Raw genomic sequence first — 144,179 nt, forward strand, 5'->3', positions numbered from 1 at the left:
AGGAGTTCGGAGTCCCGGATGAGATCGGGGACATGACGAAGAGTCTCGAAATGGTCGAGACGTAAAGATCGATATATTGGACGACTATATTCGGACATCGGAAAGGTTCCGAGTGGTTCGGGTATTTTTCGGAGTACCGGGGAGTTACGGGAATACGGGAGAAAAGTATATGGGCCTTATTGGGCTTTAGGGGAGAGGGAGAGGCAGGCCGCGCGCCCCCCCAAGGCCTAGTCCGAATTGGACTAGGGGGAGGGGCTGCGCCCCCTCCTTCCTTCTCTTCCCTCTTCCCCTTCCTTGTCTCCTACTCCTAATACTTGGAAGGACTCCTAGTTGGACTAGGAAAGGGGGAATCCTACTCCCGGTGGGAGTAGGACTCCCCTAGGGCGCGCCATAGAGAGGGCCGGCCCTCCCCTCCTCCACTCCTTTATATACGGGGGCAGGGGCACCCCATAGACACACAAGTTGATCTTCGTGATCGTTCTCTTAGCCGTGTGCGGTGCCCCCTTCCACCATAATCCTCGATAATATTGTAGCGGCACTTAGGCGAAGCCCTGCGACGGTACAACATCAAGATCGTCACCACGCCGTCGTGCTGACGGAACTCTTCCCCGACACTTTGCTGGATCGGAGTCCGGGGATCGTCATCGAGCTGAACGTGTGCTAGAACTCGGAGGTGTCGTAGTTTCGGTGTTTGGATCGGTCGGATCGTGAAGACGTACGACTACATCAACCGCGTTGTCATAACGCTTCCGCTATCGGTCTACGAGGGTACGTAGACAACACTCTCCCCTCTCGTTGCTATGCATCACCATGATCTTGCGTGTGCGTAGGAATTTTTTTGAAATTACTACGTTCCCCAACAGTGGTATCCGAGCCTAGGTTTTATGGTTTGATGTTATATGCACGAGTAGAATACAAGTGAGTTGTGGGCGATATAAGTCATACTGCCTACCAGCATGTCATACTTTGGTTCGGCGGTATTGTTGGATGAAGCGGCCCGGACCGACATTACGCGTACGCTTACGCGAGACCGGTTCTCCCGACGTGCTTAGCACAAAGGTGGCTTGCGGGTGACTGTTTCTTCAACTTTAGTTGAACCAAGTGTGGCTACGCCCGGTCCTTGCGAAGGTTAAAATGGAGTCTATTTGACAAACTATCGTTGTGGTTTTGATGCGTAGGTGAGATTGGTTCTTACTTAAGCCCGTAGCAGCCACGTAAAACTTGCAACAACAAAATAGAGGACGTCTAACTTGTTTTTGCAGGGCATGTTGTGATGTGATATGGTCAAGACATGATGCTAAATTTTATTGTATGAGATGATCATGTTTTGTAACTGAGTTATCGGCAACTGGCAGGAGCCATATGGTTGTCGCTTTATTGTATGCAATGCAATCGCCCTGTAATGCTTTACTTTATCACTAAGCGGTAGCGATAGTCGTAGAAGCATAAGATTGGCGAGACGACAACGATGCTACGATGGAGATCAAGGTGTCGCGCCGGTGACGATGGTGATCATGACGGTGCTTCGGAGATGGAGATCACAAGCACAAGATGATGATGGCCATATCATATCACTTATATTGATTGCATGTGATGTTTATCTTTTATGCATCTTATCTTGCTTTGATTGACGGTAGCATTATAAGATGATCTCTCACTAAATTATCAAGAAGTGTTCTCCCTGAGTATGCACCGTTGCCAAAGTTCGTCGTGCCCAGACACCACGTGATGATCGGGTGTGATAAGCTCTACGTCCATCTACAACGGGTGCAAAACAGTTGCACACGCGGAATACTCAGGTTATACTTGACGAGCCAAGCATATACAGATATGGCCTCGGAACACGGAGACCGAAAGGTCGAGCGTGAATCATATAGTAGATATGATCAACACAGTGATGTTCACCAATGAAACTGCTCCATCTCACGTGATGATCGGACATGGTTTAGTTGATTTGGATCACGTGATCACTTAGAGGATTAGAGGGATGTCTATCTAAGTGGGAGTTCTTAAGTAATACGATTAATTGAACTTAAATTTATCATGAACTTAGTCCTGGTAGTATTTTGCAAATTATGTTGTAGATCAATAGCTCGCGTTGTTGCTTCCCTGTGTTTATTTTGATATGTTCCTAGAGAAAATTGTGTTGAAAAATGTTAGTAGCAATGATGCGGATTGGATCTGTGATCTGAGGTTTATCCTCATTGCTACACAGAAGAATTATGTCCTTGATGCACCGCTAGGTGACGGACCTATTGCAGGAGCAGATGCAGATGTTATGAACGTTTGGCTAGCTCAATATGATGACTACTTGATAGTTTAGTGCACCATGCTTAATGGCTTAGAATCGGGACTTCAAAGACGTTTTGAACGTCATGGAACATATGAGATGTTCCAGGAGTTGAAGTTAATATTTCAAGCAAATATCTGAGTTGAGAGATATGAAGTCTCCCACAAGTTCTATAGCTAAAAGATGGAGGAGAATCGCTCAAGCAGTGAGCATGTACTCAGATTGTCTAGGTACTACAATCGCTTGAATCAAGTGGGAGTTAATCTTCCAGATAAGATAGTGATTGACAGAATTCTCTAGTCACCATCACCAAGTTAGTAGAACTTCGTGATGAACTATAGTATGCAAGGGATAACGGAAACGATTCCCAAGCTCTTCGTGATGCTAAAAATCGACGAAGGTAGAAATCAAGAAAAACATCAAGTGTTGATGGTAGACAAGACCACTAGTTTCAAGAAAAGGGCAAAAGGAAGAAGGGGAACTTCAAGAAGAATGGCAAGCAAGTTGTTGCTCAAGTGAAGAAACCCATGTCTGGTCCTAAGCCTGAGACAAAGTGCTTCTACTGCAAAGGGATTGGTCACTGGACGCGGAACTACCCCAAGTATTTGGTGGATAAGAAAGGATGGCAAAGTAAACAAAGGTATATTTGATATACATGTTATTGATGTGTACTTTACTAGTGTTCATAGAAACCCCTCAGTATTTGGTACTAGTTCAGTTGCTAAGATTAGTAACTCGAAACGGGAGTTGCGGAATAAACAGTGACTAGTTAAGGGTGAAGTGACGATGTGTATTGGAAGTGGTTCCAAGATTAATATGATCATCATCGCACACTCCCTATACTTTCGGGATTAATGTTGAACCTAAATAAGTGTTATTTGGTGTTTGCGTTGAGCATAAATATGATTTGATCATGTCTATTGCAATACGGTTATTCATTTAAGTTAGAGAACAATTGTTGTTCTGTTTACATGAATAAAACCTTGTATGGTCATACACACCAACGAAAATGGTTTGTTGGATCTCGATTGTAATGATACACATATTCATAATATTGAAGCCAAAAGATGCAAAGTTAATAATGATAGTGCAACTTGTTTATGGCACTGCCGTTTAGGTCATATTGGTGTAAAGCGCATGAAGAAACTCCATGCTGATGGGCTTTTGGAATCACTTGATTATGAATCAGTTGATGCTTGCGAACCATGCCTCATGGGCAAGATGACTAAGACTCTGTTCTTCGGAACAATGGAGCGAGCAACAGATTTGTTGGAAATCATACATACTGATGTATGTGGTCCGATGAATATTGAGGCTCGTGATAGGTATCATTATTTTCTGATCTTCACAGATGATTTGAGCAGATATGGGTATATCTACTTAATGAAACATAAGTCTGAAACATTTGAAAAAGTTTAAAGAATTTCAGAGTGAAGTGAAAAATCATCGTGACAAGAAAATAAGGTTTCTACGATCTGATCGCGGAGACAAATATTTGAGTTACGAGTTTGGTCTTCAATTAAAACAATGTGGAATAGTTTCACAAATTCATGCCACCCGGAACACCACAGCATAATGGTGTGTCCGAACGTCATAGCCGTACTTTATTAGATATAGTGCAAATCTATGATGTTTCTTACCGATTTACCACTATCGTTTTTGGGGTTATGCATTAGAGACAGCTGCATTCACGTTAAAAAGGGCACCATCTAAGTCCGTTGAGACGGCACAATCTGAACTGTGGTTTGGCAAGAAACCAAAGTTGTCGTTTCTTTATATGAAAAAGTTTCATCCTAATAAGCTCAAACCCAAATCGGAGAAATATGTCTTCATAGGATACCCAAAGGAGACTGTTGGGTACACCTTCTATCACAAATCCGAAGGCAAGACTTTTGTTGCTAAATTCGGAGTTTTTCAAGAGAAGGAGTTTCTCTCGAAAGAAGTGAGTGGGAGGAAAGTAGAACTTGATGAGGTAACTGTACCTGCTCCCTTATTGGAAAGTAGTTCATCACAGAAATCTGTTCCTGTGACTACTACACCAATTAGTGAGGAAGCTAATGATGATGATCATGTAACTTCAGATCAAGTTACTATCAAATCTCGTAGGTAAACCAGAGTGAGATCCGCACCAGAGTGGTACGGTAATCTTGTTCTGGAAGTTATGTTACTAGACCATGACGAACCTACGAACTATGAGGAAGCGATGATGAGCCCAGATTCCGCAAAATGGCTTGAGGCCATGAAATCTGAGATGGGATCCATGTATGAGAACAAAGTATGGACTTTGGTTGACTTGCCCGATGATCGGCAAGCCATAGAAAATAAATGGATCTTCAAGAGGAAGACGGACGCTGATAGTAGTGTTACTATCTACAAAGCTAGAATTGTCGCAAAAAGTTTTCGACAAGTTCAAGGTGTTGACTATGATGAGAGTTTCTCACTCGTATCTATGCTTAAATCTGTCCGAATCATGTTAGCAATTGCCGCATTTTATGAAATCTGGCAAATGGATAACAAAACTGCAATCCTTAATGGATTTCTTAAATAAGAGTTGTATATGATGCAACCAGAAGTTTTTGTCAATCCTAAAGGTGTTAACAAAATGTGCAAACTCCAGCGATCCATCTATGGACTGGTGTAAGCATCTCGGAGTTGGAATATACGCTTTGATAAGTTGATCAAAGCATATAGTTTTATACAGACTTGCGGTGAAGCCTGTATTTACAAGAAAGTGAGTGGGAGCACTACATCATTTCTGATAAGTATATGTGAATGACATATTGTTGATCGGAAATAATGTAGAATTATTCTGCAAAGCATAAAGGAGTGTTTGAAAGGAGTTTTTCAAAGAAAGACCTCGGTGAAGTTGCTTACATATTGAGCATCAAGATCTATAGAGATAGATCAAGACGCTTGATAAGTTTTTTCAATAAATACATACCTTGACAAGATTTCGAAGTAGTTCAAAATGGAACAGTCAAAGAAAGAGTTTCTTGCCGATGTTACAAGGTGTGAAATTGAGTAAGACTCAAAGCCCGACCACGCTAGAAGATAGAAAGAGAATGAATGTCATTCCCTATGCCTTGGTCATAGGTTCTATAAAGTATGTCATGCTGTGTACCAGATCTATTGTATACCCTACCACTGAGTTTGGCAAGGGAGTACAATAGTGATCTAGGAGTAGATCACTGGACAGCGGTCAAAACTATCCTTAGTGGAATAAGGATATGTTTCTCGATTATGGAAGTGAAAAAAGGTTCGTCGTAAAGGGTTACACCGATGCAAGTTTTGACACAAATCTAGATGACTCTAAGTCTCGGTCTAGATACATATTGAAAGTGGGAGCAATTAGCTAGAGTAGCTCCATGCAGAGCATTGTTGACATAGAAATTTGCAAAATACATGCGGATCTGAATGTGGCAGACCCGTTGACTAAGATTCTCTCACAAGCAAAACATGATCACACCTTAGTACTCTTTGGGTGTTAATCACATAGCGATGTGAACTAGATTACTGAATCTAGTAAACCCTTTGGGTGTTGGTCACATGGCGATGTGAACTATGGGTGTTAATCACAAGATGATGTGAACTATCGATGTTAATCACATGGTGATGTGATCTAGATTATTGACTCTAGTGCAAGTGGGAGACTGAAGGAAATATGCCCTGGAGGCAATAATAAAGTTATTATTTATTTCCTTATTTCATGATAAATGTTTATTATTCATGCTATAATTGTATTAACCGGAAACATAATACATGTGTGAATACATAGACAAACAGAGTGTCACTAGTATGCCTCTACTTGACTAGCTCGTTAATCGAAGATGGTTATGTTTCCTAACTATAGATAAAGAGTTGTTATTTGATTAACGGGATCACATCATTAGGTGAATGATCTGATTGACATGACCCATTCCATTAGCTTAGCACCCGATCATTTAGTATGTTGCTATTGCTTTCTTCATGACTTATACATGTTCCTATGACTATGAGATTATGCAACTCCCGTTTGCCGGAGGAACACTTTGTGTGCTACCAAACGTCACAACGTAACTGGGTGATTATAAAGGTGCTCTACAGGTGTCTCCAAAGGTACATGTTGGGTTGACGTATTTCGAGAATAGGATTTGTCACTCCGAATGTCGGAGAGGTATCTTTGGGCCCTCTCGGTAATGCACATCACTTAAGCCTTGCAAGCATTGCAACTAATGAGTTAGTTACGGGATGATGTGTTACGGAACGAGTAAAGAGAGTTGCCGGTAATGGGATTGAACTAGGTATTGGATACCGACGATTGAATCTCAGGCAAGTAACATACCGATGACAAAGGGAACAACGTATGTTGTTATGCGGTCTAACCGATAAAGATCTTCATAGAATATGTAGGAGCCAATATGGGCATCCAGGTCCCGCTATTGGTTATTGACCGGAGACGTGTCTCGGTCATGTCTACATTGTTCTCGAACCCGTAGGGTCCGCACGCTTAAGGTTTCGATGACAGTTATATTATGAGTTTATGGTTTTTGATGTATCGAAGGAGTTCGGAGTCCCGGATGAGATCGGGGACATGACGAGGAGTCTCGAAATGGTCGAGACGTAAAGATCGATATATTGGACGACTATATTCGGACATCGGAAAGGTTCCGAGTGGTTCGGGTATTTTTCGGAGTACCGGGGAGTTACGGAAATACGGGAGAAGAAGTATATCAGCCTTATTGGGCTTTAGGGGAGAGGGAGAGGCAGGCCGCGCGCCCCCCCAAGGCCTAGTCCGAATTGGACTAGGGGGAGGGGCTGCGCCCCCTCCTTCCTTCTCTTCCCTCTTCCCCTTCCTTGTCTCCTACTCCTAATACTTGGAAGGACTCCTAGTTGGACTAGGAAAGGGGGAATCCTACTCCCGGTGGGAGTAGGACTCCCCTAGGGCGCGCCATAGAGAGGGCCGGCCCTCCCCTCCTCCACTCCTTTATATACAGGGGCAGGGGGCACCCCATAGACACACAAGTTGATCTTCGTGATCGTTCTCTTAGCCGTGTGCGGTGCCCCCTTCCACCATAATCCTCGATAATATTGTAGCGGCACTTAGGCGAAGCCCTGCGACGGTAGAACATCAAGATCATCACCACGCCGTCGTGCTGACGGAACTCTTCCCCGACACTTTGCTGGATCGGAGTCCGGGGATCGTCATCGAGCTGAACGTGTGATAGAACTCGGAGGTGCCGTAGTTTCGGTGCTTGGATCGGTCGGATCGTGAAGACGTACGACTACATCAACCACGTTGTCATAACGCTTCCGCTATCGGTCTACGAGGGTACGTAGACAACACTCTCCCCTCTCGTTGCTATGCATCACCATGATCTTGCGTGTGCGTAGGAAATTTTTTAAAATTACTACGTTCCCCAACAATTTCCACCGCCGCCAAGCCCTAAAACCTCTCGGGAGGGCTGATCTGGAGTCCTTCGGGGCTCCGGAGAGGGGAATCCATCGTCATCCTCATCATCAACCATCCTCCATCACCAATTTCATGATGTTCACCGCCGTGCGTGAGTAATTCCATCGTAGGCTTGCTGGACGGTGATGGGTTGGATGAGATTTATCATGTAATCGAGTTAGTTTTGTTAGGGTTTGATCCCTAGTATCCACTATGTTCTGAGATTGATGTTGCTATGGCTTTGCTATGCTTAATGCTTGTCACTAGGGCCCGAGTGCCATGATTTCAGATCTGAACCTATTATGTTTTCATCAATATATGAGCGTTCTTGATCCTATCTTGCAAGTCTATAGTCACCTATTATGTGTTATGATCCGTTAACCCCGAAGTGATAATAATCGACCGTAGTTTGAGGAGTTCATGTATTCACTATGTGCTAATGCTTTGTTCCGGTACTCTATTAAAAGGAGGCCTTAATATCCCTTAGTTTCCATTCGGACCCCGCTGCCACGGGAGGGTAGGACAAAAGATGTCATGCAAGTTCTTTTCCATAAGCACATATGACTATATTCGGAATATATGCCTACATTATATTGATGAATTGGAGCTAGTTCTGTGTCACCCTATGTTATGACTGTTACATGATGAACCGCATCCGGCATAATTATTCATCATTGATCCGATGCCTACGAGCTTTCCATATACTGGTTTATGCTTATTTACTTTTCCGTTGCTATTTTTACAATCACTACAAAATACCAAAAACATTACTTTTCTTTTGTTACTCTTTTGTTACCGTTACCACCAATATCATATTACTTTGCTACTAAACACCTTGCTGCAGATACTAAGTTTCCAGGTGTGGTTGAATTGACAACTCAACTGCTAATACTTGAGAATATTCTTTGGCTCTCCTTGTGTAGAATCAATAAGTTTGGGTTAAATACTCTACCCTTGAAAGCTGTTGCGATCCCCTATACTTGTGGGTTATCATTATGCACACACCCAGTTTCAGCTGCCTGTGCTCTCTGTCCAAGCTGATAATGGACGCGAGTTCGACAGTCATGCCTCGCGTGAACTGCTCGTTGTGCACGACACGGTGCTCCGGCTGTCATGCCCCTACACCAACCAGCAAAATGGCAAGGCTGAGTGCACGATCCGAACTCTCAATGACAGTGTGCGGGCCCTCCTTTTCCACGCTTCCATGTCATCGCGATTTTGGGCAGAGGCACTGAACATTGCCACTTTTCTGCTTAACCGTCGGTCTTGCCACAACAGCGCACCTCGCACACCCCACGAACTCCTCCTTGGCGTTGCTCCAGATTATAGCTTACTACGCGTGTTCGGCTGCTTATGCTACCCCAATACTTCCTCCACAGCTCGCCACAAGCTCGACCATCGCTCAGTTGCCTGCGTCTTTCTAGGTTATCCCGCAGATCATCGCGGCTACCGCTACTTTGATCCCGTCACACGTCGTTTCCTCACTTCTCGCCATGTTTATTTCCATGAGGATATATTCCCCTTTGCGCGCTCCGTTCCTGTTGCACCATCTGCTCCATCGCTCGGTGCGCCGCCTATCCTACAACTCGCATGTCCAGCACCCTCTCTGTCTTCTACTTCGCCCGCTCTGTGCGGCCCTTCAAGTAGGAGCGTTGGATCTGCGATGGACGGTCTCGCTTCACCCTCACCGCGCGCATCGATCGCGCGTTCAACGTCAGCCGCTGGATCTGCGGTGGACGGTTCATATTCAAACGCCTCGCGCGCGCGCTTAGGTGGTTCAAGCTGCACCGCTCCTTCATCATCCGACGGTGCCTGCTCGTCCTCCCGCGCGCCCTCTGGGCATTCAAATGTTCCTTCCCTGCCACCTGCTCCCGCCCCTGCGCGCCCCATGGTGACTCGCGCCCAGACCGGGATCTTTCGACCCAACCCCAAGTACTACAACGCCGCGGCTGCTTCGTCTACCTCTGGCATTTCTCCCTTGCCGAGATCGGTCCGCGTCGCCGTGCGTGATCCGCACTGGCTCGCCGCCATGCGCGAGGAATTCGCCGCGCTCGTCGCCAACAACACCTGGGAGCTGGTGCCTCGCCCGTCCGGTGCTAATATCATCACTGGCAAATGGGTCTTCAAGCACAAACTACGTCCCGACGGCTCCCTCGAGCACTACAAGGCGTGGTGGGTCGTCCGCGGGTTCCGCCAGCGCGCCGGCGTGGACTACGGTGAAACCTTCTCGCCGGTGGTCAAGCCTGCCACAATTCGCACCGTCCTCACCATTGCTGCTTCACGCCAGTGGCCAGTTCATCAACTGGACGTCAAGAACGCGTTCCTCCATGGGACGCTCGCCGAGGAAGTGTACTGCCTCCAGTCGGCCGGTTTCGTCGACGAGCACCGCCCGCAACACGTCTGTCGTCTCAACAAATCGTTGTACGGGCTTAAACAAGCTCCCCGCACCTGGTTCGACACCAAGGGCAAGCTACCTCAGGCCGACGGGTCGCGCGTCGCCGACGCCTCGGCATACCGCAGCATCGCCGGAGCGCTCCATCACGCGTCCGGAGCTGGAGTACGCGGTGCAGCAGATCTGCTTCCACATGCACGACCCTCACGAGTGCCATCAAGCCCTCATCAAGCGTGTGCTGCGTTATGTGCGCGGCGCGCCCTCGCATGGTCTTCATCTGTGCGGCTCGCCGACGCTGGATCTACGCGCGTACACCGACGCCGATTGGGCCGGCTGCCCCGACACCCGCCGCTCCACGTCCGGGTTCTGCATCTATCTCGGCGACGCACTCGTCTCCTGGTCCTCCAAGCGGCGAGCCACGGTGTCCCGGTCGAGTGCCGAAGCAGAATACTGCGGCGTCGCGAACGCTGTGGCCGAATGCATCTGGCTGCGTCAACTTCTCGGTGAGCTGCTCCTGCCAGTCCGCTCTGCGACCATCGTCTATTGCGACAACATATCGGCCTGCTACCTCTCCGCCAACACCGTCCATCACCGGCGCACGAAGCATGTGGAGTTGGACATCCACTTTGTGCGAGAGCGCGTGACTCTGGGCGAGTTCCGTGTGCTTCACATCCCCACCAAGCAACAACTCACTGATGTCATGACGAAGGGCCTGCCCACAGACGTTTTTCTTCAGTTCAGGGCTAGTCTTTGCGTCGCTCCTGTCGTCACGACTGCGGGGGAGGAGGGGGGGGGGAGGGGGGGTGTGCTGGAGTATACGTAGCATGTACTTGTATCGCCTATATACACGCACTGTAACTAGTCAACGCATGTACGTGAGTAGTGGGCACGCAGTTCGCCCACGATCGGCATGGTAGTGGCACACAATCACCCTTTGTAAAACTGTATATAGACACAGCGTAGTTCTCCTCCCTTCTTCAGCAAGAGTTGTGGACGTTGGAGAAGTTGGGGATCGAGTCTGGGCTAGCCGGCTAGGGATTTGATAATGGAGAACGAGGACGATGAAGGTGCTGCTGCTTTGAGATTCGTAATTGCCAGGTGTCACGCACTCGACGTGGTCTCCCGTTTGGCTGGATACGACACGGTCGTACAAGATTTTTTTCCTAGTGTCGAAGGGAGCATTCCGAAAACGCTCTTATGGACTGAGGGAGTATTATATTGTACAGTAACCATGGCGTGCACGGTCGTCGAGAACCCTCTCTCTCTTTCCTTTGCTTTGCCGACAGCCTCTACGTGCGTGCATGCATGCGCGAGGGCCATTTTTCTATGGAGGCATGCATGGGCCTCCTCTTTCCCGCCGGCCGAGCTGTGGACTCATCCCTCTCGCCTCTCTCTCTCTCTCTCTCTCTCTCTCTCTCTCTCTCTCTCTCTCTCTCTCTCTTCCAAAGAGCATCTATCTACAGTCTCTCTCTCCTTCCCCGAGCATAATAGCACATGCATGCTGCTTACTTTACTTGCCACTAGTACGAGCACGAGTAAGAATGGTCAATGATGCATGCTACTATGCATGTTGCTTGTTTCACTCACTTCTTCCGTCTCTCTCGCCTTCTTCTTCAAGTCTCTCAACCTCTGTTCACAAAAAAAGTCTCTCAACCTCTGCTTTTCCTTAAAAAAAGTCTCTCAACCTCAGCATGCACTGTATAATTAGCAGCAATGGACAATCACTGGCAGGTGGACATGCATGCATGCTACGTCGCTCGTTTCGTCCACCCTCGCATGTCCATCTTCGTGCCTTTCGTTTTTTCTTTGCCGAATACATCATCCGGTGTTTGTTTCCGAACCACCGCTCCATCCCACCTTCCTATCTCCCTGCAACATGGGATTCTTTCCACCTGTCACCTGTGATCTATGCATCGGTGGCGGCAGCTTTCCACCGTGACACAAGTGCCCTGCGACCTCCGTGATGCCGCTTTCCCACGTGCTCCGCCGCCGCGACGCACTCTCTAGCGCCGGCTTCCATCCTCAGCGTTGAGGACGACACGGACGCAGCGGGATGAAGGCGCTTACTACCCGTCCCCGACACCCATCCTTCGGCATGCTGATACCCCGACGCCCAACCGTCTCGCCTGCGAACTCCAGCGGCGTTGATTCAAGGTCAAAATCAGATTCTCTTCTCTTGTGCGCCAATTGATACATTCACTCTTCTACTCTTATTTTTCTGTAATTTTCAGTGTTTCAAACAGCGGGCTATGCCAATAGCGGCGGCCCTCCAAATCAGCTATAGTGATACTATAGTCTGCTATTTCTCAAGTTTAGGAGGCTATGCCACATAGGGGCGCCTGTTCAAAGCATCAAACCGCCATAGCCCCGTTATAGCTGGGCTATAGCCGGCTATTTAAAACTCTGTTAATTTTCAGAGTATGGTTTGATCCTGATCGAGAAGATGATGTGTGGATAATGAAGATCACCGGTCCACATCAAAGGCTGAAGCCGACATTTCCAAGACCAACTTGCATCTGGCTGACACCATCTACGAGAACGACTACTTTATTTGTCATGAATCACACCTGGTATACAATCAGACATTCACTTGCTTGCTTGATGTCTTTGATTTAAATCCTGATATTTAGTTCACACAGATCTGCGTGCGTTCGTTCCATCAGCCCAGATTATCGTTGCATGTATGCATGCAATCTTTTTATTCTCCTCTGACCTTCCGTTGTCTTGGATGGAACATCTGAATCTGCGTGACAACGATTTTGTGTTATATACACTTGTTGCTGTTCTACTTGTTAATTACCTGGATATTTTATGCAGAATTTGGTTTATCATGTCGGTGTCAGAGTTTAGCTGCCTGGGTGCATATCGGTTCATGATGTTTCGTTTTCTTTTTGCGAATAATTCGGGAATTTTATTCCAAAGTCACAGGGTTACAATCGAGAGAGGCAATAAGTCCTCACAACATGGAGGACATCTGCTCATCCACACTGCAGTACATGATGTTTAGTTGGTTATAACTATTTTTGATGTGTCAAGGTTCTAAACTTACCTGGAAGTTTATATCTTTATGCTGCATACTGGCCCGTATCACCCTATTTCCCTATTTTATTTGTCAGATGACATGATTGCAGGCTTGCCTACATTTTATTTTGATATCTGCTAAATCTTTCTTATCAGTTCATTCTTATCTTGATGGTTTTCTTACTGATAGTCATGTTATAGCATGCATTTAAAACAAATGTGCAGGTTGTGGAAGTTTCAACATCTAAAACTAGGGCGAAAGGTCAAACCAAGATCTTCACTTGACCATACTGTGCCATCTTCTCACAAAGCTTGCCATCATAGTGTACCTTTTTTTTTGTTCCTGGACTGGACCTACATACATTACATGATTTCTCTAATACCTGTAAAGTCTGTGATGAAGCTTGCCATCATAGTGTACTTTTTTCTTGTTCTCATGAAAACAACATTTTCCGCTAAAAAGGTAAAATTAATTATCAGAACATGATTAAATGAAATTGATATCGAAATAACTGGCTCTATTATGCAATTAACTAAATTCTATATAAGAACATGGTTTGTCATGTGGTCATGGTTGATCGATTTCCATGACAAGTTTTTCCTCTTTTGCGGTGGCAAATGTAGTGCCTATGATCGTTTGGTAATACCGTGAGAGGAATAGGTTGGATGCTCAATGATAGAGGCCAAATATTATTGGAGGCATTGTCACCCCCAAAAAATTAAAAATGTGTCTGGGTGGGGGCGGGGGTGTGGGGATGAAGGATGATATTGCCACCCAGATGGATCATTGACACATGTGATGAGTTTGGACTGGAGCAGAAGAGGGGTGAAAGAAGGAAGGAGGAGCGAGACACCAATGGGTGTTGAACCAGCCGAACAAGTAGGCCCCGTTGTAACACACGGGCAATTACCTAATCTAAATATAAGTCCATTTAGAAATTTCAACTCAAACTACATATGAATGTATATATGCATACTTTAGAGTATATACTCACTCATTTTGCTCTGTGTATAGTCTATTTTAAAATCTCTAAATGGTCTTATATTTGGAAACCGAGGGAGTAGTGGCTCGTGATGATTTTTTTTCTTAAGACTGCTCCCCATGCATCGAGCAAGGACTAGTGTATTACTCCCTCGGTTCTTAAATACAGTATAAGTCTTTTTAGACATTTTAACTGGAGTACAACATATGAATGTATGTAGACATATTTTAGAGTGCAGATCCACTTATTTTGCTCCGTATATAGTCACTCGTTGAAATGTCTAGAAAGACTTATATATTTTAGAGTGCAGTCATTTATTTTGCTCCGTATATAGACATATTTTAGAGTGTAGTCACTTATTTTGCTCCGTATGTAGTACACTACTTGGTGGGCATGCAGATGCAGGCACGGGTAGCTAGGCTCCACGGGACGTACTGGTGGCTGGCACCAAGGAAGGAAAAGGACAAGGCATGAATGAGTGTGGCCCGGCGTGCCGGCCACCTACTGCACTTTAATTTGGTCACATCCTGGACGTGGACAGATGGAGTAGTACTACGTTTCGGGTGCAATTAGGGCTGGGTCTGGGTCTCTCCCTGTCTGTCTGGGTCTGGCCCTCCCTAATCAAGCGCATGCTATCCATCTATTTATCTCTTGGACGGGTTGGATCCATATCTCTTCCTCCTGCGCCGTCGCCGGCCGCATCGATCTCTCCCTTGGATCTCATCCGCGCCGGCCATGGCTGCTCCATCAAATCTTCCTTTCCTCGCCGCCCACCTGCCGTCGCCGCTCGCACCCACGCAGGGCGCCTCTCGCGGCCGCTCGGCCGGTCGGTCGGTCGATGTGATCCGGCAGGCCGGCCGGACACGGCCACCAGCTGCTGTCTCTGCTGAATTCTAGGCTAAAGCAAGCCAGGTTAAATTCTAGGCACTGGGTTTGGTCAAGTTCCCTCTTCTAGTCTTCATCAGATCTTGCTTGGTTTTGATTTATTTCTCTCTGTTCTATCTAAGCACATCATATATATGTACATGTTCATCCGATCTAGCTGGATTTCTATTCTATCTACTACATGCATACCCATACGTGTTCATCGTACTAGGACCCGTCGTCTAATTACATCGGTCTTAATTTGTTCTACTCTATGTAGCCTGGATCTGCGGTCATGGCCGAGGCCGCTTTTGTACCCAAGCGCATGTTTCACTGGAAACCCTGGCTGGCGGCGAGGCCAGGCGCAACCGTGGATGCTCCTTCACCTTGACAAGCTCTGCATCTCCCTGTATTTTCATGTCTGGCCAACAAGTAAGCGCAAACTCTCTCGCGCTAGCATCTAGCTTTTGTTTCATTTAGAATTTATTGCGTCTTCATATCAATTTTTTTTTCCTGAGGATCCTTTTCTGATGATGTTTGGAGACACTGGATTTTGTTTTTCCTGAGGATATATACTTTTTCTGATGATTGGAGAGACTGGATTTTGTTTTGCGACGGGGAATCGCTTATTAGAGAATGGTTACTATCCGGAGAGTTTACAAGTGATCTTTCCGGAGTATGCAATGGATTTCTTGGGAGCAGCTAACGTTTGGTAAGGTGGGGAAAAGAAAGGAAACTCATAGTCTTAAGAGTTCCTTTTTTGATAAAACAATCCTCCTGGTTTCATTTTCTGAAACTGAATGTTGCATACAACACCTAGTCGCTACCAGTGTCCTGCCCAACACACTGCCACACGAAAACTTAAAACAAGACTAGTCCCACAAGCTACAGCAATAAGCCAGGAGATTAACATTGCCAACCATAGGCTAATTAAGAGTTACTAGTTGATTGTTAGACAATACTTAACTTTTCTCAAAAGAAAAAGAAAACACATATTTCATCCAAATCTGCCTGACTACCCACCCAGTCTATCTCATGCCTACCCTTTGCAACCTACCGTTGGTTCTTGTTCTTCCACCCATTACAACACCCGGAAGAGAAGAATTTCCTTGAAACAACTACATTGTTTTTGTAACTACTCCCTCCGTACCTTTTGACTTATGCTCCCTCTGTACCGAAATACTTGTAGTTGGGGGAACTTGTACTAGTTTCCCCCAGCTACAAGTATTTCGGTACAGAGGTAGTATTTAGGTACGGAGGAAGTACTAGCTCAGTGCCTTTGTGTTGCCACGGAACCAAAATATACTAATACATGTTCACTAAGTTGAAAACACACACATTAGTTTTGGCATGCATATATCACTAAAAATATGTTAATTAAGTTTGACCCATAATTGTATTCCCCTCATTTGTTCTACTACACAACAATTCTTAAACATAGAAAAACTCACCACTTACTTTTTAATCTTGTTTCTTTGCCTTGCCGATATCTAAAAAATATAAATCAGCATGCAGACAATGAGTTTATGACAAAATCATTCAAGTTAAATTTATTAGACTACATGGGGAAATCACTTAATGAAAAAATACAGTTTTCTTTTTTCATGATTTAGTATGCATACACTGAAGCAGCACCAAAGTGGGTAAAAGCAACAAATTTTAATCACAATCTATCAGTAAAATATACTATTTATACATAGGATTGTATTGCAAACAAGGCGTACTTTCAGCAAGTATATTGTAATTTTGGGAGCCATTATCATTGCTCATCAACACAAAGAATGATTATTTCCACAACAAAACTAACAGGGCATCCCATGTGTAGGTATATAAGTAGAAAGAACAAGCTAGCCCGTTTTCTGAAGGTATGTGCCCTGATAAAAATAATCAAACCCTGACCATGCTACAAATGTTTGCCATTCCACGCAGAGTGAGCAAATAGGCAATCTATGAAAACGTGACAAGATTTATTAAATTTGGCATGAACAGATTCTTCAACATAGAGTAGCTAGCATATAATCCAATCACCAAAGAGAAAAAAAAACTGAGCCGAGTATCCCATGATTTGATATTGATCCAATACAAGTGTGGCAATTACATATCTCTTGTAATTTTCCTAACATGTTAATACTGTTCATGTCTAATTAAGTTTCATTAATTTGGAGTAGTTATTACACTTGTACGAATATAATTTTCTTGCCGAATATCATATGGTTTTTATTCTAACATATTATTAATAAACTATAAAGAAAAAGTGTATCTTGAAGACCAGTCATGTCTAAATACCACATCTCTATGAATAGTGTTTTCTAAGATTTGACTAGAATGGCACTTCAGAATGTTTTTTTTTGGGTAAAATGCTCCATACAGAGATTTAAATTTAGGACTTATTTTGGGGTATCAATGAACTTCACAAGGATGGCGTGGCTCATTCAAGCTAAAAGATAGTAGATTAGAAATTTAGAGTTCATTTTTTTTCTTCCATCTGATCGATAGCTCACATGAAGAAGTTGTATGAACATGAGTGGTTAATTTAACTTATGAACTACTCCCTCCGTTCCTAAATATTTGTCTTTTTAGAGATTTGAAATGGACTACCACATAAGAATGTATATAGACATATTTTAAAGTGTAGATTCACTCATTTTTCTCCGTATGTAGTCACTTGTTGAAATCTCTAGAAAGACAAATATTTTTTTAGTGAAGTGAACATGAGTGGTTAATTTAAGAGTTGAGTGATTATTTTTTGACATTAGGAACTAGACTAGTTGTTTGAAGAAACATAAATAAATTTTGGCGTAAAAAAATGTCACAAGCAACTGCGCACTCAGTCTCTGACGCACGCAGGGTAAGGGCCAGGTTTTTTTTTTAGTGAAATTTCCTCCAAAGCTATGAAGGGGGAAGAAGTTTTTGAAAAGAAAAAGAAAAACAAAGAGAGGGAGCAGGGCTAGTAGAACCTACAAGTGATGGGGCGGGAGAGCGGCCCAGTAAAAGCCCAGTAAGTGGAGCGTGGCTGCAGCCGCGAGCGCAAATCGTTGTCTAAAAAAAACTAGGAGAGATAGAAGCTTCTAGACAGGGCGAGAGAGAAGGGAGAGGGAGAGGAGGAGGAGGAGGAGGAAGGCAGGCAGGAAGGAGGAACCCTAGCCGCCGCCCTCGCTCCCTCCCCCGCCCCCGTCCAGATCCCGACCATGGCGCTTCGAACTCTTGCCGCGAGGACGAGGAGCGCCGCCCTGCATCTGGCGCCGAGGTCCTCGCCGCCGGCGACCATCGGCGCTTCCCCCTCCGCCCCACGCGTGAGCCCCTCCCGTCCCCGCCTCCACACCCCCCATGCTTGTGCGATTAGTAGTAATGCTAGCTGGATAAGTGCTTGTTGGTGGATTTGTGTGGCTCAACATACAGTAGGATTTTTCATCGGTTTTATCCATCCCGTCCTGGACATCAGCTGTATACGAACGAGTGACAAGCAGAGAGAGTTACTCTGTTACATGAGTATGAGGGCAAGCCAAATTTACCATGGCTGGGAAATGATTGATTTGTAGACTTTGGAAAAAAGCCTACCGATGGCTGGCTGGCTCAGTCCCAGGATCAAAAGCATAGGAATTCGATCTTGACATGTTAACACCTTTTGGATACTTGGGGCTCTATGTGTCATCATGTAGCATTTTAGTTACTTGTATGGTGGCAGCTGTTTACATTAGTTGCAAAAGTAGGACTGGCAAAGCAGGTATCTCTGAATCTGTTTCCCAGATGCACTGGCAATTTTCTCTCCAGTTTTACCATTTATCTGGGGGCTTGCCTCATTGTCCCATGGGTACATTATCGGTTCAGGTAAGGACTAGCAGCACCAGATGGTGGCGAGTTCAAGTTATTTCCGGCTACTTTATGTCCCTCTGTCTGAAGCTTTGCTCAAATTTGCACTCTCCTTGCGGTGCTACAGTGAAGAATTAATTTTCCTTTCTCTTTGATGAGATATTCTGACAAGAGAGCTTATCTTCACCCTCCTCCAGTGTTCTGAAAACTGCATCTTCTGAGGCCCTACTTTAGCCATTCCATTCAGCCGTTTCTCCCTTGGTAGTTATTCTAGAGCAGCTCTCAGCAGTTTTTCAAGTTAGGGACAAAGAAGAAAAGGAGGTGGTTTTCTCTCCCTTATTCTCTGATGGTGCATTTCTATAAGATAGCTGTCCTTCCTTATCATCTGGTGTGATCTTGTCAGAACAGTTGACATTCTTAAGCTCTACTTTACCCTTCCTATTTGAGCTTCTAAGATTTCTCAAGCAGCCAGAGTTACCAATTGCAGATTTCCCTGCGGTTTTGGGTGTGCATTTCTCATAAAAAACGCTTTGTCCACTGTCTTCTGCTTGGGTTTACAACGTTTTCTAGATAATGGTGTTTTTGCGCTCTGGCTCTTATCCTGCTTCTTGGAGGCTGCTGGTGCTTTATTGCAACCCAAGGTGCAAGTAACAGGCCTTATTTCAACTACTTCTGAAGTATCAGAATCTGACTCAAATGAATCAGAGGATGGTTTACTCTTTTGCATACGTAGCTGTTCGAGAGTTGTGCAGATCAGGTGTCTTGATATTATCTGTAAATCTTCTTGTTCCCTGAAGATGATCCATTGGCGGTTAAATGTTTAGGTTGGTCAGGTGTCTTGATATTATCTGGAAAAGGTGACTGTAAACCTTCTCGTTCCCTGAAGATGATCCATTGGCGGTTAAATGTTTAGGTTGGTCAGGTGTCTTGATATTATCAGGAAAAGGTGACTGTAAACCTTCTCCCTGAAGATGATCCATTGGCGGTTAAATGTTTAGGTTGGTCAGGTGTCTCAGTGTCTTCAGGGTTTGTTGAAGCAACAGCCTGCTTGGTTTGTGATGTACGAAGGATCTCCCACAGCTTCATCCTGAGAACTTCGCTGTTGAGTTTGGTTTTATCTGCAGATTCCACTAGGCGCTTTCCTTGTGAACTCACAAAGGGTGGCTTTTGCAGTTGGTCAAGCTGGCTGTCTTGTTCTTTTCTTGTTCCAAAGGAAAAGGTTTTGGTTTGCTCACGTCCATGGTCATCAGGTTGTGCTAGAGAAAGCTTAACAGGGGCGAGAGTTCAGGTGCCTCTGTAGCAGATCTGCCATGGTTTGCAGCCTTCTTGTGAGACCTGGAGTGAAGCATTATAACCTTTCAAGGATCTAGATCTTCCATCAGTTCCCTGAGACAGGTTCCTCTCAAATGCAGGGGTAGTAGTAACATCTTTGCTTCTTGTCCTTGCAAGAGGGATGCCAATTGATACCTTAGGAAATTTACCAGCTGGATGTTGGTTGCTGGCCTCTAGTAATCACTTGCTGTAGCCTAGATACATCATAATGCATGAGTTGTTAAATACTACTGTGAAAGAACTGAAACAGGAGGCACATCCTACAATTTAGCACATGAAGTTTTTCACCAGTATTTTAATGTATTGCTAGCTTGTTTTGGATTAGATATTAATAACAGAATAGTTTGCACTTCAATTTGTGTTGATAAAATACATATTCTCATTGTGTAGGTGATTTCCATGGCTATACCCGCTGCCACTGGCTCTGCGTTGCTGCTGTCCCCTGCCTTCTCAAGCCCAGCCATCAGGGGCACAAGCCTCATTAGCACTGCTCAGGTTAGTAACTATGTGCTGTAGTTATGGTACTGTAGCAGCATCCTTCCCTTAAATCTTCATGCGTGACATAGAGAAAAACGAAAAACTTTTCGCAATGTGCAGTAGTATCATGAGCTTTGCACTTGTTTTACATGAGCAGCTTCTTTTGGATGTGTCGCATAAGTAGTAGTTTTGTTGTACTAAACCTTGCAGCCTCTGCTACTGTTTTGTTTCAGTCACATCACTACTCGACGAGTGCCGTGGAGATTGACCCCATGATTCTCAAGAAGCTGCTCGCCGAGCAGTTAACTTGTTCTGGACTCTCAAGCGACTGCCTTTTGGAGATCCAAACGGTGAAGTACCTGCAGGCGCTCACCCTCATATTAATTGTGTCTGGGATTGGGGGTGTCTGCTACATTGGACAGAATCTGATGGATCGGGGGTCAGAGATTGCGGGGCAGCTGAAAAAGCATGCCCCGGAAATCTTGGGCAGCATCTGCAATGAGGCTATCTTCCAGATGAAGATACCATTCATCGGCAGCAAAGAAAGCCAGTTCGAGTTGAAGGACTACTGGTTTAACAACCCCAACAAGTCACTAAGCAGGCTAGAGCAGAGGGCGAGGCGTGCGTTGGCCATGCAAGAGATGGACCGGATTCAACGTGAGGAGTTCAAACGTGCTGAGGCGGAAAGGAAACGTGCGGCTGCGCCTCTGTACGAGCAGTACATGGCCAGGAAGGATTTGAATGATATGAAGGTGATGGAGCAGCTACGCGAGGAGAGGATGAGGCATGAGGAGAGGATGAGGCGGTTGTCGGGGAATATGTAGGACAGGACACATAGACAGCAGCCGGTCTGATAAGCTGTGCGGTCGTGGGTGATGGACCCGGTTTTGACACTGTTGGCAATTGCTGCCATACATGTTTTGCTTTGCCTGATTCTAAACTGTTTGTCTGTCAAATTGACTTGATTAGTCAGCTTTGAACCTGACCGTGTGGGTGTCTAGCCGCCCTGATTGATGCCTTTTTTGTCCGTACATACAGTACTTGTTTGTCAGCAGACGCGCAACCTGTGTAGCGTCAGTGACCATGCAATGTTTTGCTTTCAAAACTACTACTTGTGTGTTTATTTATTGCATGTCCATGTATTAGAATCGTGAGTCGCCGGTGGGCTACCGCAAACTAGACAGGATCTATCTCGAGATATGCATCAACCCAGATATCTCCGACTCAATTGCGATGCTCTGCTTTGGAAGATGTTGATCACACAACACAATGCTCAAAAAGCATGAGATTCATCATTGTTTTAGATGCGGCAAGTCTTCCAGATGTTGAGCTCGCGCTTGGCCGCTGCCCAGGTCTTCCAGATGACTTCCATGTCATGTCTCCGACCCAGATACAAATTCTCTAGGGCGTCCACAACTATCATGTCGATCAGGGGCAACCGATTGGATGGTCTGGCCATGGAGCCAACAGCCCGTCCAGAATAGGCTTGTTAAAAGTTGCTTCAACTTCAGGCCAACCCCAGGATCTTGAGGTTTATTTGAACGCCGAGACCACCATACTCAGCCGGGTGACTGAGTATGCAAGTTGCTGGCTGGCGTCGGTTCCCTTCCAGAAGAAGGCACAAATGCACTTTTCCAAGGCAAGCAACCCGCCTTCCTCCATCAGTTCGAACATTTGGATGAGTTGGCTGGAGCATGAATTCAATATGATATCCGAGCCAAGAGGTCTTGAGTCCAAACCATCGTTCTGCCGATCCAAGGCCAGCAACAACCAGGATGGAAGTTGCATCGCAATGGAGTGCTAGACCGGGATCGAGGTGAGAGAAAAAGAGGAGGGTCTCCACACGAGGCTCCGTGCCCCCCTCTCTCCTTGCAGCTGTTAGAGTTATAATATAAGTCATGTACCCCTTTGTATTTATCCCGTTATATAAAGGGTTTCCTGCATATGTTCCACAGTTGTACATGTATATATATCGGCCTATGGCCTCGTGGGAATACAAGTTGCATATTTCTAACATGGTATTAGAGCCTTAGGTTTTTCTTAGCACGCGCAACTCGTGTTCTCGATCCAATCTACTGTCCACGCAGCCGCCGCCCTTCTTCTCTTGGCCGCCACTGCTCTCCGCAGGTCAACCCTGCTCTTGCGCCGTCACTGTCCTGCCTCAAGCCGCCCGAGCAATTCAGCACGAGCGATCCCGTCAGCACCTCCCGTCTGTCTCCCGCAGATTCGTCCGGCTGCCAGCAGTTCAGTCGCCCGAGTCCTCCCGTCCCCTCCGAGCTGCCGCTCTACTGCACTTGCCAGGCTCGCCTGCCGCTCATCCGCCAGGCTCACCTGCGGCTCAATCCATCTGCCGCTATACCCACCCGCTGCACGTGGACTACTTCTGCTAGTCCGCTTTGTGTGCTAGATGCCGCTCGATCCATCTGTGTGGAGCCGTGGGTGTGTTCCATCCGCCTCGTGGTGCTGGACTATTTCTGCTAGTCTGCTTGTGCGCTAGCTGTTTGGTCTTTCGTCTGCTTTCTGTTGATCAGTAAAAAAAATGTCTGCTGCATCAGGCTATGTTGCTGTCCCTCGCTGTCCGGTGATCTTCGATGGTACTAACTACACCGAGTTCACTGACTTTATGCACATTCACATGCGTCCATCTCTGGGGTGTTCTTTTTGGCGAGGTCTGCTGTCCGCCACGTCCGGTTCCTCCGGTGGCCCCTACTCCGCCGACTCCACTGGTTCTTCCTACGGATGCTAACCAGGCCGCCAAGGATGCGGCTAAGCTTGCTGATGAGGCTGCGATCGTGCGCATGATGAGAGGGTTTTGGCTTATGAGGAGGCTCTTCATACTTATCATGGTGCTTTGTCTGTTTACACCCAGTGGCTTGATGATGATGCTCGTGCTGCAGCTGTTCTCACTGCTAGTGTTCTACCTCAGTTTGCTTCTGAGTTTCTGGGTCTTCCTACTGTCTTTGAGATGTGGACCCGTCTTCGTCAGCGCTATGAGCCCTCTGGTGATGCCTTATACCTTTCTGTGGTCCGTTAGGAGCATGCTCTTCAGCAGGGTGACTCTACTGTTAATGACTTCTATGCACAGAGTTCTGCTATCTGGCGCCAGCTTGATTCTCTCCACAGTGCTGGTTGTCATACTTGCCCCTGTTGCCAGGCTGTCCAGGCCAATTTGGAGTTTCATCGCGTCTACGAGTTCCTGTCTCGGCTCCATAAGGAGTTTGAGCCCCGGCGTGCTCAGTTGTTTTCTCGTGGCCGTATTTCTCTCATGGAGGTGCTTACGTGGTGCTGGTTTGCTGGAGGTTCCCTCTGTGCTCGCTACTCGGGCTCCTTCTACGCCACCTGCTGCACCGACCCCTTCTCGCTTGAGTGCTCCGCCGCTCTTGCCCACTCCTTTTGGAGGCTCAGATCGCCCCCGTCCACATTGCGACTACTGCAACAATGATGGTCATATTGAGTCCCAGTGCTACACGAAGAAGAAACACCTGCGCAAGGCGCGATCATCATCTTCAGGGACTTTGTCATCTACCTCGATAGCTTCATCCATTGCTTTGACTGAGCAGGATATTCTGAGACTTAAGCGTCTGCTCGCGGCTTCAGGTTCTTCCTCGACGGGTACTGCTGGTTCTGTGACTGATGCTTCCCGCACTGAGTAACCACCCTCTACACAGTCAGGTACATCCCCATGGGTTCTGGACTCTGGAGCTTCTTTTCATATGTCTTCTCATTCTTCCACTTTGTCCTCTCTTCGATCGCTGGATTCTCCTGTTCATGTCCTCAATGCTGATGGTACTCCACTTTCTGTCGTTAGTAGAGGCAATCTTACCACTCCTTCTTACTCTGTTCCTGATGTTGCTCATGTTCCTCGACTTACCATGAATATATTTTCTGCCGGTCAACTTACTGATTCTGGTTGTCGCGTCATCCTTGACGTTGACTCTTGTTCTGTCCAGGACCGTCGCACGCACACTCTGGTTGGGGCTGGCCCTCGCCGCCGTGATTCTCAGGGTCTTTGGGAGTTGGACTGGCTTCATGTTCCTTCTGCTGCCACCACTATCACCAGTTCCTCCGCTTCAGTCGCCTCCGTTACTGGTTCCTTCAAGCAGTGGCATCATCGACTTGGTCATCTGTGTGGTTCTTGGTTGTCGTCTTCAGTTCGTCGAGGTCTTCTGGGGTCTGTCTCAGGAGATGTCTCTTTAGAGTGTCAGGGTTGTCGTCTTGGCAAGCAGATTCAGTTACCATATTCACATAGTGAGTCAGTGTCTAAGCGTCCTTTCGATTTAGTCCATTTTGATGTATGGGGTCCGGCTCCTTTCGCTTCGAAAGGTGGTCATAAATACTATATTATTTTCATAGATGACTTCTCTCGTTACACATGGCTTTATTTCATGACTTCTCGTAGTGAGGTGTTGTCTATTTATAAGCGTTTTGCTGCCATGGTTCATAATCAGTTCTCTTCACCCATTCGTGTTTTTCGTGCTGACTCTGCTGGCGAGTATATCTCTAAGATGTTGCATGGTGTTCTTGCTGAGGAATGAACTCTCTCTCAATTCTCTTGTCCTGGTGCTCATGCTCAGAATGGTGTCGCTGAGCAAAAGCATCGTCATCTTCTTGAGACGGCTCGTGCACTGCTGATTGCTTCCTCTCTCCCACCTCATTTTTGGGCTGAGGCTGTCTCCACCTCCACCTATCTTATCAATCTCCAGCCTTCCGCTGCTCTACAGGGTGGTGTTTCTTTCGAGCGTCTTTTTGATCGTTCTCCGGATTATTCGATGCTTCGCTTGTTTGGTTGTGTTTGCTATGTTCTTCTTGCCCCCCGCGAACGCACCAAACTGACCGCTCAGTCTGTTGAGTGTGTCTTCTTAGGCTACAGTGATGAGCATAAGGGCTATCGTTGTTGGGATCCAATCGGTCATCAGATGCGTATCTCTCGAGACGTGACTTTTGATGAGTCTCGTCCCTTCTATCCACGCCCATCTTCCTCGACCTTTTCAGTGGAGGATATCTCTTTCCTCACTTTTCCCGACTCACCTATCACCCCCGTCGAGCCTGTGCCTATTCGTTCCGCTCCCTCAGCTTCTCCACCTCTAGTCGATTTGCTGCCACCATCTTCCACGGTCTCCTCGTCTAGCATGTCACCGGATTCTACACCTTCATCTCCGGTGACTTCTTCGTCGCCACCCCTCGATTCTACCTTGGCGATTCCTCCTTCTATTGTTCCATCTTTTCCTTAATATTACACTCGTCGTTCACGTCCTGTGGATGCCTCCATGGATGTGTCGTCCTCTTCCTCTCAACCTACTTATGGCTTGCGTTCTCGTCCTCGTCCGCCTGTTGATCGCTTTGGATTTTCCACCACTGGTGCTGTTGTTCTTGAGCTGACTTCTTATCATCAGGCTGTTGTTCATCCTGAATGGCAGTTTGCGATGGCAGAGGAGATTGCTGCTCTTGAACGCACTGGTACCTGGGATCTTGTTTCTCTTCCTCCCGGAGTCCGTCCCATCACTTGTAAGTGGGTCTACAAGGTTAAGACTCGCTCCGATGGTTCTCTTGAGCGTCATAAAGCTCGTCTTGTGGCTCGTGGTTTTCAGCAGGAGCATGGTCGTGATTATGACGAGACTTTTGCTCCTGTGGCCCATATGACCACTATTCGTACACTTCTTGCCGTTGCCTCTGCACGCCACTGGTCTATATCTCAGCTTGATGTTAAGAATGCTTTTCTTAATGGTGAGCTGCGTGAGGAGGTGTACATGCAGCCACCACATGGGTATTCTGTTCCTGATGGCATGGTATGTCGTCTTCGTCGCTCTCTCTATGGCCTTAAGCAAGCCCCCCGTGCCTGGTTTGAGCGTTTTGCCTCTGTGGTCACTGCTTCTGGTTTTTCAGCAAGTGCTCATGATCCAACATTGTTTATTCACCTTTCTCCTCGTGGTCGGACTCTTCTTCTTCTCTATGTTGATGACATGGTCATCACTGGGGATGACCCCGAGTATATTGCCTTTGTAAAGGCCCGTCTTAGTGAGCAGTTTCTTATGTCTGATCTTGGACCTCTTTGCTACTTTCTTAGGATTGAAGTCTCTTCTACATCTGATGGCTTTTTTATATCCCAGGAAAAGTATATCCAGGATCTTCTTGCTCGTGCTGCTCTTACTGACGAACGAATTGTTGAGACTCCTATGGAGCTCAATGTTCACCTCCGTGCTACTGATGGTGATCCCCTCCCTGACCCGACGCGTTATCGTCATCTTGTTGGCAGTCTTGTCTATCTAGCTGTCACTCGTCCGGATATCTCTTATCCGGTTCATATTCTGAGTCAGTTCGTCTCCGCTCCCACATCGGTCCACTATAGTCATCTCCTTCGTGTTCTCCGATATCTTCGGGGCACAATCTCTCACCGTATATTCTTTCCTCGCTCCAGTTCTTTACAGCTTCATGCTTATTCGGATGCTACGTGGGCTAGTGATCCTTCAGATCGTCATTCACTTTCTGCTTACTGTGTTTTTCTTGGTGGTTCTCTCATTGCCTGGAAGACGAACAAACATATTGCAGTTTCCCGTTCGAGTGCCGAGGCTGAGTTGCGAGCAATGGCTCTTTTGACGGCAGAAGTGACTTGGTTACAGTGGTTACTTCAGGATTTTGGTGTTTCTGTCACTACACCGACTCCGCTCTTATCTGACAGTACAGGTGCTATTAGCATTGCGCGTGATCCTGTGAAGCATGAGCTCACCAAGCATATTGGTGTTGATGCTTTCTATGTGCGCGCTGGTGTACAGGATCAGGTTATTGCTCTTCAGTATGTGCCTTCCGAGTTACAGTTGGCGGATTTCCTGACGAAGGCCCAGACTAGAGCACAACATGGCTTTTATCTCTCCAAACTTAGTGTTGTTCATCCACCATGAGTTTGAGGGGGGGGGTGTTAGAGTTATAATATAAGTCATGTACCCCTTTGTATTTATCCCGTTGTATAAGGGGTTTCCTGCATATGTTCCACACCTGTACATGTATATATATCGGCCTATGGCCTCATGGGAATACAAGTTGCATATTCCTAACAGCAGCCAAGTCACCAGGCGCACCAGAGCAAAAGACGGCCTTCCATACGATCACCAACGCTCGTATAAGTGGTCGTATGAGGTGCCAGCAACTCCACCACGTATAGACAAGACACTTTCATGAAGGGAAGAGGGGGTGAAGAGAACCCTAGCCGCTGTCATCACATCTAGAACAGAAGAGGAGGAGCTCCGAAGAACCTTCGGAGATCTTCTTAGTTTTGGTCCTTTCACTCCATCATCATCTCATCCTTCACTATTGTAAGAGGAATTCCAAGTTGTGAGAACAAGTTGTAACTCTATTCATACTCATTTGGAGATCAAGACTATTTGAATTATCCATTTCATCTTATTGTGGATCTTCACGGTATTATCGATATGATTTTCATGGGTTTAATCTCTAGTGTGATTGATTTCTCTCTTATCATGCGTGAGTAATCCCCCCTAGACGTGGGAGATGTAGGTAAGTGGTAAGATTCATTTGTGACTGATCTATATGTCGTCATTCGTGTTTGTAGTCTTATGATATGTCTAGTAAGTTGTTACAATGTGGTGAGCCCTGTGTGTGTTGTCCAATTTAAGGGCCCAGGCAACATGATCTCAAGAACTACACAGGTAACACATATTGTTTAGGGAATCTGCGATCTTTGATGTGACAGGTGAAGACATCTATGAAGACCGAAGACAATATAAGACGGTGATCCATGAACCTTAATGCTTCGTTCCAGTCCGAGGACCTTAATTGTGGAGACGACCACTATGTGGCAATGGTGAAGCAGGACCATAGAATGAAATGTAATCCTGAGAGGAGGAGTTCCATGACTTTAGAGTGATATGCCTACAGAACAAAAACATCAAATACTATGAATATAATACAAGGTAGCTGATATTATCGTCGCACTGGCACACTTGATATATACCATAAACTGAACTATCTCCACGCCTAATCTCTCGATCACAGGAAACACAACCCTACTTTCACATTTATTTATGTTATTTATTTTCAAGAGTTTTTACCATTGTTACTGTAAACCTTTTATTCTTGTCACTCTGGCTTATCCGTCCACTAGGACAATAGCAACATTTGCAGAAGCACAAGAAGTTACTTCACAGGAGAACTATGACACCTTGGGTGTGATAGAAGCGCTAATATAAATACTCTCCTCCGCTATTCGTTTCGACGATAACTAACTGTGATACTTCCAAGAAAGTGCTACAGAAACCCTGTGTGTCTTGCAGGCCATCAAGCATTTCCTGACGCCGTTGCCGGGGAGCTAAGTGCAGAGTATTTGTTTCATAACTATTTTTTTGGAGGTTTTGTTGTTGTAGGTGCTTCCTGTAAGTGACATGCGCTCTACTTGTTCAGGAAGAATGTATTTGCCTGAATATATTGCCCATTTTCCACAGGAGCAACAAGCTTCATTAATAAAAATACAAAAATAACCAGATGTTGGACTTAACACTTTATTTGCAGAGATGTCGATTACTTAGAAGCCAAAGAAAACAATAAGATATTATTGTGCTCCGGTTATGAGTCAAAGATCTCCTTTAGTGTATCCTACAAATTACGTGAAAGAGTATTTGATTGAATATGATCGGAGGAGGACCCTCGAGCACACCTAATGTTCTTTGATACGTTTTGTAGTACTTTTTAATTGAAGGACGTGTCACAAGAATTTGTTATGTTAAGACTCTTCAGGTTTTCTCTTAAGGGAGATGCTGAAAATCGGTATAATCAATTACCTTATGGGAGTATAACCAGCTAGCTAATGTGCGCGGAAAAATTTATGGCTAAATTCCTTCCAGGCTCAAAGATTACTAAATTACAAAGAAATCTCACTCTATTCATTCAAGAAGATGGAGGAAGCCTATATGGAGCCTGTGAAAGATATTACAAAATTTTGAATCTTTGCCATAACCCTGGTTATGTTGAACATGTTATACTTTGATACGTCTCCGTCGTATCTACTTTTCCAAACACTTTTGCCTTTTTTTGGACTCTAACTTGCATGATTTGAATGGAACTAACCCGGACTGACGCTGTTTTCAGCACACTTTCCATGGTGTTATTTATGTGCAGAAACAAAAGTTCTCGGAATGACAACTCTACGGAACGTCTATTTGGAAATAAAAAATCCTTGCAAAAGATGAAGACCAGGGGGCCCACACCCTGTCCACGAGGGTGGGGGCGCGCCCTCTCCCCTAGGGCGCGCCCCCCTACCTCGTGGGCCCCCTGGAGCTCCTCCGACCTCAACTCCAACTCTATATATTTGCTTTCGGGGAGAAAAAAAAACCAGAGAGAAGGATTCATTGCGTTTTACGATACGGAGCCATCGCCAAGCCCTAAAACCTCTCGGGGGGCTGATCTGGAGTCCGTTCGGGGCTCCGGAGAGGGGGATTCGTCGTCGTCATCATCAACCATCCTCCATCACCAATTTCATGATGCTCACCGCCGTGCATGAGTAATTCCATCGTAGGCTTGCTGGACGGTGATGGGTTGGATGAGATCTATCATGTAATCGAGTTAGTTTTGTTTGGGTTTGATCCCTAGTATCCACTATGTTCTGAGATTGATGTTGCTATGACTTTGCTATGCTTAATGCTTGTCACTAGGGCCCGAGTGCCATGATTTCAGATCTGAACCTATTATGTTTTCATGAATATATGTGAGTTCTTGATCCTATCTTGCAAGTGTATAGTCACCTACTATGTGTTATGATCCGGCAACCCCGAAGTGACAATAATCGGGACCACTCCCGATGATGACCATAGTTTGAGGAGTTCATGTATTCCCTATGTGCTAATGCTTTGTTCCGGTACTCTATTAAAAGGAGGCCTTAATATCCCTTAGTTTCCATTAGGCCCCACTGCCACGGGAGGGTAGGACAAAAGATGCCATGCAAGTTCTTTTCCATAAGCACGTATGACTATATTCGGAATACATGCCTACATTATATTGATGAATTGGAGCTAGTTCTGTGTCACCCTATGTTATGATTGTTACATGATGAACCGCATCCGGCATAATTCTCCATCGCCGATCCAATGCCTACGAGCTTTTCCTATATTGTTCTTCGCTTATTTACTTTTTCGTTGCTACTGTTACAATCACTACAAAACACCAAAAATATTACTTTTGCTTCCGTTACTTTTGTTACCGTTAGCACTACTATCATACTACTTTGCTACTAAATACTTCGCTGCAGATACTAAGTTATCCAGGTGTGGTTGAATTGACAACTCAACTGCTAATACTTGAGAATATTCTTTGGCTCCCCTTGTGTCGAATCAATAAATTTGGGTTGAATACTCTACCCTCGAAAACTGTTGCGATCCCCTATACTTGTGGGTTATCAAGACTATTTTCTGGCGCCGTTGCGGGGGAGCATAGCTCTATTCTTTGTGTCACTTGGGATTTATATCTGCTAGTCACTATGAAGAACTTGAAAGACGCTAAGACAACAATTTATCCCTCAACTACGAGGGGAGGTAAGGAGCTGCCATCTAGCTCTGCACTTGATTCACCTTCTGTTTTGAGTAAGCTTGCGACACCTAAACCTGCTTCTGCTATTCGTTCTGATATGTCGCATGTTATTGATGATGCCACCTCTGCTATGCATGATACTTATGATGAAACTACTTCTATGCTTGATACTACTGTGCCCCTTAGTGAATTTCTTGATGAACAAATTGCTAGGGCTAGAGAGAAAGAAATTATTGAAAATGATTATATTGATGAAAGTGATGATGAAGACCTGCCTGTTATTCCTGAGGGTTATGTTTTTGATAAAGAAGCTTCTTTAGCTATTTTAGCTTGCAAAGATAGATATGAACTCAAGAGGTTATTAGCTAAATGGAACCAGCAATCTCTTAATGCTAGAATGAAACCTAACCCTGCTTTTGCAACTTCACCTATCTGTGTTACCGATAAGGATTATGAATTCCCTGTTGATCCTGATATAATTACTTTGGTTGAATCTGATCCTTTTCATGGCTATGAATTTGAAACTGTTGTGGCACATCTTACTAAATTAAATGATAGCCACCCTATTCACTAATGATGAGAGATCTCGCTACTTCTATATCCTTAAAATATTTCCGTTCTCATTAAAGGGTGATGCTAAGATATGGTTTAACTCTCTTGATCCTGGTTGTGTGCGTAGTCCCCAGGATATGATTTATTACTTCTCTGCTAAATATTTCCCTGCTCATAAGAAACAAGCTGCTTTAAAGGAAATATACAAATTTGTGCAAATTGAAGAAGAGAGTCTCCCACAAGCTTGGGGAGGCTTCTCAAGTTACTTAATGCTTTGCCTGATCGAGGTGTTCTATTTCTCAGTCCTGAAGACATGCAAGAGGCAAAGAAATCTATGAAAGAAAAAGGTATAAAAGCTGAAGATGTTAAGAATTTGCCTCCTATTGAAGAAATACATGGTCTTAATCCATCACCTATTGAAGAAACTCATGGTCTTGATAACCCGACACAGGTAGTAAAGGTAAATTCTCTATACAGATTTGATGAAGGTGATATCCCTCACTATAAGTCTGCTAGACAATGCTTAGAAGAGTTTGGTAATTTTATTGTCAAACAAGAAAAATTCAATGCTTATTTTGGTAGGCAATTGAAATACAATTCCGATATGCTGAAACACTTGGGTGATTATATGGCTAATGTTAGATGTGAACTTAAACTCATTACTAAACATGCTTCTATGGTTACCACTCAAGTAGAACAAGTACTTAAAGCTCAAAATGATTTGCTCAATGAAATGAATAGTAAGAAAAATGATTATGCTGTTATAGTGGCTACTAGAACTGGTAAAATGACTCAGGAACCTTTGTATCCTGAAGGCCACCCTAAGAGAATTGAGCAAGATTCTCAGAGAAATAATATTGATGCACCTAGTCCTTCTAAAAGGAAGAAAAAGAAAAATGATAGGACTTTGCATGCTTCTAGTGAACCTATTGCTGAACCACCTGAGAATCCAAATGATATCTCTATTTCTGATGCTGAAACACAATCTGGTAATGAACATGAACCTAACTAAATACTAATGATGATGTTCATGATGATGCTCAAGCTAGTAATGACAATGATGTAGAAATTGAACCTGTTGTTGATCTTGATAACCCACAATCAAAGAATCAACGTCATGATAAGAGAGACTTTGTTGCTAGGAAACATGGTAAAGAAAGAGAACAACCCATGCCTTTTCCTCCCAAACCATCCAAGAAAAAGGATGATGAGGATTTTGAGTGCTTTGCTGAAATGATTAGACCTATCTTTTTGCGTATGCGATTAACTGATATGCTCAAAATGAATCCTTATGCTAAGTATATGAAGGATATTGTTAAAAATAAGAAAAAGATACCGAAAGCTGAGATTTCCACCATGCTTGCTAATTATACTTTTAAGGGTGGAATTCCAAAGAAACTTGGAGATCCAGGAGTACCTACTATACCATGCTCCATTAAAAGAAACTATGTTAAAACTGCTTTATGTGATCTTGGAGCCGGTGTTAGTGTTATGCCTCTCTCTTTATATCGACTTGATTTGAATAAGTTGACACCTACTGAAATATCTTTGCAAATGGCTGATAAATCAACTGCTATACCTGTCGGTATTTGTGAGGATGTGCCTGTTGTGGTTGCAAATGTTACTATTTTAACGGACTTTGTTATTATTGATATTCCTGAGGACGATAGCATGTCTATTATTCTTGGAAGACCTTTTTTGAATACTGCAGGGGCTGTTATTGATTGCAACAAAGGCAATGTCACTTTTCATGTTAATGGTAATGAGCATACGGTACACTGTCCGAGGAAACAACCTCAGGTCCACAATATCAATTCTATTGGAAAAATTCCATCGATTATTTTTGGAGGTTTTGAATTTCCTCTACCCACTGTCAAGAAGAAATATGATATTCTTATTATTGGAGATGTGCATATCCCCGTTGAGGTAACATAGTGTTACTCGAAATTTCTCCGGTTCCATGTTATTCGGAATGAGTTTGTTAACAAGACTTGATCAACCTTGTTAGTGGATTCTTTTTGACGAGCATGGGATGGATGAAACTAGAAGGCACAACCTTCTGTACCCTCTTTCTACTTTCTGTTATTTAGTTGGAATAAAGTAAACATAGTATTTTTCTGTCTGTTTTCTGATTTATCCGTGCAATATAAAAATACCCCGAAAATAAAATTTCTCCAAATGCCCAAAAAATGGAATATGATTTTTTCTAGAATATTTGAGAATTACTGGCACTAAGAACACAGCAGGAGGTGCAAGCACCTGGCCACGAGGGTGGAGGGCGCGCCCTACCCCCCAGGGCGCGCCCCCTGCCTCGTGGGCCCATGGTGGCCCTCCTCCACTTATTCCTGCGCCCATAAACTCCTTCATCCTCCCACAAACACCAATATCCAGCTCAAGCACGAGTTCTAGCTCATTTTGCTGTGATTTTCGATCTCCTTGCTCAAAGCACCTCTCACAAAACTGCTTGGGGAGATTGTTCCTTGGTATGTGACTCCTCCATTGGTCCAATTAGTTTTTGTTCTAGTGCTTTATTCATTGCAAATTTGTGCTGCCTAGGTGACCATGTTCTTGAGCTTGCATGTCAAATTTATATGGTTCCAAGTAGTTCTAATGCATGATATAGTCTCTAGGCACTTGTAGGAGTAGTTGCTATCAATTTTATTGAGCTTGGTTCACTTTTGTTTGAAGTTACTAAAAATTTCAGAAAATAATAAAGAGATTTTTGAGGGGCTCATCTATCTGAAGCTCGAAGGAAAAGCAAAATGAAGAAGCATAGAGGCCCAAATATAATTTGCCTCACACCGCGGAGGTCCGGCCGTGTGAATGGCCTTCCGATGATTTCTTGAGAAAAACCGGGATTTATGATGATTTCTATTCATTGGTTGAGAATGCTGGCCTCACCGACTTCCTCCGCGACCAACGTCATCAGTATCTCTTACTCACCAATACTTTTGTGCAAAACTTCTACTATTTTCCTAAGGAATCACCTCCTTTAGTAGAGTTTCATTTATATGATGTTGTTAAGAAGATGCCACTAGATGAATTTTGCAAGGTTTGCAAAATACCCTTTGAGAGTACTTTAGATGAACCACATCGTAAAGATGTGGACGGGTTTATTGACACCATTACTGTGGAGGAAACCAGGAAGGTTTCCGATGCAAGAATCACTAGCATACATTTTCCTGTTTTACGCTACTTTGCTATATTTGCTAGTCGCTGCTTAATTGGTCGCGGAAACTGTGGAAACCTTAGTGTTCCTGATATTATCATCTTGTTCCATGGTTTATTCCGCGATAACACTGTTAGTATGGGCGGTATTATTGCTAAATGGTTAAGTCTGAACCGTACTAAGGGTTCCATCTTTGGAGGTATTTATGCTTCACGCCTAGCTGTGCATTATAACATACCTATGAGGCTCTATGAGAAAGAAGAAAAATTGCTGCCCAATGCCTATTTAGATTATAAGAGTATGTTAGCGCATGACTTTATTGTTAAGAATAGGGAAGGAGAGCTTAAATACAAATTGTTCTTTGATAAACATCACCCTGAGACTATTACCTTGCCTACTCCTTCCTTGTTTAATTTATCTGAAGGTCCGTATCTCGTTCCGTGGGCAGCCATTCAAGCCTACCGGAACCCTACACCAGCCCCGGAGCCGGAACCACAATTTGAGCCTCCACGACAGTCTGATTACTTTTGGGATCCGGAGATGACTGCCAGCCAGTGGCAGTCAGAGTCCTCTTCATCTCAGTACGACCCCAGCTACACCTACGGGTATCCGCCAGGCCATCCTTGGCAATGAACCAACTTAGGCCAAAAGCCTAAGCTTGGGGGAGTATGTATTTCCCACCGACATTACATTTATGTTCACGCACACTCATTGCTAGATGTCGGTGCTCATACTCTTTCACTGTAATATCCATGCTAGTTTATTTTATTTTCTTGCTTTCTTCTTGTGTGTTTGATAAACCTTAAGAAAAACCAAAAAAAATAGTAGTAGCTTCTAGTTAGTTTACTTTTCTTGTTATAGTAGTAATAATTAAAAAGAAAACCCAAAAAGATTTCCCGTTCTTCTTTTGCTTGTTGGGAGCTTTCCCGTGTAAATAGTTTTATTTCTTTTCTTTTCTTTGGGGGTCGATAGGAGAAGACCATAATTAAATTGTTGAAGTGGCTCTTATATGCATTATTGTTGATTTAACCAAGAGCCCATATTGCCTTGTCCTATCCTGTTTATTGAATGCTCACAGATTTCAGCTTAGTCCAATGCACGTGCACTCTTAATATTATTCACATCGTTCGGTCATGCAAGTGAAAGGCAATTATGATGATATATGACGGACTGACTGAGATGAGAAAAGCTGGTATGAACTCGACCTCTCTTGTTTTTGTAAATATGATGAGTTCATCGTTCCTGATTCAGCCTATTATGAATAAACATGTTTGCAATGACAATTAGAGATCATAGTTGCTCGTGCCATGCTTAATTAGCTATGAGTTATATAAGTTTACCTTGCGTGCCAACATGCTATTAAAATGATTGTGATGTGGTATGATGGGGTGGTATCCTCCTTTGAATGATTTAAGTGACTTGACTTGGCACATGTTCACACATGTAGTTGAAACAAATCAACATAGCCTTCACGATATTTATGTTCATGGTGGATTATATCCTACTCATGCTTGCATCCAATGTTTATTAATTTTAATGCATGTTCATGACTGTTGTTGCTCTCTAGTTGGTCGCTTCCCAGTCTTTTGCTAGCCTTCACTTGTACTAAGCAGGAATACTGCTTGTGCATCCAACACCTTAAACCCCAAAGTTATTCCATATGAGTCCACTATACCTTCCTATATGCGGTATTTACCTGCCGTTCCAAGTAAATTTGTATGTGCCAAACTCTAAACCTTCAAATAAACATTCTGTTTTGTATGCTCGAATAGCTCATGTATCAACTAGGGATGCCCTTATCTTCCATGTTAGGCGGGTTATTCTCAAGAGGAGTGGACTCCGCTCCTCACTCAGGAGAAAATGGCTGGTCACCGGGATGCCCAGTCCCATGCTTTATGCAAACTAAATCAAAATAATTGCAAACAAAACTCCCCCTGGGACTGTTGCTAGTTGAAGACACTCATTGTTTCGAGCAAGTCATGGATTGATGCTTGTTGGTGGAGGGGGAGTATAAACTTTACCATTCTGTTTAGGAACCGCCTATAATGTGTGTAGCATGGAAGACATCGCCATCTCTTGGTTTTTATGTTGACAATGAAAGTATGCCGCTCAAAATATTATTTATCTCTATTTCAAAACTGAGCTCTGGCACCTCTACAAATCCCCGCTTCCCTCTGCGAAGGGCCTATCTATTTACTTTTATGTTGAGTCATCACCCTCTTATTAAAAAGCACTAGCTGGAGGGCGCAACTGTCATTTGCATTCATTACTATTAATTTATATTGGGTATGACTATGATTGGATCTCTTTTACCATGAATTATAATGTCTAGTCTATCCTTGATCTTTAAAGGTGCTCTGCATTTATGTTTTGCGGTCTCAGAAAGGGCTAGCAAGATACCATCTTGTTATATCATATCATGATTATTTTGAGAAAGTGTTGTCATCCGAGATTTATTATTATCGCTCGCTAGATGATTATGCTATTGATATGAGTAAACATGAGACCTAAGAGTTATTGTGAATGTGGTTAGTCATAATCTTTGCTGAAAACTTGAATGCTGGCTTTACATATTTACAACAACAAGAGCAAACAGAGTTTGTAAAAGTTTTTCTTTATCACTTTCAGTTTGTCAACTGAATTGCTTGAGGACAAGCAAAGGTTTAAGCTTGGGGGAGTTGATACGTCTCCGTCGTATCTACTTTTCCAAACACTTTTGCCGTTGTTTTGGACTCTAACTTGCATGATTTGAATGGAACTAACCCGGACTGACGTTGTTTTCAGCAGACTTTCCATGGTGTTATTTATGTGCAAAAACAAAAGTTCTCGGAATGACCTGAAACTATACGGAACGTCTATTTGGAAATAATAAAATATCTTTGCAAAAGATGAAGAACAGGGGCCCCACACGCTGTCCATGAGGGTGGGGGGCGCGCCCTCCCCCCTAGGGCGCGCTCCCCTACCTCGTGGGCCCCCTGGAGCTCCTCCGACCTCAACTCCAACTTTATATATTTGCTTTCGGGGAGAAAAAAACCAGAGAGAAGGATTCATCGCGTTTTACGATACGGAGCTGCCGCCAAGCCCTAAAACCTCTCGGGAGGGTTGATCTGGAGTCCGTTCGGGGCTCCGGAGAGGGGGATTCGTCGCCGTCGTCATCATCAACCATCCTCCATCACCAATTTCATGATGCTCACCGCCGTGCGTGAGTAATTCCATCGTAGGCTTGCTGGACGGTGATGGGTTGGATGAGATCTATCATGTAATCGAGTTAGTTTTGTTTGGGTTTGATCCCTAGTATCCACTATGTTCTGAGATTGATGTTACTATGACTTTGCTATGCTTAATGCTTGTCACTAGGGCCCGAGTGCCATGATTTCAGATCTGAACCTATTATGTTTTCATGAATATATGTGAGTTCTTGATCCTATCTTGCAAGTCTATAGTCACCTACTATGTGTTATGATCCGGCAACCCCGAAGTGACAATAATCGGGACCACTCCCGGTGATGACCATAGTTTGAGGAGTTCATGTATTCCCTATGTGCTAATGCTTTGTTCCGGCACTCTATTAAAAGGAGGCCTTAATATCCCTTAGTTTCCATTTGGACCCCGCTGCCACGGGAGGGTAGGACAAAAGATGCCATGCAAGTTCTTTTCCATAAGCACGTATGACTATATTCGGAATACATGCCTACATTATATTGATGAATTGGAGCTAGTTCTGTTTCACCCTATGTTATGATTGTTGAAGGAAATATGCCCTAGAGGCAATAATAAAGTTATTATTTATTTCCTTATATCATGATAAATGTTTATTATTCATGCTAGAATTGTATTAACCGGAAACATAATACATGTGTGAATACATAGACAAACAGAGTGTCACTAGTATGCCTCTACTTGACTAGCTCGTTAATCAAAGATGGTTATGTTTCCTAACCATGGACAAAGAGTTGTTATTTGATTAACGGGATCACATCATTAGTTGAATGATCTGATTGACATGACCCATTCCATTAGCTTGGCACCCGATCGTTTAGTATGTTGCTATTGCTTTCTTCATGACTTATACATGTTCCTATGACTATGAGATTATGCAACTCCCGTTTGCCGGAGGAACACTTTGTGTGCTACCAAACGTCACAACGTAACTGGGTGATTATAAAGGAGCTCTACAGGTGTCTCCAAAGGTACATGTTGGGTTGGCATATTTCGAGATTAGGATTTGTCACTCCGAATGTCGGAGAGGTATCTCTGGGCCCTCTCGGTAATGCACATCACTTAAGCCTTGCAAGCATTGCAACTAATGAGTTAGTTGCGGGATGATGTGTTACAGAACGAGTAAAGAGACTTGCTGGTAACGAGATTGAACTAGGTATTGGATACCGACGATCGAATCTCAGGCAAGTAACATACCGATGACAAAGGGAACAACGTATGTTGTTATGCGGTCTGACCGATAAAGATCTTCGTAGAATATGTAGGAGCCAATATGGGCATCCAGGTCCCTCTATTGGTTATTGACCGGAGACGTGTCTCGGTCATGTCTACATTGTTCTCGAACCATAGGGTCCGCACGCTTAAGGTTTCGATGACACTTATATTATGAGTTTATGAGTTTTGATGTACCGAAGGAGTTCGGAGTCCCGGATGAGATCGGGGACATGACGAGGAGTCTCGAAATGGTCGAGACGTAAAGATCGATATATTGGACGGCTATATTCGGACATCGGAAAGGTTCCGAGTGATTCGGGTATTTTTTGGAGTACCGGGGAGTTACGGGAATACGGGAGAGATGTATTGGGCCTTATTGGGCCATACGGGAAAGAGAGAGGGGCTGCCTAGGGCAGGCCGCGCGCCCCCCAAGGCCTAGTCCGAATTGGACTAGGAGGAGGGGCTGCGCCCCCTCCTTCCTTCCCTTCTCCCTTCCCTTTCCTTGTCTCCTACTCCTACTACATGGAAGGACTCCTAGTTGGACTAGGAAAGGGGGAATCCTACTCCCGGTGGGAGTAGGACTCCCCTAGGGCGTGCCATAGAGAGGGCCGGCCCTCCCCTCCTCCACTCCTTTATATATGGGGGCAGGGGGCAGCCCATGGACACACAAGTTGATTTTCGTGATCGTTCCTTAGCCGTGTGCGGTGCCCCCCTCCACCATATTCCACCTTGGTCATATTGTAGCAGTGCTTAGGCGAAGCCCTGCGACGGTTGAACATCAAGATCGTCACCACGCCGTCGTGCTGACGGAATTCCTCCCCGAAGCTTTGCTGGATCGGAGCCCGGGGAGCGTCATCAAGCTGAACGCGTGCCAAGAACTCGGAGGTACCGGAGTAACGGTGCTTGGATCGGTTGGACCGGGAAGACGTACGACTACTTCCTCTACGTTGCATCAACGCTTCCGCTGCGGTCTACGAGGGTACGTAGACAACACTCTCCCCTCTCATTTCTATGCATCACAATGATCTTGCGTGTGCGTAGGAATTTTTTTGAAATTACTACGTTCCCCAACAGTGGCATCCGAGCCTAGGTTTTATGGTTTGATGTTATATGTACGAGTAGAACACAAGTGAGTTGTGAGCGATATAAGTCATACTGCTTACCAGCATGTCATACTTTGGTTCGGCGGTATTGTTGGATGAAGCGGCCCGGACCGACATTACGCGTACGCTTACGCGAGACTGGTTCTACCGCCGTGCTTTGCACACAGGTGGCTGCGGGTGTCAATTTCTCCAACTTTAGTTGAACCGAGTGTGGCTACGCCCGGTCCTTGCGAAGGTTAAAACAGCACCAACTTGACAAACTATCGTTGTGGTTTTGATGCGTAGGTAAGATTGGTTCTTGCTTAAGCCCGTAGCAGCCACGTAAAACTTGAAACAACAAAGTAGAGGACGTCTAACTTGTTTTTGCAGGGCATGTTGTGATGTGATATGGTCAAAACGTGATGAGATATAAGTTGTTGTATGAGATGATCATCTTTTGTTGAAGTTATCGGCAACTGGCAAAAGCCTTATGGTTGTCTCTTTATTGCATAAGATGCAAGCGCCAAATAATTGCTTTACTTTATCGCTATGCGATAGCAATAGTTGCAAGAGCAATAGTTGGCGAGACGACCATGTGATGACATATTGATATAGATCAAGATGATGGAGATCATGGTGTCATGCCGGTGACGATGGAAATCATGACGATGCTTTGGAGATGGAGATCAAAGGCACAAGATGATGATGGCCATATCATGTCACATATTTTGATTGCATGTGATGTTTATCTTTTATGCATCTTATCTTGCTTTGATTGACGGTAGCATTTTAAGATGATCTCTCACCAATTATCAAGAAGTGTTCTCCCTGAGTATGCACCGTTGCGAAAGTTCTTCGTGCTGAGACACCACGTGATGATCGGGTGTGATAGGCTCTACGTTCAAATACAACGGGTGCAAAACAGTTGCACACGCGGAATACTCAGGTTATACTTGACGAGCCAAGCATATACAGATATGGCCTCGGAACACGGAGACCGAAAGGTCGAGCGTGAATCATATAGTAGATATGATCAACATAGTGATGTTCACCAATGAAACTACTCCATCTCACGTGATGATCGGACATGGTTTAGTTGATTTGGATCACGTGATCACTTAGAGGATTAGAGGGATGTCTATCTAAGTGGGAGTTCTTAAAGTAATATGATTAATTGAACTTAAATTTATCATGAACTTAGTCCTGGTAGTATTTTGTAAATCATGTTGTAGATCAATAGCTCGCGTTGTTGCTTCCCTGTGTTTATTTTGATATGTTCCTAGAGAAAATTGTATTGAAAGATGTTAGTAGCAATGATGCGGATTGGATCCGTGATCTGAGGTTTATCCTCATTGCTGCACAGAAGAATTATGTCCTTGATGCACCGCTAGGTGACAGACCTATTACAGGAGCAGATGCAGACGTTATGAACGTTTGGCTAGCTCAATATGATGACTACTTGATAGTTTAGTGCACCATGCTTAATGGCTTAGAATCGGGACTTCAAAGACGTTCTGAACGTCATGGACCATATGAGATGTTCCAGGAGTTGAAGTTAATATTTCAAGCAAATACCCGAGTTGAGAAATATGAAGTCTCCAACAAGTTCTATAGATAAAAGATGGAGGAGAATCGCTCAACTAGTGAGCATGTGCTCAGATTGTCTGGGTACTACAATCGCTTGAATCAAGTGGGAGTTAATCTTCCAGATAAGATAGTGATTGACAGAATTCTCTAGTCACCATCACCAAGTTAGTAGAACTTCGTGATGAACTATAGTATGCAAGGGATGACGAAAACGACTCCCGAGCTTTTCATGATGATGAAATCGATGAAGGTAGAAATCAAGAAAGAGCATCAAGTGTTGATGGTAGACAAGACCACTAGTTTCAATAAAAGGGCAAAGGGAAGAAGGGGAACTTCAAGAAGAACAACAAGCAATTTGCTGCTCAAGTGAAGAAGCCCAAGTCTGGTCCTAAGCCTGAGACTAAGTGCTTCTACTGCAAAGGGACTGGTCACTGGAAACATAACTGCCCCAAGTATTTGGCGGATAAGAAGGATGGCAAAGTGAACAAAAGTATATTTGATATACATGTTATTGATGTGTACTTTACTAGTGTTTATAGCAACCCCTCAGTATTTGATACTGGATCAGTTGCTAAGTGTAGTAACTCGAAATAGGAGTTGCAGAATAAACAGAGACTAGTTAAGGGTGAAGTGACGATGTGTGTTGGAAGTAGTTCCAAGATTGATATGATCATCATCGCACACTCCCCTATACTTTCGGGATTAGTGTTGAACCTAAATAAGTGTTATTTGGTTTTTGCGTTGAGCATGAATATGATTTGATCATGTTTATTGCAATACGGTTATTCATTAAAGTCAGAGAATAATTGTTGTTCTGTTTACATGAATAAAACCTTCGATGGTCATACAACCAATGAAACAAGTTCGTTGGATCTCGATCGTAGTGATACACATATTCATAATATTCAAACCAAAAGATGCAAAGTTAATAATGATAGTGCAACTTATTTGTGGCACTGCCGTTTAAGTCATATTGGTGTAAAGCGCATGAAGAAACTCCATGTTGATGGGCTTTTGGAATCACTTGATTATGAATCACTTGATGCTTGCGAACCATGCCTTATGGGCAAGATGACTAAAACGCCGTTCTCCGGAACAATGAAGCAAGCAACAGATTTGTTGGAAATCATACGTACTGATGTATGTGGTCCGATGAATATTAAGGCTTGCAGCAGGTATCATTATTTTTTGACCTTCACAGATGATTTGAGCAGATATGGGGATATCTACTTGATGAAACATAAGTCTGAAACATTTGAACAGTTCAAAGAATTTCAGAGTGAAGTGGAAAATCATCGTGACAAGAAAATAAAATTTTCTACGATATGATCACAGAGGTAAAATATTTGAGTTACGAGTTTGGCCTTCAATTAAAACAATGTGAAATAGTTTCACTACTCACGCCACCTGGAACACCATAGTGTAATGGTGTGTCCGAACGTCATAACCATACTTTATTAGATATAGTGCGATCTATGATGTCTCTTACCGATCTACCACTATCGTTTTGGGGTTATGCATTAGAGACAACTGCATTCACGTTAAATAGGGCACCATCTAAATCCGTTGAGACGACACCGTGTGAACTATGGTTTGGCAAGAAACCTAAGCTGTCATTTCTTAAAGTTTGGAGTTGCGATGCTTATGTGAAAAAGTTTCATCTCGATAAGCTCAAACTCAAATCGGAGAAATATGTCTTGATAGGATACCCAAAGGAGACAGTTGGGTACACCTTCTATCACAGATCCAAAGGCAAGACATTCGTTGCTAAGAATGGATCCTTTCTAGAGAAGGAGTTTCTCTCGAAAGAAGTGAGTGGGAGGAAAGTAGAAAACTTGATAAGGTAATTGTACCTTCTCCCTTATTGGAAAATAGTTCATCACAGAAATCTGTTCCTGTGAATACTACACCAATTAGTGAGGAAGCTAATGATGATGATCATGTAACTTCGGATCAAGTTACTACCGAATCTCGTAGGTAAACCAGAGTGAGATCCGCACCAGAGTGGTACGGTAATCATATTCTGGAGGTCATGTTACTTGACCATGACGAACCTACGAACTATGAGGAAGCGATGATGAGCCCAGATTCTGATAAATGGCTTGAGGCCATGAAATCTGAGATAGGATCCATGTATGAGAACAAAGTGTGGACTTTGGTGGACTTGCCCGAGGATCGGCAAGCCATTGATAATAAATGGATCTTCAAGAGGAAGACGGACACGGATAGTAGTGTTACTATCTACAAAGCTAGAATTGTCGCAAAAGGTTTTCGACAAGTTCAAGGTGTTGACTACGATGAGAGTTTCTCACTCGTATCTATGCTTAAGTCTGTCCAAATCGTGTTAGCAATTGCCGCATTTTATGAAATCTGGCAAATGGATAAACAAAAACTGCATTCCTTAATGGATTTATTAAAAAGAAGAGTTGTATGTGATGCAACAAGACGGTTTTGTCAATCCTAAAGGTGCTAACAAAATATGCAAGCTCAAGCGATCCATTTATGGACTGGTGCAAGCATCTCGGAGTTGGAATATACGATTTGATAAGTTGATCAAAGCATATAGTTTTATACAGACTTGCGGTGAAGCCTGTATTTACAAGAAAGTGAGTGGGAGCACTACAACATTTCTGATAAGTATATGTGAATGACATATTGTTGATCGGAAATAATGTAGAATTATTCTGCAAAGCATAAAGGAGTGTTTGAAAGGAGTTTTTCAAATAAAGACCTCGGTGAAGCTACTTACATATTGAGTATCAAGATCTATAGAGATAGATCAAGACGCTTGATAAGTTTTTTCAATGAGTACATACCTTGACAAGATTTTGAAGTATTTCAAAATGGAACAGTCAAAGAAAAGGTTTGTTGCCTGTGTTACAAGGTGTGAAGTTGAGTAAGACTCAAAGCCCGACCACGGCAGAAGATAGAAAGAGAATGAAAGTCATTCCCTATGCCTAGTCATAGGTTCTATAAAGTATGCCATGCTGTGTACCAGATCTATTGTATACCATACACTGTGTTAAGAGAGGGAGTACAATAGTGATCTAGGAGTAGATCAATGGACAGCGGTCAAAATTATCCTTACTAGAATAAGGATATGTTTCTCGATTACGGAGGTGACAAAAGGTTCGTCGTAAAGGGTTACGTCGATGCAAGTTTTGACACTGATCCAGATGACTCTAAGTCTCAATCTGGATACATATTGAAAGTGGGAGCAATTAGCTAGAGTAGCTCCATGCAGAGCATTGTTGACATAGAAATTTGCAAAATACATGCGGATCTGAATGTGGCAGACCCGTTGACTAAACTTCTCTCACAAGCAAAACATGATCACTTTTTGGGTCTTAATCACATAGAGATGTGAACTAGATTATTGAATCTAGTAAACCCTTTGGGTGTTAGTCACATGGAGATGTGAACCAATCACATAAAGATGTGAACTATTGATGTTAAATCACATGGCGATGTGATCTAGATTATTGACTCTAGTGCAAGTGGGAGACTGAAGGAAATATGCCCTAGAGGCAATAATAAAGTTATTATTTATTTCCTTATATCATGATAAATGTTTATTATTCATGCTAGAATTGTATTAACCGGAAACATAATACATGTGTGAATACATAGACAAACAGAGTGTCACTAGTATGCCTCTACTTGACTAGCTCGTTAATCAAAGATGGTTATGTTTCCTAACCATGGACAAAGAGTTGTTATTTGATTAATGGGATCACATCATTAGTTGAATGATCTGATTGACATGACCCATTCCATTAGCTTAGCACCCGATCGTTTAGTATGTTGCTATTGCTTTCTTCATGACTTATACATGTTCCTATGACTATGAGATTATGCAACTCCCGTTTGCCGGAGGAACACTTTGTGTGCTACCAAACGTCACAACATAACTGGGTGATTATAAAGGAGCTCTAAGGTGTCTCCAAAGGTACATGTTGGGTTGGCGTATTTCGAGATTAAGATTTGTCACTCCGAATGTCGGAGAGGTATCTTTGGGCCCTCTCGGTAATGCACATCACTTAAGCCTTGCAAGCATTGCAACTAATGAGTTAGTTACGGGATGATGTGTTACGGAACGAGTAAAGAGAGTTGCCGGTAATGGGATTGAACTAGGTATTGGATACCGACGATTGAATCTCAGGCAAGTAACATACCGATGACAAAGGGAACAACGTATGTTGTTATGCGGTCTGACCGATAAAGATCTTCGTATAATATGTAGGAGCCAATATGGGCATCCAGATCCCGCTATTGGTTATTGACCGAAGACGTGTCTCGATCATGTCTACATTGTTCTCGAACCGTAGGGTCCGCACGCTTAAGGTTTCGATGACAGTTATATTATGAGTTTATGAGTTTTGATGTACCAAAGGAGTTCGGAGTCCCGGATGAGATCGGGGACATGACGAGGAGTCTCGAAATGGTCGAGACGTAAAGATCGATATATTGGACGACTATATTCGGACATCGGAAAGGTTCCGAGTGATTCGGGTATTTTTCGGAGTACCGGGGAGTTACGGGAATACGGGAGAGAAGTATTGGGCCTTATTGGGCCATACGGGAAAGAGAGAGGGGCTGCCTAGGGCAGGCCGCGCGCCCCCCCCCAAGGCCTAGTCCGAATTGGACTAGGGGGAGGGGCTGCGCCCCCTCCTTCCTTCCCTTCTCCCTTCCCTTTCCTTGTCTCCTACTCCTACTACATGGAAGGACTCCTAGTTGGACTAGGAAAGGGGGAATCCTACTCCCGATGGGAGTAGGACTCCCCTAGGGCGCGCCATAGAGAGGGCCGTGAAGGAAATATGCCCTAGAGGCAATAATAAAGTTATTATTTATTTCCTTATTTCATGATAAATGTTTATTATTCATGCTAGAATTGTATTAACCGGAAACATAATACATGTGTGAATACATAGACAAACAGAGTGTCACTAGTATGCCTCTACTTGACTAGCTCGTTAATCAAAGATGGTTATGTTTCCTAACCATAGACAAAGAGTTGTTATTTGATTAACGAGGTCACATCATTAGTTGAATGATCTGATTGACATGACCCATTCCATTAGCTTAGCACCCGATCGTTTAGTATGTTGCTATTGCTTTCTTCATGACTTATACATGTTCCTATAACTATGAGATTATGCAACTCCCGTTTACCGGAGGAATACTTTGGGTACTACCAAATGTCACAACGTAACTGGGTGATTATAAAGGAGTACTACAGGTATCTCCAAAGGTAGATGTTGGGTTGGCGTATTTCGAGATTAGGATTTGTCACTCCGATTGTCGGAGAGGTATCTCTGGGCCCTCTCGGTAATGCACATCACATAAGCCTTGCAAGCATTACAACTAATATGTTAGTTGTGAGATGATGTATTACGGAACGAGTAAAGAGACTTGCCGGTAACGAGATTGAACTAGGTATTGGATACCGACGATCGAATCTCGGGCAAGTAACATACCGATGACAAAGGGAACAACGTATGTTGTTATGCGGTCTGACCGATAAAGATCTTCGTAGAATATGTAGGAGCCAATATGGGCATCCAGGTCCCGCTATTGGTTATTGACCGGAGACGTGTCTCGGTCATGTCTACATTGTTCTCGAACCCGTAGGGTCCGCACGCTTAAGGTTATGATGACAGTTATATTATGAGTTTATGCATTTTGATGTACCGAAGGTTGTTCGCAGTCCCGGATGTGATCACGGACATGACGAGGAGTCTCGAAATGGTTGAGACGTAAAGATTGATATATTGGAAGCCTGTGTTTGGATATCGGAAGTGTTCCGGGTGAAATCGGGATTTTACCGGAGTACCGGGAGGTTACCGGAACCCCCCGGGAACCATATGAGCCTAGATGGGCTTTAGTGGAAAGGAGAAAGGGGCAGCCCAAGGTGGCCGCGCGCCTCCCCCCTCCCCCTAGTCCTATTAGGACTAGGAGAGGTGGCCGGCCCCCCTTCTTTCTCTTTCCCCCTCGGGGAATCCTAGTACAACTAGGATTGGGGGGGGAGTCCTACTCCCGGAAGGAGTAGGACTCCTCCTGCGCCCTCCTCCTGGCCGGCGTCCCCCTCCCCCTTGGCTCCTTTATATACTGAGGCAGAGGCACCCCAGAAACACACAAGTTGATCCACGTGATCTATTCCTTAGCCGTGTGCGGCGCCCCCAGCCACCATAGTCCTCGATAATACTGTAGCGGAGTTTAGGCGAAGCCCTGCTGCTGTAGCACATCAAGATCGTCACCACGCCGTCGTGCTGACGGAACTCTTCCCCGACACTTTGCTGGATCGGAGTCCGGGGATCTTCATCGAGCTGAACGTGTGCTCGAACTCGGAGGTGCCGTAGTTTCGGTGCTTGATCGGTTGGATCGCGAAGACGTACGACTACGTTGTGTCAACGCTTCCGCAGTCGGTCTGCGTGGGTACGTAGACAACACTCTCCCCTCTCGTTGCTATACATCACATGATCTTGCGTGTGCGTAGGAATTTTTATGAAATTACTACGAAACGCAACAGGCCGGCCCTCCCCTCCTCCACTCCTTTATATACGGGGGCAGGGGGCAGCCCATGGACACACAAGTTGATCTTTGTGATCGTTCCTTAGCCGTGTGCGGTGCCCCCCTCCACCATATTCCACCTCGGTCATATTGTAGCAGTGCTTAGGCGAAGCCCTGCGATGGTTGAACATCAAGATCGTGCTGACGGAACTCCTCCCCGAAGCTTTGCTGGATCGGAGCCCGGGGAGCGTCATCGAGCTGAACGCGTGCCAAGAACACGGAGGTACCGGAGTAACGGTGCTTGGATCGGTTGGACCGGGAAGACGTACGACTACTTCCTCTACGTTGCATCAACGCTTCCGCTGCGGTCTACGAGGGTACGTAGACAACACTCTCCCCTCTCGTTGCTATGCATCACCATGATCTTGCGTGTGCGTAGGAATTTTTTTGAAATTACTATGTTCCCCAACAATTGTTACATGATGAACCGCATCCGGCATAATTCTCCATCGCCGATCCAATGCCTACGAGCTTTTCCTATATTGTTCTTCGCTTATTTACTTTTCCGTTGCTACTGTTACAATCACTACAAAACACCAAAAATATTACTTTTGCTTCCGTTACTTTTGTTACCGTTAGCACTACTATCATACTACTTTGCTACTATATACTTTGCTGCAGATACTAAGTTATCCAAGTGTGGTTGAATTGACAACTCAACTGCTAATACTTGAGAATATTCTTTGGCTCCCCTTGTGTCGAATCAATAAATTTGGGTTGAATACTCTACCCTCGAAAACTATTGCGATCCCCTATACTTGTGGGTTATCAAGACTATTTTCTGGTGCCGTTGCCGGGGAGCATAGCTCTATTCTTTGAGTCACTTGGGATTTATATCTGCTGGTCACTATGAAGAACTTGAAAGACGCTAAGACAACAATTTATCCCTCAACTACGAGGGGAGGTAAGGAGCTGCCATCTAGCTCTGCACTTGATTCACCTTCTGTTTTGAGTAAGCTTGCGACACCTAAACCCGCTTCTGCTATTCGTTCTGATATGTCGCATGTTATTGATGATGCCACCTCTGCTATGCATGATACTTATGATGAAACTACTTCTATGCTTGATACTACTGTGCCCCTTAGTGAATTTCTTGATGAACAAATTGCTAGGGCTAGAGAGAAAGAAATTATTGAAAATGATTATATTGATGAAAGTGATGATGAAGACCTGCCTGTTATTCCTGAGGGTTATGTTTTTGATAAAGAAGCTTCTTTAGCTATTTTAGCTTGCAAAGATAGATATGAACTCAAGAGGTTATTAGCTAAATGGAACCAGCAATCTCTTAATGCTAGAATGAAACCTAACCCTGCTTTTGCAACTTCACCTATCTGTGTTACCGATAAGGATTATGAATTCCCTGTTGATCCTGATATAATTACTTTGGTTGAATCTGATCCTTTTCATGGCTATGAATTTGAAACTGTTGTGGCACATCTTACTAAATTAAATGATAGCCACCCTGTTCACTAATGATGAGATATCTCGCTACTTCTATATCCTTAAAATATTTCCATTCTCATTAAAGGGTGATGCTAAGATATGGTTTAACTCTCTTGATCCTGGTTGTGTGCGTAGTCCCCAGGATATGATTTATTACTTCTCTGCTAAATATTTCCCTGCTCATAAGAAACAAGCTGCTTTAAAGGAAATATACAAATTTGTGCAAATTGAAGAAGAGAGTCTCCCACAAGCTTGGGGAGGCTTCTCAAGTTACTTAATGCTTTGCCTGATCGAGGTGTTCTATTTCTCAGTCCTGAAGACATGCAAGAGGCAAAGAAATCTATGAAAGAAAAAGGTATAAAAGCTGAAGATGTTAAGAATTTGCCTCCTATTGAAGAAATACATGGTCTTAATCCATCACCTATTGAAGAAACTCATGGTCTTGATAACCCGACACAGGTAGTAAAGGTAAATTCTCTATACAGATTTGATGAAGGTGATATCCCTCACTATAAGTCTGCTAGACAATGCTTAGAAGAGTTTGGTAATTTTATTGTCAAACAAGAAAAATTCAATGCTTATTTTGGTAGGCAATTGAAATACAATTCCGATATGCTGAAACACTTGGGTGATTATATGGCTAATGTTAGATGTGAACTTAAACTCATTACTAAACATGCTTCTATGGTTACCACTCAAGTAGAACAAGTACTTAAAGCTCAAAATGATTTGCTCAATGAAATGAATAGTAAGAAAAATGATTGCTGTTATAGTGGCTACTAGAACTGGTAAAATGACTCAGGAACCTTTGTATCCTGAAGGCCACCCTAAGAGAATTGAGCAAGATTCTTAGAGAAATAATATTGATGCACCTAGTCCTTCTAAAAGGAAGAAAAAGAAAAATGATAGGACTTTGCATGCTTCTAGTGAACCTATTGCTGAACCACCTGAGAATCCAAATGATATCTCTATTTCTGATGCTGAAACACAATCTGGTAATGAACATGAACCTAACTAAATACTAATGATGATGTTCATGATGATGCTCAAGCTAGTAATGACAATGATGTAGAAATTGAACCTGTTGTTGATCTTGATAACCCACAATCAAAGAATCAACGTCATGATAAGAGAGACTTTGTTGCTAGGAAACATGGTAAAGAAAGAGAACCATGGGTTCAGAAACCCATTTCTTTTCCTCCCAAACCATCCAAGAAAAAGGATGATGAGGATTTTGAGTGCTTTGCTGAAATGATTAGACCTATCTTTTTTCCGTATGCGATTAACTGATATGCTCAAAATGAATCCTTATGCTAAGTATATGAAGGATATTGTTGAAAATAAGAAAAGGATACCGAAAGCTGAGATTTCCACCATGCTTGCTAATTATACTTTTAAGGGTGGAATTCCAAAGAAACTTGGAGATCCAGGAGTACCTACTATACCATGCTCCATTAAAAGAAACTATGTTCAAACTGCTTTATGTGATCTTGGAGCCGGTGTTAGTGTTATGCCTCTCTCTTTATATCGTAGACTTGATTTGAATAAGTTGACACCTACTGAAATATCTTTGCAAATGGCTGATAAATCAACTGCTATACCTGTCGGTATTTGTGAGGATGTGCCTGTTGTGGTTGCAAACGTTGCTATTTTAACGGACTTTGTTATTCTTAATATTCCTGAGGACGATAGCATGTCTATTATTCTTGGAAGACCTTTTTTGAATACTGCAGGGGCTGTTATTGATTGCAACAAAGGCAATGTCACTTTTCATGTTAATGGTAATGAGCATACGGTACACTTTCCAAGGAAACAACCTCAGGTCCACAATATAAATTCTATTGGAAAAATTCCATCAATTATTTTTGGAGGTTTTGAATTTCCTCTACCCACTGTCAAGAAGAAATATGATATTCTTATTATTGGAGATGTGCATATCCCCGTTCAGGTAACATAGTGTTACTCGAAATTTCTCCGGTTCCATGTTATTCGGAATGAGTTTGTTAACAAGACTTGATCAACCTTGTTAGTGGATTCTTTTTGACGAGCATGGGATGGATGAAACTAGAAGGCACAACCTTCTGTACCCTCTTTCTACTTTCTGTTATTTAGTTGGAATAAAGTAAAAATAGTATTTTTCTGTCTGTTTTCTGATTTATCCGTGCAATATAAAAATACCCCGAAAATAAAATTTCTCCAAATGCCCAAAAAATGGAATATGATTTTTTCTAGAATATTTGAGAATTCCTGGCACTAAGAACACAGCAGGAGGTGCAAGCACCTGGCCACGAGGGTGGAGGGCGCGCCCTACCCCCCAGGGCGCGCCCCCTGCCTCATGGGCCCATGGTGGCCCTCCTCCACTTATTCCTGCGCCCATACACTCCTTCTTCCTCCCACAAACACCAATATCTAGCTCAAGCACGAGTTCTAGCTCATTTTGCTGTGATTTTCGATCTCCTTGCTCAAAGCACCTCTCACAAAACTACTTGGGGAGATTGTTCCTTGGTATGTGACTCCTCCATTGGTCCAATTAGTTTTTGTTCTAGTGCTTTATTCATTGCAAATTTGTGCTGCCTAGGTGACCATGTTCTTGAGCTTGCATGTCAAATTTATATGGTTCCAAGTAGTTCTAATGCATGATATAGTCTCTAGGCACTTGTAGGAGTAGTTGCTATCAATTTTATTGAGCTTGGTTCACTTTTGTTTGAAGTTACTAAAAATTTCAGAATATTTCAGAAAATAATGAAGAGATTTTTGAGGGGCTCATCGAGCCGAAGCTCGAAGGAAAAGGAAAATGAAGAAGCACAGAGGCCCAAATATAATTTGCCTCGCACCGCGGAGGTCCGGCCGTGTGAATGGCCTTCCGATGATTTCTTGAGAAAAACCGGGATTTATGTTGATTTCTATTCATTGGTTGAGAATGCTGGCCTCACCGACTTCCTCCACGACCAACGTCATCAGTATCTCTTACTCACCAATACTTTTGTGCAAAACTTCTACTATTTTCCTAAGGAATCACCTCCTTCAGTAGAGTTTCATTTATATGATGTTGTTAAGAAGATGCCACTAGATGAATTTTGCAAGGTTTGCAAAATACCCTTCGAGGGTACTTTAGATGAACCACATCGTAAAGATGTGGACGGGTTTATTGACACCATTAGTGTGGAGGAAACCAGGAAGGTTTCTGATGCAAGAATCACTAGCATACATTTTCCTGTTTTACGCTACTTTGCTATATTTGCTAGTCGCTGCTTAATTGGTCGCGGAAACTGTGGAAACCTTAGTGTTCCTGATATTATAATCTTGTTCCATGGTTTATTCCGCGATAACACTGTTAGTATGGGCGGTATTATTGCTAAACGGTTAAGTCTGAACCGTACTAAGGGTCCCATCTTTGGAGGTATTTATGCTTCACGCCTAGCTGCGCATTATAACATACCTATTAGGCTCTATGAGAAAGAAGAAAAATTGCCGCCGAATGCCTATTTAGATTATAAGAGTATGTTAGCGCATGACTTTATTGTTAAGAATAGGGAAGGAGAGCTTAAATACAAATTGTTCTTTGATAAACATCACCCTGAGACTATTACCTTGCCTGCTCCTTCCTTGTTTAATTTATCTGAAGGTCCGTATCTCATTCCGTGGGAGGCCATTCAAGCCTACCGGAACCCTACACCAGCCCCGGAGCCGGAACCATAATTTGAGCCTCCACGACAGTCTGATTACTTTTGGGATCCGGAGATGACTGCCAGCCAGTGGCAATCAGAGTCCTCTTCATCTCAGTACGACCCCAGCTACACCTACGGGTATCCGCCAGGCCATCCTTGGCAATGAACCAACTTAGGCCAAAAGCCTAAGCTTGGGGGAGTACGTATTTCCCATCGACATTACATTTATGCTCATGCACACTCATTGCTAGATGTCGGTGCTCATACTCTTTCACTGTAATATCCATGCTAGTTTATTTTATTTTCTTGCTTTCTTCTTGTGTGTTTGATAAACCTTAAGAAAAACCAAAAAAATAGTAGTAGCTTCTAGTTAGTTTACTTTTCTTGCTGTAGTAGTAATAATTAAAAAGAAAACCCAAAAATATTTCCCGTTCTTCTTTTGCTTGTTGGGAGCTTTCCCGTGTAAATAGTTTTATTTCTTTTCTTTTCTTTGGGGGTCGATAGGAGAAGACCATAATTAAATTGTTGAAGTGGCTCTTATATGCATTATTGTTGATTTAACCAAGAGCCCATATTGCCTTGTCCTATCCTGTTTATTGAATGCTCGCAGATTCCAGCTTAGGCCAATGCACGTGCACTCTTAATATTATTCACATCGTTCGGTCGTGTAAGTGAAAGGCAATTATGACGATATATGAGGACTGACTGAGATGAGAAAAGCTGGTATGAACTCGACCTCTCTTGTTTTTGTAAATATGATGAGTTCATCGTTCCTAATTCAGCCTATTATGAATAAACATGTTTGCAATGACAATTAGAGATCATAGTTGCTCGTGCCATGCTTAATTAGCTATGAGTTATAATGGTTTACCTTGCGTGCCAACATGCTATTAAAATGATTGTGATGTGGTATGATGGGGTGGTATCCTCCTTTGAATGATTTAAGTGACTTGACTTGACACATGTTCACACATGTAGTTGAAACAAATCAACATAGCCTTCACGATATTTATGTTCATGGTGGATTATATCCTACTCATGCTTGCATCCAATGTTTATTAATTTTAATGCATGTTCATGACTGTTGTTGCTCTCTAGTTGGTCGCTTCCCAGTCTTTTGCTAGCCTTCACTTGTACTAAGCGGGAATACTTCTTGTGCATCCAATCCCTTAAACCCCAAAGTTATTCCATATGAGTCCACTATACCTTCCTATATGCGGTATTTACCTGCCGTTCCAAGTAAATTTGTATGTGCCAAACTCTAAACCTTCAAATAAACATTCTGTTTTGTATGCTCGAATAGCTCATGTATCAACTAGGGCTGCCCTTATCTTCCATGTTAGGCGGGTTATTCTCAAGAGGAGTGGACTCCGCTCCTCACTCACGAGAAAATGGCTGGTCACCGGGATGCCCAATCCCATGCTTTATGCAACCTAAATGAAAATAATTGCAAACAAAACTCCCCCTGGGACTGTTGCTAGTTGGAGACACTCGTTGTTTCGAGCAAGTCCTGGATTGATGCTTGTTGGTGGAGGGGGAGTATAAACTTTACCATTCTGTTTGGGAACCGCCTATAATGTGTGTAGCATGGAAGATATCGCCATCTCTTGGTTGTTATATTGACAATGAAAGTATGCCGCTCAAAATATTATTTATCTCTATTTAAAAACCGAGCTCTGGCACCTCTACAAATCCCTGCTTCCCTCTGCGAAGGGCCTATCTATTTACTTTTATGTTGAGTCATCACCCTCTTATTAAAAAGCACTAGCTGGAGGGCGCAGCTGTCATTTGCATTCATTACTATTAATTTATATTGGGTATGACTATGATTGGATCTCTTTTACCATTAATTGGATTCATCACGTTTTACGATACGGAGCCACCGCCAAGCCCTAAAACCTCTCGGGAGGGCTGATCTGGAGTCCGTTCGGGGCTCCGGAGAGGGGGATTCATCGTCGTCGTCATCATCAACCATCCTCCATCACCAATTTCATGATGTTCACCGCCGTGCGTGAGTAATTCCATCGTAGGCTTGCTGGACGGTGATGGGTTGGATGAGATCTATCATGTAATCGAGTTAGTTTTGTTTGGGTTTGATCCCTAGTATCCACTATGTTCTGAGATTGATGTTGCTATGACTTTGCTATGCTTAATGCTTGTCACTAGGGCCCGAGTGCCATGATTTCAGATCTGAACCTATTATGTTTTCATGAATATATGTGAGTTCTTGATCTTATCTTGCAAGTCTATAGTCACCTACTATGTGTTATGATCCGACAACCCTGAAGTGACAATAATCGGGACCACTCCCGATGATGACCATAGTTTGAGGAGTTCATGTATTCACTATGTGCTAATGCTTTGTTCCGGTAATCTATTAAAATGAGGCTTTAATATCCCTTTGTTTCCATTAGGACCCCGCTGCCATGGGAGGGTAGGACAAAAGATGTCATGCAAGTTCTTTTCCATAAGCACGTATGACTATATTCGGAATACATGCCTACATTATATTGATGAATTGGAGCTAGTTCTGTGTCACCCTATGTTATGATTGTGACATGATGAACCGCATCCGGCATAATTCTCCATCACCGATCCAATGCCTACGAGCTTTTCCTATATTGTTCTTCGCTTATTTACTTTTCCGTTGCTACTGTTACAATCACTACAGAACACCAAAAATATTACTTTTGCTTCTGTTACTTTTGTTACCATTACCACTACTATCATACTACTTTGCTACTAAATACTTTGCTGCAGATACTAAGTTATCCAGGTGTGGTTGAATTGACAACTCAACTGCTAATACTTGAGAATATTCTTTGGCTCCCCTTGTGTCGAATCAATAAATTTTGGTTGAATATTCTACCCTCGAAAACTGTTGGGATCCCCTATACTTGTGGGTTATCATACTTCATATGGTTTATCATGGGATTAACAATGAATTATCTATTTTTGATCTAAGTGTAGGAGGACATTTCATGTCTCTAACTCTTGAAGAAGGACAAGCACTTATAGAAAAAAATTATGATTGTGAAGGAGAAGTGGAATGTTGACGAGACAATGAAGCCCACCAAAAACATATATTGTGTTTAAGACATGGAAGAATATAAAAAGGTTATTCAAGAAAAAGGTAAACCTGTTGAACAAGTTTTCAATGAAAAAGTGGATATATTTAGTATCTATCAGCAGGAGGATGAACTTCAAGAAACAATGGATAAATAAAAATTTCATCTAGACAACTTCAACAGAAACTTGTGAAGATGCATTCAGCATAATGATAAGGTTATAGCCTACCTTTCTGAAGAGGTAGAAGGGTTAAGTCATGTAGTGAAGAATCTCAATAAACATTCTCGCATGATAGAAATACAATGCTCTAAATTTCTGAAACCCAATATTTAATTCTTGTTGAGTTAGATGAGATAATTGTATTTATGCTAATTAAATTGAAATTTTGATACGTTATCGATGTATCTATATTTTTTGAGTGTTTCATGCTATGACATTATCATTCTTGGATCCTTTATTTGCAATTTTATATCATTTTTGGGAACTAACCTATTAACTCAGTGCCTAGTGCCACTTGCTATTTTTTTGCTTGTTTTTGGTTTTACAGAAAATACATACCAAACGAAATCCAAACGCTATGAAACTTTTTAACGATTTTTTCCTAGATGTAAGAGACCTAGAAGCTTTGGGGGTGGACCGGAAGACCTACGAGGAGATGGCAAGGTAGCACGCGCGCGCCCTGGGGGGGGAAGGTTGATGTCTACTACACAATTTTATTCTCGATTGGGCCTCCAAGCGCAGAGTTTTGTAGGACAACAACAAATTTCCCTCAAGTGGATGACCTAAGGTTTATCAACCCGTGGGAGGTGTACATGAAGATGGTCTCTCTCAACCAGCCCTGCAATCAAATACAAGAAATCTCTCGTGTCCCCAACACACCCAATACAATGGTAAATTGTATAGGTGCACTAGTTCGGCGAAGAGATGGTGATACATGTGTAGCATGGATAGTACATATAGGTTTTTATAATTCGAACAATAAAAAACAGCAAGGTAGCAAGTGAAAAAGGTGAACATGAACAATATTCCAATACTTAGAAACGAGGCATGGGGTTCATACTTTCACTAGTGCAATCTCTCAACAGTGCTAACATAATTGAATCATATAACAATTACTCAACGTGCGACAAATAATCACTCCAAAGTTCTTATCAATAGTGGAGAACATAAGATGAAATTGTTGTAGGTAGCGAACAACCTCAAAGTTATCCTTCCAATCAATCTATTGATCCATCCCTATAAGTGTCACAAACAGCCCTAGAGTTCGTACTAGAATAACACCATATGATACACATGAATCAACTCTAATGTCACCTAGATACTCCGATGTCACCACAGGTATCCGTGAGTCAATTATTCAATATGCATCAAACAATTTCATATTCATAATATTCAATCCAACACAAAGAACTTCAAAGAGTACCCCAAAGTTTCTATCGGGGAAAGTAGGATGAAAACGTGTATCAACCTATGTGCCTAGATTACCCCAATGTCACCACTGAAGGAAATATGCCCTAGAGGCAATAATAAAGTTATTATTTATTTCCTTATATCATGATAAATGTTTATTGTTCATGCTAGAATTGTATTAACCGGAAACATAATACATGTGTGAATACATAGACAAACAGAGTGTCACTAGTATGCCTCTACTTGACTAGCTCGTTGATCAAAGATGGTTAAGTTTCCTAGCCATTGACATGGGTTGTCATTTGATTAACGGGATCACATCATTAGGAGAATGATGTGATTGACATGACCCATTCCGTTAGCTTAGCACCCGATCGTTTAGTATGTTGCTATTGCTTTCTTCATGACTTATACATGTTCCTATGACTATGAGATTATGCAACTCCCATTTGCCGGAGGAACACTTTGTGTGCTACCAAACGTCACAACGTAAATGGGTGATTATAAAGGTGCTCTACAGGTGTCTCCAAAGGTAGATGTTGGGTTGGCATATTTTGAGATTAGGATTTGTCACTCCGATTGTCGGAGAGGTATCTCTGGGCCCTCTCAGTAATGCACATCACATAAGCCTTGCAAGCATTACAACTAAAGAGTTAGTTGCGAGATGATGTATTACGGAACGAGTAAAGAGACTTGCCAGTGACGAGATTGCACTAGGTATTGAGATACTGACGATCGAATCTCGTACAAGTAACATACCGATGACAAAGGGAACAACGTATGTTGTTATGCGGTCTGACCGATAAAGATCTTCGTAGAATATGTAGGAGCCAATATGGGCATCCAAGTCCCGCTATTGGTTATTGACCAGAGAGGTCTCGGTCATGTCTACATAGTTCTCGAACCCATAGGGTCCGCACGCTTAACGTTCGTTGATGATATAGTACTATGTGAGTTATATATGTTGGTGACCGAATGTTGTTCGGAGTCCGGGATGAGATCACGGACATGACGAGGAACTCCAGAATGGTCCGGAGATAAAGTTTGATATATGTGATAATAGTGTTTGGTCACCGGAAGGGTTCCGGAAATCACCGGAAGGGGTTCCGGATGTTTCCCGAAATGTTTGGGTACGAGAACAGTTTATTTGGGCCAAAGGGGAAAGCCCACAAGGTTTTTGGAAAGCGCAAAAGGAAGTTTTGCGGAGTCCAGGGGCCAGACGCCAGGGTCCCTGGCGTCTGGGTCCAGACACCGGGAACCCTGGCGTCTGGCCCTGGAGTCCGAGAAGGACTCTTGTCTTTCGGGTGAAACCGACTTTGTGGAGGCTTTTACTCCAAGTTTCGACCCCAGGGCTCAACATATAAATAGAGGGGCAGGGCTAGCACCAAAGACAGATCAAGAAACACCAAGCCATGTGCCGGCAACCCCGTCTCCTCTAGTTTATCCTCTGTCATAGTTTTCGTAGTGCTTAGGCGAAGCCCTGCGGAGATTGTTCTTCACCAACACCGTCACCACACCGTCGTGCTGCCGGAACTCATCTACTACTTTGCCCCTCTTGCTGGATCGAGAAGGCGAGGACGTCACCGAGCCGAACGTGTGCAGAACTCGGAGGTGCCGTGCTTTCGGTACTTGGATCGGTCGGACGTGAAGACGTACGACTACATCAACCACGTTGATATAACGCTTCCGCGAATGGTCTACGAGGGTACGTAGACAACACTCTCCCCTCTCGTTGCTATGCATCACCATGATCTTGCGTGTGCGTAGGAAATTTTTTGAAATTACTACGTTCCTCAATAGTGGTATCAGAGCCTAGGTTTTATGTGTTGATGTTATATGCACGAGTAGAACACAAGTGAGTTGTGGGCGATATAAGTCATACTGCTTACCAGCATGTCATACTTTGGTTCGGCGGTATTGTTGGACGAAGCGGCCCGGACCGACATTACGCGTACGCTTACACGAGACCGGTTCTCCCGACGTGCTTTGCACATAGGTGGCTTGCGGGTGACAGTTTCTCCAACTTTAGTTGAACCGAGTGTGGCTACGCCCGGTCCTTGGGAAGGTTAAAACAGCACCAACTTGACAAACTATCGTTGTGGTTTTGATGCGTAGGTAAGATTGGTTCTTGCTTAAGCCCATAGCAGCCACGTAAAACTTGCAACAACAAAGTAGAGGACGTCTAACTTGTTTTTGCAGGGCATGTTGTGATGTGATATGGTCAAGACATGATGCTAAATTTTATTGTATGAGATGATCATGTTTTGTAACCGAGTTATCGGCAACTGGCAGGAGCCATATGGTTGTCGCTTTATTGTATGCAATGCAATCACGCTGTAATGCTTTACTTTATCACTAAGCGATAGCGATAGTCGTGGAATCATAAGATTGGCGAGACGACAACGATGCTACGATGGAGATCAAGGTGTCGCGCCGGTGACGATGGTGATCATGACGGTGCTTCGGAGATGGAGATCACAGGCACAAGATGATGATGGCCATATCATATCACTTATATTGATTGCATGTGATGTTTATCTTTTATGCATCTTATCTTGCTTTGATTGACGGTGGCATTATAAGATGATCTCTCACTAAATTATCAAGAAGTGTTCTCCCTGAGTATGCACCATTGCGAAAGTTCTTCATGCTGAGACACCACGTGATGATCGGGTGTGATAGGCTCTACGTTCAAATACAGCGGGTGCAAAACAGTTGCACACGCGGAATACTCAGGTTATACTTGACGAGCCAAGCATATACAGATATGGCCTCGGAACACGGAGACCGAAAGGTCGAGCATGAATCATATAGTAGATATGATCAACATAATGATGTTCACCAATGAAACTACTCCATCTCACGTGATGATCGGACATGGTTTAGTTGATTTGGATCACGTGATCACTTAGAAGATTAGAGGGATGTCTATCTAAGTGGGAGTTCTTAAGTAATATGATTAAATTGAACTTAAATTTATCATGAACTTAGTCCTGGTAGTATTTTGCAAATTATGTTGTAGATCAATAGCTCGCGTTGTTGCTTCCCTGTGTTTATTTTGATATGTTCCTAGAGAAAATTGTGTTGAAAGGTGTTAGTAGCAATGATGCGGATTGGATCCGTGATCTGAGGTTCATCCTCATTGCTGCACAGAAAAATTATGTCCTTGATGCACCGCTAGGTGACAGACCTATTGCAGGAGCAGATGCAGACGTTATGAATGTTTGGCTAGCTCAATATGATGACTACTTGATAGTTTAGTGCACCATGCTTAATGGCTTAGAATCGGGACTTCAAAGACGTTTTGAACATCATGGACCATATGAGATGTTCCAGGAGTTGAAGTTAATATTTCAAGCAAATACCCAAGTTGAGAGATATGAAGTCTCCAACAAGTTCTATAGCTAAAAGATGGAGGAGAATCGCTCAACTAGTGAGCATGTGCTCAGATTGTCTGGGTACTACAATCGCTTGAATCAAGTGGGAGTTAATCTTCCAGATAAGATAGTGATTGACAGAATTCTCTAGTCACCATCACCAAGTTAGTAGAACTTCGTGATGAACTATAATATGCAAGGGATAACGGAAACAACTCTCAAGCTCTTCGTGATGCTGAAATCAACGAAGGTAGAAATCAAGAAAAATATCAAGTGTTGATGGTTGACAAGACCACTAGTTTCAAGAAAAGGGCAAAGGGAAGAAGGGGAACTTCAAGAATAACGGCAAGCAAGTTGCTGCTGAAGTGAAGAAGCCCAAGTCTAATCCTAAGCCTGAGACTAAGTGCTTCTACTGCAAAGGGACTGGTCACTGGAACCAGAACTACCCCAAGTGATTGGCGGATAAAAAGGATGGCAAAGTGAACATAAGTATATTTGATATACATGTTATTGATGTGTACTTTACTAGTGTTTATAGCAACCCCTCAGTATTTGATACTAGTTCAGTTGCTAAGATTAGTAACTCGAAACGGGAGTTGCAGAATAAACAGAGACTAGTTAAGGGTGAAGTAACGATGTGTGTTGGAAGTGGTTCCAAAATTGATATGATCATCATCGCACACTCCCTATACTTTCGGGATTAGTGTTGAACCTAAATAAGTGTTATTTGGTGTTTGCGTTGAGCATGAATATGATTTGATCATGTTTATTGGAATGCGGTTATTCATTTAAGTAAAAGAATAAATTGTTGTTCTGTTTACATGAGTAAAACCTTATATGGTTACACACCCAATGAAAATGGTTCATTGGATCTCGATCGTAGTGATACACATATTCATAATACTGAAACCAAAAGATGCAAAGTTAATAATGATAGTGCAACTTATTTGTGGCACTGCCGTTTAGGTCATATTGGTGTAAAGCGCATGAAGAAACTCCATGCTGATGGGCTTTTGGAATCACTTGATTATGAATCACTTGATGCTTGCGAACCATGCCTCATGGGCAAGATGACTAAGACTCCGTTCTCTGGAACAATTGAGCGAGCAACTAACTTATTGGAAATAATACATACTGATGTATGCGATCCGATGAGTGTTGAGGCTCGCGGCAAGTATCATTATTTTCTGACCTTCACAGATGATTTGAGCAGATATGAGTATATCTACTTGATGAAACACAAGTCTGAAACATTTGAAAAGTTCAAAGAATTTCAGAGTGAAGTGGAGAATCATCGTAACAAGAAAATAAAAGTTTCTACGATATGATCGCAGAGGTAAAATATTTGAGTTACGAGTTTGGCCTTCAGTTAAAACAATGTGAAATAGTTTCACTACTCACGCCACCTGGAACACCACAGTGTAATGGTGTGTCCGAACATCGTAACCATACTTTATTAGATATGGTGCAATCTATGATGTCTCTTGCCGATTTACCACTATCGTTTTGGGGTTATACATTAGAGACAGCTGCATTCACATTAAATAGGGCACCATCTAAATCTGTTGAGACGACACTATATGAACTATGGTTTAGCAAGAAACCAAAGTTGTCGTTTCTTAAAAGTTTGGGGTTGTGATGCTTATGTGAAAAAGTTTCGTCCTGATAAGCTCAAACCCAAATCAGAAAAGTGTGTCTTCATAGGATACCCAAAAGTTACTGTTGGGTACACCTTCTATCACAGATCCGAAGGCAAGACTTTTGTTGCTAAATTCGGAAACTTTCTGGAGAAGGAGTTTCTCTCGAAAGAAGTGAGTGGGAGGAAAGTAGAACTTGATGAGGTATCTGTACCTCCTCCCTTATTGGAAAGTAGTACATCACAGAAACCGGTTTCTGTGACACCTACACCAATTAGTGAGGAAGCTAATGATGATGATCATGAAACTTCAGATCAAGTTACTACCGAATCTCGTAGGTAAACCAGAGTGAGATCCGCACCAGAGTGGTACGGTAATCCTGTTCTAGAAGTCATGTTACTAGACCATGACGAACTTGCGAACTATGAGGAAGTGATGATGAGCCCAGATTCCGCAAAATGGTTTGAGGCCATGAAATCTGAGATATGATCCATGTATGAGAACAAAGTATGGACTTTGATGGATTTGCCTGATGATCGGCAAGCCATAGAAAATAAATGGATCTTCAAGAGGAAGACGGACGCTGATAGTAGTGTTACTATCTACAAAGCTAGAATTGTCGCAAAAGGTTTTTGACAAGTTCAAGGTGTTGACTACGATGAGAGTTTCTCACTCGTATCTATGCTTAAATCTGTTCGAATCATGTTAGCAATTGCCACATTTTATGAAATCTGGCAAATGGATAAACAAAACTGCATTCCTTAATGGATTTATTAAAGAAGAGTTGTATACGATGCAACTAGAAGGTTTTGTCGATCCTAAAGGTGTTAACAAAATATGCAAGCTCCAGCAATCCCTCTATGGAATGGTACAAGCATCTCGGAGTTGGAATATACGCTTTGATGAGTTGATCAAAGCATATAGTTTTATACAGACTTGCGGTGAAGCCTGTATTTACAAGAAAGTGAGTGGGAGCACTACAGAATTTTTGATAAGTATATGTGAATGACATATTTTGATCGGAAATAATGTAGAATTATTCTGTAAAGCATAAAGGAGTGTTTGAAAGGAGTTTTTTCAAAGAAAGACTTCGGTGAAGCTGCTTACATATTGAGCTTCAAGATCTATAAAGATAGATCAAGACGCTTGATAAGTTTTTTTCAATGAGTACATACCTTAACAAGATTTCGAAGTAGTTCAAAATGGAGTAGTCAAAGAAAGAGTTCTTGCCTGTATTACAAGGTGTGAAGTTGAGTAAGACTCAAAGCCCGACCACGGCAGAAGATAGAAAGAGAATGAAAGTCATTCCCTATGCCTTGGCCATAGGTTCTATAAAGTATGGCATGCTGTGTACCAGATCTATTGTATACCCTGCACTGATTTGGCAAGGGAGTACAATAGTGATCTAGGAGTAGATCACTGGACAGCGGTCAGAATTGTCCTTAGCGAAATAAGGATATGTTTCTCGATTATGGAGGTGACAAAAAGGTTCGCCGTAAAGGGTTACGTCGATGCAAATTTTGACACTGATCTGGATGACTCTAAGTCTCGATCTAGATACATATTGAAAGTGGGAGAAATTAGCTAGAGTAGCTCCGTGCAGAGCATTGTAGACATAGAAAATTGCAAAATACATAACGGATCTGAATGTGAAAGACCCGTTGACTAAGATTCTCTCACAGGCAAAACATGATCACACCTTAGTACTCTTTGGGTGTTAATCACATAGCGATGTGAACTAAATTACTGAATCTAGTAAACCCTTTGGGTGTTGGTCACATGATGATGTGAACTATCAATGTTAATCACATGGTGATGTGATCTAGATTATTGACTCTAGTGCAAGTGGGAGACTGAAGGAAATATGCCCTAGAGGCAATAATAAAGTTATTATTTATTTCCTTATATCATGATAAATGTTTATTATTCATGCTAGAATTGTATTAACCGGAAACATAATACATGTGTGAATACATAGACAAACAGAGTGTCACTAGTATGCCTCTACTTGACTAGCTCGTTGATCAAAGATGGTTAAGTTTCCTAGCCATTGACATGGGTTGTCATTTGATTAACGGGATCACATCATTAGGAGAATGATGTGATTGACATGACCCATTCCGTTAGCTTAGCACCCGATCGTTTAGTATGTTGCTATTGCTTTCTTCATGACTTATACATGTTCCTATGACTATGAGATTATGCAACTCCCGTTTGCCGGAGGAACACTTTGTGTGCTACCAAACGTCACAACATAAATGGGTGATTATAAAGGTGCTCTACAGGTGTTTCCAAAGGTAGATGTTGGGTTGGCGTATTTCGAGATTAGGATTTGTCACTCCGATTGTCGGAGAGGTATCTCTGGGCCCTCTCGGTAATGCACATCACATAAGCCTTGCAAGCATTACAACTAAAGAGTTAGTTGCGAGATGATGTATTACGGAACGAGTAAAGAGACTTGCCAGTGACGAGATTGAACTAGGTATTGAGATACCGACGATCGAATCTCGGACAAGTAACATACCGATGACAAAGGGAACAACGTATGTTGTTATGCGGTCTGACCGATAAAGATCTTCGTAGAATATGTAGGAGCCAATATGGGCATCCAGGTCCCGCTATTGGTTATTGACCAGAGAGGTCTCGGTCATGTCTACATAGTTCTCGAACCCGTAGGGTCCGCACGCTTAACGTTCGTTGACGATATAGTACTATGTGAGTTATATATGTTGGTGACCGAATGTTGTTCGGAGTCCGGGATGAGATCACGGACATGACGAGGAACTCCGGAATGGTCCGGAGATAAAGTTTGATATATGTGATAATAGTGTTTAGTCACCGGAAGGGTTCCGGAAATCACCGGAAGGAGTTCCGGATGTTTCCCGAAATGTTTGGGTACGAGAACACTTTATTTGGGCCAAAGGGGAAAGCCCACGAGGTTTTTGGAAAGTGCAAAAGGAAGTTTTGCGGAGTCCAGGGGCCAGACGCCAGGGTCCCTGGCATCTGGGTCCAGACGCCGGGAACCCTGGCGTCTGGCCCTGGAGTCCGAGAAGGACTCTTGTCTTTCGGGTGAAACCGACTTTGTGGAGGCTTTTACTCCAAGTTTCGACCCCAGGGCTCAACATATAAATAGAGGGGCAGGGCTAGCACCAAAGACAGATCAAGAAACACCAAGCCGTGTGCCGGCAACCCCGTCTCCTCTAGTTTATCCTCTGTCATAGTTTTCGTAGTGCTTAGGAGAAGCCCTGCGGAGATTGTTCTTCACCAACACCGTCACCACACCGTCGTGCTGCCGGAACTCATCTACTACTTTGCCCCTCTTGCTGGATCGAGAAGGCGAGGACGTCACCGAGCCGAACGTGTGCAGAACTCGGAGGTGCCGTGCTTTCGGTACTTGGATCGGTCGGACGTGAAGACGTACGACTACATCAACCGCGTTGATATAACGCTTCCGCGAACGGTCTACGAGGGTACGTAGACAACACTCTCCCCTCTCGTTGCTATGCATCACCATGATCTTGCGTGTGCGTAGGAATTTTTTTGAAATTACTACGTTCCTCAACAACCACGGGAATCCGCAAGTTGATTAGCAAAACATACATCAAGTGAATCAATATAATACTCCATTGTCACCACGGGTATCCGCATGCAAGACACACATCAAGTGCTCTCAAATCCAAAGTATTCAATCCGACAATAATGAAACCTCAAAGGTAAAGACTCAATTCATCACAACAAGATAGAGAGGGAAGAACACCATATGATTCAATTATATTAACAAAGCTCATGGTACATCAAGATTGTGCCAAATCAAGAACACGAGAGAGAGAGAGAGAGATCAAACACATAGCTACTGGTATGTACCCTCAGCCCCGAGGGTGAACTACTCCCTCCTTGTCATGGAGACCACTGGGATGATGAAGATGGTCTCCGGTGATGATTTACCCCTTCGACAGGGTGCCGGAAAAGGCCTCCAAATGGGATCTCTTCGGAACAGAGGCTTACCGGGGCGGATTCGAAGTTCTAGGTCTCTTTCTCTGGGTTTCCCTATTTATAAGAATTTTTGCCGTTGGTTTCACATCAGGGAAGTCCCATGGGACCCACGAGCTCAGAGGACACTCCCTACCCCGAGGGCGCATGGGGTGAGCTTTTCGCTCCCTCGTGGGTCTTCTAATCCTTCCTTGAAGCTTTGGGGGTCTCTTATTGTTGGTGTCAAAACTAGCGGATCTCGGGTAGGGGTCCCGAACTGTGGTTCTAGGATCAATGGGGAACAGGAAACACAGGGACAATATTTACCCAGGTTTGGGCCCTCTTGAAGAGGTAAAACCCTACATCCTGCTTGATTAATTGATGTGTGTATGAGGATTATAGAGTTGATCTACCATGAGATCGGATGAACTAAATCCTAGGTAAGTGGGATGATGGTTCTTCTGAAGATGAGTTCATCTATTGACTAGCCGGCCTCGGTTTATATAATGCACCGGAGGCCTAGAGGAGTCCTTGTCTTATGCGCCAAGTCTTGTGGAATCCTCCTTGTATGCGTCATGAGCTAACCGAAGTGGGATGACGTGGTGAGTACTCCCTAGTCTAGGACACCGTTAGTAGCCCCGTGAATCGGTCTTCAAGTTGGGGACGCTCCTTGATTCTTCCGAACTGTTCTTCATCTTCGGTCGTTGTTCCTGAAAACTGGTTCAACAAATCTTCCCATCTTTGATCTTCAGGATTGCTGAGCTAAATCTGAAGAGTTCACACGTAGGGCATTCGAGGAGCCCTTTAAGTCTTCGGCCTTTATCAATGCCTTATTATTTTTTATGCCGCACCTCGGGTTTGAAGTGTTTTCCGTACGGCGGTGTCCTCTTGCATCCGAGCTACAACGTCGGACTGCATAGGTGTCTTTTTGCAGCCGAGCTCCAACATTGATCTGCGTCCGAGATGTCTATTTGCAGCCGAGCTCCAATGTCGTTCTACATCCGGGGTGTCATAAATTACCTCATTCTTGAAAAACTCAAAAGGAGTTCAACTGAGCTTAATGCCGGAAATTCCCTCTATGGAGCCAACTACTTGCATCCGAGCTTTATGATGGGCTGCTTCTGAGATATATAGTGCACCACCTCGTCCTGGGCTGCTTTTTTGCGGAGTCTTTCGATTGGTGCAATTTATTCTCTGCTGAGATATATAGTCAGTATCCCCCGAGACTTAGGTTGGGTGTGGCCAACCAACCTAAGGATCGAATCTCCTCGGGAATTGTTTCATCTATTGAATGTGTTTGACAACACCGAGGTGCAGCTCGGTATGGGAGATGCCAAACTACGGGTCAAAAATATTTCCCGAGCAAAATCATCATGCAGAACACCTCGATCAAGAGGATGTCCTGCCCCCAGAAAGGAAAACATAAAATAGGTTAAAAGTTTTATAAGCTCTAAAAACAAAAACTTGTGCGAAAACTTTACGTCCAAAGTAACTCAAGTTTTTTTGTGCCAATCCAAACATTGGTCTTAAAATTAGTTTGTGCTTCTGTCGTGCTTTAACATGACACATCCGATCTCAAGACTTCAAGCGGGTCAGCCTTCAGCTTCAACCTCCTATCCTGAAGGTGGAGTGCTTCTCAGGCCAGTTTAGCGAACTAAATTCGAGCGGCTTTTAGGGGGAAACCAGACTATTCGGCTATTGACCACACACTCGAGTCGAGAAAGGAGTGGTAGAAAAATACTTTGCAATGACTTAGAAAAAAAATTAGTTATTATAAATGGCTCATACAAATTTAAGACCCCCCAGTTAACTTGGGTAAAAGAAGTGTTTTGACAAATAACATTTTTGACGAACTAAGTTTTTAACAAACAATTTTTTGTTTAACACAAATATAATGTTTGGTCGAACCGAACAAGAATTAAAAATTTAAAAAGAACTGAACATTGAAGCGACTTAGCCGGTTAATGTGCTCGGTGTTGTTGACGAGGTTCGGGCTTGTGGCAGGACGAAGACATAGTGCTTGGCTTAGCCGAGGTCCCAACCCCCAAGTCCGAGGTGACCGAGCGAGGAGCTTGGCTTGATGAAGTGGCGATGCAGCATGGTTGATGCAGCGAGGCGAAGCCCCCGGTCCAGCTAACGTGACGAAGTTGGTCGGCTAGTGACGCCAAAGTCCCCAGAGTAGGTTGATGAAGATATGGTGAAGCCCCCGGTCCAACCGAGGTGACAAAGCAGGTCGAAGAAGGTCGGCGTGGTGGACATTGGCTTGAAGAAGCAATGGCGCGGCGATGCCGATGCTGGTCGGATCTTGTGACGCGGTCGATGCCGGCTTGATGAAGTGACCGTGCGGCAATGCCGATGCGGCCGCTCCATGTAATCTATGGGGCGAGGAAGTTGGTGATGATTTGGCCTTCGCGATGTCGAACTCTTGGTCGGCTCACCAGGGTGATGATCCGATCAGGTTGACCTCGGCTTGATGTAGGGACGACCTATCTAGCGCAGGTCGGCAACCGTGGAGTAACGTTGTCGGGCTGGTTTGACACCGGTGCGACGGTGAAGATTGCCTTGGAAAAGGCTCAAAATTCATGAGCACGTGTTTGAGAGAAACACACAATACCCTAAAAAGAAATTCCTCCAAAAAGGTTGTCCAATATCCCGTTCATGAAGAAAGATGAACTCAGGTCAGATTCGTATTCGCGTAGAAAACAAATCCGAAAATTGATCCACTTGTCGGAAGTTTCCTGAAGTTTGAATGGTCGGATAGAGCTAAAATTTTGAGGGGTGGTTGATATAGGAATTCCGCAGCTGATGAACGGTTAGATCTACCAGACGATTTACGAGCTGGACGCTGGACTCGTCTCCCTAAACTCGTCTAGATTCCCATCCAGATTCGACAGGGCTCTGGTATGATAATCCAGGTGAATACTTAATCTAGATTCGACAGGGCTCCGGTATAATTAGTTTGCGAATTCAGGGTCCTCGAGACTTAAGCATGCTAGGACCTACATCTGGCATGATAATCCAGGTGAGTACTTTGAATTTACTCGCAAGCTCAGAACAACCAAAAGCAATTAAGCAAGCAATATCATGGAAATGACAGGTTAAACCATTTAACTATTATTAAAAACGGTGGAAGAAAGTAATAAGCATGATATTGATAAACTAATTGTAACATATAACCATCATTTGAGGTCACATGTGACGGAGCGGAAAGTCATCAGTACCCTGGGTAGGGTGGCGAACATGGGCGGAAGTACCAGAGAGGAGCACACACACACACAGTTTACCCAGGTTTGGGCCTTCAATGAGGACTGATACCCTACGTTTTGCTTGGTGTTTTTATCCATGGTGGATATGGCTCATGCGAGGGATTACAATGGGGTCTATGAGATGCTACCGAGAGTCTAGTCTACTAGAGTAGATGGGTTTGAGAGCCGCACAACCCTTGCCTTATATACACGGTGAGGACTAGAGTTTTACAAAAGGTAGATCCCAACTCGGTCGTCGCCTATGAAGACTTAGGGGCTAAGATGGTCTGGGGTGCCTACCTACTCCTCGAGGCTCCACTTGTCCTTGGCGACCAGGCGGGCCTTCTGGGGCCCTCGTTAGGCCTTTTGCTGGGCTCCCTTGAGAGAAGCCACCTCGGTGTACGACACTGTCAGTAGCCCCCGAGCTTGTCTAGTGTGGGAGTTTCTTCAGTTTTCAAGAACTCGGGCGGGCTCCTCATCCTATCGCTTAACCATCAGGGAGCTCGGCACTGGCCAAGCCTCGGGAGGCTCACCCGTCTGGGGAATGTGCTCTGGAAGTCTTTCCTCCTCCCGGGGCTTTCCTGCATCTGTACTGTGTTAAAAAAATATAGGGTGTTTCCAATTCCTTCCTTGATTATTTTCTCTCTCTCTCTCTCTCTCTCTGTGTGTGTGTTTAATATCATTTTTTCATTTTAACATTAGAATTATTTGTGGAATTCAAAACATTTTATTAACTAGTGAAAATTTTGAAGTTTTGTATATTTTTTGAAATCTAAAAATATATTTAAATTCATGATTTTCTACAACTCACGTGTAACTAAATTCGAGTTCGAGGGGTATTTGTGCATTGGGCTGCGTTTGGGGACAAAAAATGGGACTTCTTTCGGTATTGTCTCCTACATGTACCAATTGCCCTGCAAAGAGCCCGTCGGCTAATATATGAGCTGACGGGGTGTGACGCCCGGATACTTAGACTACAGTAATCCCCCGTTATTGATGCCACGTCATCTTTATCACTGTAGTTAATCTCGGGTTAGTGCAAAAAAAACCGATTCAAAATTCAAATTTAAAATCAAGTCAAACAATTAAAGTTTTGAAATATTAAAAACTAAAATGCTCGGAGTGAGCCAAATAATGCATAAATAATTATGATGGAGAAACCACATGTTATCAAAATAACTAAATACCCTAAAGTGATTAAAACAGTAGAAAAACAATTAACTAATTTACTTTTCCAATTAATAAAATGTTAAGATATTTTATTTAGTTGCCCAAAGTTAATGGGGCAGTAGCCTAACTTTAATACTAAATCAGGACTTGCTTTTATATTTTATAAAACTAAGCTAAAAAGAAAACTAAAAGTAAAACACTAAAAGAAAAATAAATAAAATGAAATGAAACAAACAAAAAAACTAAAAAAAGAAAAGGAGAGGAAAAGAACCCCTGGGCTCCGGCCCGGCAGGCCTGCAGCCCCACCGGGCCACTAGGCCGGCCACTCCCCATATCCCCCTCTCACCTGTAACCCTAACCCCCCCCCCCCCCCACGCACACCACTCCCCCACTCGCTCCTCTCCTCACCCCACGACCCGATCTAGATCGGGGGCGCCCGCTCCCCCAACCCTGGAGACCGCCGATGCCGCCGCCCGAAGGCCTCCCGTCGCCGGAGCCACCACGCCGGACCCGCCTCCCATCTCCTCCTGCACGACGCGTGCTTCCTCGACCCGTACTGGATTGGGGCTCGACCCCGCGGCGCCCCAAGCCCCGACGCCGCGCCATCGCCGCTCGCCGACGTCTTCTTCCTCCACCCCGCGCCCATTGCCCGTGCCCTGCAATCCCGGTGAGGACCCCGGTCCTCCTCCTCCCCGTGCCCTCACGCCGGCGCTCGTCTGCGCCTGCCCCGTCCGGCCTCAAGACGCGCCCCGGCCGCGCTCACGGCGGCCCGCGCTCACCATGGCCTCGCCCCGTTTCGGCCCCTCCCGCTTCTTGTGCCCGCGCGCACATGCGCCGCCCCCGCCGCGGCCCCTGCGGGCCGCGGTCTGCCATTGCCGCTGGCGCATCGCCCCCCCCCCTACCCCCACCCCGCACGAGTATGCTGTTGCGCTGCTATCGCGCTTGCTCGCCTCTGACCTCGCCTTGCCTCGCCTCCGGCCGGCGCTTGACCGCACCCCCCGCGCCGCTCGCGCGCCTCCTCCCGCGTCCGTCGTCGATGCTCGCCTTAGCTCCGCTCCGGCGCCGATCGCCGCACGTCCTCCCGCATCCCTCCACTCGTCGGTGGCTGCTGCTGCCCGCCTCCACTCTCGGCGGCTGCGGCGCCACGCCGCTGCCCCGGATGCCTCCCCTATCGGGCGGCCGACGCCCGTCGCCCGGGCTCGCCCCATCGGGCGCCCGTGCCCGTAACCCGTGTGCCCGCCCCGCTAAGGCCCTCTGGGCCACTGCCAAACAGGGCCCACGCCCCGCCCACAGAACATTTTTTTAAAAGTTATTAATAAACAAAAAATATATAATTAAATTAATAAAAAGAATTAATTAAATAAATAAAACTTAATTAATTATGTAATTAATTAATTAACTTAATTAACACTGTTTAGTTAACTAATTAACTCTAATTAAACCTGCTAATTAAATGTTAACAAATAATTAGATAGTAGTCTATGACAATCAGGACCCACACGTCAGTTGACCCAGTCAAACACACTGTTGACTGCTGACATCATGATGATGTCATGCTGATGCAGTAAACCTGTTTTATTTAAATTAAATCTGTTAATTCCAAAAATGAATTAAAACTTTAGAAAATTAATATAAAATAAACCATATATCGGATGAAAATACTTTGTACATGAAAGTTGCTCCGAACTACGAGACGAACCCGGATATGCAGCCCGTTCGTCCGCCACGCATCCCTAACCTATCAAACTCGCAACTTTTCCCCTCCGGCTCCTCTGCCCGAAAACGCGAAACACCGGGGATACTTTCCCGGATGTTTCCCCCCCTTCACCGGTATCACCTCATACCGCGTTAGGGCACCCCTAGCACCGTTACTTGTCATGTCATGCATCGCTATGCATCTGTTTGCTTAAATATTTATTGTTTCTTCCCCCTCTTCTCTCGCTAGACACCGAGACCGATGCCGCTGCTACCCAGTACGACTACGTTGTTGACGACCACTCTCTCTTGCCAGAGCAACCAGGCAAGCCCCCCCTTGATCACGAGATATCGCCTACTCTCCTCTATACTGCTTGCATTAGAGTAGTGTAGCATGTTACTGCTTTCCGTTAATCCTATCCTGATGCATAGCCTGTCAATGTTGCTACAACTGTTGATACCTTACCAGCAATCCTAAATGCTTAGTATAGGATGCTAGTTTATCATCAGTGGCCATACATTCTTGTCCGTCTGCCATGCTATACTATCGGGCCATGATCACTAGGGAGTTGATCACGGGTATATACCTATACTTTATACATGATACATGTGATGACTAAAGTCGGGTTGGCTCGAGGAGTACCCGCGAGTGATTCACGGATTGGGGGCTGAAAGGACCTTTGTCCCGACGGCCCTCTGGGTGGATCTTTGTGGCGGAGCGACAGGGCAGGTTGAGACCACCTAGGAGAGAGGTGGGCCTGGCCCTGGTCGGCGTTCGCGGTGTCTTCAAGATAACACGTTTAACGAGATCTTGGTATTTGATCTGAGTTTGGCTACTGGCCTATACACACTAACCATCTACGCGGGGACAGTTATGGGCACTCGACGTCGTGGTATCAGCCGAAGACTTCGTGACATCAGCGACTGAGCGGCGCGCGCCGGGTTGGACCGCGTAACGCAACTTCCTTTGTAATGGAGGTTGCTAGGTCTGCTCACCGGCCGCGTTCGCAACGTGCAGGTGTGCAAAGGGCGACGGGCCCAGACCCCTGCGCCATAGGATTTAGACCGGCGAGCTGACCTCTCTGTTGGGCCTAGGTAGGGCTGCGACGTGTTGATCTTCCGAGGCCGGGCATGACCCAGGAAAGTGTGTCCGGCCAAATGGGATCGAGCGTGTTGGGTTATGTGGTGCACCCCTGCAGGGAAGTTAATCTATTCGAATAGCCGTGATCTTCGGTAACAGGACGACTTGGAGTTGTACCTTGACCTTATGACAACTAGAACCGGATACTTAATAAAACACACCCTTCCAAGTGCCAGATACAACTGGTGATCGCTCTCTCACAGGGCGACGAGGGGAGGATCATCGGTTAGGATTATGCTATGCGATGATACTTGGAGGACTTCAGTCTACTCTCTTCTACATGCTGCAAGACGGAGGCTGCCAGAAGCGTAGTCTTCGAAAGGACTAGCTATCCCCCCTTATTCCGGCTTTCTGCAGTTCAGTCCACATATAATAGCCTTATTCCAGTTGATACCAATGCATACATATGTAGTGTAGCTCCTTGCTTGCGAGTACTTTGGATGAGTACTCGCGGTTGCTTTCTCCCTCTTTTCCCCCCATTTTCTATACCCGATTGCTGCGACCAGACCTTGGAGCCCAGGAGCCAGACGCCACCGTCGACGATGACTACTACTACTCGGGAGGTGCCTACTACTACGTGTAGCCCGCTGACGGCGACCAGGAGTAGTTTAGGAGGATCCCAGGCAGGAGGCCTGCGCCCTTTCGATCTGTATCCCAGTTTGTGCTAGCCTTCTTAAGGCAAACTTGTTTAACTTATGTCTGTACTCAGATATTGTTACTTCTGCTGACTCGTCTATGATCGAGCTCTTGTATTCGAGCCCTCGAGGCCCCTGGCTTGTAATATGATGCTTGTATGACTTATTTTATTTGTAGAGTTGTGTTGTGATATCTTCCCATGAGTCCCTGATCTTGATCGTACACGTTTGCGTGTATGATTAGTGTACGATTAAATCGGGGGCGTCACAAGTTGGTATCAGAGCCGACTGTCTGTAGGAATCCCCCTTCCACACTCCTTGGCCGAAGTCGAGTCTAGACATTACAAAACTTTTACTAACATGGTTGTGTGCCTTACGGGCCCACGTCGCCATCTGGGTGGTAGTAGGATCTTTTATTCCTCGACCTATACTCTAGGACTCTGACATCTCTTCTATTCGGGTTAAATGATTTTACTAACTCTGACTCTAGGTTCTCGATAATACTTTCTCCCGGAGAGTCCCTTATTACAGATGATCGTCTGCTGCACCAGAAGAATCCGAAGATACTCTCCGATGTTCTCTTAAGACTTTATGGCATCGCTTTTACAATTCCCTTCCATCGATATACCCTTATGGATAACTACCTACAATTGTCGTTCATACCTTCATCCTCAGTTGCTCTTGTTATTACAAGATGCCCTAAATTGCTCTCCGTTGTTCCGAAAATCCTTTAAGCTTACTACCTTGCAGTTCTTTACCACATGAATACCCCTATTGAAAAATCCTCGCACTTATTGAGTATCTGTTCATCCCTAGTTGTTCGTATGCTTCATAAGATACTCTGAAATACTATCCGACCTTCTGAGCATCCTCTTCAAACCATTGCTCTGCAAATACTTGTATGCTTACATTATGGATGCTCCCATATCACTAGCAATATTCACTAATATCTTTTGACACCGTCATTTTGATCCTATTGATTCAACATGTGTGCGAATGCACACAATCATCTATCAACCCTTCTAAATTATCTTTCCGGCTCAGATGTCATTTTGAACATGAGCTGGTTCTTGACCAATTAATGCCTTGATCGGTTGTGCTTCTAAGTCTATTGAACTTATTCATTTTCAATCAGAACGGTTGCTTCTGATCCCATGGTTTGGAAATCTTAATTCCTTTGCCTTTGAGCTTTGATTTAGTCAGTTGTTTCTATAATAAAATGCCTTTGCATTGTTTATTCTATTGGTGGTGTGCAAATGCTCACATCAACTCCGTTATGGACCGGCAGATCCTTTAATGGATTTTATCCGACAGTGTCCTTCATATTCAATAACCTTGTGAGCCTTCCCTCGGATACATAATGCCTTTGGTAAATTGTATCATCTACTTTCTCAACCTTGCTCTACTTTCGAGTTTGTGATATTTACTCTTGAAGCTTGTGGTATATGTTTCTAAGAAGCCCCTATGGGTTGAACCTATGCCTTTCTTAAACTGTGTGAACCCGAAAGTGTTCACGGGTCATACTCCTCTGGTAATTCACCAGGTAGGTTTTGACACTGAAATCATTTTTAACTAGAGCAGTGAATGAAAGGTTATGCATTGTAGAAGTGGGAGTCGACCTTGAACTTTGTGTTCATGCCCATGGACACAATGTAGATCCTATCATGGTAGCTTCTTGTAATAATAACTAACTCCTTGATGTAATATCCTTTGGTATTGGTGAATTGATCCTTTGCAATCGTGGTTCCGACCATATGTTCTTCTTGGATCCCATTTCTCGGACAACTTGTCTTCTGCAAAGCAATACCCCAGTCCAACCTCTACTTTGATCTGTCTTCGAGTATTACCCCCTGGTATCTCGAGATTGTCATGGAACTGCATAACTTCTTATGGGTTCTTCATCAACTGTTATTTCTCACCGATTTCAATTTTTCTGGGTTCTGGGTTGTCATCAACCGAGAACACCGATATGTGAACCGATTCCTCATTCCGGTTCGATAACCCTAATTAATTTTCGTTGCTTATGAGTTTAATAATCCTTCCCGTCATTCCTAGCCTGATCGGCTATACCATTATTGGGCTAAATTTTAACTGTGCTACCTGGTCCTTATCCCCGGAGCACCACTTTTGATGATGAGCTAAGCTTACGTTGATTTTCCTCGTCATATCATTTCATCTTGAACAACAAGCTTGATTTCGAGTTTGTGTCATACTCGTGGTTCCAATAATTTTTCGCTTCATCATTCCGTTGACTTGATGTCATCGCCGATCTATTACATCTTCGTGGAGCCTCTCGACAAAAATTGTCGTGATCATCATCAACATCTTGACTCCTTCCTGGATATCAATTGAATTCATGATGAGAAATACCATCCTTGCCCTTGATGAATTTTATTATCATCGACCACTTTATTGCCTTCCCTCCAACACAAACTTTTTCATGTTCTGTGTTATACCTTGAGTTCCTTGCTATCCAGCATTTGTTCTTCTTTACCTTGGAATATTACCACCTTTTATGTCAAGGATATCATGCTCTGCTTGTCCTTGGGAAGGATATGCCCTTGAAATATGTGTTTAAACACATTTTTCCTTTCCATTGTTCTGTTTAACCTGATGATCACATTGTCCTTTCCATTGGTTTGATTGACCTTTCTTCTGATCCATATAATCTAAGCAGTAATAATTCACTGTTTATGTAAACACCTCGGTGTACAACTCTGTCAGTGAGGCCCTGTTTCTACTATGGATGACTTTCCGGTAGCCATCGATGGACGAGAACTTTGCCTATTGGTCCGCCTCGTTCAACGAGCAGGAGAAGGATTCTCTTTGTCCCTCTCCCTTGGTACCGAGGTTGATACCGACATAACTAACAGGCTATCCTCTGACATGCCTTGCTATCATGACCATGCAATATGTCACCGCTCCTCCTACTTTTAACCCACATGGTGGACCCATAACTCACAGTTCCACAGGATCGAAACCTGACTCTACTGTAACCCCGGGTTCCAAGGTTATTCCTCGCGCTTGACTCCGTATGCATCCACAGGTCACCTTCCTAGAGATGACCTATTCTAGTATCAGACGCAATACTTATTCGCGTTGCCCTGAAACCCTTTCATCTTTTGTCTAGGCATTGAACGATTGCCTGGCTGCTTGAAACTTCTTAGGGTACCTTCGAACTTTACTCTCGATGTGTTTTATTTGTTCAACTCGAGAGGTACTCGTATGCTCAGTCATGCGTTAATCCCAGTTTATTACCCTTATAGCATTATGTCGTTGCCGATCTGCCACGTTACCTATTTGTAAGAACGATGGAACCCCTGAAGAAAGGATGAAGACTTCATAATGATGACCTAAAGCAGTGGAATGAAGACATCAATGTAATGGAGTGACCTCTTCGAGAAAAGCAACCAAGACCGAGGAGATCCGTTAGAATTTCGTAACCAGACTTTCCCCCTTACTCCACCTCTTAAATCTCAGGACGAGATTTCTTGTAGTGGAGGAGAATTGTGACGCCCGGATACTTAGGCTATAGTAATCCCCCGTTATTGATGCCACGTCACCTTTATCACTGTAGTTAATCTCGGGTTAGTGCAAAAAAAACCGATTCAAAATTCAAATTTAAAATCAAGTCAAACAATTAAAGTTTTGAAATATTAAAAACTAAAATGTTCGGAGTGAGCCAAATAATGCATAAATAATTATGATTGAGAAACCACATGTTATTAAAATAACTAAATACCCTAAAGTGACTAAAAAAGTAGCAAAACAATTAATTACATTTCCTTTTGCAATTAATAAAATGTTAAGATAATTTATTTAGTTGCCCAAAGTTAATGGGGCAGTAGCCTAACTTTAATACTAAATCAGGACTTGCTTTTATATTTTATAAAACTAAGCTAAAAAGAAAACTAAAAGTAAAACACTAAAAGAAAAATAAATAAAAAGAAATGAAACAAACAAAAAAACTAACAAAAGAAAAGGAGAGGAAAAGAACCCCTGGGCTCCGGCCCGGCAGGCCTGCAGCCCCACCGGGCCACTAGGCCGGCCACTCCCCATATCCTCCTCTCACCTGTAACCCTAACCCCCCCCCCCCACGCACACCACTCCCCCACTCGCTCCTCTCCTCAACCCACGACCTGATCTGGATAAGGGGCGCCCGCTCCCCCCAACCCTGGAGACCGCCGATGCCGCCGCCCGAAGGCCTCCCGTCGCCGGAGCCACCACGCCGGACCCGCCTCCCGTCTCCTCCTGCACGACGCGTGCTTCCTCGACCCGTACTGGATTGGGGCTCGACCCCGCGGCGCCCCAAGCCCCAACGCCGCGCCATCGCCGCTCGCCGACGTCTTCTTCCTCCACACCGCGCCCATTGCCCGTGCCCTGCAATCCCGGTGAGGACCCCGGTCCTCCTCCTTCCCGTGCCCTCACGCCGGCGCTCGCCCGCGCCTACCCCGGCCGCGCTCACGGCGGCCCGCGCTCACCATGGCCTCGCCCCGCTTCGGCCCCTCCTGCTTCTTGTGCCCGCGCACACACGCGCCGCCCCCGCCGCGGCCCCTGCGGGCCACGCTCGGCCATCGCCGCTGGCGCATCGCCCTCCCCCCACCCCGCGCGTGTATGCTACTGCGCTGCTACCGCGCTCGCTCGCCTCTGACCTCGCCTTGCCTCGCCTCCGGCCGGCGCTTGACCGCACCCCCCGCGCCCTCGCGCAAGTCCCGCTCGCACGCCTCCTCCCGCGTCCGTCGTCGACGCTCGCCTTAGCTCCGCTCCGGCACCGATCGCCGCACGTCCTCCCGCATCCCTCCACTCGTCGGTGGCTGCTGCTGCCCGCCTCCACTCGTCGGCGGCTGCGGCGCCACACTGCTGGCCCGGATGCCTCCCCTGTTGGGCGCCCAGCGCCTGTCGCCCGGGCTCGCCCCATCGGGCGCCCGTGCCCGTAACCCGTGTGCCCGCCCTGCTAAGGCCCTCTGGCTGCCAAACGGGGCCCACGCCCCGCCCACAGAACGTTTTTTTAAGTTATTAATAAACAAAAAATATATAATTAAATTAATAAAAAGAATTAATTAAATAAATAAAACTTAATTAATTATGTAATTAATTAATTAACTTAATTAACACTGTTTAGTTAACTAATTAACTCTAATTAAACCTGCTAATTAAATGTTAACAAATAATTAGATAGTAGTCTATGACAATCAGGACCCACACGTCAGTTGACCCAGTCAAACACACTGTTGACTGCTGACATCATGATGATGTCATGCTGATGCAGTAAACCTGTTTTTATTTAAATTAAATCTGTTAATTCCAAAAATGAATTAAAACTTTAGAAAATTAATATAAGATAAACCGTATATCAGATGAAAATACTTTGTACATGAAAGTTGCTCAGAACGACGAGACGAACCCGGATACGCAGCCCGTTTGTCCGCCACGCATCCCTAACCTATCGAACTCGCAACTTTTCCCCTCCGGCTCCTCTGCCCGAAAACGCGAAACACTGGGGATACTTTCCCGGATGTCCCCCCCCTTCACCGGTATCATCTCATACCGCGTTAGGGCACCCCTAGCACCGTTACTTGTCATGTCATGCATCGCTATGCATCTGTTTGCTTAAATATTTATTGTTTCTTCCCCCTCTTCTCTCGCTAGACACCGAGACCGACGTCGCTGCTACCCAGTACGACTAGGGTGTTGACGACCACTCTCTCTTGCCAGAGCAACCAGGAAGCCCCCCCTTGATCACCAGATATCGCCTACTATCCTCTATACTGCTTGCATTAGAGTAGTGTAGCATGTTACTGCTTTCCGTTAATCCTATCCTGATGCATAGCCTGTCATTGTTGCTACAACTGTTCATACCTTACCTGCAATCCTAAATGCTTAGTATAGGATGCTAGTTTATCATCAGTGGCCATACATTCTTGTCCGTCTGCCATGCTATACTATCAGGTCGTGATCACTCGGGAGTTGATCACGGGTATATACCTATACTTTATACATGATACATGTGATGACTAAAGTCGGGTTGGCTCAAGGAGTACCCGCGAGTGATTCACGGATTGGGGGCTGAAAGGACCTTTGTCCCGACGGCCCTCTGGGTGGATCTTTGTGGCGGAGCGATAGGGCAGGTTGAGACCACCTAGGAGAGAGGTGGGCCTGGCCCTGGTCGGCGTTCACGGTGTCTTCAAGATAACACGTTTAACGAGATCTTGGTATTTGATCTGAGTCTGGCTACTGGCCTATACGCACTAACCATCTACGCGGGGACAGTTATGGGCACTCGACGTCGTGGTATCAGCCGAAGCCTTCGTGACGTCAGCGACTGAGCGGCGCGCGCCGGGTTGGACCGCGTAATGCAACTTCCTTTGTAATGGAGGTTGCTAGGTCTGCTCACCGGCCGCGTTCGCAACGTGCAGGTGTGCAAAGGGCGATGGGCCCAGACCCCTGCGCCATAGGATTTAGACCGGCGTGCTGACCTCTCTGTTGGGCCTAGGTAGGGCTGCGACGTGTTGATCTTTCGAGGCCGGGCATGACCCAGGAAAGTGTGTCCGGCCAAATGGGATCGAGCGTGTTGGGTTATGTGGTGCACCCCTGCAGGGAAGTTAATCTATTCGAATAGCCGTGATCTTCGGTAACAGGACGACTTGGAGTTGTACCTTGACCTTATGACAACTAGAACCGGATACTTAATAAAACACACCCTTCCAGGTGCCAGATACAACCGGTGATCGCTCTCTCACAGGGCGACAAGGGGAGGACCATCGGTTAGGATTATGCTATGCGATGATACTTGGAGGACTTCAGTCTACTCTCTTCTACATGCTGCAAGACGGAGGCTGCCAGAAGCATAGTCTTCGAAAGGACTAGCTATCCCCCCTTATTCCGGCTTTCTGCAGTTCGGTCCACATATAATAGCCTTATTCCAGTTGATACCAATGCATACATATGTAGTGTAGCTCCTTGCTTGCGAGTACTTTGGATGAGTACTCACGGTTGCTTTCTCCCTCTTTTCCCCCCATTTTCTATACCCGATTGCTGCGACCAGACCTTGGAGCCCAGGAGCCAGACGCCACCGTCGACGACGACTACTACTACTCGGGAGGTGCCTACTACTACGTGTAGCCCGCTGACGGCGACCAGGAGTAGTTTAGGAGGATCCCAGGCAGGAGGCCTGCGCCTCTTTCGATCTGTATCCCAGTTTATGCTAGCCTTCTTAAGGCAAACTTGTTTAACTTATGTCTGTACTCAGATATTGTTGCTTCCGCTGACTCGTCTATGATCGAGCTCTTGTATTCGAGCCCTCGAGGCCCCTGGCTTGTAATATGATGCTTGTATGACTTATTTTATTTGTAGAGTTGTGTTGTGATATCTTCCCGTGAGTCCCTGATCTTAATCGTACACGTTTGCGTGTATGATTAGTGTACGATTAAATCAGGGGCATCACACGGGGGTGGGGCGGATTCTAGAGAGATCGCCGTGGATTATTTTTTGAGTGTTTTCTTCCTTCTTTTTTCCTTTTCCCATTTTTAACATCATAAGCATTTTTTGTAATTCTAAACCATTTTTATAATTCATCAACATTTTTTTGAAAAATAAAAACATTTATAAATCCATGAGTTCTGTCAAATACAGAATTATTCATTTGAAATCACGACTATTTTTTATTCACTGCTTGGGGTGTGATGTTGCTCCCTTGCAATAGGCGGGCCGTGTTTGGGGACGAAAAATGAGACTTCTTTCGTTGCTCGGTGCAATTTTGTCACGTGATGTACTCCCTCCGTCCCAAAATAAATGACTCAACTTTGTACTAACTATACAAAGTTAGTACAAAGTTGAGTCATTTATTTTGGCACGGAGGGAGTATATATTTTGCCATGCTTCTAGGAAAGAATTTTCTAATCTTTTTGCGGTGATTTTCATGATATTTTTCATGTGTCCCCACGGCAAAGCCATTTTTGTTTGTAAATTTTGCCGTGCGATTGCATAGATTTGCCATGAGTTCTACGCTAGAAAATTCTAAAATTGTCATGCAGGTGTGTACATTTGTCATGATTTGTAGGGAAGAAATTTTCTAAATTTTACCATGTCATTGTATAGATTTGTCGTGAGTTGTGCGAAAGATTTTCTTTTGCTACGAGTGTCATGGCCTTTTTTAATGTCCCCATGGCAAAAGGTCATCTATTTTCGCTGTGCCTTGTTTTTCAAATCTCCAAACATGTTTTCTTACATTATCTTAAATTTTGTCACATTTTACATTCCACATGGCAAATTTTATCACAACCTAGACACATAATACTTTTTTTTACATCTCTACTATGAAAGGGCAGTTCGTACCTTTCGTTTCCTTCACCCCTCAATAGAAATAGACAAAAAATAAAAAAATAAAATAAAAAATGAAAACACAAAAACATGGAAAACAAAGAATGAAAAGAAATAAAGCCGCACAAATCTATACCTACTAATAAAGCAAGGTGTGTTTCATCCGTTCACCACCGAAAAGATTTTCGTTCTACCAAAGGTGTTACTAAATATTTGTGCATCCATCTGCTAGAAAAGAAAAACACACAAAAAAATTGTTCTATCCAAGGTAGTACTAAATTTTTGTGCGTCCATCTGCTAGAAAAAAAATAGTATTGTCCAGAATTTTGTACGTGGCCGCGCATGCTGTGGCCCAGCAAAGCCACCCCATTTGTTTCCTGCACATGCATCTGAGAAACATTATTTACCGCATGTGCCGGCCAATAATCAGAATTTCGCATAGGGCACCAAAGATTGGGACGGCCCGTTTCCGTTTTTTCTCTATTCTGTTTCTATTTTCTTTTCGTTTCTTTTTTTCTTTTCTCTTTCTTTCTCTTTCCAACTTTATTTTTATTTTTCCCTTTTTTTCAAAAATTCAATTTTTCAGAACTCCGAGTTTTGTTTAAATTTTTGTAAAATCTGCAGGATTTCAAAATTTTATTCCCATTTTGAAATAAGTTTGAAACTTTAAAATTTTTCTTCTCCTTCTAAATTTCCTCAAAACTAATAATTTTTTTGCATTTTTCAAAAAAAGGTGAACATTTTCCAAAATGGTTTGAGATTTTCAAAATAAATTATATTTGAGAAAATGATACACATTTTAAGAATATTCATGTTTTTTGAAATATTCACAAATTTAAAGTAATATTTGTGTTGAAAAAACACGTTTCAAAAAATTTCTTTCAATGTTCAAAACATGTTTCCATTTCCAAAATTGTTCACAAATTGAAAAAAAAATTGTTTTCTTAAAAAAGGTTCATGTTTTCAAAAAATGTTTGTGAATTTCAAAAAAGAACCGTTTCAAGTTTTGTTCATCTTTTTCCAAAAGTTGAATTTTTGGAAAAAGAATCAGGATTTCAGAAAAAAAAATCACATTTCAAAACATATTCAGAATATCATGATTATTACTTTATTTTTTGAAAAGTTCAAAAAAGATCAATAGATCAAAAAATGTTTTGAATGTGACGCTACATTGTGTTCTTAAACATTCGCGCTGGCCATTTTTTAGCAGGAGCTGTTTGTTCGAATGGCTAGTAGCACGTGGCCGAGTTTTTGAGGTCGTGAGTCTAATCCTTCAACTCAGCGGTTGTTTTGGATTTTTATTTATGCCTTACAAACACATGTTGTTTTGGTAACTGTCAGTGGCCTGGCACAGACGCGAACTGTTGTGCGCGCACGTGCCATTTGACGATAAAAAGAGAATATGTAAATTGTGGGCACATTCCAAATTAAAGAGAATAAACCCTGGTAAAGGTGGGACTACGCGCTGATTATGGCAATGGAATGGGACTCGCTGCAATTAGTAATCCATCCAATTACGCCATCGTAGAAGAGAGTGGTCGAAGCAAATGTGCCCCGAAGGTCCCCATGCAGCCACAACATGACGAGGCAATCACAACCTAGACACGGAGGCGAACCCGGAGGAAAAAAAAGGCACGAGTTGAGTGGTGGCCACCACCCTGACCAACCCCACCACTATCAAGATCTCGCGGGCCAAACATGACCTGTGAGAACATCGCAACTCCTCGCTCTGTCGCCCTACCGCTGCGGAGACCGTTTTGACTGGCCCATCACTTATCTCTCCCGATGTTTCCCGCAGAAACAAAAAAATCTCCCGTTGCGATGCACGAGCATATGTGCTAGTAAAAACTAAAGAAAATAGCTATAAAACAAGAAAAGCCCGACACAATAGCCGCATGAGCCAACCATTTATCCTCAAGATTTGCTTCCCCTATGCTAGTGAGCCAACCTGCTTTCCAGAAGACGGTTGTAAGAATAGGGTGTTGTATATTCGTTCGCTGGCCGATTTTCCTTTTGGTGTGTGTTTTCTGTTGGTGTTTTTCTGTTTTTCTGCTCTCAATTCTCCTTTTTCCCATTTAACTATGGACACATTTTTAAAATGCATATTTTAATTCAGAACATTTAAAAAAAACTTGTTTGTTTATAAAATTCATGTGAAAATTGTACTATGCCAAATTCTAATTCCAGGGGTATTTGTCCTCATTTTTTTTGAGAAATATTTGTCCTTGTTCGGTGCAATTTTGTCCTCCTAAGCGTTGAAATGTTTTTATTCTCAATTTTGATCGGTACCAAATTGGCCCATGAAGAGCCCACCGGCTTATATACCAGGAACATGGGCACCCGTCCACTGTTTCCAGAGACATCCGGCTATCCACCCGTCCGCTGCTTCCAGAGACATGACCGCGAACCCTAGCAACCGCCGTACACTGCCGTCCCATTTTAGTGTTTTATTCCTTCTTTTTCCTTTTCCCATTTTTAACATTAGAAACATTTTTTGTAATTCCAAACCATTTTTAGAATTCATGAACATTTTTTTTGAAATATGAAAACATTTATAAATTCGTGAGTTTTGTCAAATACAGAATTATTCATTTGAAATCACGACTATTTTTCATTCACTGCTTGGGGTGTGATGTTGCTCCCTTGCAATAGGCGGGCCATGTTTGGGGATGGAAAATGATACTTCTTTCATTGTTCGGTGCAATTTTGTCATGTGATGTACTCCCTCCGTCCCAAAATAAATGACTCGACTTTGTACTACAGTTAGTACAAAGCCGAGTCATTTATTTTGGGACGGAGGGAGTAATGTATTTTGCCATGACTTCTAGGAAAGAATTTTGTAATTTTTTGCGGTGATTTCCATGTGTCCCCACGGCAAAGCCATTTTTGTTTGTAAATTTTGCCGTGCGATTGCATAGATTTGTCATGAGTTCTACGCTAGAAAATTCTAAAATTGTCATGCTGGTGTGTACATTTGTCATGATTTCTAGGGAAGAAATTTTCTAAATTTTGCCATGTCATTGTATAGATTTGCCGTGAGTTGTGCGAAAGATTTTCTTTTGCTACGAGTGTCATGGCATTTTTTTAATATGTCCCCATGGCAAAGAGTCATCTATTTTCGCCGTGCCTTGTTTTTCAAATCTCCAAAAATGTTTTCTTACATTATCTTAAATTTTGTCACATTTTACATTCCACATGGAAAATTTATCACAACCTAGACACATAATACTTTTTTCGCATCTCTACTATGAAAGGGCAGTTCGTACCTTTCGTTTCCTTCACCCCTCAATCGATCTTCCTCCACCGATTTTTTCCAAAACTATAGCTCAGCTCCGGCTTCTGGTTTTATGTACCGATTTTTTTCATGTGTCCCCATGGCAAGCCATTTTTCTTGTAAATTTGTCGTGTGATTGCATAGATTTGCCATGGTTCTACGCAAGAAAATTCTATAATTATCATGTGGGTCTTAAATTTGTCACGTTTTAGATTCCACATGGAAATTTTTTTATCACAACCTACACAAAAATACTCATTTTCACATCTCTACTATTTTCACAACCTACACATACACGTGCGCGCACAGACACACACACGCACACCCGGAATCTGTCCCGGCCCTCCTTCTCAACTTTCATCCTCCGTTCTGATCCTCCTTGCCCCAAGTATCCTCCTACGCATTGTCCCTCTCAAACGAGCACCACTGGTTCTATCTAACTTTTGTATTACTTTCAGTAGTCTATTTTCAGTTACGCTTTTTGTCATGAGTTTAAAAAAAATCCGAGTCTTCCTTCCGGATAGATATTCTCTCTGTTCTGCCATGTTTTCTTTCTATGATAGTTTTCTTTCATAGAACTGCATGCGTTAGTTTATTTTCCATTGTGTTGTGCCGAGAGATTTCAAGTTTCGAAAGGAATAAATCTCTCATTCACCCATCGATATACTCTCGATCCTACAACATTCTTTAGTAAGAGTCTAGCAATACCATAACTGGTTTGAGAACCGTTTAATCATATTATGAAAATTATTCACATGTTCCAAAAAAGGTGAAATTATCTCATAAAAAATATTAGTGCGCTATATACATTTATAAAACAAGAAACAGACAAAAAATAAAAATAAAAAAAACAATAAAAAGTGAAAACATAAAAACATGGAAAACAAAGAATCAAAAGAAATAAAGCCGCACAAATCTATACCTACTAATAAAGCAAGGTGTGTTTCAGCCGTTCACCGCCGAAAAGATTTTTGTTCTATCAAAGGTGTTACTAAATATTTGTGCGTCCATCTGCTAGAAAAGCAAAACACTAATAAAACAAGGTGCGTTTCTCCAGTTTTATCATCCGTTCGCCACCAAAAAAAATGTTCTATCCAAGGTGGTACTAAATTTTTGTGCGTCCATCTGCTAGAAAGAAAAATAGTATTGTCCAGAATTTTGTATGTGGGCCGAGCATGCTATGGCCCAGCAAAGCCAGCCCATTTGTTTCCTGCCCATGCATCAGAGAAACATTATTTACCGCATGTGGCGGCCAATAATCATAATTTCGCATAGGGCATCAAAGATTGGGACGGCCTGTTTCCCTTTTTTCTCTATTATATTTCTATTTTGTTTTCCCTCTTTTTTTCTTTTCTCTTTATTTTTCTTTCCAACTTTATTTTTAATTTTCCCTTTCTTTCAAAAATTCAAATTTTCAGAACTCCAAGTTTTGTTTCATTTTTTGTAAAATCTGTAGAATTTCAAAATTTTATTCCCATTATGAAATATGTTTGAAACTTTAGAATTTTTCTTCTCGTTCTAAAATTTTCTCAAAGCTAACAAAATGTTTGCATTTTTAAAAAAAGGTGAACATTTTCCAAAATTGTTTGAGATTTTAAAAACAAATTATATTTGCGAAAATGATACAAATTTTATAAATATTCATGTTATTTGAAATTTTCACAAATTTAAAGTAATATTTGTGTTGAAAAAACACGTTTCAGAAATTTCTTTCAATGTTCAAAACATGTTTCCATTTCCAAAATTGTTCACAAATTGAAAAAAACATTGTTTTCTTAAAAAAGGTTCATGTTTTCAAAAAATGTTTGTGAATTTCAAAAAAAGAACCGTTTCAAGTTTTGTTCATCTTTTTCCAATTTTCTGGAAAAAGAATCGGGATTTCAGAAAAAAAATCACATTTCAAAAAATATCCAGAATATCATAATTATTACTTTATTTTTCAAAAAGTTCAAAACAGATCAATAGATCAAAAATATGTTTTGAATGTGACGCTACATTATATTCTTAAACATTCGCGCTGGCCATTTTTTAGCAGGAGCTGTTTGTTAGAATGGCTAGCAGCACGTGGCCGAGTTTTTGAGGTCGTGAGTCTAATCCTTCAACTCAGCGGTTGTTTTGGATTTTTATTTATGCCTTACAAACACATGTCGTTTTGGTAACTGCCGGTGGCCTGGCACAGACGCAAACTGTTGTGCGCGCACATGCCATTTGACGATAAAAGAGACCATGTAAATTGTGGGCACATTCCAAATTAAAGAGAATAAACCCTGGTAAAGGAGGGACTACGCGCTGATTATGGCAATTGCAATTAGTAATCCATCCAGTTACGCCATCGTAGAAGAGAGTGGTCGAAGCAACTATGCCTCGAAGGTCCCCGTGCAGCCACAACATGATGAGGCAATCACAACCTAGACACGGAGGCGAACCCGGAGGAAAAAAAAGGCACGAGTTGAATGGTGGCCACCACCCTGACCAACCCCACCACTATCAAGACTAGTAGAATGCCCGTGCGTTGCCACGGGCTTTTGAATTATTTTGCAGGAGTTATATAGAAACATAATGCATGTCAAAATTCATATGTATAGATAAGATAGCAAATGCACAATTGGATAATAATTGAAATCCTCTTTCACTTGTAATGTAATTTGATAAAAAATAGTATTGATCGGATGATGTATATATAGAGGGTAGTGTTTCAATTAATAATACGTTAGAAATTAAGATTTGCTTGTTGCGCTTTAGATATTCTCGCACAATATTAGAAATGTTGCCTTTAGCTTCATTTGCATCATATTTTAGAAAGTATAATTGAAACTTCTTCATCAACTCATAACCATCCTGCACAACAATATACATAGTTAGCATGAATATTTCGCGTGGAAGGTCTAAAAATGTGCAACGGATAATACTTACCGTGCAAACCGGACGAACCAATTCTCCACCGTTCCACAATAGCATAAAATAAAAAACAAAATAGATAGACATATCCATGCAATTTCCTAATTTAATATTATCTTGAATATAGTATTAACAACAATAAATGCTTGTATCTTGACTGTTATGATAATGAAATATATGAATTTACCCGTTCGTGCACGTTGGAAGGAAATGTACGTGTTGTGGTATTGCGAGCTCGTTGTTGCCTCAGAGTTTTAATATCTAGCTACTATGATGTATGGATAGGATTCAGAATATATACACGACATGCATGTTTGTCGATGACGTACAAGATGTATCGACCAATGAATGCACATGAAAGATAAATCGACAAGTAGTAGCTTAGAAATCATAAACCAAAAATAACGGATAGTAGTTACCGTAGTAGTAAGGTCACTCCGTTTGACTTGAGCATCAAGTGAGTCCAATACTTGAATCTCATAGTTTTTTGGCATTGACGACTGACAGATACCAATAGGACCCGGAAATGTAAATCAGTAGAAATAGTTGGTGTAAATATCATATAAGTCGTCGACACAATTAGATAAATAATAATGAATCATTATAATGAGTTGAGAGTAACCTATCTTGTTGTAGATAAATATTAACATGTTGTATGATATCACGATATTTTGATGGGTCTATGTCTTTTTCTCCATCTTTATTATCTGGCGAAAGACGAACGTGTTAATAATGTGTACCTTTTCACTCGCAATGTTCGTAGATGGCCGTGAGCATGCATATATATAAAGCATTTACCACCTATAATTACACATTTAGAATATATTTATGTTATTAGATGTTATATATGGTTTATATTATTATGTACAAAGTTTAAGTGATTGATCTTACACCGCCGTGCAAGAACATATAAACTTTTATAAGGTATTCCAACTCGTTGTTTCATAACAAGGCATCTCCAATGTCCACGAACTTGGTTTTCTTGGGGCAGACATGGTTGATTCAATGATTGTAATATCTCTAGAAGCACAGACATAGTGTGTCATCATGATACAAAAATGAGCCAAACCAGTATAAGAAATGAGCCAAATTAGTTGAATACAAAAAACAATATGACGAAGGAAAGTCCAATAATCACATTGAGAAAACACCTTGTGCGATAATATTTATATTTGTTTTTTATGAGATATCACTGCTTGCACATCATTTTGTTGTAAAAAAGTTGGTGAATTTTACCCCTTCCAGCAACGTCGCCTCAAAACCCTTGTCGATGAATTCTAATTGAACGTCGCCAGAATCCATCTCTATCTCTCATATTCTGCAAAAATAATCATACAGGTAATGCCCATGTTGTATTATCATGTTCAATATACATACAAAGAAGAATTATTTCTATGCACCTCTTCCCATGGTGGTTTAGTCTGGTCCATCATAATTATGTTAGTTCCTACGTCAGTTGATACTTTGAAAGCATCTTTTGAATCCATCTCTTTTTATCTCTGATGAATGAAAAGTGAAACGTATAAACATATATAAAAACAAAAGTGAGACTAACACAGTTGTTTTATTAAAAAAAACAGTTTTTTCACCTAGGCAACCTTATCCTCGCGACACAACGGTCACATGACAGGGCAATCCTATCACTGTGTACACTCACAACCATTGTTTTCACGGCGCCTCCTTTTCGCTCCATGCTGTCGCCTCACCCCTCCTCTCGCCTCCACGACGTTGGTCGTCACCTCCTCTCGCGGCACGGACATGCCATCCTCTCCCCTCCATGGCGCCGGCGCTCCTCCTCCACGCCCGTATGCTCCTGTCCCTGCCGCCATCATTCCCTCAACAACGTCACCGCATCCTCCTCTTCCATCCATGATGTCGGTCGGCACTTCCTTTCCCCGCCATCTGTCATGTCCCCTTTCTCCTCAAAACCCTCAAAGGCGTCGCTCGTATCTTGTTCTCCCCGCCACGGCATCGCCGACCTCCTTCTCCGCCCGACATCCTCTTGTGCCGCCGCACCAACACTGAGCCCACGCGGCCTCCGGTCTAGGATGGAGTCAGCCAGATCCGGTTGGTTGGTGCAGAATAGTTCGCCGCTCTTCGTACGAGCTAGCCATGGGTGGCCGTCCGGATGTTGCTAGGAATACTTGATGCATAGTAGTGTGACGTGGTGAGAAGGAGGGATGTCGCCTTCATCGCCGGACCCGGTCTTCTACCGCAGCCAAGCCGCGGCGAGCATGGTCCGCCTTCCCCTCAAGGCGAGGCTCTCCCTTCCTGCCCCCCTTCCCCGATCTGTAATTGCTTCATGTGAATACTGCTACTATTTTTCGCTGAAACTACATAAAACAATTACTCCTAGGAGTTTAACACTGCTGTGGATCTGTCCTACAAATAATGTCATGCTTGGTTGTTAATTTATGATAATTTAAACTGCTCCTATTGTCTAGATTTTGCTTGTTAGATCCTGGATCTTGCTCTCCATATGTTGGAGGAAGCGATCATGTAACTAATTTTAGAACTAAAAAACCACGAACAATTGTGTTGATTCATAAAAAGCCAGTTGAACTATTTCATCAAGAAAATGAATCATAAATACTACGTTCACATGCACATAGGAAGGGGGATTTTGCTGCACCAAAGCACACGACAAGATTATCTTGAAGGAGAGAATGAGCATAACTACCATGGCATGATGCACACACCATAGTTTGGGATAAAAATCAACCAAGAACTATCATGGCATGATGCACACACACACACCATAGTTTGGGATAAAAATCTATCAACAACAAAGCAAACACCGGCGACATGTATTAACAGAAAGGAAAGCAAGGATTGCCTTGACACTACTATCTAGGGCTATTGGGGAGGATCAGTTTCACTCATGTGGGAGGAGGTGAGAGAGAGGCATCCGCGACTAAGGATGATAGGGGAAAACAATAAATTAAAAAAGAAAAACGGTGCAAGGAGGGGAAAACGGTGGCACAAGAGAAAAAAATTGATCGACAGGGAGTTGATCGAGGTGGATGACTAATTAAACGACGTAAAACATACTCCCCTTTTAGGAGTAGAGATTCGACGTTAGTGGGTACCTGCACCTAAACTAAACCAAATAACTAAGTTGATATGTCAAAGTTCATTGCTTGGAAATTATAAAGCAGTGAAACCATCAACTCAACATACTTGTTTGAACACAAAAACAATGTATTGTTTGCTAGAACACTGCAAAAAATTAAGATACAACAGTATGCAGACTATTTCATTCCTTCAAACATTTTCAATGCCTAAAGAAAAATTGGATGTTGCCGGCTTGCCGCCCGGTTGAGATTGGCACATAAAGATCCTACTGTATAACACATAACTTCACAACCATAGTGATATTATTCCTAACTTGATATGCTTGTACGTCAAAGAAAGAGAATTACCTCATGGAACACACACACACACACAGAGAGAGAGAGAGAGAGAGAGAGAGAGAGAGAGAAAGAGTAATTTGAAACTGACAACGAAGATATATCTCTGAGATTACTTCAAGAATCCATAGTGTTTCATTTCTTGTCGTGCTTACTTGGTCAGGCTACGAAAATTGAGCATAAGCATATGCCATAGTAAAAGTAAATGAGATCGTACCTTGTGATTAAATTATGTACTCTCCTTCCCTCAAAATATAGATCGATATACTATACTACACATATTCTCACGGGCATTAACAAGAGAGTCTTTGCTCATTCATTGGGCCCAAAATTAAAATTATGACAGAAGACCAAAATAAAAAAAAGTTTCTCTAAGTTGTTGTTGCCTCCATTACTGTTTTTACTGATGCTTCCAGTTCCAGACCACAAGAATTTACTCCTACTTCTTCCTACAATGTTGAAGCAGTTGCTGAACCCTGCAATATGAGCATCGAAATATAAGTTAAGGACAAGTAAAAATGCAGAGTACGTAAATCATTCAGGGAAAGGATGGGTATCGAATTAGAATTTTTCAACAAAACATGTCAAACCACACACAATATTTGTTCTTGTTTTGTTCCACCAGCAAGAAAACATGTTCTTGTTTTGTTCGACCAGCACAGAAACAAGCTATATGTGGATCAAGAATATAGGGAAGCATTTACCATTGGACCTGAATATGCAATGGCATCCTTTTTCTTCATCTCCTGGAGTATAGACCTTCAAAAACAAACGTTGTAAATGATGAGAATCCAAAGCCATAACAACCAAATCAAAGCGAATATAATACGGCAAGACATGCACGTTCAATCATAGGCTACCCCTGCCTTGAATGATTCCTTCGCTGGCCGGAAGACTCGGTGAACTAGTACAATGCCCGTGCGTTGCCACGGGCCTTTAATTTTTTTCATGTTGGTGTATAAAACTTGATGATATTTTTGCGCCTTTCAATGACATCGCATGGGAACCCTTGTCGATGTTTTTAAACGTCGACATAATCCATCTTTATCTCTCTCATCCCCTACAATAATAAACATATATGTAGAAATATACCTTTTGTGTTATCATGTGCAAAATATATACAAAAAATAATAATTATTTGTATGCACCTCTTCTGATTGTGTAAAACTCGACGAGGTCTCAGTCCAATCCATCAAAGCATCATCTGAAGCCATCAGTTTTAAACTCTGACCCGAAAAAGTAAAGATATATTCATCGGTTAGCTGCTAGATAACAACATGTGACATTTTTAGTCGAAGTGAGTGGCATCGTGCCTTCTATTAGAGTGGGTCACATCTAATTTCGATATGGCTCACCTTTGAATCACTTGTTGGTAATTATTCCATAGAAATGACTTATTAGGATACATGATATTATTCACTATATAAAAAATGTGTGACATTTCTTTCAAAGCAAACAGTGGCTTTTCCCTTAAAAAAGCAATCAACAACTCCTTTTCTTCTTATCTAAAAAAGGCGATTCACTCTCTCAGCCCACAACACATTGCTCACACTCATATCTCATTCCCCCAACCTACTCACCCCGCGCCGTCGTCATCTCTCCCCACCATGGAAAATTATATCCAAATAAATGCCAGCTCTATCAAAAAATGAAAAAAAATCTAAAGATACTTTAACATTGTTATCTATCTTGGTACTGCTGCTCATCTCACTTGAAAAGAATATTTACAGATGATAATACTTTTACTCTTATATCTTCTAAGCAACCTGATGAACATTGCAGTCAATGATAAGTCCTTGGTGCTCAAATGGTGAAGCTTCTACTTCACTCCTTGCTTTCTTTAAGAATTGGCACATATTACAATCAAGGACTCCTAATCTCTTGGGCATATATCACATCAAACGATAGGGCATTCTACACAATTGTTTCCCTCCCACTGAACCTGGAGTTATTAGCCCTACACAATGGAGTTATTCATGTTGATCTTAACCTTGATGGTATACCTGGTGGATCTACCATTGAATATATCAGACTACATATGAGGATATATGTGCCTGAATGTGATAGGGACCTGCATCCTTGATCCCAGACTTATTAATCTTGGTGGACTCGATGAGGTCAATGTTGGCAATACTGCCATCACGAAGCCACATTTTATAATGGAAGCAACATGGTGAGACTCAAATATTGTATTAGGATTTGCGAGCAGCATGTTAAACCCCAAACTGGAGTCATTCTTGTCCTTGAGGCTGAGGTACAGCTTGGTAGCAGTCTCTTCAAAGCAGAAGTGGCGGAACTTGATCTTGTCTTCGCCGGTCTTTTATTGAATCGGCATGCTACCACACTTGTCAGAACGACCCTCTATGAAAATATATATTTTAAGAGACATTGGAACAATGATTTGACAGTACAGGGTTTGTTAGCATGCACTAATCCACTAATCTTTGAAATGAATAAATGTTAGTAATTATATCAAAACCAGAAGATGAACAACACTACTGCTCTCTCCACGACATAAACCGACGAATTCTAGACTCTAACAATCCTGAATATGTATGAATAATACAACCAGGCTCAGCTATTTTGCATAAACCATGAAAATGTATAGGAACTTCAATGTGTTCAATTGAAAAAATAGCGCATGACTATAGAAAGAACAGCAGGCTTGATAATAACTAATCCATGAACAGAACTTGTTTAACACATGACTAATCCATGACTATAAAAAGTTCATTATACTCGGTCACTCGTCTGTTGCGTGCCATGATTTTTCCGTCTTTATTGACCATCATTACTTTGATCCATCTAACTTGTTTACCATGTAGCATGTATTCCCATATTGTATGGATCAATCATTCAAACCTCTATATCGATCATTTACTTGCTTGTGTGGTCTGGGATGCCTTGTGTCCTGTCTATTTGTAATATGATTTTGCTGGCAGGATTTGCTTGTCTTTCTGGAAGGACTGGTTTATCGAGCGATTCTGATCAAGGTGGCCCTTGTCAGATATTCACGTCCATAGCGATGAATGACTCAATCACTTGGCGCTCCTGTCTAGAAAAAAATCATTATAAAGTTGGCCCTAGGCGTTTCTAGTGATTATACAAGAAGAATCGATATAAAGTCTTATAGTCTTCCTGTAGTTGTCATTCTCACGTTTGAAATTTTCAATCTTCTTCCGGACTTAGTCTGGTTCACTTAACAATGTACGCGAGGTTGTGCTTCAGGGATGGACATTCCTTATGTGAAATCAAATATGGGATACATAGTAACATCAACATGTCAGGCAAAGAGTCACATCGAAGAAAAAATACAAGAAAACTATGAACATGTTTGTTTCTGTTGAAGACAATCAACAATAGATCATCATTTTTTGTTTATCTTTTTTATTTTATTTTAACAACAGATCATCATTGTTCCATAGGCTAGTCACTTAATTGGTCTCATTGAAATCATTTTTACAACACCCTAAAGGTAAAACAGAACTTGCCATGGTTTTCCGTTGAGCTAAAGAATAAAATAAACCACATGCAAAGTAGATTGATACTGTTGAGTCCAAGAAGATCCATCAGAAACAGCTGATTTAGTGGCCCAAGCTTCTATAGTATATGGTGCAGTATTGCTGATGAATGTAGCAGAAATGCTTTCCTCCAATTTAGCCATTTTTAAATCAAAAACAACAATATTTTCACTGCATTTCACCACATTCAGTTATATTAAAATTTCAGGAATACAAAGTAATAATTTGACAATGGTGCTAAATAAATAAATTATTTCACTCGTAGAGTGCTAGTTCTGGTATCCTAGCAAAGTAAGCTAAATCAATGTGTCATAGCTAAGAAAGCATACTCAAAACCTCTCTCGATTTTTTTTGTTACACCATTACCATACACATGTTTCCAGACTTGATTTTGCTGTTAGGAGCCAGCAACAGCAGCCAGAAGCATTGGCATTATTGATGATATAACTGAACCTTTATGTAGCTAGTGTTTCAGAGATTTATATTCGACACAACAACTTGTTGAATACTACTTTGAACTTAAAAGGTGAGGGAGAAATCAAAACTTGAGTCACACAGTCACATCAATGATACGATGAGAATGAAAGAATCAATGGAAAAGTACCGCTTAATATTTCACAGTTTCATCATGGTCATCAACACCGCTAAGTTGGAATTCGAGAGTTTTAGGAAATGTGACTGTGATTCAGTAGATTTCCCTTCTGCCATAAATAATGATGTATGGATAGCTGCAACTTTTCTTCATAATATCCCAACGCACAGACACATGTAGGACAACAAAATGACAGCAATCATGGGAAAACATACCATTACCAAAATCAAAGGTATAACATAATATATTGTCAGCATGATAAAAATGAGATCATGTTAATTTCCCTATAAAACTGAGATCAAAGGTATGTATTTCACAGGAATTTGACAACCACGATCATATGTTCTGAATGGCGCTTCAAGGATTAAAAAAACAGATTGCCCTACAAAAATAAAGAAATATTCAAGGAAGACAACTGATGGTTGAATCCTGAAAGTCTAAAATCTCTAGATCACATATCTAGCATTTGAATACGAAAAGAGCCCTATATAGCTACAAGAGATATGTATGAGGTGACAAGCTCTTACACATGTATGTATGAGGTGGTCAAGAGTGAATCCCGTTTCTGATCTCTTTCTTTCATCCATCGTTCTCTGTCTCACTTGATCCAGTCATGTTCCAGCACTCCTCACAAAAGTATCACTTCCAGACTCCTAGTATGGGCCGAAAGGAGGAGTTTTATTTTTTCTGATTATACATGGAACAGGGAATAGTAAAAAAAACAATAACAAAATAAATGATCATGTGGTGAACCGGCTTCTTCTCCACTGCATTTGCTGATGACATAGGAAGTCACTGCAATATGGTATTATGAAATTATTTTTCATGAAAAATGATGATACACTTTCATCTAACCAACTTGAATACTCACTTTCCTCAAGAAAACAATCTGAATAGTCTTGTGCATGGCATGATCCAAATTCAGACGGCACACTTTCTTATATGCTATCTATTAATGAACGAACGGGTACTTACATGTATATGAGGCCAGAACCGGGCGTCGCGGACAGGGTATCTGTCTTCCACATCATCAGCATGGAGGAGCTCCTCCTCGGCTGCTCACTGAAGGACGACAACGATTTATCCATTTCCCATCTCTATTGTGGAAATGCATTCTAGAAACAATAAAAGAAACAATAAAAATACCGAGAGTTATACTAAAGAAGAAAAATCCTTGCATGCCAATCGTATGAAATAGCTAATGCAATTATCCCATATATAAATGCATCCCTAACACCAGCAACCGCTCCAGAATATATTCCACATAAAAAAGCACCGATCATAGATTTATGAGATAAAAGTAATAGAATCAAGTTAGACTACCCAAAACGATGCATGTGGTTCTACTTGTCACTTTTGACCTTAAGTGGTTTCCGTGGACATATAGTATGATGAATTTACTACATAGTGACCTTAAATAGTTTCAGTACACATATAGAAGGATAGAAATTCTACATGTATTGGGAACTACCACCAAAGCCATGTTCTATTGGATCCAGCTTGAACAAAAAAATTATATTGATTCATCAATCATAGACATAAATTTTGGCTCAAAGAAGGAGGACTACGTACAACTTCCAAAATTTTATGTGTGGCAGCCAGTGGTTTCAGGCTGACATTCCGATAGACGATGCAGCTTGGAAGTAATTCTAAATGACAGCCATTTTCCATATTATATCTGCAGGTGCATGCTAGTGCAAAGTAGTGCTACATCACGAAGTTGTTGTAAGGTCCAGCGGGAAATAAATAAAAATTCAGTGCAAGCATGGTTGCAAATTATTTGGCAAGAGCGTAGCGTGCAGGCCACTTACCAGGTCCGGCACCCATACTCCCCTAGTAATTAGCAATGGTGAAAAGTCTAAACCAATTGGATGGCACAATCAACAGAAGCAAAAAAAAAAATCCTTGGGCGCCTCTCCATGATCCGTTGCCCGGTCCACCTCAGAGTTTGGCCTGCTCCGAGCCCCGTTTGTGTTCAGCAACGGCGGCGGCCCTGCAACTGCAATCATTTATCCTAGTCTCCACAGTAGAACAATGGATGATCACAACTTCAAATCCTAGTATATACTGAATTAGTAAGGACCAGTGGGATAGCAAAAATTCAGAAAATTTCATTCCAAAATAGAAACCTCTAATTAATCAGACAATAAACTTGCCATTTGATCTGATGATGAAAGGCACAAATGAATGGTTGTCGTGCATGCACATAAAAAATCCACACGAGAGTATGCAATCATCAATTCAATTTTTACAGCCTGGGAGTTAACACTGATAGGCCTTGCCTTGGATCAGGTCAAAACGAATGACCACAAGATTTTATAAGTACAGACTACAGACCAAAAATTCCTCTTAAACACTTTTTACTAACTTCTGTATTGTTTTGTTCAGTACTTCAGTTCTTCAGTTTAGCATTCTAAACAAGCCAATGATGTTGAAAACAAGGTATGCTATTACAGATAGTTTTAAGGCTTGGCAACCAATGAATTTAGTAGCACACAATTAAACAACATCAGGTGACAAATTCAGCTTCCATGCTGATCCTAAATATTGCAACAAAATGTTTGACAGAATATGCAGGTCAGTTTGGCACTATAAGTTCCCAATCATTAGCTCGCCTCAGGGGTAAAACAAGCTACCATATAGTAAAGTACCAAATCACATGAGCAGTGTTGTAATCAGTCATGTAGATATTATAGAACATCACTGATTTTAACCAGTTCTGTAGTAGCTGTATAACTTTAGTGATTTTGGAAGCTTTGTAAGACTAATTCCCAAATTCCATCTGGTAGTAATTAAAATAATTCCATACAATGAAAATACTCGTGTATATTTCCATCATGAACTCAATATACGTGTGATCGATAAGTAAATCAATATGGTGCATACTCTAAAATCTCAGAGATCTTTGATGTCGTATAAGTTATTAGTCTTCTGCTTGTTTCGGAAATCCCTACATAAAAAGGGAGTACATTTCAAACTTCAGAACATGATGGTGCAAACGGTGAACTGAATAAAGCTATAATGGGCAGGTATACTACATGGAGCATAAATCTGCAACATGAATTTTGTAGTTATAGTATTATTACTTTCTTCGAAAATGAAAATATGTTTGCAGCATGGGTGTGAAGCATGCATACCCGTGCACAATCAAGGATTGAAGTCCAAATCTCAGCATGTTCCACGTCACCAGAACATCATCGTATTCCCAAGTAACCAAAAATATTGTTACTCCTGGTTGCCGTGAAATTTCTGCAACAAAGAGGGGACAATTCAGTACAAAGAGAGATAACAGAGAGAAGGGAGACGTAGTGTTGTTGTCGTTGTGCTCCCTCACCTCCCGGCCCTGCAACTTGAAACCACCGGCGCCTCTGCACTGCAACCCCGTATGCACATCGTCCCTCTCCCTCGCCCGACACAAGACACACAAGCTAGCACCGGCCAAAAATCAATCAATCAGTCAGTCAGGGGAAGCTTGTTGATTGACATCCAAAAATTCAATGAGTTAGAGAGCAGAATGAACTCATTAACAGCACACATAAACAACCAACCATCCCCTGGTTCAAACTGGTACTGGTACATATTTACAGATTCGACGGTTCGGTTTAGGCACCAGAAAGCAGAAAGCAGAGATATAAGATGACAGATAACAGAGAACCAGAAAGCAGGACGACGACACCGAGAACAACGTTCAGATTGCAATTCGTGTATACCAAGCTATGCTATGCATTTTGGCATAAGTTGTGGAATCACGCACATATTTTCTTTCAAATAAAAGTAGTACTCAAAGTCTGAATTCAGTTTCAGAGAACAAAGCATGCATACTGAAGTTTGGTGACAGGTCGACGGAGGTTGTCCCTGCAGGACACCTTGTCGGACAGCGCTGAACTTGTTGCCGGTGATGCTAGGCACTGGGGGTACGGCATGAACAGCAGCATCGGCGGGAACAGCCTGACAAAGCATTGTTAAAAGCATTCATACAGAATATAATCTTCTAGATGATAACGATAAAAAATACAAATGCAATAATCCACCAAATGTAGGAAAGCATTGTTACAGAATATATATTCTAATCCATGATAAATAGAGATCTGAAACCATTGATCACATGCAAGAAAACAGGAGGAGGAGGTGCACAACTACATGTAGGGCGTGCAGACGCTGCTGAACTCATGAGTCATGGGCTCTTGTTGCTTCCGTCGATCTCGTCATCCCCAAAGTCAAGTATACTGCCATAACATCAATCATATATGTGTTGGCATTTTACTGTACCTGTTATGACAGGGATGGCCTTGCTTTCAATAGAGCATGTTCAAAGTATGAGAGTTCAATCAAACTCGACGAACTCATTGATGGTGTCCAATTTACCAGGAATTGGGTTCTCTCATCCAAAGCTGCCACAACTACTTAGTTTTACCTAAACAAGGAAGGCATGGTCAAACAATTTAATTCCACGCATTGCACATTCATAAATCACATGACAGATGTACCACGCATTCATAATTGTACAAAGTAACTACCAAGTGTTCCCGAAAGAATAAATCCACACACGCAATCAGCTAAACATAAAAAATTACCTCAAAAAAATAGGATGTATGGTGAGTTAGTGCTTGCACGGGTTCATATTTTCCTTACTTCTGATTCACTCTCCCCAATATACTTGTTCAATTGATCAGGCCCCTAAAGTTCCAGGAAAGGAAACATTGTACAGTTTATACAGAACACAAATTAGGTAGAAAGAATATGGCAATCTCAAAATAAATTGTCATTAGTGTTTTCCCACATCCTGGAGATCAAAGCAGAAAAAGACCAGCTCGCATGACTGGCGCCAAAAAGGGAAGATGAAACCATAATTACGTATTTAAAGCAGTAACATGAAACTATAAAACTTATAAAATGCAAATAAAAACCGCAGATCTTGGTGAACTACCTTCGATATGAATTCAGAGGTGGCTTACGGTTTTAATCTACCAATCACTATGATGACCAGATGACACATAGTTAACTGCAATACCACACGCCCTCCCCTGTTCATCGCTTAGGGCAGCAATGTGGTCACTGGCTAAAGATTAAAAAAAATCAGGCGCCTGGTTTGAACAATAACACACGCCCTCCCCTGTTCCCAAAAAGTACCATCAACATGGCCACTGGCTAAAGTTTCAGGAGTACCCATTCTTGGAGTCACCCACTCGAGTCCTAAATGTTTTAGCAAAGTATAAAGTACAAAGGTTAATCATATGTCGCTGCATGTTTCAGTAATTATATGGTAAGGAATCAAGCTATGAACTCAGGCATACCTTGGTATCTTGGCCTTCTAGTTCATCAAAGATCAGGTTCAGCCTTTTAGGTACCTAATAAGAAATAAGAACAGATCTGTCAGGTGGCAACTTAGATACCAACGATGACCGTGTATGCCTGAGACCAAGAAGAAGCTCATCAGGAAGGTGGGTTAAGACAAGAAGCAGCTCATCAGGGAGGTGGTGAATCTAAGGATGCCCATCTGCACCGGAGAGCAGAACAAGATATGGTGTGGTGAGACTGCAATAACAGGCCCATTGCCCATAACCGTGTGGCGGACATACGAAATTCAGTTTGTTCCTAGCTACTCCCTCCGTTCCTAAATATAAGCCCTTTTAGATATTCTAATGTGGACTACATACAAAGCAAAATGAGTGAAACTACACTCTAAAATACATCTATATACATCTGAATGTAGTCCGTATTAAAATCTCTAAAAAAGGTTTATATTTAGAAACAAAGGGAGTAGATTGTATGTCCTGTATATAAATGAACCAAACATACGAGCCCCGGCTTCTTCCCAGCGGTTGTCGGATCATGCTCTAGGACAAGTTTTTTTACGAGGATTGAAATGCAAACCCTTGTGTTGCTATGCTGCCACCCAAGATAGTATTCTTGGATGAAAGTTATCAAATACCAGAATGTAACAGAACTAAACATTACATTTGTGAGATTTGAAATCACTCGCCACAAAGCCTATTGTCGCAAGAAAGTGCTAATGAAACACAAGTTTTACAGCAACCACGGTTTAATCATCATTTGGGACACGGTAAAGACCAACCACAAACCTAGTCACGGAAGCAGCTTCCCGGCCATGAAGCACGCGAACTTATTGCTCCGGGAGTACTCATACGGCACCCCAGCCACGGTGAGCAGCCGCTCCAGGACCTCCTTGGCCTGTCTTGCACTCCATCTCGTAGTTTGTGCCGAAATCGAAGTGTGTCTCGTCGAGCTCTAGCACGAGCCCCTGCCCCTCGCACTCCTCGAGCTCATACACACCGCGGGTGTTCCGGAAGCCGCCGAGGTAGACGAACGGCGATTTGTCCCTGCCGAGGACGTACTCGTCGGAGACGAGCCGGACGATGGGGGAGTCGACCGCGCCGAGACGGGCGGGGTTGTCGACGCAGGTGAGGACGAGGGCGGGGTCGAGGGGCTCCACGACCTCCTCAACGCGGCTGACGCCGGCGTCGATGCGCGGGTGGCGCTTGAGCGTGAGGACGGCGCGGGAGGGGTCGCGGTCGTCGGTGTCGTAGAGGCGGACCCGCTGGGCGGCGGTGGCGGCGGCGAGGGGCCACGCGGGGGCGTCGGTGCGGAGCAGGCGGGGCTCGAGGAAGGAGGAGAGGCGCCGGTGTGCGGCCGCGTCGGGGAGCCGGTGCTTTGATCTCGATCCATGGGGTTGGGGATGCGGCTAGGGCTCGGGAGGCGGGGGCTGGAAGGGGCGGGCGGCGGCGTCGTTCTAGGGATCGAGAGGAGCAGACGAAAAAACCTCCGAAAAAAACCTACGAAAAAAACCAGTGGATGGTGGTACGAAAAAAACGGACGAAAATGGTGGGACGAAAATAAAACCCGGAACGCGACCTACCAACTGAGACATTAGGAGTAGAGATCTCGCGGGCCAAACATGACCGTGAGAACATCGCAACTCCTCGCTCTGTCGCCCTACTGCTGCGGAGACCGTTTTGACTGGCCCATCAATTATCCCTCCCGATGTTTCTCACAAAAACAAAAAATCTCCCGTTGCAATGCACGAGCATATGTGCTAGTAAAAACTAAAGAAAATAGCTATAAAACAAGAAAAGCCCGACACAATAGCCGCACGAGCCAACCATTTATGTGTCCCCATGGCAAAGCCATTTTTTCTTGCAAATTTTGGCATGCGATAGCATTGATTTGCCATGAGTTCTACGCTAGAAACTTCTAAAATTGTCATGCGGGTGTGTACATTTGTCATGATTTGTAGGGAAGAAATTTTCTAAAATTTGCCATGTCATTGTATAGATTTGCCATGAGTTGTGCGAAAGATTTTCTTTTGCTATGAGTGTCATGGCCTTTTTTAATGTGTCCCCATGGCAAAAAGTCATCTATTTTCGCCACGCCTTGTTTTTCAAATGTCCCAACATGTTTTATTACTTTATCTTAAATTTCTCACATCTTACATTCCACATGGCAAATTTTATCACAACCTAGACACAGAATACTTATTTTCACATCTCTACTATGAAAGGGCGGTTCACACGTCTCGTTTCCTCCACCCCTCAATCGATCTTCCTCCAACGATTTTTTCCAAGACTATAGCCCACGTCCGTCTTCCGGTTGTATGTACCGATTTTTTTCACGTGTCCCCAAGGCAAGCCAATTTTTTAGTAATTTTGCCATGTGATTACATAGATTTGCCATGGTTCTACGCAAGAATATTCTATAATTCTCATGTGGGTCTTAAATTTGTCACGTTTTACATTCCACATGGAACTTTTTATCACAACCTACACAAAAATACTCACGCACACACGCACGCATACAAAAGTTAGATAGAACCAGTGGTGCTCGTCTTCCTTTTGGTGTGTGATTTCTGTTGGTTTTCTTCTGTTTTTTCTGCTTTCAATTCTCCTTTTTCCCATTTAACTCTGGACTCATTTTAAAATGCATTTTTTAATTCAGAACATTTATATATATTTTTTTGAAAAAAAATCGGGTGAAAACTGTAGTGTACGAAATTCGAGTTCCATGGGTATTTGTCCTCGTTCGGTTTTGTTTTTTGAGAAAATATTTGTCCTCGTTCGGTGCAATTTTGTCGTGGTAAGCGTTGAGATGTGTTTATTCTCGATTGTTCGGTACCAAATTGGCCCATGAAGAGCCCACCGGCCTATATACCAGGAGCGTGGGCACCCCTCCGCTGTTTCCAGAGACATCCGGTCGTCCACCCGTCCGCTGCTTCCAGACATCGCCGCGAGCCCTAGCGATCGCCGTACACCGCCGTCCACCCCGATCCGCCCCCATGGCGCTGCGAACCCTGGCGGCGAGGGCGGTCCGCCTCCATACGCCGGCCCTCGGCCTCTCCCCTCCGCCCTCCGGCCGCCCCAACCTCCACTCCGCCGCCGCCACCCGCCGCCTCCCCCCTCCGGCCGGCGGCCGCCTCATCTCGAGCAGCAATCTGGTACGTGACATTACTCGGAGCTCTCCTAGCCAACGCAGCCAGTTCTCCGACGAAGGGGAAACAAGTAGAACCTCTCCAGCGTTTTCAGTCCAATCAACGCAGCCTCCTCCACTCTCTGACAGGCATTCATCTGACGGCATACTCAAGTGAAAACTTGGCCTTTGAGCACTGGCCTGTATCAGGAATGAAGGAGGCATCTGAATTCATTTTATCTGTCCCCTCCCCTCTTTAGGAGCAGACCAATGGCTGGGAACCATCTGATCAGGTTTTGCAATCCAAATGTCTTTTCCTTTCTCAACTGTCTTCCTTGTACCGGGTCAGGAATGCCACAGAGGACAATATTGATTCCTTACTTGAGCTCTGCACACAATCATCTCTTAAGAACCAAGATCTCCACAAGTTTAGCAGAATTTTCCCTCTTAGCTCCTTTGGCAATTTGCACAGCAAATTCTGTTACCAGTCAGTACCTGTGTTCCTGAATTCACTTTCATCAGGCAGAGTCGTCTACTGCTTTACCCCTGTTGAGAGTCGTCTACTGCTGTTCTTGCCTGGCCCAATCCCGGGGTCTTGCCGCCGGCACTGCCGGTTGGAAAGGCGATGGGGGAGGAGCTTGGAGCGGCCCAATTTGAAATAGTGCGTCACCTACTTCCTGATCCGAGAAAGGTTTTGTTAAGGATTCATTCATTTCTGCACTAACCTTCTCCGTTAGGAGCTTAGTCACCTCATGTGGAACCACACCTTCATCCTTACCATACAGTTTCTTCAAAAAAAAGGTCAATAGTTAGCTTCTGGATCTCCACCATCTCCTCAACCCAAGTGCCCTTATCATCTTTCAGTCTAATAAATAATGAGAGTCTTCTTTTTCCGCCAAGTAGCCTTTCTTTGGAAGTATACCCTGTATTTCTATCACCCTCGTTCATCCAGTCAACCCTTGACCGTTTACATAATTTCTTCCTCCCTAAGCAGCATCTCATCCAACTCCCTTGAGATTTCCTTGCTTCACTTCTGATCTTCGGCCGAAGGTGGTTGCTTCTAAGTATTCCCCATCTCACATTAGCTCATAAGGAAAAGCGTATCTTCCTTTTGTACTCCTGCCAAACACAAGCAGGTGCGCCAAGTGGTCAGACCTGGACGAGATTAAGTAATGGACCCTAGCATTTTGAAACATTCCGGCGATGCTACCCCTCTGTCAAGCCTTGCGTTAATGTTGTCATATCCGAACTGCTTATTGTCGTATGTCCAATCTCTAGGACTGTGATTTGCAAATATGTTGGCTGTTATTATATTCCGAAGTCAACTATCTCTGTTTTCTAGCAGCTCAAAGATTTTGTAATAAGAACTTGAAAGGAAATCTGAGTTTAGCAGTTTTGGCTCCTAATCTTGGTCTGGGTTTTTTTTTCCACTCATTGGTGGGTTCATCAGGGAGGTTCTCCACCTGAAGATGCTGCTCGGAAGATTGTGCTTGAGAACGCTGCCACGCTTGAGCGCCTGGAGAAGAGTTATGAAATGTTCAAGTAAGAATTATTCGTTTCATTTAAGTTTTCTTATTTCTGTTATAATAATGTCATACAGATCAACTAATAGTGTTTTTTTTTTCTTTTTTCTTTTGAAGGGCACGCGTTCGATTACTAGAGAAGGGAAGCAATTTTCTGAAGTGGTCGTTGGCTTGCATTATCCCTGTGCCTTTGGTTTACAGCATTGTGGAGTATCATTAGGATAAGGAGGAACTGGCCATTGTGATTTGAACCTGGTTATTTAATTTCTATGGTCTTTATCATCAGTTGTATCACACTACTTAAATGTGTCATCGTTCTGCTAAGTGCATCATAGAAAATGCCACTCTAAATCGTTACTGTACCATGTTGACAGATTCGCCTGATACGTATGCCCTTGCACCTACCTGTTATCAACTGTTCTCTACTTCTATTCTTTATGACAGGGGGACCCACAACATCAAATTATGTGCAACGCGCACTTATTCCCTTGACGCAGCACAAAATATATTACTTCTTTCTTGCACTGGTAAGTGTGCAAATGATTCCTAAAGCTCGCAGTTTCAATCTGCATTTATCTACAAACATGCATGTGCAATGATTTTGGAGTACATCCATGCATCCTTCGAGTTTAAATCGTGATCGGATCTAATACTTCGCAAACTTGACTAAAGCATAAGATTTATCCTTTGGTCATGCAATAAAATATGTATTTAACTTGTGATGTTTATGTGCTCGTTTTTTCTACTTTTGTAACTTGAGATGCTTATGTGCTTGTTTTTCTGTTTTTGATTCTCATGGTTAGAATCAACAAAATTTATGTTTGAAAAATTAAATAGCTTCTTTTTTGACAATTATCTATTGTTGATAGGTTTGGAATTGCTTATCACGCTTACCACACGATAAAATTAAATAGCTTGTATCCATAGACATAGATAAATGAAAAACACAAAATAAAATAAAAATAAAAAGGCAACAAGAAAGGGAAAACAGAAAATCTGGAAAATAAATAATGTTGAAAAGAAATTAAAACCTAAATAAAAATAAAATCAGACATAAAACTACGCAAAAAAAAAAATGGGCACGAAAAAGGCCTGACGCACTAGCCCAACGAACAAACAGTTTATGATCTTTTTTTAAGAGTCTAACCGTTTATGAACTGCTTCGCCAGTCCTGTGCTACTGGTCCAGCCCACTTCCCAAGCAATGAACGGGCGCCCCTATGTCGCACTTATAGCGAGACCTAGGAAACCTCCCATCAGTGCAGGTCAAATGGACCAGCCCTGTCCTGGAGGCTTCTCATTTTGTTTCCTGTTTTTTCACGTTTTTTGGTTTTTAAATTTCTTTTTAACTTATTTTACGCTCACAAAAACTATAAGCATATCCTTTATAAAAATATACTTCACGTAATGATTTAAAATATATATTAATAATGCATCCGAAGAATGTTAAATGTGTACAAAAAATGTTCCATCTATACAAAAAATATAGAACATGTCAAGATCATGTATTTAAAATTTCCCATCAAGCATTTGGAAAGAATGTCAAACAAATATTTGAAAAAAGTTAATCAAGCATTCGAAAATGTTAAATGTGTATAAAAAATGTCGACAATATATTAAAAAATGTTAAACCTGCACTTAAAAAATGGTAACTGTATATAATAGTTTCACCATGTATTAAAAAAATATTAAACTTGTATTTGAAAAATGATAAATGTGTATATATTGACCAGGTATTAAAAAATGTCGAACTTGTATTTGAGAAATGTTAAATGTGTATAGAGAAAATGGTGATCATGTATTACAAAAATGTTTAACTTGTAATTATAAACGTTAATAAAGCATTTTAGAAAATTTTAAATGTGTTTAGAAAAAATCTTGACCAGGTATTCAAAAAATGTTAATCTGGTATTTATAAAATCTTTATCAAGCATTTGAAAAATATTATACATGCATTAAAATGTATTGGATATATACAAAAAAATGTGTATATGAAACCCAAGAGTAAACAACGAAAACTGATGACAAACGAGAAAGAAAACAAAAAAACAAAGAAAATAGAAATCCCAATGAAAATCAAGAAAACTAAGAAAAACAACTGAAAATAAAGAAAATAAAAAACCCCATTAAAAACAGAGAAAATAATGGAGTAAAACCCATGAAAATAAATAAAAGAAAAGGCAGAAAACCTATGGAAACTGGCTCGTTTCGCCTCAAGTAGGTCGGGCCCTGCTATTTACCACAACAGGATGAGGGCGTAGTTGCTAGCAGCGATGGTCGACATCCAGAAGACCAGGTATAGATCCCCGTGTGCTCTCCTTTTCTTCTCTATTTTCTTTTAGGTGTGTGCGAATGGGCCAACCTGTTAGTGTAGACGCTTAAGGCGAGAGCTTCTTCCCTCTCGCTGTAAGCGAGATATAGTCGCCGTGAGCACGGATCTATCTCGCGAGAGGGTGTTTCCGATTGTGCGCATGGGTCGGGGCATAGTGCTAAGCATACGTTCTTAGATGTGATGAGTCATAAAACCACTTCCCAAGCAACGATTGGGCGCCCTATGTCGCACTTATAGCGAGACCTAGAAACCCTCGCAACAACGCAGCTCAAATGGGCCAGCCCAGGTGCGCTGGAGGCTTCTCATATTTTTCCTTTTTTTCATGGTTTTTGGTTTTTCTAATTTCTTTTTTACTTATTTTACGCTCCCAAAAACTATAAGCATATATGTTACAAAAATATACTTTATGTAATATTTTAAAAATGTTAATCATGCATTCAAAGAATGTTAAATGTGTATACAAAAAATGTTGACCATCTATACAAAAAATATAGAATGTGTGCAAAATGTCGATCATGTATTTAAAATTTCCAATCAAGCTTTTGGAAGAATGTTAAACAAGTGTTGAGGAAATGTTAATCAACCATTTGAAAATGTTAAATGAGCATATAAAAAATGTTGACCATGTATTAAAAAATGTTAAACTTGCACTTAAAAATTGTTAAATGTATATAATTTTTTCACCATGTATTGAGAAAATGTTAAACTTGTATTTAAAAAATGATAAATATGTATAGGAAAAATGTTGACCAGGTATTAAAAAATGTCGAACTTGTATTTGAGAAATGTTAATCATATATTAAGAAAAAATTTAAACTTGTATTGGAAAACTTTAGTAAAGCATTTTAGAAAAATTAAATGTGTCTAGGAAATATCTTGTGATGCCCCAAGACCGGCGCTCTAGATGCCTTCCATGGTTTCAGAGATTCGTCGTGTGATTTATTTTGCTTGTTGCATTCATCTTTGCATTTTTTACATTGCATCATGTCATCATGCCATCATTTTTTCAAAGCTAACTAAAACTCACTTAAATAAATCGTATGGATCTTCGGTCCATTTCAATCGAGAGAAATTCACATGATGATTTCTCTTTATAACATATCCTCTCGATATTTTTAGGGAGCTATTAAAATATATTCCATTCTTATGGAATCAACCAAAACACACTTGCATCTTTCTCTTGCCACCAATCCCTCATCTAGTTGAACCCAATCACTAGCTTCTTCCTTTCAATTCTCACCCATTTATTGCAGTTGACATTCTCCTCTTTCATAAAATGTTCAACTTTTCCCTATAAATACTAGACCGTGCCAAGACCACCTCCCTCAATTTCCAGGTCTTTTGTAAGTGTTTTGGTTGGGCTAAGGATTTATTCGAGTTTGAGTTATTTTCAAACTTGCATAAAAATTGCAGCCTCTAAAAAATTGCCAAGGCATTTTATTCAAATACTAGATAAATCCAGGATCCCAGAGACATTTTTTTTATATCTTCCATATTATTCCCAAGCCCCGAATTCTTTTCTCTCTGATCCTGTCATTTTTTTAAAAACTAACAGAGGAGGGAAGGACTGGGCAGAGCCCACTTACCTGGGCCGCGCCTAGGCAACCTGGGCCTCCCAACCTCCCGCGCTGGCCCACCTAGGCCATCTGCAGCCCAGCCCACACCCACGTAACCTACCTAACCCTAGCCCGATCCCCTCGTAGTCTCCATCTCCTTGTTGACACACGAACACGTCACGTGTACCCTCGACGCCGGGGGTGATGCACCGCAGCTCACGTCGAAGGAGACCCGACCGACAGCGCGATACGCAAGACAGTCGGCGGGCGCTTTTGCAGACCCGAAACCCCGCGCACCCGGGAGGGACCCCGTCAGGGATTGCAGCGGCTATGGGTTGCCCTAGGTCGATTCTCTCGCCCCTAGAGCCTCGGGATTCGTAGCTCTCAAACACAAAGAACAACGAAGAACGAGAGAGAAAAACGGTGGAGAGATAAAAAGTAGATGAAAATGTAGTAAATTGATTTGTTCGATTGTGTGTTGTTCAATCGGCCGTCACCCCCAACATATATAAGAGGCGCCTGGACTTCCCGTACAAGCAAAGGATTCATATAGGCTTTCCTTACAAGAAAATTACATCAATTCACGACCTAGAGTCCTAGTTCTGGTCCCACTTGGATTCAGCCCGAATCTGATCCAATCTTCTGTCTTGCTCCTTGCGCGGGCCGTGGAACCTGCATATGACTTCCGATGAGGCCAACAATCCGTATGTTGATCACTTTTCCAAATAAGGCCATCTTGAATACTCCACGGGGTCATCTTTAATTTCGAGTCGGACTCGGTCATGTAGCTGACTGGACCATCCGACTCTTGTAGCGTCTCTGCAGGTCGTATACTACGTCAGATGATGATGACTCCAAAAGCAAAGTTGACCGTTTCGACATTACGAATAACTTTCATGTTGAACACTTCTTCATCCGAGTCCATCTAGTAGATAATCATTTGAGCCCATCTTCAGCTTTTGGTCGGATTGGCCTTGACAGTTTCCACCCAGCAAGCTCTTTCCCGGCAAGCTTTTCAGCCCCGGCAAGGTCTTCGCCCGGCAAGCTATTCCCCCCGGCAAGCTTTCCTCCCCGGCAAGGTTTCACACCGGCAAGCTTCTCCGCCGGCAAGCTTTCACGCCGGCAAGCCCTCACATCGGCAAGGTTTTACCCCGGCAAGGTTTCATTCAGCCGGCAAAGGCCGAATACTTTCTCACTCAGGGCCGACCCACGAAGTGTTGCCTCTAACTTTTGCATACGAACCCAGATTCGTGACCATGCCAAAATCTGGTGTCAACACTCCCTTCGATCTCCTTCCTCACGCCGCCAGCGAGTGCCCTCGCTCAGAGCGACGCCCCTCTGTGCGACCCCTTCCCCTTCTTCTCCTTCCCTCGCTGCCGCCTCTCCACCTCTGCGTTGGCCAACGCGCCTACCGCCTCGGCCTCGCCAACCTCGCCGAGACCCCGCCACCGCTCGAGTCTGAGGACCCTGCCTTCGTCTCCGGTCGTCACCAGCGAGCGGCATCGCCGGAGCCACGCTCCCAGCGCCACCTCGAGCGCCCACATCCGTCATCCTCCGCACCCAGCAGGAGCCCCGCACCGCTCGCCCCCTTCGTCGTCTGCGTTGTCGGAGCTCGCCGGAGCCCCAACACCAATCGCCATCGTCCTCGCCCTGCCGACCAGCCGGCCCTGCTTCCTGACGTGACGCCCTCCACACGTCGCCTGACCCTGCTCCGCTTCCTACACGTGACGCCTCTTGCTCGAGCTCCCTGTCACCTGCGTCGTCTACGTGCTGCTGCCCCGCTGCCCCTTTTGTCGTTGCCAAGGCCACCGAATCCAGGGACGCAAGGCTGCTTTCGTGGATCCCTTTCTCCAAGTACCACGAACGGTGAAGACCAAGACAGAGACCTCCTCGAGCAGGAGCGTTTTTGGGATCGTCAAGGCCACCTCAAGTTCGACTACGTTTTGCCTCCTCGACCGAGACCGACAAGTACCACTAAGACCATCCCTCGCCAAGACCGACCCTGAAAGGCTCGGATTCGTCACGTGTGCAACGGCCCGTGTACAACTACGCGGACTTGCCAAGTACCCCCTTCATGTCGGCAAGACCCGCAAGTCGGACCCCGAACGATCGACGACTCGTGGACCATGTACAACTTCAGTCGCCGAACACCCAGGTAGCACAAATACCAAGTACCCCATAGACTACTTGGACGTCAAGTACCGTCAACTCTCGAAGACTCCGTGGACGTCAAGTTCCTCGCCATGACCCCGAACATCTACGGAAACTTGTGCAACTAAGAACGTGAATGACTACCGTCGCCAAGATCGCTAAGTACTGCTACTTCCCACTACGAACCGTGTACGAGTACTTCCACTACTTCCCTCGACGTACCCGAACCGCTCTGAGAATGCACCCTTGGAAGGTATAACCGCCAGAACGACGCCCATGAATGAATGCATGTGTTGTATGAGATGCATGTTTGGATGTTGTATCCGCCCGTGAACGTTAGTTGTTCCCTCGTTTGACACCGCCGTCGACCCGTGGGAACTCGGTAACCGGGAGCACCCCACCATCTCTTTGCGTGTTCTACACACCCGCACACTTCTCTTTTGCTTCGGTATCTCAATCGAGTTACCGGAACTGATACGTTGCCGTGGCATCATTTTCGGATTCGCTGCCATGGCACCCCTTTTCATTCCATCATGGCGACCAAATGCTTCATATCATGTTCATGTCAACTTTTCATAAAAATTGCATAAAACTTGCAAATGTCATCTGCATCATGATAACAACTTCTAAAATGTTAAAATTGTTGTTGCATTAAATTGCTATATGCACATGAGGGTTTACGAGAATTGTTGTTAGTTATTTCCGGCCTCATTTAAATTTGCCTAAATAGATAGTTTCTTTATGCTTCTCCTCTTTCCATGTTAACCAACATTTAATATTGTTGTGTACATAAACGTGATTGAACTAAATATTTGAATGTGGTGTTTCGTCAACATGCATCTTGTTACATGTTGAGCTCCACTTAACTTATTGTTTTGTTTGTGCACTTTGCCATGCCATGCATATTTAAACCGGACATGCATCATCCTTGGTTGTGCATCATGCCATGTTTATGCTTGTGTGTTTACCATGTTGCTTGCTTCTTTCCGGTTTGCTTCTCTCGTTAGCTTCGGTTTCGTTCCAGAGTTGTGAGGATTCATTCAACTACATTCGTTTGTCTTCTTCATGGGACTCGTTCTTCTTCCTTGCGGGATCTCATGCAAGATGACCATTACCCTCGATATCACTTCTATCTTTGCTTGCTAGTTGTTCGCTCTATCACTATGTCGCGCTACCTACCACTTGTTTATCATGCCTCCCATATTGCCATGTCAAGCCTCTAACCCACCTTCCTAGCAAATCGTTGTTTGACTATGTTACCGCTTTGCTCAACCCCTCTTATGGGTTGTTAGTTGCAGGTGAAGTTGAAGATTGCTCCATATTGGAACATGATTATGCGTGGATATCACAATATCTCTTATTTTAATTAATGCATCTATATACTTGGTAAAGGATGGAAGGCTCGGCCTTATGCCTGGTGTTTTTTTCCACTCTTGCCGCCTTAATTTCCGTCATACCGGTGTTATGTTCCTTGATTTTGCGTTCCTTACGCGGTTGGGGTTATGGGACCCCCTCGACAGTTCGCTTTGAATAAAACTCCTCCAGCAAGGCCCAACCTTGGTTTTACATTTGCCTAACAACCTATAACTTTCCCTTGGGGTTGCAAACCCGAGGGTCATCTTTATTTTAACCCCCGGGCCAGTGCTCCTCTGAGTGTTGGTCCGAACTGGGCAGCCTGCGGGGCCACCTCGGGGAAACTTGAGGGTTGGTTTTACTCATAGCTTGACCTATACGGTGTGCCCTGAGAATGAGATATGTGCAGCTCCTATCGGGTTTTGTCGGTACAGTCGGGCGGTCTTGCTGGTCTTGTTTTACCATAGTCAAAATGTCTTGTAACCGGGATTCCGAGACTGATCGGGTCTTTTCGGGAGAAGGAATATCCTTTGTTGATCGTGAGAGCTTGTGATGGGCTAAGTTGGGACACCCCTGCAGGGTATAAACTTTCGAGAGCCGTGCCCGCGGTTATGTGGTAGATGGGAATTTGTTAATATCCGGTTGTAGAGAACTTGACACTTGACTTAATTAAAATGAATCAACCGCATGTGTAACCGTGATGGTCTCTTTTCGGCGGAGTCTGGGAAGTGAACACAGTCTTGGGTTATGTTCGAACATAAGTAGTTTCAGGATCACTTCCTGATCACTTCTAACTTGACGACCGTTGCGTAGCTTCTCATCTTACTCTTATTTGCGTATGTTAGCCACCATATTTTGCTTAGCGCTTGCTGCAGCTCCACTTCATTACCTTATCCTACCCATAAGCTTAAATAGTCTTGATTTCACGGGTTTTGAGATTGATGAGTCCTTGTGACTCACAGATACTACAAAATAGTTGCAGGTGCCGATGATGCCAGTTGTCGTGGTTTTGTCACGGCAGATGTCCTCGTGAAAGGACTTGGTCGTGGAGCCATCGCGACGGTTAGCTTGAAGGGGTTAAAGCGGACAAGGGACGCGAAGAATTATACTGGTTCGGCCCCTTACGGTGAAGGTAAAATCCTAGTCCAGTTGTGATGGAATTGCTAGGGTTTCAATGACCAGGGAGCGAATCCGCTTTGCCTGGCTCTCGAGTTATTGTTTGCTGTTCCTAAACCGCTGCCGGGTCGTCTCTTTATATACACAGGTTAACGCCCGGTGGTTTACAGAATCCCGAGGCCGGCTCATAAACGTGCCCGGCACGGTTCCTACCTTTCCTTTCCCTTACAACGTAAGTTACATATCATATGGCAGTTTATATCTACGGGCCCTAATCCGCCTTTGGGCCCTGTGCCTTCATGCTAGATCTCCTCTGTAAAGCACCATACCTCTTGTCTTCGTGGTCTTCAAACATGACTAACTCCTTGTGGACATAACCCGGCCCCTCATGGCCGGTTTATACTTAATAGTAATATCCCCAACATTAGGCCCCAGATTGATTTGAACTCATTCATGTCAATCTTCAACACTTAGAAAAATTCCTCCTTTTGCACCTTCACGTAGATCTTGTAAACCGCCGTGACGTCATCTTCCAGACTCGTAGTAAACCGCCTTGATGTCACCTATTCATTAAATCCGAAGATACCTTTTATTAATGAGCCTCCAACAATCGAGGCGTCAACCTTGTTACATATCCATTTTTTGGGCTCCTCAATTCCCGCGTCTGTCGCTTATCTCTTTGTCTTATAAATAGGGCTGAGGGTCCTTTTCCTTTCTTCCCGTTGCCTCTTCGTCTCTCTTCCACCTCGCGACGCCTCTGTACTCGAGCGCCTCCGTCGTCATCGACCTTCCCCTCTGCCTCACCTTTGGCCGCTGCATCAACCTGATCGTACCAGAAAGCCGCAGCGCCTCTCCGCTATTTCACAACTTTGGTAAGTCCTTTCCCCTTTCCTCTGTAGATCCGCTAGGGTTCACACGAGTGCATAGGTGTTTCATGGTGTTCTTGCCTTGTTCTTTGTCAGACCGTATACGACGGACTTCAATTTTGATGTGTTTCCGTGCGGTAGCTACGGCAATCTTTATTTTGTCTATCAAACCATGCCTTCTATGTATAGAAAACCGATCTGGACCTTTGCGAACTGCTCCAGCACCAACTTTTTAGGTCTAAATCTTTTCCTTTTCCTGACATGTGGTAGATCCAAAATTCCAATGTGAACTTGTGAAACTTGTTTTTCCTCACTTAGTCGTTTTTTGCCTCAGATCTGTACTTTCATCGTCTGTGTAGGCGGTTTATCCTTTTAGAAAATAATCTACCATATGCCATTAGTCCCCTTGTAAACCGCCCGTCGCTTTACCATTTATAACAGCATCAGCCTCTGGTCTAACAATTTTGCATGCTTGAATTCCTTTTCCTTAACCTGTTGCGCTTTATGCTTGTCAATCATGAATCATAAACCGGCATTAGTCTTTTTCCAGCTCATCACTTGCAATGGCCAAACAATTTTATGCCTGTAACTGGGTCCCTTCTCGGGTTACTAAAGAGCAACTAGATGGATGCATCAGAACTGGCGCTTTACCAAAACGAAGTGAAATCCAGTGGCGAGTTCCCGGTCCAGAAAACCCTCCTACCCCCAAGGATGGCGAGGTAGTGGTGTTTGTTGATCATATGAGCCGTGGTTTTAAACCGCCCGGGTCCAAGTTCTTTCGTGATGTGCTTGCCAGCTTCCAGATCCATCCTCAAGACATTGGACCAAACTCTGTGTCCAATGTTTGCAACTTTCAAGTATTTTGTGAAGCATATCTGCAAGAAGAGCCAACTGTTGAACTATTCAGGGATATTTTCTATTTGAACCGCCGTACTGAATTTGTAGATGGGCCCAATACTGAACTTGGCGGCATTTCCATTCAGAAAAGAAAAGACGTCAGCTTCCCTCATGCCAAACTCCATAGCCATCCTAAGGACTGGAACCAGACTTGATTCTATTGTAAGGATACCTCCCCTGAAGATGAGAACCCTCCGCAGGGTTATCGTGCTCACCGGCTTCCCAACACACACCCATTTCCGCAACGGTTGACTACCAAAGAACGGGCCACATATGCACCACAACTCTCCAAGCTCAGAGCCTTTATGGCCAATGGTCTAACAGGAGTTGATTTTGTTCGCTGCTGGATTTCATGGAGCATTTTGCCTTTAAGCCGTTGCACCAGTTTAATGTGTGAGTACACTGGGGACTCAAAAGACCCTCAACGACATATTGATATTGAGCTAACAGAAGCTGAAGTTACTGAATCTGTGAAGAAAATACTGAATGAATCGGAGGCTGTCTGTAGCAAGACCGGGTTAATTCCCTTCTATACTTTGAATAAACCGCCAGCTGTAAGCATTGCCTCACTCCTGCTTTGTACTTGATATTCTTAACTGCGCAACCTTTTATATCCTCTGTCAATCTTTTAACAGGGTGACGACCCATTTTGGAAGAAGAAACCTCAAGATCAACCGGTCAAGACCCCTCGTCCTAAGACGAAGGTTGTCAAGAGACCTGCCAAGAAGAAGGCAGCTGAAACCACCGGGTTGAACCTCGATGATGATCTTGATAATCCGGCCTCAGAGGTAGAACTTGACTCTCTTGGTTCGTTTTTCATACACCTCATTGACAATGATATTTATCAGGATGACGCTGAAGGCAGCCAAGCCGATGACGCAAAGGTAATTATCCTTTCCTCCGATTAAGACCCTCTGCCAACACAAAAAATCCGTCAAGCAGTCTGGAAAGTAAGATTTTCTCACCCCTAGCTCATTTGGACCCACACTTTCTTTTGAAGAAGGAGCAACACGAAGCTTGCCGCACAACTCGACACAGCGGCCAAGTAGTCACTTCAGCCGGTTTACCGAACACTCCGGTTCGGAAGCGTCAATCTGAGGTCTCACCTACTTCCGATCCTTCTTATCCCAAGGCATGTTATTTCCGACAACCCCTTAATCCATCCGATTCCAATTATCAGGGAATGCCTCATTCCTCATCTGGCGAGTCAACGGCCACACAGCTCCCTCCTCTCAAGACTGTTCCTGGGTAAATACTTTAAACTTAATATTTTGACGCTTTATACTTGCATGTTATACTGACCTTTGTATATTTTCCTTTCAGAGCCAAGGCCAGACCCAGCAAGAAATCTCGGGTGAATAAACCGTCTAACGACCATGTGGTTGTTGAACCGGAGAGAACTCCAGAACCGGAAGGACCAAATGCCGACGCCATGTTTGATGATCCGCCCCCTCAAGATCATGATTTTGTTGAACAAGTAGAAGTTGATGCAGCAGGCCATGCTGATAAACCGACAAGCCCGATCCATACTGATGATACACCGTCTAGTCTGACTAAGGCTGCTGATAAACCATCAACTCCAGTAAGGCCAGCCGATGATAAGGAAGATGAAGTTATAATTACTGGTGTCGGCCACACCACCCCTAGCAATCCGGTTGCATTATCCAAGCATAGTGCCAAGGAAGAACTTTTTGCTATTGGCAAAGGCAAATGGAGCACAGACTTGTCAAGCTACGCCACCTCAACGCCCAAGAACTTCATTCTGGTTTTTTAAACCGTCTATACACAAACCGTGACTACGAAGCCGGTTTAGTGAATCTGATGAATGAGCGTTATGAGGTAATTACATAACCTTTTCTCTCTTATGTCCAATTTCAAGTACCAACTCCACTAGCCCCTAAGGGCCGATTTATGATGCCAATCTAAAACCGGGACTTTGCAATATGTCAACTCTGCATGCTTATCCTCCAAGGGTTGGTTGATCCTTTTAAGATGAACCGGTGCTTTAACATTGTAATCCTGTAACTTTCGCCTGTGTAGTCCCCAAGGGCCGGTTTATCTTTCCAAGCTAAACCGGGACTTTAAGTAATGTTATTTTGAGCAAACGTACATTAGCCCCCAAGTGCCAAGAATAATACATGTATTGCGCTTGGGACTTTGTAAAAAAATTCTGATAATCAAGCAAATAGGCATTAGCCCCCAAGTGCCAAGTGTATAACTTGTTATGTGCTTGGTACTTCAAATATGTACTGCCAACTCATGATATGTCCTTCACTTATAGACTGAGCTGAGCAAAAAGGAAGCCCAAACCGCTGATCTTCAAGAAAACATCAAATCTCAGCAAGCAGAAACCTCCAAAGCCAAAGAGGAACTGACCAGTGCCTTAGTAGCCATGGAAAAGCTAAAAGAAGCTTTTAATAAGGAACAGGCAAATTGGGGCACAGAGAAAACCGGATTACAAAAAAGAGCTGAAGACGCAGAAGCAGCCCTTAAACCGGTTGTCGAAGAACTGACCGACTTAAAGCGGTAGATAAATGCCATGACTTCTGCTGTGTTTGGTAAGTATTCTCATCTGAAGTTTGTCAATATACATTATATCATCAGTTGCCGGTTTACCAATGCTTGCAATGACACGGGAACTCGCATTACCCATTTGGGCTCTGACATGCGGATGAAACTGAAGGCTGCCTATACGCTGATAGAGCAGTTATATTCCGGAGCCCAACGGGCCATTTGCACCGCCGCTCATAACAAACCGCCTCCAATGTCAATAAAGGGAACCATTGAGAAGCTATCAATGTTGCATGTTTGGTTGGACGAACTAAAAAGATCAGCAGCAAGGTCAGGTGCGCTAACTACGCTAATCCTGGCTAAAGCATGGATACCACATCTTGAACTGTTGGATATAGGCAGCAACTACCCTGGCATAAAGGAGGACGGTTCAGAGTTTAACAATGACGATCTTCGAAGGTTGACAAGGGAAATGCGGCCCTTAGCAAGCAAATTGGCGGAGGAAACATATCTCTCTCACTATCAGCCGGTTTATGATTCTGATCAGAAAAGATATCCTGTGCCAACACATGATGTAGAGGATCTTATTCCGCGAATCCATAAGCACACTTATGCCCCTGATGTTGACCCCTCCAACCTTATAAGTGATGAAGCTGTGTTCCAAGCTTTAATTGGAATCGATTGGGCAACCATTGATTTCCAGCCACTGGGTAGAGCAGAGGAGGATGCACCAGCGCAAGTCGACCCACAGCCTTCAAGTCAGCCTGGCGACGAGTCATGATCCGGAGGCCGGTTTACCCTTCTGCATACTGCCATACTTGTTGAACACAATTATTCTTTTGGGGCTTTAAAGTGCCTTGTAATAGGCTAGTTCAAAATACTTGGTCTGCTATGCCATCGTGCATATTTATGTTGCCTGATACTGTTTAAGCCATCATGCTTTATAATATATTATGTTCATGATCCACAGCAGTTTTATTCCAACTGTTCCTGCATACAAGAAGTTGAAAGTGTCCTGGCGGTTTACCGCCGGACGGGTCATGATGCCCAAATATATAGCCTGGGTGTATAACCAAAGCTGTACTTGAAAATAATCAGATATAAAATAGATGATACCTGTGACATTGAATCACCCCGTTGGTTGACCAAGTTTTAGTATAGTAAGAGTGATAACACCAATCTGGAGTATTGATGACTCCTTCCATTTTTGCCGGTTTATGATAAAACAGTACCGGGTTATGATAAAACCGTACCGGGTTATGATAAACACCGGTTTATCCATATAATGCTGGTGACTTGTAGTCAAAACCAGACCGGACCAATAAGCGCCGGATTATAGCTGATCATGCACTGACAACTTAGCGTTGAAAGCCACGCCGGGTTTAATAAACGTTGGTTTATCAGAAGATATTATGAATCTCATCAAAGGAGAAAAACCTTTGCAAATAAAAACATAAAAAGAACATGCAAGGCTTTTCATGGGCTGCCAGGCCCTAAATCGAGGCTTTTCATGGGCTGCCAAGTCACTGAGTTAAACCATTTTTCGAAGCCTTTTAAGATGGACCTCAATCATTAACCAATCGTCGTTTTAACTTTGACAAGTTTAGGGTCTATGAGATTGACTTGTCAAACGTTCGACGGGTCATACCAGGTTTACCTGGACGGAGTGGCTTACTTAAAAAGGCAGGATAACCCAGGGTTTTAGGTGAATACACCTGGCTTCCAAGCCTGGCTTGATAGCCTATTGCAAGGGTGCAAACTCTTTGTTCTTTGAGAAGCAAAGAGCCCCCAAGCAACATTTGAGCTGTGCTCGGTGGGTGCCTATGTTTGAGTTGTGCTGTTGCAACACTCTCTTTGGCCCCACATGATTTCCTTTTGGCTTTAAGCCGATCAAGAGGTGTAGCTATGGTTCGAATACAACCAAGCCCCCTAGTGATTTCCTTTTGGCTTTAAGCCAATCAAGAGGCGTAGCTATGGTTTGAATACGAACAAGCCCCCTAGTGATTTCCTTTGATATGTGTGGGTTTATAAGCCGGATCAATAGAAGTCTGATTTATAAACAGAAGCGCCCATGTAAACATACATGATGTAATAGCAACAGAGACCCCGCTTTAGACGAGGCTCCGGTAGATCATAATATATACATTATCATAATTATGCACATAAGAAGAGACTGTGGCTCAAGTATAGTAAGGCCGGAGATGAGCTATATTCCACGGCCGTTGGGTCTCCTCCTCCGATTTACGTGAGTCTTTGTGCTCTCGAACATCGACAAGGTAGTATGATCCATTGTGTAGATTTTTGCTGACCACAAAAGGTCCTTTCCAAGGTGGGGGCAACTTGTGCATATTAGTCTGATCCTGGATGAGCCGGAGCACCAAATCACCTTCTTCGAAAGTTCTGGTTTTAACCCGGCGGCTGTGATAACGTCGCAGATCTTGTTGATAAATCGCCGAACATGCCGCTGCGAGATCACGCTCCTCATCTAACAGGTCTAGTGAGTCCTGACGTGCTTTCTCATTATCAGCTTCAACATAAGCCGCCGCACGGGGCCAGTCATGATGGATGTCACTAGGGAGAACCGCATCTGCTCCGTAAACCATGAAGAAGGGCGTGTAACCCGTAGATCTGTTCGGTGTGGTGTTGATACTCCATAACACGGAAGGTAACTCCTCCACCCAACAACCCGGCGTCCGCTTTAAAAGGAACCATAAGCCGGGGTTTGATGCCTCTCAAAATCTCTTGATTGGCTCTCTCTGCTTGACCATTAGATTGGGGGTGAGCCACTGATGATACGTCAAGTGCTACCTCTTGAGCACTGCATTAGATTTCCTTGAAGAGGAAAGGATGATGCAGCAAAGTAGCGTAAGTATTTCCCTCAGTTTTTGAGAACCAAGGTATCAATCCAGTAGGAGGCTACGCGCGAGTCCCTCGTACCTGCACAAAACAAATAACTCCTCGCAACCAACGCGATAAGGGGGTGTCAATCCCTTCACGGTTACTCACGAGAGTGAGATCTGATAGATATGATAAGATAATATTTTTGGTAATTTTCTGATAAAGATGCAAAGTAAAATAAAAACAAAGTAAAAAAGCAAAGTAAATAAATAAGTATAGGAAGATTAATATGATGAAGATAGACCCGGGGACCATAGCTTTCACTAGTGGCTTCTCTCAAGCGCATAAGTATTTTATGGTGGGTGAACGAATTACTGTTGAGCAATTGACAGAATTGAGCATAGTTATGAGAGTATCTAGGTATGATCATGTATATAGGCATCACGTCCAAGACAAGTAGACCGACTCCTGCCTGCATCTACTACTATTACTCCACTCATCGACCGCTATCCAGCATGCATCTAGAGTATTAAGTTCATGGAAATAGACTAACGCCTTAAGCAAGATGACATGATGTAGAGGGATAAATTCATGCAATATGATAAAACCCCCATCTTGTTATCCTCGATGGCAACAATACAATACGTGCCTTGCTGCCCCTACTGTCACTGGGAAAGGACACTGCAAGATTGAACACAAAGCTAAGCACTTCTCCCATTGCAAGAAAGATCAATCTAGTAGGTCAAACCAAACTGATAATTCGAAGAGACTTGCAAAGATAACCAATCATACATAAAAGAATTCAGAGAAGATTCAAATATTGTTCATAGATAATCTTGATCATAAACCCACAATTCATCGGTCTCAACAAACACACCGCAAAAAGAAGATCACATCGAATAGATCTCCACAAGAGAGGGGGAGAACTGTGTATTGAGATCCAAAAATAGAGAAGAAGCCATCTAGCTAATAACTATGGACCCGAAGGTCCGAGGTAAACTACTCACACTTCATAGGAGAGGCTATGGTGTTGATGTAGAAGCCCTCCGTGATGGATGCCCCCTCCGGCGGAGCTCCGGAACAGGCCCCAAGATGGGATCTCATGGATACAGAAAGTTGCGGCGGTGGAATTAGGTTTTTGGCTCCGTATCTGATCGTTTGGGGGTACGTAGGTATATGTAGGAGGAAGGAGTACGTCGGTGGAGCAACAGGGGGCCCACGAGGGTGGAGGGCACGCCTGGGGGGTAGGCACGCCCCCTACCTCGTGGCCTCCTCCTTTGTTTCTTGACGTAGGGTCCAAGTCTCCTGGATCACGTTTGTTGAGAAAATCACGTTCCTGAAGGTTTCATTCCGTTTGGACTCCGTTTGATATTCTTTTTCTTCAAAACCCTAAAATAGGCAAAAACAACAATTCTAGGCTGGGCCTCCGGTTAATAGGTTAGTCCCAAAAATAATATAAAAGTGGATAATAAAGCCCAATAATGTCCAAAACAGTAGATAATATAGCATGGAGCAATCAAAAATTATAGATACGTTGGAGACGTATGAAGCATCCCCAAGCTTAATTCTTGCTCGTCGTCGAGTAGGTAAATGATAGAAAAGATAATTTTTGATGTGGAGTGCTACTTGGCATAATTTCGATGCAATTCTTCTTAATTGTGGTATGAATATTCAGATCCGAAAGATTCAAGATAAAAGTTCATATTGACATAAAAATAATAATACTTCAAGCATACTAACAAAGCAATCATGTCTTCTCAAAATAACATGGCCAAAGAAAGTTATCCCTACAAAATCATATAGTCTGGCTATGCTCTATCTTCACCACACAAAGTATTGAAATCATGCACAACCCCGATGACAAGCCAAGCAATTGTTTCATACTTTTGACATTCTCAAACTTTTTCAATCTTCACGCAATACATGACCGTGAGCCATGGATATAGCACTATAGGTGGAATAGAATGGTGGTTGTGGAGAAGACAAAAAAGGGAGAAGATAGTCTCACATCAACTAGGCGTATCAATGGGCTATGGAGATGCCCATCAATAGATATCAATGTGAGTGAGTAGGGATTGTCATGCAACAGATGCACTAGAGCTATAAGTGTATGAAAGCTCAATAAAAGAAACTAGTGGGTGTGCATCCAACTCGCTTGCTCACGAAGACCTAGGGCATTTTGAGGAAGCCCATCATTGGAATATACAAGCCAAGTTCTATAATGTAAAATTCCCACTAGTATATGAAAGTGATAACATAGGAGACTCTCTATCATGAAGATCATGTTGCTACTTTGGAGCACAAGTGTGGTAAAAGGATAGTAGCATTGCCCCTTCTCTCTTTTTCTCTCATTTTTTTATTTGGGCTTCTTTGGCCTCTTTTATTTATTTATTTTCGTCTGGAGTCTCATCCCGACTTATGGGGGAATCATAGTCTCCATCATCCTTTCCTCACTGGGACAATGCTCTAATAATGATGATCATCACACTTTTATTTACTTACAACTCAAGAATTACAACTCAATACTTAGAACAAGATATGACTTTATATGAATGCCTCCGGCGGTGTACCGGGATGTGCAATGACTCATGAGTGACATGTATGAAAGAATTATGAACGGTGGCTTTGCCACAAATACGATGTCTACTACATGATCATGCTAAGCAATGTGACAATGATGGAGCGTGTCATAATAAACGGAACGGTGGAAAGTTGCATGGAAATATATCTCGGAATGGCTATGGAAATGCCATAATAGGTAGGTATGGTGGCTGTTTTGAGGAAGGTATATGGTGGGTGTATGATACCGGCGAAAGGTGCACGGTATTAGAGAGGCTAGCAATGGTGGAAGGAAGAAAAGTGCGTATAATCCATGGACTCAACATTAGTCATAAAGAACTCATATACTTATTGCAAAAATCTACAAGTTATCAAAGCAAAGTATTATGCGCATGCTCCTAGGGGGATAGATTGGTAGGAAAAGACCATCTCTCGTGTCCGACGGCGACTCATAAGGAAGACAATCAAAAAATAAATAATGCTCCGACTTCATCACATAACGGTTCACCATACGTGCATGCTACGGGAATCACAAACTTTAACACAAGTATTTCTCAAATTCACAACTACTCAACTAGCACAACTTTAATATCACCATCTTCATATCTCAAAACAATTATCAAGCATCAAACTTCTCATAGTATTCATCACACTCATAAGAAAGTTTTTACTATTCTTGCATACCAAGCATATTATGATTATTTAAGAAAATTACCATGCTATTTAAGACTCTCAAAATAATCTAAGTGAAGCATGAGAGATCAATAGTTTCTATAAAAAAATCCACCACCGTGCTCTAAAAATATAAGTGAAGTACTCGAGCAAAATTATATAACTCAAAAGATATAAGCGAGGCACATAGAGTATTCTAACAAATTCCAAATCATGTATGGCTCTCTCAAAAGGTGTGTACATCAAGGATGACTGTGGTAAACTAAAAAGCAAATACTCAAATCATACAAGACGCTCCAAGCAAAACACATATCATGTGGTGAATAAAAATATAGCTCCAAGTAAAGTTACCGATAGAAGTAGACGAAAGATTGGATGCCTTCCGAGGCATCCCCAAGCTTTGGCTTTTAGGTGTCCTTAGATTATCTTGGGGGTGCCATGGGCATCCCCAAGATTAGGCTCTTGCCACTCCTTGTTCCATAGTCCATCAAATCTTTACCCAAAACTTGAAAACTTCACAACAAAAAACTTAAAGTAGAAAATCTCGTGAGCTCCGTTAGCGAAAGAAAACAAAAGGCCACTTCAAGGTAATGTAATGCACTCATTCTTTATTTATATTGGTATTAAACCTACTGTATTCCAACTTCTCTATGGTTTATAAACTATTTTACTAGCCATAGATTCATCAAAATAAGCAAACAACACAAGAAAAACAGAATCTGTCAAAAACAGAACAGTCTGTAGTAATCTGTAGCTAGCGCAAGATCTGGAACACCAAAAATTCTAAAATAAATTGCTTGACGTGAGGAATTTATCTATTAATCATCTTCAAAAATAATTAACTAAATATCTATTGGAAATATGCCCTAGAGGCAATAATAAAAGCATTATTATTATATTTCCTTATTCATGATAATTGTCTTTATTCATGCTATAATTGTGTTATCCGGAAATCGTAATACATGTGTGAATAACAGACACCAACATGTCCCTAGTAAGCCTCTAGTTGACTAGCTCGTTGATCAACAGATAGTCATAGTTTCCTGACTATGGACATTGGATGTCATTGATAACGAGATCACATCATTAGGAGAATGATGTGATGGACAAGACCCAATCCTAAACATAGCACAAGATCGTATAGTTCATTTGCTAAAGTTTTCCAATGTCAAAGTATCTTTTCCTTAGACCATGAGATCGTGTAACTCCCAGATACCGTAGGAGTGCTTTGGGTATACCAAACGTCACAACGTAACTGGGTGACTATAAAGGTAGACTACGGGTATCTCCGAAAGTGTCTGTTGGGTTGACATGGATCAAGACTGGGATTTGTCACTCCGTATGACGGAGAGGTATCACTGGGCCCACTCGGTAATGCATCATCATAATGAGCTCAAAGTGACCAAGTGTCTGGTCACGGGATCATGCATTACGGTACGAGTAAAGTGACTTGCCGGTAACGAGATTGAACGAGGTATTGGGATACCGACGATCGAATCTCGGGCAAGTAACATATCGATTGACAAAGGGAATTGCATACGAGGTTGATTGAATCCTCGACATCGTGGTTCATCCGATGAGATCATCGTGGAGCATGTGGGAGCCAACATGGGTATCCAGATCCCGCTGTTGGTTATTGACCGGATAGTCGTCTCGGTCATGTCTGCTTGTCTCCCGAACCCGTAGGGTCTACACACTTAAGGTTCGATGACGCTAGGGTTATGAAGATATGTATATGCAGTAACCCGAATATTGTTCGGAGTCCCGGATGAGATCCTGGACGTCATGAGGAGTTCCGGAATGGTCCGGAGGTAAAGAATTATATATAGGAAGTGCTGTTTCGGCCATCGGGACAAGTTTCGGGGTCACCGGTATTGTACCGGGACCACCGGAAGGGTCCCGGGGGTCCACCGGGTGGGGACACCTGTCCCCGGGGGGCACCATGGGCTGAAGTGGAAGGGAACCCAGCCCAAAGTGGGTTGGGGCGCCAACCCCCCAAGGGCCCATGCGCCTAGGGTTGGGGGGAAACCCTAAGGGGGGCGCCCCCTTGCTTGGGGGGCAAGCCCCCCACCCCTTGGCCGCCGCCCCCTAGTAGATTCCATCTACTAGGGCCGGCCACCCCCCTTGGCACCCCTATATATAGTTGAGGAGAGGGGAGGACTTCATACCTCAGCCTTGGCGCCTCCCTCTCTCCCCGTTACGTCTCTCTCTCGTAGTATAGGCGAAGCCCTGCTACTGTGACGTCCTGCATCCACCACCACGCCGTCGTGCTGCTGGATCTTCATCAACCTCTCCTTCCCCCTTGCTGGATCAAGAAGGAGGAGACGTCTCCCGTCCCGTACGTGTGTTGAACGCGGAGGTGCCGTCCGTTCGGCGCTTGGTCATCGGTGATTTGGATCACGTCGTTGTTCGACTACATCATCACCGTTCTTTGAACGCTTCCGCACGCGATCTACAAAGGTATGTAGATGCATCTGATGACTCGTTGCTAGATGAACTCCTAGATGGATCTTGGTGAAACGAGTAGGAAAATTTTTGTTTTCTGCAACGTTACCCAACAGTGGCATCATGAGCTAGGTCTATGCGTAGTTCTTCTTGCGCGAGTAGAACACAATTTGTTGTGGGCGTAGATTTGTCAACTTTCTTGCCGCTACTAGTCTTTTCTTGCTTCAGCGGTATTGTGGGATGAAGCGGCCCGGACCAACCTTACACGTACGCTTACGTGAGACCGGTTCCACCGACTAACATGCACTAGTTGCATAAGGTGGCTGGCGGGTGTCTGTCTCTCCCACTTTAGTTGGAGCAGATTCGATGAACAGGGTCCTTATGAAGGGTAAATAGAAGTTGACAAATCACGTTGTGGCTTTAACGTAGGTAAGAAGTCGTTCTTGCTAGAACCCTAATTCAGCCACGTAAAACTTGCAACAACAATTAGAGGACGTCTAACTTGTTTTTGCAGCAAGTGGTTTGTGATATGATATGGCCAAAGTTGTGATGAATGATGAATGATCTATATGTGATGTATGAGATGTTCATGCTATTGTAATAGGAATCACGACTTGCATGTCGATGAGTATGACAACCGGCAGGAGCCATAGGAGTTGTCTTTATTCTTTTATATGACCTGCGTGTCATTGAGAAACGCCATGTAAATTACTTTACTTTATTGCTAAACGCGTTAGCCATAGTAGTAGAAGTAATAGTTGGCGAGCAACTTCATGGTGACACGATGATGGAGATCATGGTGTCAAGCCGGTGACAAGATGATCACGGAGCCCCAAGATGGAGATCAAAGGAGCTATGTGATATTGGCCATATCATGTCACGTTTATTATTTGATTGCATGTGATGTTTATCATGTTTTGCATCTTGTTTACTTAGAACGACGGTAGTAAATAAGATGATCCCTCATAATAATTTCAAGAAGTGTTCCCCCTAACTGTGCACCGTTGCGACAGTTCGCTGTTTCAAAACACCACGTGATGATCGGGTGTTTTATTCAGACGTTCACATACAATGGGTGTAAGGCAGATTTACACATGCAAACACTTAGGTTGACTTGACGAGCCTAGCATGTACAGACATGGCCTCGGAACACAGAAGACCGAAAGGTCGAGCATGAGTTGTATAGAAGATACGATCAACATGAAGATGTTCACCGATGTTGACTAGTCCGTCTCACGTGATGATCGGACACGGCCTAGTTAACTCGGATCATGTAATACTTAGATGACTAGAGGGATGTCTAATCTAAGTGGGAGTTCATTAATAATTTGATTAGATGAACTTAATTATCATGAACTTAGTCTAAAATATTTTACAATATGTCTTGTAGATCAAATGGCCCACGTAGTCCTCAACTTCAACGCGTTCCTAGAGAAAACCAAGCTGAAAGACGATGGCAGCAACTATACGGACTGGGTCCGGAACCTGAGGATCATCCTCATAGCTGCCAAGAAAGATTATGTCCTACAAGCACCGCTAGGTGATCCACCCGTCCCACAGAACCAAGATGTTATGAACGCTTGGCAGACACGTGTTGACGACTACTCCCTCATTCAGTGCGGCATGCTTTACAGCTTAGAGCCGGGGCTCCAAAAGCGTTTTGAGAGACATGGAGCATATGAGATGTTCGAAGAGCTGAAAATGGTTTTTCAAGCTCATGCCCGGATCGAGAGATATGAAGTCTCCGATAAGTTCTTCAGCTGTAAGATGGAGGAAAATAGTTCTGTCAGTGAGCACATACTCACTATGTCTGGGTTGCATAACCGCTTGTCTCAGCTGGGAGTTAATCTCCCGGATGATGCGGTCATTGACAGAATCCTCCAGTCGCTTCCACCAAGCTACAAGAGCTTTGTGATGAACTTCAACATGCAGGGGATGCAAAAGACCATTCCTGAGTTGTTCTCAATGCTGAAATCAGCGGAGGTAGAAGTCAAGAAGGAACATCAAGTGTTGATGGTCAATAAAACCACTAAGTTCAAGAAAGGCAAGGGTAAAAAGAACTTCAAGAAGGACGGCAAGGAGGTTGCCGCGCCCGGCAAGCAAGCTGCCGGGAAGAAGCCAAAGAATGGACCCAAGCCCGAGACTGAGTGCTTTTATTGCAAGGGAAGCGGTCACTGGAAGCGGAACTGCCCTAAATACTTAGCAGACAAGAAGGCCGGCAAAACAAAAGGTATATGTGATATACATGTAATCGATGTGTACCTTACTAGTGTCCGTAGTAGCTCCTGGGTATTTGATACCGGTGCAGTTGCTCACATTTGTAACTCAAAGCAGGGGCTGCGGAATAAGCGGAAACTGGCAAAGGACGAGGTGACGATGCGCGTCGGGAATGGTTCCAAGGTCAATGTGATCGCCGTCAGCACGCTGCCTCTATATCTACCTTCGGGATTAGTTTTAAACCTTAATAATTGTTATTTAGTGCCATCTTTGAGCATGAACATTGTATCGGGATCTTGTTTAATTCGAGATGGCTACTCATTTAAATCCGAGAATAATGGTTGTTTTATTTATATGAGAGATATGTTTTAATGGTCATGCTCCTATGGTGAATGGTTTATTCTTTATGAATCTCGAACGTGATACTACACATGTTCATAATGTGAGTACCAAAAGATGTAAGGTTGATAATGATAGTCCCACATACTTGTGGCACTGCCGCCTTGGTCACATAGGTGTCAAACGCATGAAGAAGCTCCATGCAGATGGACTTTTAGAGTCTCTTGATTATGAATCATTTGACACGTGCGAACCATGCCTCATGGGTAAGATGACCAAGACTCCGTTCTCAGGAACAATGGAGCGAGCAACCAACTTATTGGAAATCATACATACTGATGTGTGCGGTCCAATGAGTGTTGAGGCTCGCGGTGGCTATCGTTATGTTCTCACCCTCACTGATGACTTGAGTAGATATGGGTATATCTACTTAATGAAACACAAGTCTGAAACCTTTGAAAAGTTCAAGGAATTTCAGAGTGAGGTTGAAAATCAACGTGACAGGAAAATCAAGTTTCTACGATCAGATCGTGGAGGAGAATACTTGAGTCACGAGTTTGGCACACACTTAAGAAAATGTGGAATAGTTTCACAACTCACGCCGCCTGGAACACCACAGCGTAACGGTGTGACCGAACGTCGTAATCGCACTCTATTAGATATGGTGCGATCTATGATGTCTCTTACCGATTTACCGCTATCTTTTTGGGGCTATGCTTTAGAGACTGCCGCATTCACTTTAAATAGGGCTCCGTCGAAATCCGTTGAGATGACACCGTATGAATTGTGGTTTGGGAAGAAACCTAAGCTGTCGTTTCTAAAAGTTTGGGGATGCGATGCTTATGTCAAGAAACTTCAACCTGAAAGGCTCGAACCCAAGTCGGAAAAATGCGTCTTCATAGGATACCCAAAAGAAACTATTGGGTACACCTTCTACCTCAGATCCGAAGGCAAGATCTTTGTTGCCAAGAATGGGTCCTTTCTAGAGAAAGAATTTCTCTCGAAAGAAATAAGTGGGAGGAAAGTAGAGCTTGATGAAGTATTACCTCTTGAACCGGAAAATGGCGCAACTCAAGAAAATGTTCCTGAGGTGCCTGCACCGACTAGAGAGGAAGTTAATGATAATGATCAAGATACTTCTGATCAAGCTCCTACTAAAATTCAAAGGTCCATAAGGACACGTTCCGCACCAGAGTGGTATGGGAACCCTGTCTTGGAAATCATGTTGTTAGACAACGGTGAACCTTCGAACTATGAAGAAGCGATGGCGGGCCCGGATTCCGACAAATGGCTAGAAGCCATGAAATCCGAGATAGGATCCATGTATGAAAACGAAGTATGGACTTTGACTGACTTTCCCGTTGAACGGCGAGCCATAGAAAATAAATGGATCTTTAAGAAGAAGACAGACGCGGATGGAAATGTGACCATCTATAAAGCTCGACTTGTCGCTAAGGGTTATCGACAAGTTCAAGGGGTTGACTACGATGAGACTTTCTCACCGGTAGCGAAGCTGAAGTCCGTCCGAATCATGTTAGCAATTGCCGCATTCTACGATTATGAGATATGGCAAATGGACGTCAAAATGGCATTCCTTAATGGTTTCCTTAAGGAAGAATTGTATATGATGCATCCGGAAGGTTTTGTCGATCCTAAGAATGCTGACAAGGTGTGCAAGCTCCAACGCTCGATTTATGGGCTGGTGCAAGCATCTCGGAGTTGGAACATTCGCTTTGATGAGATGATCAAAGCGTTTGGGTTTACACAGACTTATGGAGAAGCCTGCGTTTACAAGAAAGTGAGTGGGAGCTCTGTAGCATTTCTCATATTATATGTAGATGACATACTTTTTATGGGAAATGATATAGAACTCTTGGACAGCATCAAGGCCTACTTGAATAAGAGTTTTTCAATGAAGGACCTTGGAGAAGCTGCTTATATATTAGGCATCAAAATCTATAGAGATAGATCGAGACGCCTCATAGGTCTTTCACAAAGCACATACCTTGATAAGATATTGAAGAAGTTCAATATGGATCAATCTAAGAAAGGGTTCTTGCCTGTGTTACAAGGTATGAAATTGAGCTCAGCTCAATGTCCGACCACGGCAGAAGATATAGAAGAGATGAGCGTCATCCCCTATGCATCAGCCATAGGTTCTATTATGTATGCCATGCTGTGTACCAGACCTGATGTAAACCTTGCCGTAAGTTTGGTAGGAAGGTACCAAAGTAATCCTGGCAAGGAACACTGGACAGCGGTCAAGAATATCCTGAAGTACCTGAAAAGGACTAAGGAAATGTTTCTCGTTTATGGAGGTGACGAAGAGCTCGTCGTAAAGGGTTACGTCGACGCTAGCTTCGACACAGATCTGGATGACTCTAAGTCACAAACCGGATACGTGTATATTTTGAATGGTGGGGCAGTAAGGTGGTGCAATTGCGAGCAAAGCGTCGTGGCGGGATCTACATGTGAAGCGGAGTACATGGCAGCCTCGGAGGCAGCACATGAAGCAATATGGGTGAAGGAGTTCATCACCGACCTAGGAGTCATACCCAATGCGTCGGGGCCAATCAAACTCTTTTGTGACAACACTGGAGCTATTGCACTTGCCAAGGAGCCCAGGTTTCACAAGAAGACAAGGCACATCAAGCGTCGCTTCAACTCCATTCGTGAAAATGTTCAAGATGGAGACATAGAGATTTGTAAAGTACATACGGACCTGAATGTAGCAGATCCGTTGACTAAACCTCTCCCTAGAGCAAAACATGATCAACACCAGAATTCCATGGGTGTTCGATTCATCACAATGTAACTAGATTATTGACTCTAGTGCAAGTGGGAGACTGTTGGAAATATGCCCTAGAGGCAATAATAAAAGCATTATTATTATATTTCCTTATTCATGATAATTGTCTTTATTCATGCTATAATTGTGTTATCCGGAAATCGTAATACATGTGTGAATAACAGACACCAACATGTCCCTAGTAAGCCTCTAGTTGACTAGCTCGTTGATCAACAGATAGTCATGGTTTCCTGACTATGGACATTGGATGTCATTGATAACGAGATCACATCATTAGGAGAATGATGTGATGGACAAGACCCAATCCTAAACATAGCACAAGATCGTATAGTTCGTTTGCTAAAGTTTTCCAATGTCAAAGTATCTTTTCCTTAGACCATGAGATCGTGTAACTCCCGGATACCGTAGGAGTGCTTTGGGTATACCAAACGTCACAACGTAACTGGGTGACTATAAAGGTAGACTACGGGTATCTCCGAAAGTGTCTGTTGGGTTGACATGGATCAAGACTGGGATTTGTCACTCCGTATGACGGAGAGGTATCACTGGGCCCACTCGGTAATGCATCATCATAATGAGCTCAAAGTGACCAAGTGTCTGGTCATGGGATCATGCATTACGGTACGAGTAAAGTGACTTGCCGGTAATGAGATTGAACGAGGTATTGGGATACCGACGATCGAATCTCGGGCAAGTAACATATCGATTGACAAAGGGAATTGCATACGGGGTTGATTGAATCCTCGACATCGTGGTTCATCCGATGAGATCATCGTGGAGCATGTGGGAGCCAACATGGGTATCCAGATCCCGCTGTTGGTTATTGACCGGAGAGTCGTCTCGGTCATGTCTGCTTGTCTCCCGAACCCGTAGGGTCTACACACTTAAGGTTCGATGACGCTAGGGTTATGAAGATATGTATATGCAGTAACCCGAATATTGTTCGGAGTCCCGGATGAGATCCCGGACGTCACGAGGAGTTCCGGAATGGTCCGGAGGTAAAGAATTATATATAGGAAGTGCTGTTTCGGCCATCGGGACAAGTTTCGGGGTCACCGGTATTGTACCAGGACCACCGGAAGGGTCCCGGGGGTCCACCGGGTGGGGCCACCTGTCCCCGGGGGGCACCATGGGCTGAAGTGGAAGGGAACCCAGCCCAAAGTGGGCTGGGGAGCCAACCCCCCAAGGGCCCATGCGCCTAGGGTTGGGGGGAAACCCTAAGGGGGGCGCCCCCTTGCTTGGGGGGCAAGCCCCCCACCCCTTGGCCGCCGCCCCCCTAGTAGATTCCATATACTAGGGCCGGCCACCCCCCTTGGCACCCCTATATATAGTTGAGGAGAGGGGAGGACTTCATACCTCAGCCTTGGCGCCTCCCTCTCTCCCCGTTACGTCTCTCTCTCGTAGTATAGGCGAAGCCCTGCTACTGTGACGCCCTGCATCCACCACCACGCCGTCGTGCTGCTGGATCTTCATCAACCTCTCCTTCCCCCTTGCTGGATCAAGAAGGAGGAGACGTATCCCGTCCCGTACGTGTGTTGAACGCGGAGGTGCCGTCCGTTCGGCGCTTGGTCATCGGTGATTTGGATCACGTCGTTGTTCGACTACATCATCACCGTTCTTTGAACGCTTCCGCACGCGATCTACAAAGGTATGTAGATGCATCTGATGACTCATTGCTAGATGAACTCCTAGATGGATCTTGGTGAAACGAGTAGGAAATTTTTTGTTTTCTGCAACGTTACCCAACAATATCATCTTCCAAATAAAAATGACAGCAGTTCTCGTGAGCGCTAAAGTTTCTGTTTTTTTACAGCAAGATAGCAAGACTTTCCCCAAGTCTTCCCAACGGTTCTAATTGGCACAAACACTAATTAAACACAAAAAACACAAACCAAACAGAGGCTAGATAAATTATTTATTACTAAACAGGAGCAAAAAGCAAGGAATAAAAATAAAATTGGGTTGCCTCCCAACAAGCGCTATCGTTTAACGCCCCTAGCTAGGCATCAAAAGCAAGGATAGATCTAGGTATTGCCATCTTTGGTTTTAGGGAAAAAGAGAGCAAGCTTGTTATCTATGGAATTAATCTTTCTATTTTGACAAGGTACATGGCCATTAATGGTAGAAGAAAGATTAAGAATTTTGCGGAAATTGGCATCTAGGCTAGCTTTTATCTCTTTAATAGATTCGTTTTTGTAAGAAAGCAAAACAGATGTTATTTCAGCTTTCTCGTTAATGGGGTGCCCAAAAATAGTTTTCATCATCTCATAGGTATCTATGGGGTCCCCTTCAAGAAAACCCTCTTCAAAAATAGAATATAAAACTTGTTTGAACGAAGCGGGCAGCCCAACATAAAAGCTTTTTAAGTAAACCTCAATTTGATATTGGGGTACATAGCTAGCCCGGATCCTTAACAGCCTATCCCAAGAATCTTTCAAAGATTCGTCGAGTAAATAACGAAAAATTCCAGAATCATCTTCATCAAAATTACTAAGGTTCTCATTGATAACTCCGGCAAGTTTTTCCATAGCATTCCAATTAATAAGTTTAGATAAGATAGCCGGATTGTCTAAAGCACTAGAACATGGGAGAGAGCCCCCAATTCTTTTTGGTTCCGGCATGGCGAGGGAAAAGCAGGCGAAAGGAGGCAAATAGAGAAAGAGAGGAAGGATAGAGAGAGAGAGAGGGCGAATAAAACGGCAAGGGTGAAGTGGGGGAGAGGAAAACGAGAGGCAAATGGCAAATAATGTAATGCGAGAGATAAGGGTATGTGATGGGTACTTGGTATGTTGACTTTTGCGTAGACTCGCCGGCAACGGCGCCAGAAATCTTCTTGCTACCTCTTGAGCACTGCGTTGGATTTCCTTGAAGAGGAAAGGATGATGCAGCAAAGTAGCGTAAGTATTTCCCTCAGTTTTTGAGAACCAAGGTATCAATCCAGTAGGAGGCTACGCGCGAGTCCCTCGTACCTGCACAAAACAAATAACTCCTCGCAACCAACGCGATAAGGGGGTGTCAATCCCTTCACGGTTACTCACGAGAGTGAGATCTGATAGATATGATAAGATAATATTTTTGGTAATTTCGTGATAAAGATGCAAAGTAAAATAAAAGCAAAGTAAATAAATAAGTATAGGAAGATTAATATGATGAAGATAGACCCGGGGGCCATAGGTTTCACTAGTGGCTTCTCTCAAGAGCATAAGTATTTTACGGTGGGTGAACGAATTACTGTTGAGCAATTGACAGAATTGAGCATAGTTATGAGAGTATCTAGGTATGATCATGTGTATAGGCATCACGTCCAAGACAAGTAGACCGACTCCTGCCTGCATCTACTACTATTACTCCACTCATCGACCGCTATCCAACATGCATCTAGAGTATTAAGTTCATGGAAACAGAGTAACGCCTTAAGCAAGATGACATGATGTAGAGGGATAAATTCATGCAATATGATAAAAACTCCATCTTGTTATCCTCGATGGCAACAATACAATACGTGCCTTGCTGCCCCTACTGTCACTGGGAAAGGACACCACAAGATTGAACCCAAAGCTAAGCACTTCTCCCATTGCAAGAAAGATCAATCTAGTAGGCCAAACCAAACTGATAATTCGAAGAGACTTGCAAAGATAACCAATCATACATAAAAGAATTCAGAGAAGATTCAAATATTGTTCATAGATAATCTTGATCATAAACCCACAATTCATCGGTCTCAACAAACACACCGCAAAAAGAAGATTACATCGAATAGATCTCCACAAGAGAGGGGGAGAACTTTGTATTGAGATCCAAAAAGAGAGAAGAAGCCATCTAGCTAATAACTATGGACCCGAAGGTCTGAGCTAAACTACTCATACTACATCGGAGAGGCTATGGTATTGATGTAGAAGCCCTCCGTGATGGATGCCCCCTCCGGCGGAGCTCCGGAACAGGCCCCAAGATGGGATCTCATGGATACAGAAAGTTGCGGTGGTGGAATTAGGTTTTTGGCTCCGTATCAGATCATTTGGGGGTACGTAGGTATATATAGGAGGAAGGAGTATGTTGCTACCTCTTGAGCACTGCGTTCGTTTTCCCTGAAGAGGAAGGGATGATGCAACAAAGTAGCGTAAGTATTTGCCTCAGTTTTTGAGAACCAAGGTATCAATCCAGTAGGAGGCTACGCGCGAGTCCCTCGCACCTGCACAAAACAAATAAATCCCCGCAACCAACGCAAATAGGGGTTGTCAATCCCTATAGGGCCACTTCAGAGAGTGAGATCTGGTAGATATGATAAGATAATATTTTTGGTATTTTTATGATAAAAGATGCAAAGTAAAATAAAGGCAAAGTAAATAGCAAAGGAAATAACTAAGTAGTAGGAGATTAATATGATGAAGATAGACCCGGGGGCCATAGGTTTCACTAGTGGCTTCTCTCAAGAGCATAAGTATTTTACGGTGGGTGAACGAATTACTGTTGAGCAATTGACAGAATTGAGCATAGTTATGAGAGTATCTAGGTATGATCATGTATATAGGCATCACGTCCAAGACAAGTAGACCGACTCCTGCCTACATCTACTACTATTACTCCACTCATCGACCGCTATCCAACATGCATCTAGAGTATTAAGTTCATGGAAACAGAGTAACGCCTTAAGCAACATGACATGATGTAGAGGGATAAATTCATGCAATATGAAGAAAACCCCATCTTGTTATCCTCGATGGCAACAATACAATATGTGCCTTGCTGCCCCTACTGTCACCGGGAAAGGACACCGCAAGATTGAACCCAAAGCAAAGCACTTCTCCCATTGCAAGAAAGATCAATCTAGTAGGCCAAACCAAACTGATAATTCGAACAGACTTGCAAAGATAACCAATCATACATAAAATAATTCAGAGAAGATTCAAATATTATTCATAGATAGACTTGATCATAAACCGACAATTCATCGGTCTCAACAAACACACCGCAAAAAGAAGATTACATCGAATAGATCTCCACAAGAAAGGGGGAGAACATTGTATTGAGATCCGAAAAGAGAGAAGAAGCCATCTAGCTACTAACTATGGACCCGTAGGTCTGAGGTGAACTACTCACACTTCATCGGAGGGGCTATGGTGTTGATGTAGAAGCCCTCTATGATCGATGCCCCCTCCGGCGGAGCTCCAGAATAGGCCCCAAGATGGGATCTCGTGGATATAGAAAGTTACGGCGGTGGAATTAGGGTTTTGGCTCCGTATCTGATCGTTTGGGGGGTACGTGGATATATATCGGAGGAAGGAGTACGTCGGTGGAGCAACAGGGGGCCCACGAGGGTGGATGGCGCGCCTGGTGGGGGTGGGCGCGCCCCCTACCTCGCGGCCTCCTGTTTCTTTTCTTGACGTAGGGTCCAAGTTTCTCTAGTCTTATTCGTTGAGAAAATCACGTTCCCGAAGGTTTCATTCCGTTTGGACTCCGTTTGATATTCCTTTTCTTCGAAACCCTAAAAGGGGCCAAAAACAACAATTCTGGGCTGGGCCTCCGGTTAATAGGTTAGTCCCAAAAATAATATAAAAGTGGATAATAAAGCCCAATAATGTCCAAAACAGTAGATAATATAGCATGGAGCAATCAAAAATTATAGATACGTTGGAGACGTATCAAGCATCCCCAAGCTTAATTCCTGCTCGTCCTCGAGTAGGTAAATGATAAAAACAGAATTTTTGATGCGGAGTGCTACTTGGCATAATTTTAATGTAATTCTTCTTAATTGTGGTATGAATATTCAGATCCGAAAGATTCAAGACAAAATTTCATATTGACATAAAAATAATAATACTTCAAGCATACTAACTAAGCAATTATGTCTTCTCAAAATAACATGGCCAAAGAAAGTTCATCCCTACAAAATCATATAGTTTAGTCATGTTTCATCTTCATCACACAAGAATGCTCTCATCATGCACAACCCCGATGACAAGCCAAGCAATTGTTTCATACTTTAGTAATCTGAAACCTATAAACTTTCACGCAATATATGAGCGCGAGCCATGGACATAGCACTATGGGTGGAATAGAATATAATGAGGGGGGGGGGTTATGTGGAGAAGACAAAAGGGAGAAAGTCTCACATCAACGAGGCTAATCAATGGGCTATGGAGATGCCCATCGATTGATGTTAATGCAAGGAGTAGGGATTGCCATGTAACAGATGCACTAGAGCTATAAATGTATGAAAGCTCAACAATAGAAACTAGTGGGTGTGCATCCAACTTGCTTGCTCACGAAGACCTAGGGCACTTGAGGAGGCCCATTGTTGGAATATACAAGCCAAGTTCTATAATGAAAAATTCCCACTAGTATATGAAAGTGACAAAACAAGAGACTCTCTAACATGAAGATTATGGTGCTACTTTGAAGCACAAGTGTGTCAAAGGATAGTGACATTGTCCCTTCTCTCTTTTTCTCTCATTTTTCTCTTTTTTTTCTTTGGGCCTTTTCTCCTTTTTATGGCCTTTCTCTCTTTTTTTGGGCCTTTTCTTTTTTATGGCCTTTCTCTTTTTTTTATTCCTCACTTGGGACAATGCTCTAGAAAATGATGATCATCACACTTCTATTTATTTACAACTCAATGATTACAAATCGATACTAGAACAAAAGGTGACTCTATGTGAATGCCTCCGGCGGTGTACCGGGATATGCAATTGGACCAAGAGTGACATGTATGAAAGAATTATGAACGGTGGCTTTGCCACAAATACTATGTCAACTACATGATCATGCTAAGCAATATGATAATGATGAATGGAATGATGGAAAGTTGCATGGCAATATATCTCGAAATGGCTATGGAAATGCCATAAAAGGTAGGTATGGTGGCTGTTTTGAGGAGGATATAAGGAGGTTTATGTGTGAAAGAGCGTATCATATCACGGGGTTTGGATGCACCGACAAAGTTTGCGCCAACTCTCAATGTGAGAAAGGGAAATGCACGGTATCGAAGAGGCTAGCAAGGATGGAAGGGTGAGAGTGCGTATAATCCATGGACTCAACAATAGTCATAAAGAACTCACATACTTATTGCAAAAATCTACAAGTCATCAAAAACCTCGGTACTACGCGCATGCTCCTAGGGGATAGATTGGTAGGAAAAAGACCATCGCTCGTCCCCGACCGCCACTCATAAGGAAGACAATCAAATAACACCTCATGTTTCAAATTTGTTGCATAACGTTTACCATACGTGCATGCTACGGGACTTGCAAACTTCAACACAAGTATTTCTCAATTTCACAACTACTCAACTAGCACGACTTTGATATTATCACCTCCATATCTCAAAACAATCATCAAGCATCAAACTTCTCTTAGTATTCAAAACACTCTCAAGAAAATTTTACTAACTTTGAATACCTAGCATATTAGGATTTTAAGAAAATTACCATGCTATTAATACTCTCAAAATAATCTAAGTGAAGCATGAGAGATCAATAGTTTCTATAAAACAAATCCACCACTGTGCTCTAAAAGATATAGGTGAGGTACCAGAGCAAAACTATAGAACTCAAAAGATATAAGCGAAGCACATAGAGTATTCTAGAAAATTCCAAATCATGTATGGCGCTCTCAAAAGGTGTGTACATCAAGGATGATTGTGGTAGAATAAAAAGCAAAGACTCAAATAATACAAGACGCTCCAAGCAAAACACATATCATGTGGCGAATAAAAATATAGCTCCAAGTAAAGTTACTGATAGAAGTAGACGAAAGAGGGGATGCCTTCCGGGGCATCCCCAAGCTTTGGCTTTTAGGTGTCCTTAGATTATCTTGGGGGTGCCATGGGCATCCCCAAGCTTAGGCTCTTGCTACTCCTTGTTCCATAATCAATCAAATCTTTACCCAAAACTTGAAAACTTCACAACACAAAACTTAAAGTAGAAAATCTCGTGAGCTCCGTTAGCGAAAGAAAATAAAAGACCACTTCAAGGTACTGTAATGAACTCATTATTTATTTATATTGGTGTTATACCTACGGTATTCAACTTCTCTATGGTTTATAAACTATTTTACTAGCCATAGATTCATCAAAATAAGCAAACAACACACGAAAAACAGAATCTGTCAAAAACAGAACAGTCTGTAGTAATCTGTAGCTAGCGCAAGATCTGGAACCCCAAAATTCTAAAATAAATTGCTTGACGTGAGGAATTTATCTATTAATCATCTGAAAAAAGAATTAACTAAATAGCACTTTGCAAATAAAAATGACAGCAGTTCTCGTGAGCGCTAAAGTTTCTGTTTTTTACAGCAAGTTCAACAAGACTTTCCCCAAGTCTTCCCAACGGTTCTACTTGGCACAAACACTAATTAAACACAAAAAACACAACCAAAACAGAGGCTAGATAAATTATTTATTAAATAACAGCAAGTATAAATATTGGGTTGTCTCCCAACGAGCGCTTTTCTTTAAAGCCTTATGGCTAGGCATAATATTTCAATGATGCTCACATGAAAGACAAGGATTGAAGCACAAAGAGAGCATCATAAAACACGTGACAAACACATCTAAGTCTAACATACTTCCTATGCATAGGCATCTTATAGGCAAACAACTTATCAAGGCAAGCAACAACTAGCATATGCAAGGAAGTGGAAACAAACAATAGCAATCTCAACATAACGAGAGGTAATTTAGTAACATGAAAATTTCTACCACCATATTTTCCTCTCTCATAATAATTGTATGTGGGATCATAAGCAAATTCAACAAAATAGCTATCACATAAAATATTTTCAACACGATCCACATACATGCAAAGTTGACACTCTTCCAAAATAGTGGGATTAACATTAACTAAAGTCATGACTTCTCCAAACCCACTTTTATCAAAAATTTAAGATTGAACGTTATCCAAATATGTGGGATCTAAAGTTGACATTCTTACAAACCCACTTTCAATAATATTGCAAACACTATTATCAATCTCATATTCATCATGGGGCTTAAATAAATTTTCAAGATCATAAGAAGAATCACCCCAATCATGATCATTGCAACAAGTAGAGGACATAGCAAAACTAGCATCCCCAAGCTTAGGGTTTTGCATATTATTAGCACAATTTACAAAAATAGAATTTATAATAAAATCATTGCAATCATGCTTTTTTATTCAAAGATCTATCGTGAATCGCTTCATGAAGTAATTCATCACACTTTTCAGATTCATGAATTTCAAGCAAAACCTCATAAAGATAATCAAGTGCACAAAACTCACTAGCAATTGGTTCATCATAATTGGATCTCTTAAAAAGATTAGCAAGTGGATGAGGATCCATAGATCTTAGGTTCTCTATTTAGTAATAAGTAAACAACTATTCTAACCATACGAGCAAACAAGAAGCAAGCGAAAAAAAGAGGCAAATAGATAGGGAAGATAGAGAGAGAGGGCGAATAAAACGGCAAGGGTGAAGTGGAGGAGAGGAAAACGAGAGGCAAATGGAAAATAATGTAATGCGGGAGATAAGGGTATGTGATGGGTACTTGGTATGTTGACTTTTGCGTAGACCTCCCCGGCAACAGCGCCAGAAATCCTTCTTGCTACCTCTTGAGCACTGCGTTGGTTTTCCCCGAAGAGGAAGGGATGATGCAGCAAAGTAGCGTAAGTATTTCCCTCAGTTTTTGAGAACCAAGGTATCAATCTAGTAGGAGGCTATGCGCGAATCCCTCGCATCTGCACAAAACAAATAAATCCTCGCAACCAATGCAAATAGGGGTTGTCAATCCCTATAGGGCCACTTACGAGAGTGAGATCTGATAGATATGATAAGATAATATTTTTGGTATTTTTATGATAAAAGATGCAAAGTAAAAGAAAGGCAAAGTAAATAGCAAAGGAAATAACTAAGTAGTAGGAGATTAATATGATGAAGATAGACCCGGGGGCCATAGGTTTCACTAGTGGCTTCTCTCAAGAGCACAAGTATTCTACGGTGGGTAAACAAATTACTGTTGAGCAATTGACAGAATTGAGCATAGTTATGAGAATATCTAGGTATGATCATGTATATAGGCATCACGTCCGACACAAGTAGACCGACTCCTGCCTGCATCTACTACTATTACTCCACTCATCGACCGCTATCCAACATGCATCTAGAGTATTAAGTTCATGGAAACAGAGTAACGCCTTAAGCAAGATGACATGATGTAGAGGGATAAATTCATGCAATATGATAAAAACCCCATCTTGTTATCCTCGATGGCAACAATACAATACGTGCCTTGCTGCCCCTACTGTCACTGGGAAAGGACACTGCAAGATTGAACCCAAAGCTAAGCACTTCTCCCATTGCAAGAAAGATCAATCTAGTAGGTCAAACCAAACTGATAATTCGAAGAGACTTGCAAAGATAACCAATCATACATAAAAGAATTCAGAGAAGATTCAAATATTGTTCATAGATAATCTTGATCATAAACCCACAATTCATCGGTCTCAACAAACACACCACAAAAAGAAGATTACATCGAATAGATCTCCACAAGAGAGGGGGAGAACATTGTATTGAGATCCAAAAAGAGAGAAGAAGCCATCTAGCTAC

The 144,179-nt window shown here is 43.1% G+C and overlaps 2 protein-coding genes and 3 pseudogenes across 5 annotated transcripts; 3 read left to right on the forward strand and 2 right to left on the reverse strand.

The window, feature by feature from the left end:
- The first annotated feature begins 14,683 nt into the window (after positions 1 to 14,683).
- On the forward strand, positions 14,684 to 21,705 carry LOC147956875 (uncharacterized). Of its 3 annotated transcripts, XM_087533062.1 has the most exons (4): positions 14,684 to 15,026; positions 15,259 to 15,410; positions 20,511 to 20,615; positions 20,831 to 21,705. In XM_087533062.1, the coding sequence occupies exons 2-4, from the start codon at positions 15,396 to 15,398 to the stop codon at positions 21,419 to 21,421; spliced, it is 711 nt and encodes a 236-aa protein (XP_087389188.1). In that variant the 5' UTR covers positions 14,684 to 15,026; positions 15,259 to 15,395; the 3' UTR covers positions 21,422 to 21,705. The 3 variants fall into 3 exon arrangements, with proteins under 3 accessions (XP_087389188.1, XP_087389187.1, XP_087389186.1); XM_087533061.1 differs by lacking the exons at positions 14,684 to 15,026; positions 15,259 to 15,410 and adding an exon at positions 15,426 to 15,695; XM_087533060.1 differs by lacking the exons at positions 14,684 to 15,026; positions 15,259 to 15,410 and adding an exon at positions 16,206 to 18,271.
- Positions 18,533 to 20,379, reverse strand: LOC147956876 (meiosis-specific protein PAIR3 pseudogene; annotated as a pseudogene).
- A 3,325-nt stretch (positions 21,706 to 25,030) lies between the features above and the next one.
- Positions 25,031 to 72,736, forward strand: LOC147956877 (uncharacterized; annotated as a pseudogene).
- A 20,341-nt stretch (positions 72,737 to 93,077) lies between these two features.
- On the reverse strand, positions 93,078 to 103,717 carry LOC125518087 (triphosphate tunnel metalloenzyme 3-like; annotated as a pseudogene). Its single transcript, XR_015610037.1, has 14 exons — positions 103,078 to 103,717; positions 102,289 to 102,342; positions 101,569 to 102,187; positions 101,135 to 101,408; positions 100,817 to 100,942; positions 100,329 to 100,422; positions 100,132 to 100,243; positions 98,567 to 99,944; positions 97,970 to 98,109; positions 97,522 to 97,789; positions 94,030 to 94,107; positions 93,748 to 93,941; positions 93,586 to 93,640; positions 93,078 to 93,357 (listed from the first exon to the last, which is right to left on the reverse strand). The product of XR_015610037.1 is annotated as a triphosphate tunnel metalloenzyme 3-like (transcript).
- Positions 103,718 to 105,174: 1,457 nt separating this feature from the next.
- Positions 105,175 to 107,344, forward strand: LOC125524583 (uncharacterized). Its single transcript, XM_048689615.2, has 3 exons — positions 105,175 to 105,443; positions 106,866 to 106,957; positions 107,056 to 107,344. The coding sequence occupies exons 1-3, from the start codon at positions 105,285 to 105,287 to the stop codon at positions 107,156 to 107,158; spliced, it is 354 nt and encodes a 117-aa protein (XP_048545572.1). The 5' UTR covers positions 105,175 to 105,284; the 3' UTR covers positions 107,159 to 107,344.
- Positions 107,345 to 144,179: the final 36,835 nt, after the last annotated feature.

The sequence above is a fragment of the Triticum urartu genome, chromosome 7A (assembly GCF_056163025.1).
Source record: "Triticum urartu cultivar PI428250 chromosome 7A, HENAU_Tu73, whole genome shotgun sequence".
NCBI classification, from domain to species: Eukaryota; Viridiplantae; Streptophyta; class Magnoliopsida; order Poales; family Poaceae; genus Triticum; species Triticum urartu.

Excerpts from the sequence above, each read along its gene's own strand:
- LOC147956875 (XM_087533060.1), top strand. The coding sequence starts at position 18,167 with ATGGCGCTTCGAACTCTTGCCGCGAGGACGAGGAGCGCCGCCCTGCAT. Across the intron at positions 18,272-20,510 it reads CTTCCCCCTCCGCCCCACGC|GTGATTTCCATGGCTATACC; the intron begins GTGAGCCCCTCC and ends CTCATTGTGTAG. Across the intron at positions 20,616-20,830 it reads GCCTCATTAGCACTGCTCAG|TCACATCACTACTCGACGAG; the intron begins GTTAGTAACTAT and ends GTTTTGTTTCAG.
- LOC125524583 (XM_048689615.2), top strand. The coding sequence starts at position 105,285 with ATGGCGCTGCGAACCCTGGCGGCGAGGGCGGTCCGCCTCCATACGCCG. Across the intron at positions 105,444-106,865 it reads TCATCTCGAGCAGCAATCTG|GGAGGTTCTCCACCTGAAGA; the intron begins GTACGTGACATT and ends TGGGTTCATCAG. Across the intron at positions 106,958-107,055 it reads AAGAGTTATGAAATGTTCAA|GGCACGCGTTCGATTACTAG; the intron begins GTAAGAATTATT and ends TTTCTTTTGAAG.